At 34.0% G+C, this 128754-nt stretch overlaps 17 protein-coding genes across 20 annotated transcripts in view; 9 read left to right on the forward strand and 8 right to left on the reverse strand.

Moving 5' to 3' along the window:
* LOC21410292 (GDSL esterase/lipase At3g26430) overlaps window positions 1–738 on the forward strand; it is a 2685-nt gene extending 1947 nt beyond the window's left edge. The window contains exons 4-5 of the mRNA XM_024168167.1: window positions 113–383; window positions 482–738. Of these exons, the coding sequence (XP_024023935.1) occupies window positions 113–383; window positions 482–732 (522 nt within the window). The 3' untranslated portion in view covers window positions 733–738. The remainder of the gene's footprint in view (window positions 1–112; window positions 384–481) is intronic.
* A 1058-nt stretch (window positions 739–1796) lies between these two features.
* Window positions 1797–5941, reverse strand: LOC21410293. 2 transcript variants are annotated; one of them, XM_024168231.1, is made up of 3 exons: window positions 5681–5941; window positions 3192–3510; window positions 1797–2062 (listed from the first exon to the last, which is right to left on the reverse strand). In XM_024168231.1, the coding sequence occupies exons 2-3, from the start codon at window positions 3506–3508 to the stop codon at window positions 2053–2055; spliced, it is 327 nt and encodes a 108-aa protein (XP_024023999.1). In that variant the 5' UTR covers window positions 3509–3510; window positions 5681–5941; the 3' UTR covers window positions 1797–2052. The 2 variants fall into 2 exon arrangements, with proteins under 2 accessions (XP_024023999.1, XP_024023998.1); XM_024168230.1 differs by having other exon boundaries at window positions 5616–5941.
* Window positions 5942–8128: 2187 nt separating this feature from the next.
* LOC21410294 lies at window positions 8129–9699 on the reverse strand. Its single transcript, XM_010102072.2, has 2 exons — window positions 9400–9699; window positions 8129–8686 (listed from the first exon to the last, which is right to left on the reverse strand). The coding sequence occupies exons 1-2, from the start codon at window positions 9624–9626 to the stop codon at window positions 8233–8235; spliced, it is 681 nt and encodes a 226-aa protein (XP_010100374.1). The 5' UTR covers window positions 9627–9699; the 3' UTR covers window positions 8129–8232.
* A 14937-nt stretch (window positions 9700–24636) lies between these two features.
* Window positions 24637–29428, forward strand: LOC21410296. The gene is made up of 7 exons (XM_024168179.1): window positions 24637–25404; window positions 25506–25592; window positions 25730–25942; window positions 26683–26847; window positions 27693–27746; window positions 27863–28009; window positions 29014–29428. The coding sequence occupies exons 1-7, from the start codon at window positions 25012–25014 to the stop codon at window positions 29389–29391; spliced, it is 1437 nt and encodes a 478-aa protein (XP_024023947.1). The 5' UTR covers window positions 24637–25011; the 3' UTR covers window positions 29392–29428.
* Window positions 29429–34568: 5140 nt separating this feature from the next.
* On the reverse strand, window positions 34569–36825 carry LOC21410297 (pentatricopeptide repeat-containing protein At1g60770). Its single transcript, XM_024168177.1, has 2 exons — window positions 36560–36825; window positions 34569–35933 (listed from the first exon to the last, which is right to left on the reverse strand). Exons 1-2 carry the CDS (start codon window positions 36782–36784, stop codon window positions 34689–34691), a joined length of 1470 nt encoding a protein of 489 aa, XP_024023945.1. The 5' UTR covers window positions 36785–36825; the 3' UTR covers window positions 34569–34688.
* Window positions 36826–43395: 6570 nt separating this feature from the next.
* On the forward strand, window positions 43396–46337 carry LOC21410298 (lipase). The gene is made up of 8 exons (XM_010102076.2): window positions 43396–43947; window positions 44056–44150; window positions 44267–44370; window positions 44465–44565; window positions 44679–44782; window positions 44998–45435; window positions 45791–45922; window positions 46118–46337. The coding sequence occupies exons 1-8, from the start codon at window positions 43687–43689 to the stop codon at window positions 46275–46277; spliced, it is 1395 nt and encodes a 464-aa protein (XP_010100378.1). The 5' UTR covers window positions 43396–43686; the 3' UTR covers window positions 46278–46337.
* Window positions 46338–55260: 8923 nt separating this feature from the next.
* On the forward strand, window positions 55261–58390 carry LOC21410299 (L-tryptophan--pyruvate aminotransferase 1). Its single transcript, XM_010102077.1, has 5 exons — window positions 55261–55361; window positions 55455–55761; window positions 57321–57610; window positions 57733–58037; window positions 58179–58390. The coding sequence occupies exons 1-5, from the start codon at window positions 55261–55263 to the stop codon at window positions 58388–58390; spliced, it is 1215 nt and encodes a 404-aa protein (XP_010100379.1).
* A 681-nt stretch (window positions 58391–59071) lies between these two features.
* Window positions 59072–63901, reverse strand: LOC21410300 (AP-1 complex subunit mu-2). The gene is made up of 11 exons (XM_010102078.2): window positions 63475–63901; window positions 63017–63163; window positions 62860–62922; window positions 62561–62737; window positions 62374–62477; window positions 60666–60773; window positions 60469–60565; window positions 60290–60387; window positions 59983–60124; window positions 59745–59867; window positions 59072–59326 (listed from the first exon to the last, which is right to left on the reverse strand). The coding sequence occupies exons 1-11, from the start codon at window positions 63601–63603 to the stop codon at window positions 59228–59230; spliced, it is 1287 nt and encodes a 428-aa protein (XP_010100380.1). The 5' UTR covers window positions 63604–63901; the 3' UTR covers window positions 59072–59227.
* Window positions 63902–65558: 1657 nt separating this feature from the next.
* On the reverse strand, window positions 65559–70236 carry LOC21410301 (lysM domain receptor-like kinase 3). The gene is made up of 10 exons (XM_010102079.2): window positions 69582–70236; window positions 69226–69429; window positions 68972–69111; window positions 68790–68879; window positions 68607–68712; window positions 67807–67958; window positions 67562–67659; window positions 67317–67455; window positions 66228–66326; window positions 65559–65723 (listed from the first exon to the last, which is right to left on the reverse strand). The coding sequence occupies exons 1-10, from the start codon at window positions 70234–70236 to the stop codon at window positions 65559–65561; spliced, it is 1848 nt and encodes a 615-aa protein (XP_010100381.2).
* A 3775-nt stretch (window positions 70237–74011) lies between these two features.
* Window positions 74012–74506, forward strand: LOC21410302 (peroxidase 5). Its single transcript, XM_024168233.1, has one exon. The coding sequence runs from the start codon at window positions 74012–74014 to the stop codon at window positions 74504–74506; it is 495 nt and encodes a 164-aa protein (XP_024024001.1).
* Window positions 74507–74856: 350 nt separating this feature from the next.
* On the reverse strand, window positions 74857–77344 carry LOC21410303 (protein POOR HOMOLOGOUS SYNAPSIS 1). Its single transcript, XM_024168270.1, has 8 exons — window positions 77021–77344; window positions 76315–76431; window positions 76153–76218; window positions 75917–76020; window positions 75592–75794; window positions 75455–75507; window positions 75242–75269; window positions 74857–74915 (listed from the first exon to the last, which is right to left on the reverse strand). The coding sequence occupies exons 1-8, from the start codon at window positions 77297–77299 to the stop codon at window positions 74857–74859; spliced, it is 909 nt and encodes a 302-aa protein (XP_024024038.1). The 5' UTR covers window positions 77300–77344.
* A 971-nt stretch (window positions 77345–78315) lies between these two features.
* LOC21410304 (anthranilate phosphoribosyltransferase) lies at window positions 78316–82495 on the forward strand. 2 transcript variants are annotated; one of them, XM_024168099.1, is made up of 10 exons: window positions 78316–78795; window positions 78885–79367; window positions 79452–79609; window positions 79735–79818; window positions 79920–79972; window positions 80389–80470; window positions 80644–80751; window positions 81510–81633; window positions 81797–81882; window positions 81992–82495. In XM_024168099.1, exons 1-10 carry the CDS (start codon window positions 78420–78422, stop codon window positions 82211–82213), a joined length of 1776 nt encoding a protein of 591 aa, XP_024023867.1. In that variant the 5' UTR covers window positions 78316–78419; the 3' UTR covers window positions 82214–82495. The 2 variants fall into 2 exon arrangements, with proteins under 2 accessions (XP_024023867.1, XP_024023868.1); XM_024168100.1 differs by lacking the exons at window positions 81510–81633; window positions 81797–81882; window positions 81992–82495 and adding an exon at window positions 81380–81486.
* Window positions 82496–82727: 232 nt separating this feature from the next.
* On the reverse strand, window positions 82728–86647 carry LOC21410305 (ribose-phosphate pyrophosphokinase 4). Its single transcript, XM_024168101.1, has 7 exons — window positions 86084–86647; window positions 85398–85713; window positions 85171–85266; window positions 84716–84784; window positions 84367–84495; window positions 83866–83965; window positions 82728–83009 (listed from the first exon to the last, which is right to left on the reverse strand). The coding sequence occupies exons 1-7, from the start codon at window positions 86485–86487 to the stop codon at window positions 82882–82884; spliced, it is 1242 nt and encodes a 413-aa protein (XP_024023869.1). The 5' UTR covers window positions 86488–86647; the 3' UTR covers window positions 82728–82881.
* Window positions 86648–92643: 5996 nt separating this feature from the next.
* Window positions 92644–97367, forward strand: LOC21410308 (glutamate--glyoxylate aminotransferase 2). Its single transcript, XM_010102086.2, has 14 exons — window positions 92644–93025; window positions 93669–93865; window positions 93993–94058; window positions 94163–94280; window positions 94461–94542; window positions 94649–94736; window positions 94872–95030; window positions 95188–95361; window positions 95458–95589; window positions 96000–96065; window positions 96155–96219; window positions 96567–96658; window positions 96777–96933; window positions 97054–97367. Exons 2-14 carry the CDS (start codon window positions 93749–93751, stop codon window positions 97181–97183), a joined length of 1446 nt encoding a protein of 481 aa, XP_010100388.1. The 5' UTR covers window positions 92644–93025; window positions 93669–93748; the 3' UTR covers window positions 97184–97367.
* Window positions 97368–100268: 2901 nt separating this feature from the next.
* Window positions 100269–101360, forward strand: LOC21410309 (cyclin-dependent protein kinase inhibitor SMR6). Its single transcript, XM_024168223.1, has one exon. It carries the CDS (start codon window positions 100793–100795, stop codon window positions 101153–101155), a length of 363 nt encoding a protein of 120 aa, XP_024023991.1. The 5' UTR covers window positions 100269–100792; the 3' UTR covers window positions 101156–101360.
* A 6346-nt stretch (window positions 101361–107706) lies between these two features.
* Window positions 107707–110472, forward strand: LOC21410310 (F-box protein At1g70590). The gene is made up of 4 exons (XM_010102088.2): window positions 107707–108429; window positions 108648–108781; window positions 109028–109210; window positions 109815–110472. Exons 1-4 carry the CDS (start codon window positions 107901–107903, stop codon window positions 109992–109994), a joined length of 1026 nt encoding a protein of 341 aa, XP_010100390.1. The 5' UTR covers window positions 107707–107900; the 3' UTR covers window positions 109995–110472.
* Window positions 110473–113166: 2694 nt separating this feature from the next.
* LOC21410311 (copper methylamine oxidase) lies at window positions 113167–119520 on the reverse strand. Of its 2 annotated transcripts, XM_024168155.1 has the most exons (13): window positions 119173–119520; window positions 118877–119070; window positions 118489–118598; window positions 118033–118338; window positions 117772–117884; window positions 117363–117693; window positions 117058–117273; window positions 116714–116950; window positions 116441–116626; window positions 116167–116307; window positions 115749–116017; window positions 115584–115665; window positions 113167–113436 (listed from the first exon to the last, which is right to left on the reverse strand). In XM_024168155.1, exons 2-13 carry the CDS (start codon window positions 118953–118955, stop codon window positions 113302–113304), a joined length of 2205 nt encoding a protein of 734 aa, XP_024023923.1. In that variant the 5' UTR covers window positions 118956–119070; window positions 119173–119520; the 3' UTR covers window positions 113167–113301. The 2 variants fall into 2 exon arrangements, with proteins under 2 accessions (XP_024023923.1, XP_024023922.1); XM_024168154.1 differs by having other exon boundaries at window positions 118877–119520.
* Between the last annotated feature and the right edge of the window lie 9234 nt (window positions 119521–128754).

Consider the following 128754-nt stretch of genomic DNA (forward strand, 5'->3'; position numbering starts at 1 on the left):
TTATTAAAAATCCTATGGAAGAATTCTCCAAACATTTTATTTATGTATGTTTTTCTTTTGAAAAGAAAACAAAATTCACACTTTTTATAAGTGCTGCAATTTGTGCTCATAGGGTGTTTACGGTCAAGGAGGAAGATCATTTTGGGTACACAATACAGGCCCAGTAGGTTGCCTTCCTTATATTTTGGACCGCTACCTCATAACGGCAGCCCAAGTTGATAAACATGGATGTGCTAACCCATTCAATGATGTGGCCCAATACTTCAACAGAAGGTTAAAGGAAGCCGTGGCCCAACTCAGGAAGGAACTTCCATTGGCTGCAATCACCTACGTGGACGTCTACTCAGTGAAGTACACCCTCATCAGCCAAGCCAAGAAATATGGTAAATTTCTTGCTGATCCACCAAATTCTGACTCATCACGTAAATTTCAATAATTTCTTGGCCTAGTTTTGAAATTTGGTATTTTATGGGATTTGAAGGATTTGAGGACCCACTTGTAGCATGTTGTGGACACGGTGGAAAGTATAACTACAATCGCTATATCAAGTGTGGAAGCAAGAAAAAAGTCAACGGTAGAGAGATCATAATCGCAAAATCGTGTGGCAATCCGACGGTGAAGATTAATTGGGATGGCGTCCATTTCACCGAGGCTGCTAACAAATGGATATTCGATTCTATTGCTAATGGGTCATTTTCGGACCCACCAAACCCATTGAAAATGTCTTGTTAGGCAACAGATTTTAGAAAATTACGATTCATTACAGTGGAAATGATTAGCATACTAATAAAATATGGATATACTATCTACGAGTGGGACTTACTACTCGTATTTGAGTATTATCACCACTGCAGGATAATAATGCTTATAATTTATTATTATTATTATTATTATTATTATTATTATTATTATTATTATCATCATCGTCGTCGTTGTTTTCTTCTCTCCCTTTGTTTTCTTCTCTCTTTTTTTTTCCGACGGTTCAAAAATCGAGTAGAATTTCCTTTATAAATTTATTATGGTTATTTGGTTTCTTCGTTCTATGCGCAGGGGCGGAGGAAGGTGGGACTAACTATTTAACTTAAAATAAAAAATATATGAAAAAGTTAACTTACATTATAATATTAGTCTCATAAAGTTTCAAAATTATCTTATAAATTATAAACAAACATAAAATTAAAATATATGCAAAAATAAATTAAAATACACGAGTTATAAACCACAAACAAACAATAATAAAAACTCATACAACATAAAATATAATATGCTACCAAGTAATTAATGTAAAATATATGATAAATGTAATATCTTATGAGGTAGAAAAATATTTATTTATATATATATATATATATAAATAGATTAAGTAAGTTCAAGTTAAATTAGGTTAAAAAAAAAACCCAACCCAAACTTGTCCAATTAATATTTGAATTGGGTGGGATAGATTAATCTCTTGATTGGGTTGGTCAAGTTCGAATTATATTAGATTGGATTGAGTGGGTTAATTAAGTTTGCCAGTTTGTCGGATTTTTTATTCACCCGTATAGTGTTCTCTTTCACAAGAATTTAAATTCACCAGTTTGTCAAATTTTTTATTCATCCGTAGTGTGCTCTCTCACAAAAATTTAAATTCAACTTTTTTAACTGTAGTGTTTTCTCCCATATAAATTCACTTTAAGAACCCCTGATGAGAAATTGAATAACAAGTTTAATGATGTACAACGCTTTGGGAAATGTAAGTGCACCTCCTACCATACACAATTTCGTATTCAAGCACATATAACAAAGCAAAAGGCAAATATTGGAAGCTAACAGTTTATTCAAAGCTAAAAGCAGATTCTCAGTCAGCTACAAGTTCAGTACCTTCTGTTGTGTCCCAAAGAAGAAGGGGAAAAACACTACAACCACTTCAAATTTAGCGGGGGCTTGATTTTGTTTTTAACAGAATATGTAAATTTTAAACATCTCTGAAGTGTCTTCAAGAGAAACCCCTAAAAAACACATGCCTATAGACCGAAACTTGTAGTCCTTGTTTCCCAACTCCGGCGGCTAGTCTCATAGACCCCTGCAATTTTCCACAGGGGAATGTTAGTGCAAACAAACAGATATAAGGAATGATGTATATGCAATACAAAATGAGAAATCCGATTAGAAGAGAGAACAATTTTAACTTTCTAATAGAAAGGCTTAAAAGGGGAAACGAAGGGAAGAAGACCGAGAGTATAACTTGTCCTTGTTTCCCCATTTTTCACATAATGACGCAAATTTACAGGGTTATCATAGAAGCTAAACTCTTAGTTGCTATGTATCATAAAATTCATATTCAAGCATTTAGTAAACACACGGCATGTAGAAACCAGATGACTTTCTTCAACACAGAAGCCTTCCCTTATCTATCTATATCTATGTCTTAATCTAAATGAGTGAAACTCATTTACAAACAACAAATTCACCCATGCACTTGGAAGCACTAGGTGGAACCTCCTCATGACAACGTTAGACTCAATTTTTATATAATAGAATATCAAGATGCATCCAACTTCAGAAAAAAAAAAAAAAAGCATTTAGAATAGAGGAAAAATATACAGGAGTGCAAAATTCAAAAGAAAACACAAGGCGGATTGAGAAGGAAAGAAGAAAAAAAAGGGCAGCAGCGTGAAGATTCCAATTGAAAAGGATGTGTTTCTTTTAAAGTACCCGACTTTCTAGACGAGTATCATCACAAAGTTTACTCCTAGACAAGCAACCGGGCAAGCCCCAGCCTCACTAATCCAAAGTCTAATGTAATGGACCTCCCCATTCTTCACAAAAATGAAATATCTACAAGTTATTGGAGCTGCAATAGAAGTTAAAACTCCTTAGTTTCTATATTTCGTAAAGCCCATCAACAAGAATTTAATAAACACCCAGAATTTAAAACCCGGATAACTTTCACCATCACAGAGGCCGTTATCTATATATATAATTTAAAAGAGTGAACTACTTTACAGGCAAAAAAGAGTGAAAGGGGTGTTTAGTAGCTATATATCATAAAACACAAGACCATCATCAAGCACCTGTTAAATCCCCAGTATTCAAAAACCATATAAAATTTCTTATACAAGCTGAAAGAGTTGAACACAAAACAAACAACAAAAATTTGCCCATATCCCTGGTTCTGACTGAAAAAGGTGTGTTTGCTTGTTTCAAAGTACCTGACTTTCTGGATGAGGATTGCCTTCATCTTACGAGCGAGTTCTTGGGATCGAATTTTGACCTCGAGAGCCTTGCGGGCTAAGACGCGCTTCTCGGAGTTCTTGAGGTGGTAGGTCTGCTCGTTCTTAATCATCCGCTCAATTCCACTCCCCCGCATCCTTCGCTCCATTATCCTCAGTGCCTGGTCCAGGTTTCCGTTAAACACCTTCACCCTTATCCCTCTCCATTGCTGGTACTGCCCAGAGCTTAGAATTTCGACAGCCTCACCAGGAGGCCGTTTCAGCAGATTCAAGCTCTGCCTTATCACTGAGTTCATTCCTAGGAAGAAGTAATGGCCAATCAGAATAACAAGTTGTTTGAAAGAAGAAATTCACACAAAAAAAATAATAAATAAATAAAAAACTAATGGCTAAGAAGGATTTTACAGCAAAAAGAAAAGAACCCAAAAAAGCTGAGAATTAACAAATCAAGATCTACATATATTCCTCAAAAACAATCCAATATACAATAATCATTCTTTCCAACTTGATGAGAATAATTCACCTAACTGTAAGACCACATAAAAAGAAACCTTTTTTTTTTTTTTTTAGCAGAAAAAAGTATCTATTAACCAATAGATACAATAAATGGGAGAAGATATCCAACCATTAAAATGTCTCTTTCTATCCAAAAAGCAAACAAGGATAAATCATGTATCGTAAAAACAATACATAAAAGATATATCAAACTGCCTAGAAGAAGAAATAAGAATGAGGACAATTATCTGAGAATTAAAAGCCAAATGCAACACAGACCTGAAAAAAAAAATTAGGATATAAATAATAAATTAGTGGCATGATTAAGGAAAATAAATAGAAAATATTCGTATCTTGAAACCACAGTCAAATTTCCAGTGTATGCATTTGAAGGATTGCAATATTCAAACAACGTTGATTTTTGTAAGGAAGGAAGGCCTTCATGACCAGCCTCTTTTTAATACATAGCAAAGTAAAACACTTTTAGGGAATAAAAAAAACTAAAAAAAAGTAACGAAAATGAGACTAGTTGTAATAAGAAGTAAGAACAGTTATTGACTTTTGAAATAAAAGTAATTGATGAAATGCAGTTATCCTAATAAGGGGGAAATTTTTGAAAATGTTTCAGAATGAAACGGAGGGAAAAAATTTTAATACCTGTATCCAAAAGTAACTGTCCATATTAGCAGAAATTTCTGTTAATTAATGATAAGAACTAAATAGAATCATAAGAGGTTGTCATCATAATAACTAGATAATATGAGTAAAACTTAAGAAAAGAGCTATTGAAACACCCATATGGGAGACTATTTAAACTCTTACGTGAAGAGACTAGTGAAACTCAAGAGGAAAGAATATTACACTGGTCACTGACTAAAGAAAATTGTGAAGTACGAGAAAAATATCAGTAGTAACAAAACAGAGAGAGAAAATCTAAGAGTACCGTATAACTATCATATGAGACAATGACGTAGATTATTATGTACAGATAAACATCGACACGTATAGCAGAATTTGAGTTGATAGGAAAAAAGCAATTAGGAAAAGGAACAAGCATAAGACATTCGCATAATGCAACGTGCAGAAACTAACTGAAGAAACACCCGGATAAACAAGGATAAACTCAAAGATATTCCAGGAAAAAAATGCCATATAGTGGGAATACATATGAATTACAGAAGAAGCTCCAACCCAATCTAGTTACCAAACAAAGAAAGAGGAAAATAATCCTAATCTATACAAATCATTAAAAAACCATTCACACAGTGCTTAATCCAAACACTAAATCTATAACATATTTTGGTCAGTATCGATATATAATAGTAGTATAGACATAAATTAGACATGACAACATAAAAGAAATTGTAGAAGTTTACTACTTTCTAAAGTAACGGGATGATAATTAATAGGAACATTGTACTAAAACAATCAAATTATGCAAAGTAGTACCATTCTCTAACTAAATTACCCAAAGAAAAAACAAATTTACATGAACAAACTTCCGAATGTCAAAACAAATTCTTAAAATAAAGCAAAATATGAACAAGCGATGATAAATATATATATATATATATATATATATATTTATACACACACTTGTAAATCCATGAGATGAGACTCAAACCGAGAGGATCCAATTAGTGATTAAAGGCAATGCTGCGTTAAAACCGTACAGAATCAGTTCCAATCAAGGGGGATCGGAGATATCACTCAGTACCAAACAAGAGTTGAACACAACGATCATTTGTGAAAACGGTTACAAGGTTTATGAGAAAACGGTTACAAAGGATTCAAATATGAAAATGTCGATGTTTTCAATTAAGGTTACATAATGCACTTAAAAGGGACAGAATTTGTTAGATTACAAACATATCGAAAGTTTCAATAAAATCGGAGATAGAGAGAGACCTTTTCGGAATAGAGGCAAGGAACGCAGGAACCAGAATGAGAGCAATCGAAGGTGGCGTTGTTACCTTCCTCGGGGATTTCTTTGAAACTCAGCAGAACTCTACCCGCAATTCCTCCGATTTCATTTGTGCCAATTAGGGCGTGAAAGGAAAGTATTATTCAGAGATTAAAGACGACAACTCTACCAGATTCTTAGACGAGAGCAGCGAAATCGAAGAAGAAGATTTGCTTTAGGTTGTGCTGCTGTAAATGTAATGGGGAACCCTAGTTGTGCAAAGGATAGAGAGCGAGAGAGAGAAGGGACGATGAGTTTGTCCGTACCGTTCTTAAATAAATAAAAATAAAATAAAAAGGTGTGTGTGTGTGTGTGTGTGTGTGTTTTTTTTTTTTTTTTTTTTTTTTTTTTTTTTTTTTTTTTTTTTTTTTTTTTTTTTTTTTCTGAATAAGGTGCTTGGTTGTGAATGAATCTAACTTCGGTTTTTAACACAATCGTACTTTAACAAATTATCTCTAAATTTTTAATTTTGATTATCAATCTTGAATTTGTTTAATCGTTATAATTAACTCTATTTGGCTAATGTCTTGTGAAATGGACGGACTTATTCTCTTGAAGGAAAAAAAATGTATTTTGATATGCACTTTGAGAGCAGAAGAGGAAGAAGGTTTTTTAAATTTTTTTATTTTGGCTTTTATTTTTTTTTAAATAATTGATTTATTTTTTTATTTTTTAAAGTCAAATGTTTTTATATTTATTTTTTATTATTTCTTACTATTTAATCACTTTTATTTATTTAATTAGAATTTAACATGTCTAATTAATTTTTGTCATGCCACATCAACAAATTATTTTTGCATTTGGATCTGTTTTGATAGATTAGGAGAATTTAAAGAAAGGGTTTATACTTCAGGAGGAGTATTTATAAAAATAATTCATCAAACCATCTATCCTTCTAATAATTATCACGTCATCAAATTCGTTATTTAAATAAACAGTATAGATAAAGTTAATAACGTTTTAAAGTTTAAAAAGTACGCAGACTAATTTTTAAAATTTGAGGACAAAGTGATAAAAAGAGACCAAAGAAAGGGTAATGATAAAAATTTATCCAAAATTTAAAGCTCGACCTTGTTAAACAAGAAGAAAAATCCGATGGTAAACCACATAAATAATACAAAATAACAGATAGAAAAGATAAAAGAAGATGCAACCACAAGAAAGTGTAAACGACAAAAAATTGAAAACGACAACATAAGAAGTGCAGGGCACTGAATTGAAAACGGCAACCATAGCGACACGAAAAATAAAAAGGCGCATACCAACGTAAACGACATAACTAATAAGAGAATTATACTTGAAAACAAGTAAAACAATGAAACTAAAAGGAAGTGAAACGAGATGAAAATGTGAATTAACAGTTATATTGCAAAGCCAGACGTCAAAAAGCGACAATGTATTTTATAAACGACAAGACCATTGAATACCATTATATCATCAATAAACGCCAGGCAGAAGCAGAACCCAATTTTATTAGACTAAAGTAATGCCTAACACGGTTTTGGACTAGTGGTATGGGATTTTAGGAGGGGTTGCATGCTCGATCCTATCTTGGATTAAAAAATAATAATAATAATAATAATAATTAATTTAGTCCTTCAACAATAAGAGTGAGTGCTTACATTTGAACCATAAGTCTATCGGATTATTTAAATATCCACTACTTAGATCTCGTTCATTTTACCAATTTGAGTTTTCAATTTCAGTTTTATTACTAGGGCTGTTCACGGGTTGCGTTGGTGCGGGGTAAGACTTTTTTTTCCCGCCCCAAAGGGTGCGGGTTGCACATATTTGGCCCCAATGATGTTAGAAAAATTTCACAACCCAACGATGTTCGGGTTGGGTTGGGGCGGTGCGAGGTGGGTTGGGTGGTCGATTTCAACATTCAAAAAATTAAAGACTTAAAGTTCAATATAATATTCAAACTTCATCATTAAATAGAAATAGCAACCATCCTTATCAGTCCGGCGAGAGAGCACTGGAGAAAGTAGGCAAGACGGCGGCCGAGAGGACTGAGCGATGAGGAGAGAGTTATGAGGGGGTTCACGGGAGGGGAGACCGAGAATGAGATTGTGAACCCTAATGTTAGCGAGCCTAGGGTAGAACTTAGGCAGTTCGGCTTGGGCCGAAAGCTTGGGGGTATGTTGTGCGGGTTGGGTTGGGGATTACGGGTTGTTATGGGCCCAACCCGCAATTCGCCCCAAACACTTCGGACCAGAGGTATAATGAGCCGCAAATTTAAAAATAATGCTGCGGGTTGTTTTTTTCAGCTTGGGTTGGGGCGGGGTGGGTTGGGTTTGCGGGTTGCTCGGATTTATGAACAGCCCTATTTATTACAGTTAAAAGCTCTCATAAAAAGTCATATCTAACTTTTTCTGTTACAGTGAAAAGCTCTCACATAAAATCACATATTAATTCGAATTGAAAACTCGAATCCGTGAGCTAAACGAGGGTTTGGACTCCAATATCATCAATGAAATCACGAAAAGACCTTATTTTATTTTACCATAGTACAACATCACACAATAGCATAAAATTAAGTAATAATCTCCCGCTTGATAGCTAGGGCAGACACCATTCTGCTGCAAAACCTGATAAAACATTGACCCACACTTCATTCAAGCGCCCAGTAAGGTGATGCGAAGAATTGTACTGAGCAATACCAAAAGAACTCTTATCCACTACAAGTGGTGTCTCCCAACTCTTGTTCACGTGCTTATTTAGGCTGTTCCAGAAACCTTCAACTTCTTTTCCAACGTTGTCATCCTCAGCAAATCCAGAAAAACTTCGGACAGCTACGCAGTGACTTCGCCGTTTGTCAAGCTGGAGATTCAGTTCAGGCAAGGGCTGTGGTGGAGGCGCTCTTTCATATTTTGTGCCCAGATAAAGCTTTATGTGATATTCTGACCCTTGTGTTGATGATGATGATGAATTAGAAATGATTTTTGTTAAGACGGGAGCAGTCAATGTAACTCTAGCGGAGTTAAGATTAGCCCCATGAAAGTATTGGTACAATCTGAATGAATATAAAAAGCGACAAACATTAATTTGTTATGTCAGACAAACGACACAATTTTATTGGTTTGTGAATAAAATTAAGCAAATTATAGTAGCTTCACAACACATCAAGGCCTTTTTAGGGTAATAAGATCACATAATCTTTGGGGATTCTACTTTAAAAATTATATATATAATTAGTTTTATCACATCCCTCATTCCTTTCGTCTAATACTATAACAAAAATTTATAGGCCCACTAATTAAATGGAAAGCACTTGAATCAAAAAGTAATTTGTTGGATTCTTAATCTAACATTGAGGTTATATGTTAATAATTATGTGTTGCAGACTGTCTTTAAATGAAAAACACTTGAATTAAAAAGTAATTTGTTGGATTCTTAATCTAACGTTAGTCTTAAATGTGAATAATTATGTGTTACAGACTGTCATTAAATGAAAAGCACTTGAATCAAAAAGTAATTCACTCAAATGATGGGCTCCATTTCACTCTCAACCACAACGAACCTAGCTAGTATTCTTAGAGGGAGATAATAAAGTATTAAACCTTTGAACCCACACTAAAAAGAGAAAAAGAGAAGATATTGGAACCGCTACACCACCACTTTGGTTGGTAGTTTATTCTTACGTGTTTGCTATCTAATCAGACCACAAGAACACAAGAAAAAAGAGGGAGGGGGGAAAAAAAGTGAGGGACTTGGTGGGGAAATTACCTGTGAAAGCCATCTTTGGTGGAGTTTTCGAATGAAGTTGTCCCTCGGACGAGAGCTGACATCCACGAGCATTCTCTGTAGAGTCTGACCTCGAAATCTGACTCTGAGTACACCACTGTGTAATGTGGTGATTCAATTGCGCAACCACTTTGTATAAAGATGCTAAACAAACGCATTGCCACAACAAATTGCACCATCATAAAGTTTGTGAAAATTGGTCTCTCCATCTTTAACTCTCACGTTTGCGCTTCAATATTTATTTGCTCTCGTCCTTTGGCTTATATATATATATATATATATAAGCGGGACATGTCCCATGAACAATTGCACATTTGTCCTTATAAAAGTGTTATCACTACACTAAATGCTACCACATAGTATTTCCATTTGTTATGTTTCCTTTGTGGCCGTTTGAGCCCACTAAAACCAAATACTAGTTTAGTAGTGCTTTTATGCAGTACTATATATGTTGTTTTCTTTAGTTTTTTCAGAGTTGGCAGCAAACGTGAGACTCAAAACTGTGGGCCGGAGCACTAAAATATTGACACTTGAAATTAAGGATGCATATTTATTCTTGAGTGGTTTGAGTGCCACGTTGAGCAAAAGGTGACGTTGCGAAAGATAAGCAAACAGATAGAATAGAATCCATTTGCCATGTTTTTTATTGTGGCGTTCCAGAAAAGAAAGACAAGTATATATACATGTCATCTAAACTATGATCATCCTCGTCGTTTATACATGTGGCGGCCTTTTCATTGACGGCTTGTTTGGTTCAACAATTCAAACGGTGAAGATTTAAATTTTTTTAATTAAAATTATAGAATTTGAACTGTAATGATTTAACTTGTGAACTAAACTGTTATTTAGATGTGTAAATAAATTATAATTTGAATTATGAATAAAATCTGAACTGTATTTAGATAAAGTGTTGAAAACTGTAATTAGAATTTTATAACAAATCTTACAACACCTCATCATAAATAACATTAAAAATATGTAATATATATGGGTGGAAATGTGTTCCTCTATTCATTATGAACACCTTAAAAAAAGCATCTCAATCGAAATTAAAATGAACAAGTTAGGACATTTTTAAGATTAGAATTGAAGAGAAAAAAAAAAATAGAATCTGAAACTATTGTATTGTTGACAACAATCTGGATTATTAAAATTTAGGAGGGGAGGTGCATTCTAAAATCAACAATTTGAATTGTCCTTAAACTATTGTTAATGGTTTAAATTGTCTTTGAATTTTTTTCTCCCAAATACCAATTTGAATCCTGAACTAAGGTTTGAATCTTAAACAACAATTTGAGTTGTTGAAAAGCCGAGTTTTACTCGAGAGGCAAATTTTAGGGCCTTTGACATAAGGATAGTTTAATTTGCTTAACCTAATGTACAACCCTACTAGCACTATTTGAGCTACAATTTGTTTATTTTTGTTTGCGTCGTTCTTGTTTCATTGCTGGCTTGCCTTGTTAAACATTCGATTTTTCTTTTTTCTTTTTTTTTAAATAATGATATTTGAGTGAAGGGTTTGATAGAGAATGAATTTTTTAGTAGGAGTCAACTTATAATTAAGATGTAATTTGTGAACTTTAATATCAGCTATCCTGTTTCTATTTAAAAAAAAAAAAAAAAACCTTAGTCCTAATGCAACTTAATTAATGTATACACTTGTTTCACTTCCAAATCACAAGTTGACTATGTGCATGAAACAGAAAAATTGAGTGTGTTTATTAATATTTGGTGCGCAATCAAAGTGTTTCATTTTGGCTGCTTTAGTGCCAACTTCCCTATAAAATTTGAGGTAAAACAATCTCATCATATATTATTAAGAAAGAGAAAATGCTGAAACACGACACTTGTAAAGTTCTACCTAATCCCGAATATCCTTTTGAAATCATAAGTGCGCAAAAGATAGGACAAGGAACTGATCTCCCACGATATCAAGTCAAAGATTTGGTTAACATTGGAATTTATAAATTTATTTTTGATATAGTGGATGAAAGTGGATGGCCAGATGCAGAAGTTTCAAACTACCTTTTTTTTTCATTCTCCTTTTTTTTTTTTTTTTTTTGGGTTCCTGCAAATTGTTTCTTAATTATATGGATTCTAACTTAGGGTCTGTTTAGTTAACTAATTTAAATTTTTAATTTAAATTAAGATATAATTGTATGTGAGAGCTTTTTAATGTAATAAAAAAGTTAGATGTGACTGTTTCTGAGAACTTTTTACTGTAATAAAACTCAAATTTTAAACTCAAATCAGTAAAATGAATGAGACCCTAGTGTATCTCAAATCAAACAAAGCATAGCACAAAGAGTAGCTCACGTGCCCATAGGGTCCTGTTTTCTTTTCTTTTTTTTCCACATATCTCACAAAGAGTAGCTCACGTGCCCACAGGGTGTCGTTTCCCAAAATATGGGCCTGGACACAAAAATCAGTACGAGATAGATAAGACCCTAATCCAATTGAACTTTGTCCCTATTATCAAGAGTTGGATGAGGTCACACGGAACCATGTTGGCCCAACAAAACAGTTTTAGCATTAGACCGTTTAGGTTTGGTTTGGATTATTATGGTTTGAGAGAAGTATTTCCACTTTGTTGTAAAGAGAATGAGTAATCTTGATAAATATTTTTTAAAAGTGTATATGAGTAAGAATTTTTATCCTTTATTCTTAGTTCATAATTTTTTTAGTCAAATAATTACACTAATAAATGAGTATTTATCAAGAGTTTAGGATAAAGGTCTAGACTCATACACTCTTAAGGATAAATTCTCTATTTTTTCAAAGAGAATCAATGTCTTTAGTTCGTCCTTCATAATGAAATTTTAGGGCCTATTTAAAGGATTACCAAAAAATGGTGTCAAGAAAAAAAATTATTTACACTGAATACCACAACTATGTCATCACAATATATTCATAATACCAAACATACCCTTACATTACCAGTTGTCAACTGGTTACTAACTAGTAACTGCTATGATACCAGCTGGTGACCAGTCAGTAACCGGCGTAATACCAGTTGGTAGCCGCCGAAATACTGGAGGGCCAATGGTTTTTGTATGGTAACTGTCGTGATACCAGCCAGTATCCAGTCGTGATACCAACGGAACTAATTGAAGCTTTCCATCAAAATACTTAAAAAAATCACAATAATTCACCAAATCAAACAAATATAACTTAAAAATGCATAAAACACAAAAAAAAAAAAAAAAAAAAATCAATGACAAGAAAACTCAGAAATAATTCCCATGCTGATGACGTCTTTGCCCCAATTGATCTTCATCTTCCTCAGCGACGGGATTCTGTTGAATGACCATTAAGCAGATCGACGAAGATCTAGCCTCCAATCGTGTAGCATACAAGATCTTGTCATTGTTATCATCACAAAGCTACAATCTTTCCATATTTCATCGTGAAGCGCGTAGGTCGGAAGAAGACCAGATCGATAGTACTGAGGAATACCAAATCTCTCAGAGATGTGTTGTGTGGATGAGAAAATATGATAGTTTAACTTTGAAGGTTGTTTAGACTTTTTAGTTTATCTTTCGTTCTACCATGTGGCAGAAAAACTATGAGAGTGTTTCCCCTTGTGGTAGAAGTCGATCATATGCAACATAATTGTTACGAAAAATACGAACGCAAGTGCACGTATCGTCCTATGAGGATTGATCGATATTAGCTACCGAAATTGTGTTAACACTAGCTTTATTTGAACATGTCAAAATAGGAGAATTGTTTGACGAAAATTAAACTAACAAAAATAAAAGAAAACAAGACTCGAATGATGATAAGAGAATGAGAATTCAATCAAAAAACAACTTTAGGGTTTCCGATTTTACCAAGATAAATCAAGTTCCAATCCCCAATTCCCAATCAATCAATGTTTGTTCCATGCTGACAGTGGATTTCTCTAAATTAATTAATAATCTTTCTCAAGCACTAGTAATCCTACCCAAACATGTAAACCCCATATCTCTGTCAAGATTTTAACATGTTGAAAGCATTAAGATTAGGAAATCATAATCACCACACTAGTCACATAACTATCTCTAGCTTATGATGCTCTAATGGTATTATAACCTATGGATATATTTAACCATCACTTTTCAGTCTCAAAATAAAACCCCAAATCATGCAAAAGTTCGCCAGACAATCACACGCATTAAGAACATATTATAACACCAGCACCATGGAATAAACATCGATTAAATTGAAAAACTAAGATTAATGAACAATCATGATCCGGCTATATTGTAGCCCTAGAAAATGAAATTAGAACATAATGGAAATAGAAAACATCATATCAAGTGAAGTCAACATATGAGAAAGAGGTCTAGAAGAAACTATTTTAAGGATTGAAGGCAAACGCCATTTTCAGTTGATTCGTCTTCTTCTTTGTCATACGGAAGCTTCTCTCCTCTTTTCAGCCGTCAAAAAGTCCCCTAAAAACCCTAAAAATCTTTGTTTATATATCTGGGATTCAAAAGGGTAAAATTGAAAACAAAATACACTTTTTCCTCAATTTCTCGCAGTTGGGTGTCGCAGCCCTCACTTCTGGCGCCGTGGCGTGGCACTCCTCAAGTCGTCCCACTAGCGTTGCGGCCTTGATTGTTGGGCGACGCAGCGCTCTTCAACTCGGCTTTCTAGCGCCGCGGCCTTAATCACCAGTGCCACAACGCTCGTATTTTCTGAATGCGATCATTTTATACTCTTTTTGTCTCCAATTCATTCCAAATCAATCCAGATGCTATCTCCTACCAGCCTATAAAAGTAACACAAAAACAAACGTAAATCCAATACTAAAGACTCGAAAACCAACAAAAAGTTAGAATTTAAACATCAAATTCGCGAGTATAAACTCACTCATCAATAATTACTCAAATTTTAGACTATGCAGGATTGAGCTTCTAGTGGTGAGAGTTATATTGAGCTTATTCTTATAAGTAGAATTAAGTTAGATTCTTCTCATTGTTTTTTATTTGTTTAAAATTTCTACTATAAACGAAAAGAACAGATGATAGAATGACACCAATAATCTTCTTTTGCGCGAGAAAACGGAAGTAAAAATATAAATCAAAGTTAAAATTTTAACTTCCTTAAATAAGTATAAAACTGCATTTTTCTCTGCAAAAGACATATTTTAAATCTTTTTATTAAAACTATTTGCTTGTGTCATGCGCACCTTGTTGAGCTTGCAAAAGCAATACCAAAATGACCACATGGCCCTTAGTTGTGTCCCAGGTCCCAATTGCAACTGAATTCTCCATTATTGCTAGTAAAATTATAAGCAAAAGACAGGTACTAGTTTAAGCCTTCTAATAAGCTCTATTGTTTCATTATCGACAAATAAGCCTTCCAAAATTAGGTACTAGTTTAAGCTTGTTCGAAATAATTATTTCTTATAGCTTACTACAATTTGTGCGATGTGTCTTAGTCTATGAAAATAATTACAAGTTAATCATAATTAAAGAAAAATTAGTATATATTTGAAATCGCCGACTTAACAGAGGACCATCAATGTCATTCACTATCTCAAGCATCAAAGATTAGGGGCTAAATATTCATATCAATGAAACGACCATCATGTTGTAGTACTCATCAAATGGATTTCCTAGTTGAATTAATTTTTATCATCATTAATTTAAAAAATAAAAAGTGACGAAATTGGAAAATACATTTAACGGAGGTTTACAGTTCACATAATAGTTGAATAGGGGAATGTACAAGAAATAAACTTAGATAAAATTGGAACATATATTATATAAAAAGCTATCTTATATCATTTTTTTTATATAAAAATGATCCTATATCAGGTAAAAATAAGAGATATTGTGAGTTACATTTATTAAAAGTAACAATATATAACATTTGAAAATAAAATTTTTAATCTATATCAAAGATATTTCACTTCCTTAACGCCATTATTATATAAAATAAATATCATGCTACACTATTAATTCTTACAAGTTTATATTGCTAATTTTTATATATCTAGTTGCTGACAAGGGATGATCTAAGACACGCTCCTCTAGTACATATTCTAGATAGAGCCTAGAGATCCCATGTTGTAGCAGGCCATGATCAACTACATGTGGAGGTGATCAAGCATATGATTAATCATTATCATGATGTAGTCTACATAACAAGCAATTCGAAAGAGTCTCGTATTTTATGTTGCATGGTCCAAGATAGATCATGATGATCATGTATGGGAAACATGGGCCCATATATTAACATGCATGATGCCCTTGGGCCCAAGCATGCCAATTAACTGCAGAAAGCAAGAGTACTGGTTTGGTAGATATTGAAACATTCTTTTCCAACAATTCCCACTTTGTTGAATAATGGTTTATGCATCCACACCCACATATATATATATATATATATATATATATATCTATGTGTGTGTGTGTGTGTGTGTGTGTAAATATATGCATATGCTCTCATGACTTTGGACAAAAGAGGGAACATTCTTTAATGGCCATTTTTCCTTTAGAACCCTTTAAGGATTTACTTCTTCCCTTGATTTATCTTTTTTTTTTTCTTTCTTTCTTTTCAATTTTAATTGATAGTTACGATTTTAATTACACCCCTTTATTTATCTTGGAAAGCTGGCCATGCCCTTAGACAAAATCATTGCTCAGTGTCACTGTTCCACGCTTGGAGGCCCTTTAATATCTTCTTTTTATTGCCCTTTAAAGAGCCTTTTTTCATTTAAATATGATGCAAATATAGAGAAAAATGAGTATCTAATGAACATGGCTCTACATATATATATATATATATATATATATTGAGTACATGACTTTTTAGAAATTGGTCATATCTATATTCCATAACCGATACTTTCATGGAAAATACTGTGTGTGGTATCATGTAAACTCTATAAACTATTACCGTTCTTTCTCATGATTCTTTTCTTTTCAAGTGGGTCTGAGCTATATAGATCGAATTCATCTCTTTCTTTTAGAATTATTCCCCTATTAAACTACAGTTTCAATGCAGGCCCTAGATATAATTCATTTGTTCTTAAGAATATATATATATATTCTTAAGAACAAATGCAACGTATATATAACAAGAACCTTCAGTTTGTTATCCTTTTCTGTTGGTCGGTGATCTCTAGTAAGATAGAGGAAAAGAATGGAATGGAAGGTCTATATTCAATAGTTTCCATTTCAAGTGAATTGGAATTTATCCTTAATTAGTTTTTTAATTCTTGACCACAATGTAAAGCATTAGATCATAAAGTACTACTTCACCAAGGTAATTTTCCTTATCCTAAATTCCACATTCTCTTTTCAAGTGGGATCGGGATAATTATGTAAATTAAAAAGTTCTTCATAGGAAAATGCCTTTAAGACTTTGAATTGAAGCCCACTAAGAATATGGCTTGACCAAAATTAGCGGCTCAAGAGAAAAACAAGTCAAGGATTCACAACCACTTGTCATCATGAGAAACTTCTTATATTGATCTTCTGATCAAGGCTATATGAAAAACAATCGAGAGCCCACAAAAATGTTGGTAAAGTACCTAATTTTCCTATTTCACGTTATAATTTCTATGCCACTTCGTGAATATTCTTTTCAAAGGTTTCAAGGGATCGAGACACGAAAAAGCTTATCTTTGGTTCTTGTGGGATTTAAAACCATCAGAAGAGAAATGGTCGTGGTCATCTTGTCTAGTCTTTGCCCCCTCAATTAAGCGTTTCCAGTCAGATTATGGCTTTTAAGCAATGGGTATAATTGGTCAATCTGATATCTAGTAGTACTCCAATGTTTCTTTTCTTTGTCTTTTGGTGGGCATGCTAGGATATGCAGTTTTACCAGACAATGCCATTTGTTTGTTTTTGTTTTTGTTTTTTTGCCCATTTGGAGACGTCATTACCAAACAGTAGTACTGCTGATTCTTTGAGGGATCCAAATCTGTCGTCTAATTTTTGGTGTCCTAATTAGTGTCTAACTAATTAAATTATATATATCACATCATCAAAATTGGACAACATATTTGAGTTCTCTTTGAGGTTAAGCTTGTGATATCTTCACGTACAACGTGTAGATGGTGTAATATGGAATTTGTTTTATGCAACAATAGTTGTAATGAAAAGGCGTAACAGGGAATTTACTTACCGCATACTAATGGTACGCCTATTTAAAATTATAGTTAAATAAGTTAATAAATGTCATATTACCTTTCTTACTTCTACATGCATATTATATTATAAGATCAATTAATGTATTTTCATAACAATCCTAATGTCATATTCACAAACTTTTTTTTACAAAAATTAAAAATGCATAGTAATAAATTGAAACTTTCATATTAAGATGTCAAAGGAAGGTAATATTGCATTTTAGAAGAAAAGAAAGAACAAGGAATATTGGAGATCCTTTTCTTGGTGTTGGTCACTTTACATGGCATTCAATTCATATCCCTAAAGTCAAAGAAACCCAAAACAGCACTGAAATGTCAAAAAAGGAGAAGTTTGACCCCAATATATACATATATATATATATATATATGCATGTGCGCATCAATGGATATGCGTCATACTGTGAGTGTACTTAATTTCAGTGAGGGTGCTTTACAGTTTACATTCTCTTCTTTTTTTTATGCATATGCACCCAACCCCATCTCTCATATTGACTCAAGGTTGAGACACTATGATTATATCTACGGTTTTATGCATTAAAACCGTTTGAAAACGAGTCATAGGCCACGGCCAAGATATTATTATATGGTCCAAGCTTTGTTTTTCATATAAAATGGAAGGTCGAAAGCTGGTCCAACTCGCCAAAAGATTAGACGTCTGGGCTGCTGATCGGAGACCTTTAGAGACATATAAATGAGACTACATTTCTGCAGAACTTATACACCATGAAAAATTTGACTTGACCTAACTCCGTTTCATAATTAGAGCCCACATCAGATTTTGGACCACTTTGTATCAAACGAATTATATAATTAAAACTTAATTATCTCGATCAGTTATTTCCAATATAACTAAGATTATTTTTGCTTATGGACTCTTTTTTTAAGTCACAACAAGGTAGTTTTTATGACCAAATGCAAAGGATTTAGTTAGGAGGATCACACTTCACTAAATATAAATATATAATTAGTTGATTTTTTTTAAATGATTGCAGACATTTATGCTATGGAGAAATCCATACCTGACTCTATTACATATTATATTTCATCGATCGTAGTGTTTTTGTTGAAAAGTCGTATGTATGCTTAATTGTTCATGCGTCTTTCAGACTTTCACTTTTGAGATCCGACGCATATTTGATCTCTTTGTGCGTTTCATTAGAACTTATTAATTGTGGAATTAAGCTTCTAGGTATTGTAAGGTCATTTGAGTCTACATTATTAAGTCTTAAAAAAGTAATAATTTGTATATTTTTCTTTCCTTTCTAGTTGTATCCTTGCATACCATTTCCCACAACCAAGAATTTTGAAGGACCCCCGTAATTAGTGAGCATGAAGATTCACAAGGGTTGTCTCATATTTTGATTTCGCATGTCGATGCTTATTATATATATGACAAATTATTTTGTCTATTATCGTTTTTAGTTAGGGGAATAAAGTTAATAAGCCACACTATGAAACTTTGAGAGATAGTTATTAAAAGGATATTAAGGGCCACAACTATCATCTCAGGTAACCAATTTGGCTTCATGCCAGACAGATCAACCACAAAAGCCATTTTTCTTCTTAGGATGCTGATCGAAAGGTACAGAGAAGTCAAGACTGACCTAGATATGGTCTTTATAGATTTAGAAAAGACATGATAGGGTACCGAGGAAAGTTGTATGGTGGGTGCTAGAAAAGAGAGGAGTGCATATGAGATATATTAAGGTAATTAAGGACATGTATGATGGGGTGGTCACGAGTGTGAGAACTGCTGGAGGCTACACGCCAGAGTTCCCCATTCAGATCGACCTTCATCAAGAATCTGCTCTTAGTCCTTATATTTTCACCATCGTGATGGATGAGCTGACAAGAGAAATCAAAGATAGTGTTCCTTGATGTATGCTTTTTACGGACGATATAGTTTTAGTTTATGAACATAGGGAAGGAGTTAACCGTAAGTTAGAACTGTGGAAACAGACTCTCAAGACAAAGGGATTTAAGTTAAGTAGGATGAAAACTGAATACATGCATTGTAGGTTTAGTAACTCAAGTAATTAGAGTGATGAAATTTCTTTAGATGGTGTGGAGATTGGGGCTTCTAGAAAGTTTAGGTACCTTGGGTCTATAGTGCAGTATGAAGGAGATATAGAAGAGGATATTCAACATAGGATTAAGACAGGGTGGGTTAAGTGGAAGAATGCTACGAGAGTTTTATGTGATGGTAAGATGCCTATTAAGTTAAAAGGAAAATTCTATAAAACTGTAATCCACCCAGCTATGTTATATAGTAGTGAATGTTTGGCCATTAAGAGACAACATATATCTAAGATGAGTGTGACAGAAATGCGTATGTTAAGATGGATGAGTGGCCATACGAGAATGGATCGCATAAGAAATGAAGTTATTCGTAGTAAAGTAGCTGTAGCACCAATAGAAGATAAGGTGCGCGAAGGCCGCTTGAGGTGGTACGGACATGTCCAACATAGGCCGTTAGAAGCACCAGTTCGTGCTTGTGAGGACATTCTTACACCTACTACTAGGAGAAGGAGGAGTAGACCAAGAATTACGTGGACCAAAGTCGTTAGGAAAGACCTTCTAGATCTATGCCTTCAGGAAAGTTTAATTTCAAACATAGCTGTGTGGAAAAGTGAAATCCATATAGCCGACCCCAATTAAATTGGGATTAAGGCTTGTTGTTGTTGTTATATCGTTTTTAATTAAGGGTTTACACAGTAATAATTTCAGCCTTCCTTCTGTCAAGATGATGAACAGGGAAACACTGAATTTTATAATTATCGACAAAATCACATGCATGGTTCCTTCACATATATTCTCACTCACCTTAATAACCCCCAAAAGGAAATCATATGAAGATCTGTTTCACGCTTAAAAATAAATATGCTTTTCGGTTTCTTAACCAACCAAAGAATATTTCGCCATATAAAATAAAACGATGCTTTTTGTGAGATGTTGGACAAATTTCAACATCAACTCATTATTTTGTCTACACACCAACTGTACTTCTATAAATTATATTAAATTCCAAAGCTGTTAAAAGCCATATATTTTCCGATTAAAGCAGGCTATTGCTTTCAGTAAAAAAAAAAAGGTTAACTTGGATTACATGCAAACCATGATATATATATATATATTGCATTTAATTAATCACTACCATTAATTGAAAATCACGCTTCCATGCAAAATATATCAATCCTTCATGCACACATATAGATAATATGTGTGTGTAATTCATGTGCGTTTCGTCCCAATTCCTTTTTTTTTTTTTACTATATCATTAGTAAATTCTACTTATATATTACATAGTACATACACATATAGTAGTTACTAGACAACAAAACACATGCATGCATGCTTAAGAACACACGCATGACCTGATAATTTGATTACTTATATATATATATATATATATAGCTATATGAGTTTTATGTGTGTGTTCTTTTTCTTTTTTCCTTCTTGTATTCCTATCAAACTAATAATGTATCAACCTAATGATGAAACCCAATACCTTTTTCTTTTCAATTGTTTTTTCCTTTGTCCCCCTTTAAAAGCAACTACATATATTGCTTTAGCAGCCTTTCAACCATCAGCTTTAAGTTCGAAAAGAATTTTACCATGTATAAAGTTTGAAAATTCGTATTGACTTGATGCATTATTCTCAATTCAATGGATTGACGACATGTTCTAACACTGCATTATCAATATTCTACAAAAAAAAAAAAAAAAAAATCTAAACCCTATATTAACAAGCATCTACCTAAATTGGTCTTGATCACTAGAGTCCAACATAAATTCCAACACTTCTAAATTTTGTGTAGAGTATTGATCACTTATCATAAAGTAATCTTATCGAATTTAAATTTATATGTCAAAATTTTTTCCCACAATTTTACGTGATAATTGTGGCTGATTTAGAAACCAACAAATTTGATGGCACTTTATCAAAAAAAAAAAAAAGATGATGATGATCTTCTATTATTGGGAAATATTTCTCTTTCGATCGAGACTATATTTTCTCCCAAGCAATTAGGGGAGTAGTACTACGTACTATCTAGCCATTAATGTTTCTAACTAACAATTACTAGCACAGTGGTGGGGAGTCCCTTTCCTAACAGTTTATTGATAAATCGACTTATCTTTTCAGCCATAGAGAGGATCATATATTAGATTATATGAATATTATTTTTGGGAAATTTTACGGTAAGGAGTATAACCTCATTTAAGGAATTATTGACCGTAGTTGCGCGATTCATATCAGGCGGATTTTATAAATCGTATGGTTACAGTCAATGACTCAATATAAAAACGCATGATATGAATAAAGAGTTCGTCTGGGGTTCACTTTGAAATTCTCAAATTTCTCTAAGTTGGAAAGTGCTCCGGCATTTTCTTAGCGTACATTGCTCTACAATATTTAAGCAGATTCAAGTCTACATATGAACACGATCTTGTGGTAAAATATTAAATTTGTACCGTGAGCTAACTTAGCTAGGAGGGTTTAATTTAACCTTAATTATTTTGTGCATCCTACAATATATCCACTCGGTTTAAAATGAGATTAATTACACCATGTGGGGCCAATGTTTTTCCTAGATGCTTACTATTTTTTTAGGTGGCGCCAGTGGTGGGTAGGTACAGTACTTTCCATAACGAGTAGAGAGAGATTTAGGGCTTGTTCTTTTGGAGTGTAACTTGAGTGTAGTTTTTGAGTTATAACTTGAGTTGAAGTTGTAACTTGAATAAAGTTGAGTAAAGTTGAATAAAGTTGGAACTTAAAAGAACGTGAACTTAAATAAAATTGTAACTTGAGTTTAAATATTTTCCGAGTTTTGTTGTAAAAGAACAACCCCTTAGATTTTAAATTGACGTAATAGGATATAAAAGGAGCTGCAGATCACACGGTGCAAGCATCATTACCAGAGACCTAAAAAGAAAACTAGCTTAGGGAATTATGGGAAAAGCACTTATGTTGATGCAATCAAAATACCATTTAAAATAAAGTTCATATTATTAAACAGACGTCGTTTAGGGTATGTTTGGTACGAAGGAGAGATGGATGGAGGGAGAGTGGTGGAGGGAGAGCGTGAATTCCTTGTTTAGTAGAAAGGAGAGAGAGGAGATAAGGAGGGAGAGAGTCTCCCTTCAGGCTCACCATTTTATTTTTTTTCAATCAATGGAAGGATCTAACCAATCCACCTAAATTTAAATGAAAAATACTTTGTCACACTTCAAAATAAATTATTAAAAAATAGTAAAATGGATAATATAGTAACTAAACAAATAATTAGTATCCATTCTTTCAACTCTCTCTCCATCCAACCAAACAACACAAAGAATTACAATAATCTTCTCCATTCTTCCTACTCCTCATCCTTCCAACTCTCTCCATCTCTCCAACCAAACAGAGTCTTAGGGGCATTAATTATGTGATTAATGTACTCTAATTTTTATTTAATTAATCACATACCCCCTTCAATATTTTTATTTTTGAAAAAAAAAGGTAATATAAATGGACAATTCATTTTCCCATGTATTTGTTATCACGCAGTTATGCCTCTCAGAGTGTATCTCATTCTGATGAATATCAGCAGTGGAAGTTGTCAAGTCATTGTTGTTATTGTTTCTCTCACATGTCTTTCAGTTTCATGGCAGTAATAATAACTCGTTTTTGGATGATAAAATTAATGCATATCCTTTTGAAATTCATCAACAAGTATTCCATAATCAGAAAAGAAATAATAGGAAAAAAATTCAATAAATCAACATATGCAATATGCATGGCATAGGTTTTTGTTTTGCAAAATAAAAAGAGAAATTACATGGTTTGCAATAGATTTGTTGAGGTCTACTATTTATGTCATTCTAAATAGTGGGGTGCTAGTGTGATGTTTTATTTTCTTTTTATTAGTTGAATGACAATTATTTATTTTTTAGTGTAGTGACATAAATATTATTTTTTACTATTTTGAGTGGTATTTTTGTTTTTTTTAATAAAAAAGAGTGTAACCGGCATCACACACTAATTCAGACCTCACTCAATTTATTAAAACAAAAAAAAAAGTATATGAAAAAAAGGAAACAAAATAGACATGATAAAAATACTTGCAAACTCAACAAATTAAATACAAAAATGCATGCATATATACTATTCTATTACTATTATATGCATAAATATTATGTATAAATAAATATAATGTTTATGGTAGCTATTTTTTTTCTTTGAAAGCATGTTGATCACGTAGATTATGAAGAACAAAATCAAGATTGAGCCCCATAATGCGCATGAGAAAATATGCATGGGTGTGTGCATAAGCATGCAGCTTGTGAACATAACCAGGTGCGCGTGCCAAACAGCGCCAAGCCACCACTGCGGTGTATCCCAATTGCATTGAGAAATTTTGGCTTACTAACCAGAAAACGACAGTTTAAAAAGGTGTTAGTAACTTTTTTTTTTTTTTGCTAATAAAAAAAAGTTAGTAACTTAGATGATGAAAGTCCCGGTAATCATTTATTTTACCGATTTGAGTTTAGAATTCGAGTTTTGTTACAGTAAAAAATTCTCAGAAGCAGTCACATTTAATTTTTTTATTATAATAAAAAGTTATTACATAAAATCATATCTCAACTCAAATTAACGAATTAAACAGATCTTAAGTATATGTTCGACAAAATATGGCCCACCGGAAGAAGAAGTCCCCCATTTTCCTTACCCATGTATATTGTTAATTACTGTATTACTGGCAACAGTCAATCTTTTTCCATGTTATATTATCCAAAACCCCATGAAATTTTGATAACGATTTGTGGGAAATTGAAAGTGGGTTGGTTTTAGTTTTTTATTAGGAAGTAAAATTTAGAAGGAAAAGGTAAAAAAATAAAAAATAAAAATAAAAACAGAGTAGCTGACACAAAGAACATCTAGGGAAGTGAGAAAGAGAACCCCTAAAGAAAAGAACTTTGGAAACCCAGAATCAAGTGTAATTCCTCTGTGTCCTCATAACCAAAGTAAAGAATAACAGATATGAGTACCATTTTGCCCTATAAAATTAAACAAAAAAGCTAAAGTTTTCAGTCCTTGTATTGGAGACTGGAAACACAACTCCCCTCTCTCTCTCTCTCTCTCTAAATAGTTTGTTTCCACATTAAAAAAATTCAAGCATGATTTCCATCACTACCCAGCAAGAGCATTTATAGCTCCACACCCACATGTACAAAAACTTCTAAGAAAAAAGGAAAAAAAAAAAAAAACCAACCCATTGGTGATTATTTTAATCACCTCATGCTCAGAAGTTCAAGCTGTCAAACATAAAACCAAGGTATTAGAAATCTCGGAGAGAGAGAGATAGAGAGAGAAAAATAGGTCGAAGGAATCAAGGAAGTTTATACTCACTCTGGTGTTCCAAATTAAGCTTCGGAAATGGTGAGAGTCTAAGCTTGGAACGGTCATGATGTGTTGGAATATGGATTTGGTTCTGTTTCCATGGACAAAACATTGGAATAAATGCAGCTTCTCATGTTCTGAATCTGACCACACAAGAAGTAGAAGAAGAAGAAAACGACAACGCCAATGTTGTACACAACACCACCACCAACAACAACAGCAAACAAACATGGCTTCTAGCTGGTGTTACAGTTACAAGATCTCGCAAATCTTTCTCCAAACTCTTGTATTCTTTCTTCTTGTCGCTTCTTCCGTTTCATCACAAGTAAACGACGACCACAATCTTGGTGGACAAGCGAAGAATCAGACTTTCCGACCAGACCAGGAACTGCAAAAGTTGAAGATAATAAAAGCGTGTCTTAAGAAGATCAACAAGCCCGCTGTCAAGACAATTCAGGCATTAATTTGGCCAACACTCACTTCCTCTGTCTTTTTGCTCTGTTTTTTTTTTTCTTAAAAAAAATTAGTTTAATTATTTCTATGTTTTTTCTTTTGCAGAGTCCTGATGGTGATATTATCGATTGTGTGTTATCTCATAAGCAACCAGCTTTTGATCACCCTCTATTGAAGGGACAAAAGCCATTGGTAAGTTTTGTCGGAATTGTCAAGCAATCTCAGTCAATAGAGGGCAAATAACGTTTTAAAAAAAGCATATTTCGTACTTGTTTCAAGTTTTCATATCCAGATATTTAGTTAAATTTAAGGTTTTTGAAATTTTGTAGGATCCACCAGAGAGACCAAAAGGGCACAACAAACATAGCCCTTCAGGGGTGGATTTTCAGATGTGGAGATTGTCTGGTGAATCATGTCCTGAAGGAACTGTGCCAATAAGAAGAACAACTGAGAAGGATATGCTAAGAGCTAGTTCCGTTAGAAGATTTGGAAGAAAAGTTAGAAGACATGTTAGGAGGGATTCAAGCAGTAACGGCCATGAGGTTAGAACTTAAAATTTTTTTTCTAATAATTATTTATTCAAATAAATTCATGCTTAAGGAATAGAAGAATACATACATAGGTACAGAAAACAGTTTGTTTCTGTTTGTACTAGTTCTTTCTCAAACGTGAGGCAGAGTTAATTATTATTGCTTATTTTGTCTTCTTCTTCTTATTCTTCATTTTTATTTTTTCCTTGAGACAATAAGAAAGTGAAGCATAAGATGTTCTTCTGAATAAGCTAAGAACCACAAAGTTCAATTTCAATGAAATTATACCTTTTTTTAGACAACATTTTGTTTAGATAATTTTGAATATATGCATGTCAAAGCAAAATGTCCCACACTCTCCTATTTAAGCGAAATAACAGAATCAAACACAGTGAGATTCCTTTTATTAGTAACATTTACGAACTTTCATGGCAGGTGTAGTTACACTTATCTGAATGAAATATATGTGTGTATATATATATATATAATTTTAATGTCCTTTCAGATTATCAGACCAGGCCCCCCCACAAGTCTCATTTCATGAAATAACTTTCTTGTCATGCTGAGAATTTTCACAAACACATGGAATCCAAATTGAAATATCAGAAACTATAGGAATCCCATATCTGGCTACACATCATTCATTAATAGTGTATCGACTGTTCCAAGACGAGTTTTAAGAAATTCCTGAAAAATCCTCATGAAAGAAACATATCATATATTAAATGAGTTTCAAACATTGTGAGACACAGCATGCAGTTGGGTATGTGAGTGGAGAGCAATATTACGGAGCAAAAGCCAGCATAAACGTGTGGGCGCCAAAGGTCTCTAATCAATACGAGTTCAGCTTGTCACAAATGTGGGTCATCTCTGGTTCATTTGGCGATGACCTTAATACTATTGAAGCTGGTTGGCAGGTGTGTATTTATATATTCCTCTCCTTCTCATTCATCTTTAATTTCCCTCAAATTCAGTGCATGTTATCTCAATTCTAGTAATATGTTGTACATGGTATACATAATTTTTTTTTTTTTCCAATATATTTGGATACCATTTAGGGAATTTTTGCACTAGGACCTTCTCGTTTAACTATCAGTATGAACTTGCGTTTTAATCGTTAAATTAAATTCTCAATAGTCAGGTCTGTGGATTAGAGAAATCTTTTTTCACGTGCTACAAATTTTTAACGTAGACACAAACTTAGTCCAATAATTTAAAAAAAAAAAAAAAAAAAAAAAACAGTTGTTACTCGTAGTTAAAAATGATAGTTCCTACCAGAAAGGTTCCATACTTTAAAAATATTTTAATTTCTTTTTCCAAGGAAGCAATATTTCAAATAAGATGAAAATTATTTTTCATTCAAAACTGTGCATTATTGATACTATGTTTTTTCTTACCGAGAATTCTATAATATGTATGAGTGGTGCGTTTGAATGAAGAGAGTTATCGGTGGATCAATTTATCTACCATGAATCTGCATTCTGATTTCAGAAATCAAAACTTATACTCAATCTGGCAATACTAGACAATTGCACAGTATTTTTATCATTACACTGGAAACCAAATACCTGTTTTCACATTTAAAGTTGTTCTAGACTTCTAGTCGACTTCTACAGTAGAGTTTTACTTATTTCGACGGGAAAAGAAATGAACATTTAAAGCAGTTGTGAAGGCTCAACTACCTTTCATTTTCATTTTTTTTATACGTTTCCTGTGTAATATAGTCATGGTTGCTAATAATTCATCATTTAATTTTCTGCAGGTTAGCCCAGAGCTATATGGGGACAACTATCCTAGATTCTTTACTTATTGGACTGTAAGTATACAATATACGTAAACCTTTAATAATTCAACTATTTTCGTGTTATTTTCTTTAAGCAAATAATTAATTAAATACTTTTTTTTAATAAATAAAAAAATGGTGATTAACAGACGGACGCATATCAAGCAACCGGGTGCTATAACTTGCTATGTTCAGGATTTGTTCAGACAAATAGTAGAATTGCCATTGGAGCTGCAATCTCTCCAACTTCATCCTACAGTGGCGGACAATTTGATATTAGCTTATTGGTTTGGAAGGTAAATACAATAGACTTTCAACTTTTTGTTTTTCTTTTTTTGGCTAATTAATAAATTCACTTTTCAATTAAATAAACTTTACTCTGTACCCCCCAAGTTTAGTTTTTTTTTTTTTTTTTTTGACACATAATTAGCTATTATGCAATGTGCCCATAATCATATAGCTTAATTTACAAGGGAGGGTATATGAAAACATATTATAAATACTAAACATCATATCTCTTATTAATTATACATTATCATGTGATTATATACACACACACTATATAAGTGCTCTTGATTATTTCATTACAACGTCGTTGAGGGAGAAAAGATGTATTACATGAATATATACACGTACGAGGAAGATACCACAATATATATATATATACATATATAAGTTATATTTGTCCGTATGGTGGAATATTACATGCGCGCATGCACTGGTGAATTGATTCCGACAATTATTGAACTGTAATTCTCGTGCCTTTTTTTTTTTTTCCCCCCTCCTCACTTCTGCAAGATTCGCTTCTCATCCTAGCAAAAGAACTTCCCGTCTACTCTTCCACCCTATATGTTTGCTTTTCAATTTTCCTTCTTTCACAATAACAAAAGTACCTATCAACTTGTATGAGAATTCTAGAGTGGGATATTTAAAAAAAAAAACAACAAAAAAAAAACAATTTTGTTTGAATCGCCATATTCGTATTAGATTCTGTCAGTTTATATACTTATTTTTATTTTAATATGATTTGAGCAGATCTAACATTCATAAATATGCTAACCTACCATAAAAAGCTCAACGTAATATTTCAACTTTACAGCAAATGTCATGCTATTACAACTTTCCTTTTTTCTCTTCCTCCTCCTTTACCCATTATACCTCCCTGGCTTTTTGACATGATTATTATAAACCCTTAGCTAAGCTAAAGCTTAATTATCGCGTGTATCATGTGGAGTTAAGGCAAAAGAAATTGATCTAAAGTTTTTAGCATTAAAACAAAAATTGCACTATTGTTTTGCAGGATCCAAAGCATGGAAATTGGTGGCTAGAATTTGGCTCCGGAATTTTAGTTGGATACTGGCCGTCATTTTTGTTCACACACCTAAGAGACCACGCAAGCATGGTCCAATTTGGAGGAGAAGTTGTGAATTCAAGGCCTTCTGGTTTCCACACTTCAACACAAATGGGAAGTGGACATTTCGCCGGAGAAGGGTTTGGAAAAGCATCATATTTTAGAAACTTGCAAACTGTGGACTGGGATAATAGCTTGGTTCCCTTATCAAACCTTAAAGTTTTGGCTGATCACCCAAATTGCTACGACATACAAGGAGGGATTAATAATGTTTGGGGTAATTACTTTTACTATGGTGGGCCCGGAAGAAATGTGAGGTGTCCCTAAGGAGGGGAAAAGAAAAAAGAAGGTATAGATGTGGGGTTTTATTTTATTTTTTTTAATTTTTACATATATGGGTTTTTTTTTTTTTTTTTTTTTTTTTTTTTGGGTCATTTGGGTTTGTTTTTTTTTTTTTTTTATTGTTGGGTCAATTGGGTTTGATCTTCTCTTGATCAATGGGAAAGTTTGGGGTATTCCTATATTTGTTTTCTTTGTTAATCCAATATTTTTCTTTTCCTTTTTTTTTTCCCTCAACTAACATGGTGATCCATTAATTTTATCACCCTTAGGGATTGTGTATATTTGGAAAAAAAGAAATAGTGAATATAGTACGGTTTGTGATTTTGGTTTCTCCTTTTTTAATCGTTTGGCAATATGCTAAAAGATTGTGTTTAAATTTGCAATAACATCAATTAAGTTCTTAACTATATACCAAACCGAAAATATATATGTACTTGGAATTATATGGCCAATATCTAGGCAATATATATAGCTCATAAATGAATTACCTACCCTTATTAATTAAATGAAAAGTGTACGTACAAACATTATTAGTACCTCACAAATTAATTCACAATTTTCCCAATTCTTTCTTTGTCATAACTTCTGTGATATGCGTTTTTCCAAAACATTTATAAGTGATTTAGACACTCAACTCCCTCTATATATGGAGGAAACAAATTTAAAAAAAAAAAAAAAAAAAAAAAAAAAAAAAAAAAAAAAAAAACTCTTGATGGATAACCATATAAATGATTTTGATGACGCGGGTCCCAATTACTGGAAAAAAAATTACTGAATATACAAATAAAAAATATATATTTGGCATGAAACAATCAAGGAGCTGGGAGAGAGGGAGAGAGAGCTTCCTTGGCTTGGAAGAAAATATTGAAATCAATCTAGTGGTGCCATCATTTCCCAGAAAATAAAATATGAAGAAAATTATAACTAATAAGTGTACCACTTAAAACGTACCGTAGAAGAAAAAATAACTTAATTACCTGAAAAAAAAAAAAAGAAATAATGCTACTGAGTACTTGGGTAATAATAACATTTAATTAGCTCGCGCATTGGTTTGTGTTCCCACATGAAGTTGTCTAGACGTGCAAGCTAATTATTATATGCATCCATATGGTTTGCCAACAATCTTTTGCATAAAGTATACTTTGTTCCTCAAAGGCTATCATTCATTTTGCAAGTTAACTTCACGTAGTAGGAAAAGCTGTCGACATTATCATGCACAAATTAGATTCGTTTTCTTAAACAAACAACTTAATTAGTCAAATGACCACTTCAACCGCGATAAGATTTCCTTTATATTGCACGTCTTAAAAATTAATGATACTAATAAACGTGTATGACCTTTAAATCTTGCTAATAATTCTAAGGATAATATTCTTCTTCTTCTTCCTTTTTTTTCTTTTTTTATTTTTTCAAATGATGGGAGGTGATTCATTTAGTATGAGGAGTCAACACTCAAACTAGTGCAATAATAATTCCATATTATTTCTTTTCTTTCTCTTTCACTAGAATCTATTCCACATGTCAATTTTTTGAGATGCACCACAAATACAAAAAAAAAAAGATTTTATTTTGGTCCTTGAATAAGAAGAAAAAGAAAATGTGGTAAGCCAGTATAATTTAGTTTTTAACTGAATTTTAACAACATTAGTTAGTGACTAAATTTTGAGTTACATGATGCCAGTGGTGGATGTAAGTACAGCTCAGTGGGGCTATTGCCCCTACTCAAATTTTTTTTTTTAAAAATATTACCTTTAAAAATTTTAAAATTTTACACTTAAATCCCTACTGAAATAATATATGCCCTCACTAAAATAAATATATTTTCTTATATGTCTTTACTAAAATAATTTGTTAAAAAAAATTTAATGTACACTCCCACTAAAGTGAAAGGCTGGCTCCGCCCACTGGATGATGCCATCACAAACTATTAAAAATGCCCCATAATTTTCACTATTCTTTTTTATATCACGTCTCTCATTGGTCAGATTCAAGTTGTGAACATGATTTTTCAAGACCCAAAAGAAAAAAAAAAAAAGATCAAGATGGATCCGGGTACGGGTTGGTTGGTGGTTGCCGTTGCCCTTTTAATTGACCCTCCTAAACGTCACCGGTGGGTGACTGACAATGACTGACAGCATTACGTGGCGAGCCCTTTTGAGCTGTACACGTGGCATAATATGGACAAACAAAACTAGCTGACAGCTCTCTGTGCTCCATCAGTATTCAGTACCAGTATCTACGCTAGATTTTGTTGGGTTTGGTCTACGAAACGCCAAATATTTGCTTGTGATTAGTCTTTATGTGTTGGCATGATTTCCTTCCGAGGGAATAAGGAATTTCGAGACAAGACGACAACCTTAGGAACTGAGACTACACTTTTTTTTTTTTTTTTTTTAATGGCTCCAAACACAAGAAGGAGTCAAAAGAGCAAAAAATTTTGAACGTAAGATTTTTGCATGCTTTTTGAGCCAAAATTTTGATTTTGACTTCTTGGTTTCTTCATCACCCAATCGTCATCTTATTATTTTTATCTTTATGAGCTTCTCGCTTTCGCTGTGACGAGGGTAAAGTTTGCATGCTTGTGTTTTGAACCAATGCCAACTGTTATTTTTGTTTTAATTTGCGGACAATTCTACAACTTCTAGGCATCGTTCGACAACTTTAGTCTCAAAAACTAGTCTAAAATTTGCTGTCACTTTTAACTAGAGGTCAAAATGTTGCCTGTTCATATCATTTAATTAAGAATAGTGACCCCAGCAACATGTGTGATGTCACTTCCGCTTTACTTGTCGACCGATTTTGACAATTTGTCCGTCCTTGGACTTGCTAATTGCTATATCTTTGAGTGAACGAGGAACTTTCGCTGTGGAAGATTTGGAGACAGAACGGTACTTGGTGAACGGTCTAATACGATTTTTTCCGGTGAATTATAGAAAATATCCCTTTTAGATAATCGGTATTCGAATATGCCACTTTTATATTTAAATCTAATCGACCTTCGAATAAAAACCCAACAGGGCATGTTTATTTTGCATCAAAGAATAAAGAGAAGAAGTGATTTTCTTTCTCATTTAATAATATGTTTATTTACAAAATTAATAATAGAGATTTAGTAGTCCCCACACAATATAGGAAATGAAGAAGGGAATACTAATCCTTACACCCTCTTAATATTGATTCATTGTCTAAGGGAATAAATACTAAATTTACTTATCTACTCTTAATTAATTAATTACTATACATTCAATAATTATTTAATTGCTAAAAAAAATTTTAATGATTACATTCATAACTAGGGTTGCAAGAAATCACCCCGAACCCGACGAACCTGGCTGAGCCGAGCCGAGCCGACCCTACTCAAAAATCACAGGTTTCTAATTTTTTATTTAATTTTCAGTTTTAATTATGCCTAACCTGCACTGTGCGGGTAGGGGCGCGGGATGGGGTTACATGAACCCGAGATAACCCTACCCGGCCGAACATGTTCAAAGTAGGTAAAACAATGTCCAACACTTCAAATTCTTACTTTCATAAGTTTATGAACTTTATGCATTTAAACTGTTAACTTATTTATATTTTGGATTCACGGTTTGTGTAAAAAATGCTTGTATGCCATAGTTGTTGAATTAGGACATTCTTTATTTATATTGGAAGTGTTTGATTTCAAAGTGAGTGTTTTAATTGTTCACCTTGCATTTAGACCCCCTCTTGAAGGAAAGACATGTTTTGTTTGATAATGATTTCTTCTATAACAAGCACAGATTAATTGACTAAAAAGTGATCATGTGATCCTTGAGATCACCAACCCGAGTAACCCGACCCTACCCGAGGTCACCCGAAAGGTTGCGGCTTTGTATACTTAAGAGAGTGTCGCGGCTCAAAATTTTCTCAACCCGCACTGGTCGGGTAGGCTCAATTTTTCGGCTCAACCCTACCCTACCCGGCCGATTTACACCCCTATTCATAACATTATTATTCCTAATTTTAGTAAACATAAGAAAGAGAATGAGGTTATTTTCTATTACACCATCTAGTATTCAAGTAAGGACATAAAATAAAATAAATGACGCTTAATTCTCTTACTTTACTTTCTAATCTCATTACCTTTCCCATTACATTCCTTTATGGTTTTGTAAACACACTTTAGAGTGACGGTAATTTCACACCTATATTGGGCCATTTTAAATCCCTCATTCCTACATTAAAGAAAAAGAAAAAAATTTCATATGGTATCCTGTGTTATAGCGTAATTATTTTTCAGTATCTTGTGTTTTTAGTAATTTTAAATTGACACCATGACGTTTTAAAAAATTATTTTTTAATACCTTAAAATCATTTTTTAGGATGTAAAATTACAAATTTTCCCTTCTCATTACTTTACCAAAAATTATTAAATTTAGAAAAAAATTCTGAAAAAATTATTTTTAATTTAAAGCATTATTTTTATTTTTAATTTTTAAATGTTTAAAAAATTTTCATAATTTTTCTAAATTTATTATTAGTTTTTTGGTTAATTAATGAGAATGGTAATTTTGACATTTTACATTTCAAAAAATAACATTGAAGTACTAAAAAATAATATTTTAAAACGTCAAGATATCAATTTAAAATTATTAAAAACACAAGGTACCAAAAGACAATTATGCTATAACACATGGTACCAATATAAAATTTTCACTAAAAAAAACCCTATAAAATACAGCAAAATTCTACTAATTATGAGACATGTTCTATGACTAGGCATTCCATTCTTCCAATCCAAACGATACCAGAGCAATCTATCTCCAATTAGCACCAAGTCGCCAAACAAGCTGCTGAGCACGGAAATGAAAAACAAGAAGTAAATAAACAATGAATTGGAAAATCCAAAACTTGGGTAACATCTAAGAACTATAAAAGAGTTGAACAATAATGGTATCTAATCGTCCACGGTCCACGTATTACTGCATTCTTTTGATTAGTTGTGCTCCACTTCCGACATTCTAGACCAACATGAGCAGACCAACTTGAACCGCGATATAGCTTGCCATAAACGACACAAATCTAGGTCCTGTAGAAATGATATTTGGCAAACGAGGATCAAGCATCTTCACCTCAATGGTACAAAATTATTAGCCAATGGGGCATTCTTCATAGGGCTAAAATTAATCTTTCCACCTTAGAAAACTGGCACATTCTATTGTCAAAACGGAAGACCATGTAGAGACTATTCAAAATCACTTCTACAGGAGTTCTAATTCTGAGAACAGAGACAAAAATAGAGAGGTGGAAAAAAAAAAAACTCAGTCTACGCATATCTCCTCAAGCAACTTCTTGCTGGCGTCACTCACTTCCACCTCCTCCATTTTTAATCGGCGACGCATCGAAGAGCTAGTCCTTCCAGCAGCAGCATATGTTCTTATCAATGATTCAAACACATCGACTTCCAAGAAATTTACGACCTTCTTCAAAATCTCCAGAAAACCTTCTGCACCATCCACATCTTTTTCTAGCTCAAAATTCTGCATCAACGTTTTGACTATATCTGGTGATGGAATCCATTTCTCGCCATCCCCTCTGCCGGTAGATATTGCATTGGCAACAAAATCAACTGCTGATTTGAAATCTTCATTCCTCAAATAATAATCAAGAAAGATCTCCCAAGTTTTTACATTGGCTTTGGCCCCTCTTCGGCGAGCATGTTCCTTGAGCTCCTGAGCCTTCTCAAGTGAATTCTCTTTAGCATAAGCTCCAATCAGAACATTTGCAACCCGAATATCATAAGCTGAGCAGTTAGATTGCCATTCCCTGAAACATTTCTCTGCACCTGGTAGATCTTTCAGATTAACCAACACCTGGATCATGTTTAAATAGCTTATATTTGAAGTTTTAGGAAATGCCAATCTCAAAGATCGCCATATTCGATAAACTTCAACCAGATTTCCCATCCGACCATAGAGTGTAATCAGGAACTGGAAAGCAGAATGGTCTCTCTCCACATTTTTCTTCTCCAATTCCTTGAGTGCACTTTCTGCCATCCCAAACAAACCAGCGTCAACATAAATGGATGCTAAGTTGCTATATATTGTCCAGTCACTAACAACTCGGCCATCCTTCTTAATCTCGTCAATAACCCTTTCAACTCCAGAGATATCATCGACAGCAGCAAGAGCACGCATCCAGACATTATACGAGTAAGAATCCAGCATAATACCAGACGCCTTCATTTCTTGTATGATAGCAGGTATTTTTTCTGGCTTCCCCTTTTTTGCATATAGGGTCATAAGGCTATTATAAGGCATGGAGCTCAAAGGATGATTTAATTCCTTCATCTTCTCCATAAGCGCTTCAGCTTCTTCGGTTATCAATTCCTTGCAATAACAATTGAGCAGCGCCCCATAGCTTAGATGGTTCTTAAAAGATTCGGGAAGATCAACGAAATAAGTTTCTGCAGCAGGAATACCCCTAGCTTTTGCAATTAAATCTAAATGTATGGCCTGATCACTGACCGTCTTGTTCATTCCCCTTTTAGCCATTGCTTCGGATAGCTGTATAACATAATTCAGTTCACCAGTAAAGAGCTAATAAAAATGGCCAAAAACAATTGGGATTTCACTACCAAATAAACTCATTTCTATGCCACAACATATGTAACCTTTGAACTAGTATGGCTAATATGCGCAAACTTTAAAAACAATATGTGTCACTGTATTGTTTAAAGATGGCAATAAATCTAAGACCGTGTTTAGTTCCTAGATTTGAATCAAGTCCGCCATCCAAACCGTGTATGGCACAAAAAATCAGACTGTGTTCGGATTGAAAAATTCGGTTTAACCCCCAATTTGAGATTCGGCCTCTTCTCAATTCAGCGATTTGAAGTTTTGAACCCTTCCGCTATGAAAAAAAATTCAGATTTTTCATTTCAAACCAAAAATCCACAATGCAAACCAAACGGAGGCTTAATGTTAACGCTTTTGCTATTTGATACAAATCCACACTACTCAATTTTGAAACAATGAACCAGAGTTCGCAAAAAAGGCGGTAACTTTGAAGACCTTCCATGATTCGCGAATCCATTAATACCTTGTAAAACTATTTGAATCTCTAAGTTCTAGGAACTAATAACTGAAAACCAAGATCATAAATAGAAATGAGGAAATGGAGATGAACAGACCTTGAGGGCAGGGCAATAGAGCTTGCGATCGCGAAGCTTCCTGAGAGTGTCGTCGACCTCCCATTTGAAGACTCGCTTGCGGCTCTTGAGGAAGTCGTTGAGTTGCCGTCGAACGCTGACCTCGGAGCCGCCATCCTTGAACAGCCTCTTGTACAGAGCTTCCTCCAGGTACTTACTCGACCGTCTCGTCACGCTTCTGCTGCGACTCAACAGCTGAAACGCCATTTTCGACCTCTCTGAAACTAGGGCTTTTCACTGCGTGTGATGCGATCAAAAACCCTGAGAAGAAGAGAAAACTGATATGTTGCCCCAACTCGCTGGAAATGAACTGGACTGGGCGCGTCGATTTGGGTTTAGTCTGGGCTTCAGTGACCCACGTTAACATGTATCTGGGCTTTTTAGATGGGCCACACATATATAATTGGAAAGATCGGAGTAGAAGTGTAGCCCAAGAACAACATGAATGGTAGAGAAAACAATGGAAATACCCTCAAATAGGTACCCCAATCTATTTCTAAATTCTAACCCCCAAAAATTAGCTCATTAGTTTCTATCTTTTTATAATTAAAATAATAAAAATAGTTAAATTAAACATTTTTAAAATTTCAAAGTTACCCTCAATGGTCCATTGGTAAATTATAAAATATGCTGACGGTCTCCCGTCGCCAGGCGGTGAGTCTCTATCCAGCTGGCCATAACCTGACAGATTATGATCCATAAGCTGATAGATTACACCGGTCATTAAAGGGTCCATGATCATAACCTGAAAGGTTATGATCCATAACCTGATAGATTACACCAGCCACATAAGGGTTCCTGATCATAACCTGAAGGGTTATGATCCATAACCTGACACATTACACTAGCCACCGCAGGTCTCCGGTTGGCCGCTGGCCATAACCTCTCAGGTTATGATCCATGACCTAATAGATTACACATGCCATCAGCGGGTCTTTGGCTATAACATGACAAGTTACGGTCCATAACATGACAGATTATACCGGCTGCCAATCATGACTTGACAGGTTATGATCCATAACATAACAGATTATACCGGCTACTGGTGGGTCTCCGACCATAACCTGACAAGTTATGATCCATTACTTGACATATTACATTGGCCACAGACCTTCGGTCACCGGCGTTAGTCATAGTATGATCCATAATCTGTGGTTATTTTAGTCTTTTCAATTTATGATGAAAATATCTCATATAAATGAAAGGGGTAAAGTTTTTTGAAAAGGGTAGAATTAGGAGGTTTGGTAATAATGGAGTAAAACATGTAATTCTCTCTTAATGATACTACATTTTTTAGTAATGTTAGGATACCAACTTAAATCTCAACACTCGTGTACTAATTTATTTAGTATGTGAATTGTCATTTTTTATTAATAGATACAATCTCTTATCATTAATTGATGTGTCAACGATGTTAATACATATAAATGTAAAAATGAGAAGTCATACGCCATATTAATTGGTATACAATAATCGAGACTTTAACTAGTATCCCTACAATTATTTTTTTCAAAAATTTCAATTACCACCAAGGTAGTGGTGTTACTCGTGCATTGGCATTGCAATTATGCTCAAGCAATTTGCACACTTAGGCCTCGTTTTTTTTGGGCTCGAGTTATAAAGTGAATTTATATGAAAAAATATTGTAATAAAAAAATTAAATTTAAATTTTTGTGAAATAAAATACTTTAATAAAAAATTTAAATTGTAATTCTAAGTTATAAAAATAACAATTCCTAGACAAGAGATCGGATATGAGTCTCATATGCATCGTTTTAGATTACTTACGAACCGCCAACTGTATTTTTATTAGCCCTTGATGAAGTTTAGTTGACGTGTTTTGTCTCTTAATATTAGTATTTAAGATTCTATATAGTCATTTCTCAATATGTGTGGGTGTTATGATGACTCTTGAAAAGATAACTATGATGGATTACTAGTTACTCTCCAAAATTTTTAAATCAAACAAAAAAAAATCCTGATTTGAAACACACTTATAAATAAAAAAAATAGACGTTTATAAATTAAGATGGAAATGTTAAATTTTAAACTTTAATAACTTTTTCACTAATACTAGAATTTGACATTGGTTGTTTTATACTTCCTAATCCGATTACTTATTCCATGCACTCTGGATTAACATATGTCGACTTGAATTATTCAGTAGACGTTTGATTCGTAGATTAAAAATCATAATTTAAAATTATTCTCGTTTTACGTGTATTTTTATAAAAAAAAATACTGGAAAAAATCATAAATTATAATTCAAAATCAAGACGAATACATGAAACAAATATCTTCTTAGTCAGTTATAAATAAGATAAAAGAAAAGATATTTTAGATTAGGATAATTTAATAAGATCTCGCTTTTAATTTTAAAAACCAAACACAACCAAGATTGATTGGACTTGATTCAAAATATCTACGATCAGCTTAAAAAACGAAAAGAAAAAAAAAAGGGTAAAATTTAGGCCTCAGCCATCTGTTTTCGACCAGGTACAGTACCAAAGTGAACATGAGATTAGAATACCTTTTTTTTTTCTCTCGTTTTTTATTTTTCCCTTTTTAGGTAATGAAAAAATTATGGTAGGGACTGGAATGAACCATTAGAAAAGTGACAAAATTCATTTAGAAAAAAACAAAAAATTTTAATAAAAAAAATTGATTTGCACAAGTCCTAATCAGAGAGAGAAACAAAGACTGTGGTCCGTGGATCCGCCGAGTGCTAAAGAATAGTATTATTGCTAGTACAGCTAGCGAACCATCTAGAACTTTATGGTGTCCCCTTTGTTTTTCTTTGACGCGCACGTATTTCCAACACGTTCTAAAGATGGATTGGATTCAGGTGATTGATTAATGTATTAATCAACTTATTCTATAGTCTTGACAAACATGATTAATGTATTAATCAACTTATTCTATTGTCTTGATAAACATAAAACTGATTTTTTTTTTTTTTTTATAATCTACGTCAAATAAAACAATCCAACCTCTGGAAGTTTCTCAATTATAAAGGTTGATTATTCCTCCACTAAAATCGTGATCTTCACCCTTCAGATCAAGTGTGGACATTTTCACGTGGCCCACGTATCATAAAATCGTATATTTTATTCTCCTTCAATATAATAATGTCGCTTCTTTTTTACGATTTAATTAAATAAGCTGTCGACGAAGAAAAAGAGAAAACTATTTCTTTTTAGGAGATTTCACTATTGAAAAGTTTTGTTTCAATTGTTTTAGGAAATTGTTATTGTATGTATTTTTTAATTAATATGATTTTGACTGAATTTAATAATAAAAAACTAGCCTCATTAATAGAGATGTTATACTAGAAAAGATTTTTTTTTTTTACTAAATAATTCAACAACTAGCCTCATTAGTTGTTATACTAGAAAAGATCCGCCAAGGGATACAATTAGATTAAGGACGGGATTTATGTTTAGGAAAAAGCTTCATTTAAGAAAAGCCGCGCGCATTGATTATTGACATGTGGATATTGCAAACTAAATAATTCAACAACTAATGGTATTAGAACCATTATTAATAGAGGGAGAATTTAAGGAGTGAAACGTTGGCCCGTTAATTTTACCGATTCGAGTTTAGAATTTGAGTTTTGCTATAATAAAAAGCTCTCAGAAACAATCACATCTAACTTTTTTGCCACAGTAAAAAGCTCTCACATAAAGTCACATCTCAACTCGAGTTAAAAACTTGAATCAGCGAACTAAACGGGCATTTGCGCCGTGTATGAAAGACGGTCAGAGGTGTTTTTTTATTTATTTTTTATTTATATAAGAGAATGAGGAATGCCACTATTTTTAAGTGAGGTTTAGAGTGACTCAAATTTTTAATTTATGGTTAGAGTTAAGGACTTACAACTAATTAGACTGTCCTCACTTATCGATGGTCAAAGGTGTTGATTTATAGTACGTCCCCAACTATAAATAAAGGCTCACCGTTAACCATACTTTATTATTGTAAGAGGAATGTGTTTTTAACAGTTAGATTAATTTTTTTAACGGTTAAATTTGTGTTTGTTCATATTAAAAATTTACAGTGCGTCATATAAAACTGCTCTTACTACAAATCTAATTATTAAAAAATTAATCAGCCGTACAAATACTTGCCTCACTGGTAGAGCAAAATAGCTTGTTCTATGTAAAAATTCCCTGTCTTTAGTCGTTTTATTCTCTATCAATAGTGCTAATTCTTAATCGTTAAATTTAATTAAAATTGTAGATTTAAAAAGTATACATAACAGATAATATAAATCTTATGGCTTAAAATAAAAAAATTACCGATAGTTTATTTTTTAGTCCCACCAAAAAAACTATTATTATTATTATTATTATTATTATTATTATTGTTGTTGTTGTTGTTGTTGTTGTTGTTGTTGTTGTTGTTGTTATTTGTAGTTTAGTGAGGGGGAGCTGAACAGCCCCAACTCTATGGTTGTGGTGTTTTCTTGTTGTTGGTAGCCAACACGAAATCTGCATGTGCCACGCACTGGCCCTTCAACGTTGAAGATTGACCAACCGCCCACGCTCATTTCTTGAGCGTGTACCATGCCATTTGCATTATAGTATTATGCTGGGATTTTTATGAATGTTTTTTGAGGAAAACATATTAAAAATGTTTTTTGGGATTTTTATGAATGTTAAGATTATATTAAAACTGTATCCTTTTCCAAAAAAAAAAAAAAAAAAGTGTTCCATGATAAATTTTTTGTACGAAAATATAACAGTCTCGAATAATATCGCATGGAAAAAAGTATGTTTTTAAATACTATTGAATTACTCTCTTTCTCTCTCTACTTTTTTTCTTTTTCTTTTTTTTTTTTTCTATTGAGACGAAGAAAATAAAGAAAGGAGGAGGAATAACTTTTTTTTTTCTTCCTTTTCACATTATTTGAGCTGTTCCTCAAAAAAGTTGAGACTCAAATAAAGTGCTAAAAAGAGTGTTAAATCACAAAACGGATAATTACTTCTATTCACAATAGAGACCAAACAAGAGATTTTGAAAAGGCCAATGGAAATCAAATTGCATAACCAACAAACGAGACCAACTGCCATGTCAACCTCCAAAAAGGAAAAGCGCATGTTTTTGCTTGGAAGAAACAACTTCTCACACAATTTTTCTTTCACTATTATTGTGCATTCTTTGTGCCTTGTTCACTTCACAGATTTAAATTTTCAATTCAAATTGAGATGTGACATTTTATGAGAGCTTTTCACTGTAGCAGAAAAAATTAGATGTGACATTTTTTAAGAATTTTTTACTGTAAAAATTAAAAATTAAAAATTCGAATCAATAAAATGAACGAGGCATAACACTTTTTCTCCTCTTTTTTGGAGATTTCTCTGATTGGTCTCAAAAAATAAATATTTAAAGGCTCGTTTGTTTTATATACTTAAATTTAAATTATTTATTTTACTACAGTATTTTTTCTCATAAAAAATTTAAATTTTAAACGTTAAAATTAAGAATTATAATTTGAATAAACTTTCAAGCGAACCTTAAAAGATATTTTTAACTGTCAAAATTGTATTAAAAACCTACATATTCTGTATATTTTTATTATAATGTAATTTTATTCATATCTAATAATTAAAAACTCTTCCTGCAAGCTCTATTGGAGGAAGACTTCGAACCCCCAAGCCTAAAAAAGAAAAATAAATAAATCTAATCGCATGCAATTGCAATGCACGAGAATTTGTTGCGCGTGAGTGAGATTTTAGAACGTTAAATTGGGAAGAAATTGATGAAACGGATAGGGGGGTCACACGGATACAGTTGGGGGTTGGTTTGATAAAGAACCTTCCAGCTCAACACCAGCGCACAAAAGCGTGAAAACAAACGCCTTCAATTAGAATAGAATAGAATATAGAATATAGAATATAGAATATATAACCAAAACCAAAAAATTCCAAAAATTTCCCATAGCCAAAAAAACTTATTAGCAAAAACACCCGTATTTATCAATTAAGTAGACGCTTCGTATATTAATTCTGAATTATAATTTAAAATTATTTTTAATTTATATATATTTTTTGTAAAAAAAATATTATAACGAATCAAACTAAAATTTAAATCATGACACAAATTCTCAAATAAAATACTCCTTAAACCTGTAAATCATATGTCAAGGGTTTATTCTTTTAGAGTTTAATTTGAATATAATTTTTGAGTTAAATTTGAGTTATAATTTGAGTTGAACTTGTAACTTGAGTTTGTGTTTGCTTGTATACATTTGAGTTATGGTTTGAGATAAGAATCTTTTTGAGTTTGTATTTGAGTGAGTCAAAACTTGAATTTGTATTTAGATAGTATTTCAATAAAAACTTAATGTTGATGAAAAATTTTAATAGGGTATATGGATCGGGTTTTATTCATCTTTTCGTTGTCAACGGATAGAAAAAAAATCATCTCAATCAGAATTAAAATGAAAAAGTTATAGCATTTTTAAAAATAAAAAATACTGTTCATTAATTTGAATTTGAGTTTCTGAACTCAAATTGAAAGAAAAACTTAAACTCAAATTTTAGTCATAAACTCAAATTTAAACTTGAATTTAAACTTAAAAAAATATAAATTTTAATAAAATTATATCTCAAGTTATTTTTTTTAAAATTTTTCACGGCAAGAACAAGCCCCAAGATTTTGGATTCTAATCCCATTTTCTTTTGTCTGTCACGTATACGTTTTCTTCGGGAGAGGATTTCTAGAGGACACGTGGCACCAACCCAAATTAACGTCATCTTTCCATAATTTATGAACAGTAAAAGGTTTCTCATTTACATGATTGGTCGTAACTCCTGTTAACGGGAGAGAAAGAAGTCGGAACCGTCAAAATTTGTGGGAAACAAATTTTCAAAAGTCTGCCTAATAAAATTACTTTTTTAAATTTTTTTTTTTTTTTCAAAGGTGTTTCAGAGAGACCTCTTTCTTCTCCCATTTTTATGGGTTGGATTTAGAGGTCTCTGGAAACTTTGAGCCTTCTTGTTCATCTTATCATAAAACAAAACAAAACAAAACAAGAAAAAAAAAAAAAAGAGATTTCTTCTTTTTTTCCTTTTTTTTTATTTTTTATTTTTTCGTTCTTGGACAAGATGATTAGATTTTGGATAGCTTCGCTGCAATTAGCGGAGCTGTTCGTGAGCTCGTTGGTTCATATGCTTTACGGGTTCTACATATTCAGCTCTGCCGTGGCCGGAGATCTCTCTCAGGCTCTGAACGAGACCTTCTTCAAACCCAACACGAATTTTGAGGTCAAACATGAATCCCCCACAGAGACGACTACAACAACAGTCAACGCTGACAATCTCCCTCCGATCGTATTGGTCCACGGAATCTTCGGCTTCGGCAAAGGGGTAAACTTTTTTTTTTCTTCTCTGTGAAAAATTGGTTCGAATTTGGTTTTCTGAAGAAGAAAGGAAACGTTTTTTTGTTTTGTTTTGTTTTTGGGTTTGGTTTTGTAGAGGTTGGGAGGCTTGTCGTATTTCGCCGGAGCGGAGAAGAAGGACGAAAGGGTTCTCGTGCCGGATTTGGGGTCCTTGACGAGCATTTACGATAGGTTTGTTATTGTGTTTGTGTTTGAAAAGGTTTCAAAAAAAAAAAAAATCATTAAAAAGAAAAAAAAGTTATCTTTTTGTATATGAGCAAAATTATTAACGGTATTGGGATTTTCAGGGCTCGAGAATTGTTCTATTATTTGAAAGGTGGGCAAGTGGATTATGGAGAAGAACACAGCAAGGCTTGTGGGCACTCCCAGTTTGGTCGTGTTTATGAACAAGGTTCTTCTTCTTTCACTAATCTTATTGTTTTGATGAAATTTTGTGTATAAATTTTATTTATTTATCTATTTATTTTTGGAATATAATTATACAGGGCACTACCCTGAATGGGATGAGGATCACCCAATTCAGTTTGTGGGCCATTCGGCCGGAGCACAGGTTGTTCGTGTGCTTCAACAAATGCTTGCTGATAAGGTTGGTTTAATTTGTGTGTATCAAATTATATTACTGCAAATTGACAAATTCTATTTTTTCTTGTTTATTTTTTTTCTTTAATTTTTTTTTACTGATTATATGTTTCACTTTAGGAGTTTAAGGGATTTGAGAACACTAATGAAAACTGGGTTCTGAGTATAACATCCTTGTCTGGAGCTTTCAATGGAACTACAAGAACCTACTTAGATGGAATGCAGTGAGTATCATATCGTTTGCACTTTTTTTTTGTTTTTGTTTTTTTTTGTTTACTCCAGTTATTACCAACATAAAAGAAAAACACAGAAAGAAAACAACTGAGATTAGGATTATAAATTTATTGTTGTCAACATGAAAATTTTCGAGAGCTTTTGAGTTAGCTTGTTTCTTGTTCCTAAATCCTAGATTAGTTACTGAGATTCCTAATTGCTGCAGGCCAGAAGATGGAAGGAGAATGAAACCTATATGTCTGCTGCAGCTATGTCGTTTAGGCGTGATAATCTACGATTGGTTTGATATTCCGTGGTTGAAGGCCTATTACAACTTCGGTTTCGATCACTTTAACATGTCATGGAAGAAGGCGGGTATTTGGGGTCTTCTTGATTGCCTCTTGGGGAATGCAGGTCCATTTGCTTCAGGAGATTGGATCCTCCCAGACCTTACAATCCAAGGGTCCCTAAGACTTAACAGTCATCTGCATACATTTCCCAACACTTACTACTTCAGCTATGCTACCAAGCGCACTAAGAAGATCTTCGGTGTCACAGTTCCTTCTGGCATACTTGGAATTCATCCATTGCTTTTCATTAGAGTTTTGCAGGTGAGCCAATGGCGTCACCCTCCTGATGTTTCACCCCCTTACAAAGGCTATAGGTAGGTCTTCAAATTACTCTTTAGTTTGAGTACATCCTTTTTCAGGATGCACCATGCAGCCTAATTTCATCCACTGGATGATGAGAACAAATGAGCTAGGCGTTTACTTGACAAATTTTATTTTTAACGGTTGAGATCGTTTTCTTCCTAGTATCTGGTGGCTGACAATTGAGTTGCGTGCACATCCCGAATCTAGTTTTCACCTTTAGTTTTTGTGTATGCATTTATGCTATGACCAAGTTTGACTTGGCTTATTGAATATCTAGTCTAGAACTTCAAAGCATACTTTGTGCTCCGCAAAAAATATGTATATATTTTTTTTTCAGTTTCATTTATTGCGCGAATGCATATGCAGGGATGAGGATTGGCAGGACAATGATGGAGCCCTTAACACCATATCCATGACTCACCCTCGTCTTCCCATTGAACATCCTAATCGCTTTGTGGCTAATGATTCAGATTGCCAGCCCTTGGAGCCGGGTATCTGGTTAGTAATGCTTATTTTCCACTTAATTTATCTTTATCCTCTGAGAAATGTCCTTTCATTTTATACTCTCCTAGAAGTCCATGATAAAGTTGGCTTGAATAATGCAAGATCATTTGGTCATTTGGTTTATGTCATCAATAAACAGATATTCTATGATTAAGCAAAATCAAGATATGGAACTTGGATTGTGTGCAGGTACTACAAGATCGTGGAAGGCGATCACATACTCTTCATTGTGAACCGGGAAAGAGCAGGAGTCCAGTTTGATCTTGTATACGACAGCATTTTTGAACGCTGTAGAAAGCATGTATTTAGGAAAACCCGACCAACCTTACCAAACCAAACCCACCAATAGTTTTAGCATCTGCTATGGAGAACTGAAAAGAAAGCAATTAAAGAGCATCACGTTATTCAATCATGGTGTAAATGTGGAGCATCATTCTTCTTATTCTTCCTCTCACTTTTTTTTTTTTTTTTTTTTTTTTTTGGTTTTTTTTTTTGGCATTTTCTTCTTTTAAACTTATAGAGTCCCTTCAATTATTAATGGTTAAATAATCAAATATTTCAATATTCAATAGGGAAAAAAAAAGCTCAACTTGGAAGTAAGTAGTGTAAAAAATAAATATTATTTAAAATGTACAATTTTTTTTTTTGATATTTTATTATCTCAATTTCTCTTTTTTTTTTTTTAAAAAAAAAAAATTGCTGCACTGCCTAAAATTCTCTTTGTTTGCACTTTTTTTTTTTGATGTCTAGAATTCTCGATTTATATTTTTGTATATTGGATTCTTACTTTTTTTTTTCTTCTTGGTAATACAGGGTTCTTACTTTCTTCCTTCCTTTCCTTCCTTCCCTTAATCATTTACTAGTGAAACCATGTGCTTTCCATATGGTTTTTTTTTTTTTTTTTTCCTTTTTCTTTTGATACATGTATATATATTTAGTTTTTAAATGGTTTAATTTCATGTTTTAGTTTTATAATTCTCTAAAGAGTTAAATAAAATACGTAACAGAATTAATAAGAAAAAAAGTCTAAAAATATGAATTTTTTTAAACTATTTTCTCATGAAATTAATATCACAGAGATTTTCTAAATTCGTACTTGAATCTAGAATAAGAGTTCTCATAAAAAGATATTCATGAAAACATTACTTGAAAAGATAATATTTAGAAAACCGTGAGAAAAGATATAAGATTTTAGGGGAAAGAAATTTTAAAAGAGAAAATAATAGAAGAAACAATAAGAAAATGGATTTGCATTTGAGAAAAAAAAATTTTGAAAAATAAAAAAATTATTTAAGTAGCATCATTAAAAAATGTATATTTTTAAAGATCACATTTTGACAAAAATAATATTTTATAGAATTATATCGAAACAAAATTATTTATATAGGAAGAAATTAACTGAAAGTATACTCTAATGAAGCACATTTAAAATATAAGAAATAAACTTTTTAAAAAAATTAAAACAGTTTACTAAATACTTGATCGTCTTTGAGAAGATTTTAAGGGGAAAAAAACTAAACCACCCAATACATAATAGTCTCCACTCTCCCACAACATTTTAAGAAAAAGGTAAAAGAAAGTTAAAAACAAGAAGAAAAAAAGCCATAAAGCACCAAAAGACAAAATAATTGAATTAAATTTTTGAATAGCACTAAAAAGAACTCTCACTTATAATATAGTAATGGAATAGATAATAGATGGATTGCATTTTTTTTTTCTTTTTCTCGGCCTTTCCAGATGAATTTATTACAGAATATAGATCACCTACAGTTTCTTAAAATATATTAAGGATTTTATTTTTAGGGTAGAGCTACCAAGTCAGTCAATTACTAACCCTTCCTAAAAGCTATATCAATCACATCGTGCAATAATTGTATAACAAATTTAATATTTAAAACTCTTTTCATTTTAGGAGTTATAAATGTAAGATCAATATAATTACAAAACAATTATTTTATAACTATGATAAAACGAACAGATTACTGCATGTACAAAAAAAAAAAAAAAAAAAAAAACGTTACACCATCTTCTACAAAGTTAAGTTTTAACATTATATATATATTTTTTGGTACTTTAAAGCATGTATACTAATATTACAAAATTACGCCATATAACTAACCTGAATTTCCAAAAAGGATGACGAAGAGAAAGAGATGAAGATGAAGGTGTCGTGAAAAATCGTAACGCAAGTATACGCTATTACAATCAAGTAATATAATAGTGAATAAAAATATCGTCCCACGAGGATTGTTGTTTACTAATTACCGAAATTATATTAACCCTAATTTTATTTGAATAATTGAAAAGTGAGTTTATAAAATTAAGTAAAGTAAACTAAAACAATTAAATAAATCAAACAACGCTAAACAATAGAATAAAATTCAATAGATTAAGACTCTAGGGTTTCCGATTTCACCAAAATTAATCCTGTTCAAATTCCCATAATTCAAGAAAATTAATATTCAATCCTATACTGACAGTAATTTCTCTAAAGCAATTATTATTCTTTCTCAAGCAACGATAATATTAATCCAACAAGCAAAATCTACATCTCTGTCAGACTTCTAAACCTGTTGAAAATCATTAAGTGCAAGAAATTCAAAAGGACTGCACAAGCATCATAGATACAAAATCATGTAATAGTTGGCCAAACAATCACAAGCATTAAGAATAAATTGAAATACTCAGCATATATGGATTAAACATCAATTACTTAAAAATAAGATTGAGAATATGAACATTCATAATCTGGCTACATCGTAGCCCTAGAAAAAGGAATTAGTTCATTTCTAAACAAAATAAATTCCTAACCAAAGTCTTAATCATTGGAAAGGAAAGAAAATAACTAGTTTGGAGTTGAATTGAAGCGTCTCCGTCTCCGGATTTGAGCCGTTCTTCTTCTCCGTAGCCAATTCTCCTTTTCTTCTCTTGAATCTTCTCTCAAAAGCCAGCCGTCTCTCCACAGTCCAAAAGTTCTTTCTAATTGCCCTAGAATCATCTATTTATATGTTTCGGAGCATTAGGGTCAAAACGGGTAAGTTTTCTCGCGATTGGCCTTCAAAACGCGTCTTTTCTTGCGTTGTAGCGCCGCGGCGCTGAGTTCCTAGCGCTGCGGCGCTACTGCGTAAAAATCCTGGGCGTTGCGACGCTGTCATGGGCGCCAAAGCGCTGCCCATTCTGCCCCACTGCACTGATCCGTAAAACTCAGCGCCAAGGCGCTACAGATTGGCGCCTAAGCGCTATGTTTGTTGTTTTTTTCCACCAAAATTTGTCTAAAACCTTCCAAATCATAGACTTTCACCTATCCTTCAAACAAATAACGAAAACACACATAAAAACTAACAAAAACCTCAAAAATTAACTAGATATTAAGTGTAAAACGATACTAAATGAGCGAGTACAACTCACTCATCAAAAAGTCTGCAAATAACTCGATTTGCTTGGTTTGGCCATTTCAATTTTAACCCAGCCCCGCTACCATATGAACAACAGTTGTTGGATTTATAGCATAGTTTAGTCAAAGTTTTCTAATAATGAATGATCATTTAATGATTATTAGAGCTAATTTTGTTTTATTTATTTCTTTTATTGACTAGTAGTACATGATATATTTTATGCAATATTGTTGTTCCGGTTTTGATTAATGGATGATCTTTGTTTCCTCTATCAACAACCAGGGAGCCTAAATTACACCAGAACCAAATCATATTCGGCAGGCTTAAGAGGTAGGTATAATTGCAGTCTTATGGTTGATGAGAGAGATACCTCTAATAGTTCGTCCTCTTGCCGTCGTGTCATCAACCACCAGTTGATGGAATTTTAGGCTTATCAAACAATAAAAGAATAAAATCATTTTGACACCGTCTGTTATAACAAAAAAAACATTTCACTGTACCCTTTATTTTGAATATTATTAAAACGGTACCTTTACATTTAAAGAAACGATTTTCAGTAGAGTAATATGAGCTGATGATTCAGATTGCTAACCCGTGGAGCTGAGTACGTATCTGGTTAGTAATGCTTCTTTCTTCATATTTTTCTTTTCTCTTATCAAACACAGCGTTAAACAAGATTGAATCCAAATAGCTCGAATGCGTACAACGTGGAGCCGGATCATCTTTTCTGTTCTTTTTCTTTTGCGTTTTCTTCTTTTACTAGTTTATATCTTAGTGATTTTTAATCTATAGGGGTTTGGCTTTTTGTACTTGTCATCACTTGCCATTATTTTCGGCAATTGTCAATAGATGAAAAAAGGATGGATATCAATTATGGTGATGATTATAACATTTACCAACGAGCTTTCATTTAATAAGAGATTTACACCCTAGAATATATAGTCCTATGTAGTATTAATATAGATTAAAGAATTACATTTTGTACATATTTTGGATTGGATGTAACATCTCGAAATCTAATATAGCATTGGATTAAATAATAATACTTGATAAGAAACTGTGTAATTATAAGAGAAATTAATCGATAGTTATACAACCAATTTAACATATGAAACATGGAATATTTCTATCCAATCTATATCATATATTCAGATGTCGTATATGTATTATCACACCTCTACTACGTTGGTGAGCTTGCTGTCGATCCTATGGCTTGACGGTTGAGACCGACTACCTAAGAGTACGTGGAACATTATAATGTTAAAAAACTAACATACAAGGAAAATTTGAAAAAAAAAAAAAAAAAATGCCAGCATCTCTCAAAAAAACAAATATTGGCTAAATGAAGGGCTTTTAGGTAACTTTCACAATTGGTCTCTAGAAAGAAACTTTGACAATTAATGTCACTGCATAGAACCCGTAATATCCAAAATACTCTTAGGTAGTATTGCGATTGGGTTTTTCTTGTCCCTTTCTATGTCCTCTCAATAATGATATGCCACGTCATAACTTTATAATTGAAGTGTCATAATATTACTGTATTTACATGAAAAGAGACGGGAATAAAGTGACACAGGAGTTGATATTGACTGTATCATACCAAGTTACCAGCATTAATCTAACGTCTAGTTCTGCACTAGTGGTACTCTTAACAATGAAAGATATGTTGAATGTAGATGTGCCCTTTGTTTTTGGTAGAATAATCACCAAGGGAAACACGGTACTAACTACCAAGTGTGTAGACTTTTCAAAGATGATAAAACTTTGTCTAACTTTGTTTTTGATGGAATTATCTTTAGGGGAATTGAATAAGGGAGAAAGAGGATAATAAACCAAGATTTGAGATGAATTAAAATTAATAGGCCAATAGTTTACATAAGTTAATAAATAGACCAAATTACTGTTTTCGTTCATAATTTGTCTGGTTATGAACTATAATTTGACAAGTTATTGTCTATAATTGTCCATAACTTATCTGGTTATAAACCATAACTTGATAAATTTATCCATAACTTATCTGGTTATAAACCATAACTTGATAAATTTATCCATAACTTATCTGGTTATAAACCATAACTTGACAAGTTGTGGCCTATTAATTTTTATAACTAAAAATTGGCCTATATACTTTCTTAAGCTTTTCATATTGACTTATTTTTTACTATTTCTTATTAGATAAATGCTCTTTCAATGAAGAGCCTAAAGATTTATGTTTTTTTTAAAAAAAAAAACAACAATTTTAGATTCACGCCCCTCATTTTTCCTTTTAAAATCAAATTCAAAGAGAGAGGAGTTAAGAAGCACAAAGGAAAGGGATTAAAGGACATGTTGCCTAAACTTCTTCTTCTTCTTCTTCTCTCTCTCTCTCTCTCTTTTTATTTTTTATTTTTTATTTTCCTTTCAAATCTCTAGACTGAGGACAAAAGTTTGGACTCTTTACAGAGATGGCAAAAAAAAAAAAAAAAAAAGGTTTTTGCAGAGGATGTTATCCACCATACTTCGTATATCCAATATACCCCTAATGCTATCATACTAAAATATCAGTAGCAGCCACTGATGATTCTGGGTATTCTATCATAATACTTATGGGTATCCCGCCATGATACTAAAAATTCCGACAACCAGCGACGATTTATATCCTACCATGCTAAAGGTATCAACGCGGACGAAAGGACTAATGGGGGGATTCGCGAGAGAGAAATCATGTCAAAATGGAGATAAAAAAGAAAAGAGGATTGGTTTTTAGGGTTAATTTTTCTATTCAGCTCTAAGAAAAATACTTATTTTTCTAATGGACCTATTGAATGTTTACTTTATTAATGTGGACATGATTTGGCAAATGCTAACTTTTCAGATTCCAAAGTACTAGATATGAGAATTTGTAAGTTAACCATTTGGAAGAAGGGAAACTCGATATTATCACATGGCAATGCTGATATAATAATAGTGTTTTTTCTTAAAATATATATCCTTTTGTTCTGTTTTGTTTTTTGTTTTTTGTTTTTTTTTTTTTTGGGTTGCGATTAAAGAATAGATATCAATATATGATAGTTGTGTTTCTTTTTAAACTTATATCTCTTAATTTATTCCAGTCCCAATGTGAATATATTGAAATGAAAGTGGTAAAAGAAGATTATCGGGTTAATCTGAGCTTTGATTCATTTCTATGGGCAAGGATATATATATATATATATATACATATATATGGGGATTCTTAAGTTTGTGGTCACATGTGAAATAATCAATTAGCACATGCATGATATCATTTGGTGGCACATGAAAATTGCGAGATCATGTGATTCATGTAGACAGAGAGTAAAACACCATAACTAGACATATTTTCTTTTGTTATATTCTCTGCAACATAAAGCATGTGTCGGCGCAAAACTATTATTTCTTTAATTAAGTCAAAGCTTCATGATGTAATTTAGAGCAAACAACACAACTAGTTTCATTCACGTGTCTACGTATTAAAAAAAAAAACAAATAATAAACGATCGAACTGCAAAATTGTAAAAGATTGTAAGGTATTGAGATATTTGAATATGAGAAAAAGTCAGCCGACCAAAAACATGAAGATGAATGAGGTGTTGGATATGCAAAAATAATTATGGTTGAATGAAGATATTGGCATCTTTTGATCTCTCTCTCTCTATCTCTAGAGGCAAAAGAATGTCATCATTTTCTGTTTTAACCTTCTCACATTTCTTTGATTACGGTATATTATTTCGTTAATTTGAAGACCAAAGTAATAAGCAACATTGATTCAATACGAAGCAAAGAGTTGGGAGAACACCTAACCAAGCTCACCTTAAAATCTTACGTGCCTGGTTTTTCACGTTGGATATATATATATATATATATATAAGAGCCTTTTCATTTTAGAAAAAAACAAGAAATCTTATAAAAGAGAGAAATCTAGAGAGAGAGAGAGAGAGATCAAATACTTAACAGCAATATTTGTTGGCCAAGGTATTATAGTTGCACAGATACTCATTTAAGGATAGGCTATCGATTTTTTTTTTCTCCTATCTCTTTCTCTCTCTCGTGAGGCGGGTAAGATTTTGAGTTTGGAATCTCTTCTTAGGGCCGGAGTCTGGTAGCGTCACTGGTTGGCCGCCAGACTCTTGGTCCTCAAGACGATGGCTGAGGTCATGTAGGTGTGGTCAGTGGTTGATGGGTGCGGTCCATTGACGATGAAGGCGTAGATTTGGTGAGGAACATAAGGTTGTTGGTAGATATGTGGCACAAGGGCATCGTTCGAGTTGTTTTTGCATTCAGTTTCGTCAGTGGTGGTTGCATTTCTATCGCAATGGCTATGCTAAGATCCCGTTTCTTTGGCTTCCGTACAATGGCTGTTGACTTGTTGTCGGCACCTATTCCTGTATGGTTGAGACTATTCATAAGTTTCATAGTTTTTTTGTTAATTTTAATAAAGGCATTTTTTTGTCAAGTTTATATTTTGTAATAACGGATGTGATTTTCCTACATTCCGATTTTGTTTATGTCCACGTATCTGAGTTAGTTATCGACAGTGTGGGTGTTTGTTTACACATAAATTTATTTTTAGGTCGTGTCGCTTGTGTCTTCTGTATTAGGGTTTGGTCTCAGTCGATTGGTTTTATCCATCAACTGTAGAGGTTCTTGTTAATGAGCTTTGGTCGAGCTTGATTTTGCTTGTGCTGAGCGGATCTTCCCTTATTGGGTCTCAATTCGTATTCACTCTTGTGCCTCATATGTCTTCATTGGTGGATCTAGTCAATGTTCGGGGCTGAATTCCTTTATAGGTTATGGTCATTTGCGACTATTTGTGTAATTTGTTAATTTATTAATGAAATTTTTTATTAAAAAAAAAGATAGGCTATCGTATGTAAGGCAAAAAACAAAAATTCCCCTTAAATTTAAATTGACCTTATCATCATAGTAAATTTATTACCGAATTGACTGAACACTTCAACGGAAATAATTAGTGCTCATTAGTTCCTTTTCAGACTCCAAATATTTTGAAAACAACGTCGAGGGATATGAAATGGTTATATTCTTGATAGAAAAATATGTGTAATTGTTTCCGTTATTTAATTTTTGTCAAATGAGAAACCTTAAAATCGAAATTTATTTTCTGAAAGAACATTGAAAACTCTTAAAAGGTATTTTCTAGTTATTTTATCAAATTTTGAGCCTTTGACCGGCCTTCAGAAAAACAAAAAAGCACCACTTGTACAATCACGTCGGTTATCCTTAAAAAGGAAAAGAAAAGGAAACAATGAATCTGGATGCATGATGATAAATGCAATATTATCACAATGTTGGATCTTCTATTTATTCTTTTGTAACCCCTAATAAATTAGTACACAAAAACAGAAAAATGAAAATGAAAAATTCAGAATGAAATCTAATCTACCGACTTTTCTTCTATTCCGGTCCTACCAATTTAATAATACCATTTCTCCATTTGTAAAACCTGGTTTGACATTTCAAAGTGCTCTTTTCAATCCCATATTAATTGTGGCAAAACCGGAAATCAAGACGTTACTATTTTTCCCTTACCTTTTCCTACATATTTGGGCCGTAATATTAGATATGTCAAAGCAATTATGAATAATGCAAATCTGCAACAAAAATATGGTAAATCCAGATGCATATTTGTCATGCCTAGATTTTCTACCCTCACATTTAGACAAGATTTCGGATATTCAAGAGTCACAAAAAGAATCTACATTTCCCTCAAAAATAGGACAAAAGGATCAACACAATAGATATCTCATTAGGGGAAAAAAAAAAAAGATAACACATAATAAAGAATTAAGGTTCGATACATGAACCTTTCCTCCACTATATTAACGACCAAATTCTTACATCAGAACCAACACTGGTTAAGACCCAACAAAAGTTATTTAGACATAAAAAAGAAAGAAGAAACAAAAGAGAGAGAGAGAGATGTGTGGCACTGAGAAACTCTCTGCCAAGCCAACCCTTAACAAATGTTCCTTGTCTTCAGACAATGTCACCAAGGAAGATAACCTCATTAATCTCGACCAGTAAGCTTTTTTTTTTTTGAACTTCTAATATGAAAATGATCATGATGATTTTGACTTTGATTAACGTTGTCGGTTTTGTATGTGTATGAGCAGTGGTGATCCGACGGTGTACGAGTCGTTTTGGGGGAAGATGGGGGAGAAATGCACGTTGGTGATCAAGGGAAACGACCTCATGAGCTACATGAGCGACACGAGGAGGCTGTGCTGGTTTTTGGAGCCGGAGCTTGAGGGAGCAATCACGAGGTTCCACCGCGTGGCCGGCAATGCCGCGGTGGAAGATCGCTATGTCGTCATCGGGACGGGCTCCACGCAACTTTACCAGGCGGTGCTCTACGCTCTCACTGCCCCCGGTAGCGGGGCCGGGCCCGTCCCCGTCGTCTCTGCCGCCCCTTACTACTCGGTAAGTCTTTCTTTTTTAATAAATAATATGGTGGAGGAAATATAACGTCAACTAAGTCAATGTATAGTTATTATTGAGAGTCAATATTTGCAGTTTCTTTTTAGTCTAGTTGTTTTGCTAATGTAATTAGTTATACAGTCTTTTTTTGGTCTTTATTGTGTTTTTAGTTTTTCAAATTTGAAAGATTTTTAAGGGAAAGTTGTAAAACTAATGAGTCAAGACATAAAGGGATTGTTCTTTTAGAGTGTGATTTAATTGTAATTTTAAGTTGAATTTGAGTTATAACTTGAGTTGAAGTTGTAACTTGAATAAAGTTGAGTAAAGTTAAATAAAGTTTGAACTTAAAAGAACGTGAATTTGAATAAAGTTGTAACTCGAGTTTAAACTTTTTTTGAGTTTTGTTACAAAAGAACAACCCTAAAATATTCCAAGTCTGAATTTTTTATTTTTATTTTTATTTTTTGTTAAGATGTAAATTCAAATATACCATTTTTTTACTTTATAAAAATATAACAATTTTGTTTAAGGCATATGGCAAAATTAAGGTGTATTAATTGTTGGATCTGATATTCATATCATATTTGGAAAGTAAAAGTCAACAAAAACAAGAACTTGTAATCTTGCTTCTCCATTTTGAAACAAAGCGTACTTAGAGCTGACCCATGGTTATACGTATACCTGTTCATGGCCCGGCTTTAGCGGACCTTATTTTTTGTTTTTTGTTTTATTTATCATATTTATAATTTTTCTTCTGGCTGGAAAAGAAGTTGATTTTTCAGTTGGTCTTCCAATCATTTCAACCCACATGCTAAGCCAGAACTGTTGGCCAAAACAAGCACACGAAAGCACAGCCCTTTTTGCTCTAGAGTCGGTAAAATAACGAATTAGTCTCTATGTCTGCGCCAAAAACTGAAACAATCCGAAGCTGTTGAAAAGAAAGAGTATCGTAGACACGTGCATGTGTCTGCATGGGGTGCTGGGACAGAGAGACAGACATGATGCATTAGACACGAGCACTTACACTTTGCTAGTAACATGTTTCGGACATTGCTTGAGATAAAAACATGATAACATGGGCACGTGTGTTATAGTTCCATTTGATAATATACCACATAATTAAGATCAGTTTGGTCGACCAAATTAAGAGAAGTAAGTTAGGCTAGATTTGAATATAAATTTAAATTTTGTTATGAAAAATAATATAATAAAAAAGTTTGAACATTAGTTTAAATTTTATAAAATAAATGTATGAACATTGAATATCCGATTTCATCTTTTTCAAATAACTGTATTCCAATTTTGTGTCTACGTTACACCGTTTATGAACTCAAATATTAACAAATGAAAAAGTTAGTTAAAAAGCCTCTTAATTTTCTTCGAAATTGCTTGACATAATATGTTGAACAGGAAATCTAAGTCTTATCTTTTTCTATTACACTCAAAATCTCTACATCAGTCAACTATAACAATGCATATATCTAGGCTTATTATTAATTTTCATGATATTAGAGCTTAATTACATGATTAATTCGTGTTAAATTTTTGGGATTAATATGCAGCAATATCAGGCCGAGACAGATCTTCTGTGTTCGGGGCTATACAAATGGGGTGGTGATGCATATGCGTATGATAAGGATGGACCTTATATAGAAGTGGTCACTTCGCCAAATAACCCAGATGGTAATATTCGTGAAGCCGTCGTGAATAGAAGTGGTACTGGCGAAGGCAAGGTTCTGTATGACCTTGCCTACTATTGGCCACAATACACCCCCATAACTCGCCCTGCTGATTATGACATCATGTACTTCACATTTTCCAAGAGCACAGGACATGCTGGTTCCCGCATTGGGTTAGCTTCTGATCTTAAAAAACAATCTAATTTGGTTACATTACGTACTAAATCTTATCAATCAGTCAAATTGGTGGTTTTATTGAGATGTTCATTTTTTATTTTTTGGTTTGTTTTGGCAGTTGGGCGCTTGTCAAGGATGAGGAGGTTGCTAGAAAGATGACAAAGTTCATAGAACTAAGCTCGATCGGTGTATCGAAAGACTCCCAAATCCGAGCTGCAAAGATCATGGGGGCGATTTGCGACAGCTACCAAGATTTGAAGTCAGGAAACTCTGAAAACTTCTTCGAATTTGCTCATCAGCTCATGGCCAAGAGATGGAAGAGGTTAAGAGAAGTTGTTGCGGAGGTCAGTGAGGTTTTCAGTCTGCCCAAGTACCCAAAAGAATACTGCCTTTTCCATGGAGAATTCACCGAGTCATACCCTGGTACTAGACTCTTTAACATATCCCACATTTGTATTATAACTTTACCAATGGTTATTCTACCAACTCTTAATATTGGCTTCTATTGATGAAAGCATGAGTAGCACCTATACTGAATATCTTGCAACTCCGTTTTTCGAGCAGCATATGCGTGGTTGAAGAGCAATGAGAGTATAGAAGACTGCGAGAAGTTCTTAAGAGAACATTGTAAGATAGCGGGCAGAGGTGGGAGACGCTTTGGAGTCGATCCAAGTTATGTCAGAGTTACTATGCTGAGCCGGGAAGAGGCGTTTGAGCAATTCCTGCAGAGGTTGCTGAGTGTCAAAGACATAAAAAAACGGGCATTAATTGTATGAGCCATATGAATATCACAGTGAAAAAGCTGTGTTCTAGTATGAATTTGCTGTGAACTTTTATGTTGTTTAGTAAATTGAATGAAAACACCGGGATTGTAAGGTTATCAACCGTCATTCCGCTGGCGGTTTTGCTAGTCATTTGGTGTCAAAATTCCTTCTCTCCTTTGTGCAAAACCTATTCTTTAATAGTTTCATCATCGCATGAGAGTAATCTGAAAGTTGCGAAGTTACTCAAAGTACAGATTTCTAATCCAGCTAACGTTACCATAAAATGCAAAACTGAATAACAGTTTATCAGGGGTAAGTTTGCGCAAATCGTTTGGCATGATGCTACTTTCATTATGCTATTTCCATGTTGATGCATGCACAGGAGAAACATATTTTTTAAGTACTTTTGGCGAATTTTTGGCAGAAAAAAATAAGGAGCTTCGGTAAATAAAAGAGGAAGAAAAGAAGAGATAAAACCGTTATGATTGTAAGAATGTACAGTGAAAATATACATAAATAGGCCAAGAAAAGTCAACTTCTCTGGCCTAAACGTAAAGACTTGTAAAATTTTTCAGAAAACTCAATAAAGAACGGTTAATTGGTGACTCAATACAAAGATTGATTTTAGTTTTCAGCAAATAAGAAGCTTACAACACCTAAGGATAGAAGTAAAAAATAATAACAGACAAAATAAGGCCAGAACACAAATATTTTTCTCATTAAGGGACCGGTCTAAAACAAATTGACTTTCTCGACGATCTTTAACTTATCCACCATGTTTCGGTCTTTAGTGGATCAAAAGGTAGGCATAAAATGGGGTGGGTTGGATACACCAAGTTGGAGTTGCATTCATATTAGTCGAAGTTCATACTCGCCAGCCATTGTTATGTATCTCACCCATGGAAGAGCTTGGTATCCACTTTTCTCAATGATCTTCAAGTAGCGAACCTGCAAAACCCGGTGCTTTACATAACTGTTGACTCAATAATTCCACCATTTTTTTTTTTTTGTTTAATTATTTGGAATGTAGTTGCCATCACGTTAATTCTGCCCCTTCAAAATACATCTATATCATATAAATGTCATTGAGCAAAGAGAAAGTCGGAGGCAAGATAAGTCTTTCAGATTCAGTTAATTTACAATCGGTTTTTCAGATTAGGTTAATTTACGAACAAGCGAATTCCAGAAAAGTTTTCAACCATCCGAACCATGAAAAAAGATTCCTCCTTGCTCATTCACATACACACCAGAGCCCATTAAGCTAATGAAGTTAAAATATCTGTCAATATGCATCATTGGTATATTGACAAAAGTGTACCAATAAGATTTTTATATCACAGAAAAACGGATGTTTAGTAATGCATACCTGTATTCCAGAAACTGTAAAATATGGTATCTCAAACTTCACTCGTATAGGAGCCTTCCTCTCAGGAGCACCTTCTTCTGCTGTGATACTGGGGAGGCAAAACTCCGCTCTCAACATATACTCCTAAACATTATTTTAAACATTATTCTTCAGAGGAAGCGTACATATTACTCAGCATGTGTAGGCACAACATAATTTCGGACATTACTAAAGACGTAAAGATATTATCAACTTGTACCTTGCCACCAGGAAAAGATCTTATTTTCCAAACCAATGCATCATTCTCAGGAGCATACGCTGCAGATCCCATTGATGTTCTAACGTCAGGATTTGTAGCATCATATGGCACAGGCACCTCAATCTCAACGTTTGTAGCAGTGCTGTAAAATCGGACTTGAATAATTACTAAGATAATTTAAAGTTTATTAAGTGATACAAAACTCAGAAAAAGAGACTAACTAGAGAAATGATTAAACAGTAACCAGATCCTAAGTCCTTGCCATACCACATAATGTAATTAGAATTTTATATATAGATCTCAGTACCTACGCTCCTTGAACTGGCTCCTTGCTTTTACCAAAATCTCAACACGACTCTTTGAATGCCTTTCAACTTGAGCTTCCACCCAAACCAAGGGCTTTACCTGAAATTTGAAATATTTAGCATAACTAAGCAACTCACAAGGATGAAGTAGGAAAAAAGAATTGTGAGGCACAAGTTGAACCTGAGTGCTGAGTCTATAAGTCATGAGATCAAAAGCACCATCAGGAGGTATAAAGGATATTGTGCGGTCATTTTCAAACCGAGCCAAACGCACACACCTAAACCAGAATTTGAGTATGAGAACTGACACAGAAATCAGAAATTTTCAATCTAAAATGCTTGTATGAGTGACAACACAATTCTAGGTAAGTTGCATACTGATGAAACTTGATGTCCTCCAAATCAATGGCCTTCCCTTTTGTTGCTCGGCCTTGTGCCTCTAACAACACTCGATCGTTTAGGCCAAGTTTACATTCAGGCATCCCACTGCAATGAATTTCAACAAGGTCCAGTTCAGTAATACACCCATAATATAAGACAGATTGTGGCAAGAAGAAATGCATTATGGAGTCATTATTGTGTTGACTCAAGTAGATAATAGAGTCCTAGCTGAAAAAATAAAAGGGATATTTACAATTCTATACCCTGTGTTTTGGGTTTACTTAAAAAGTATATCATTGGTTTTAAATCTCATCAAATTACATTAAACACACAAATATATACCATTTCTTAATCAACGCTCAATTTTGACCTCAAAATACCCAAAATGCCCTTAAGAGAAAAATAATGAAAATAAAAGACAACAAAAACCCCTAATAAGTTAAAAGAATAAAAAAGAAAAAAGAACCCAAAAGAAAATTCCCTCACTCCATAGTCCTTCCCCGTTCCCATTTCTTTTCACTCCCAACCACTTAAATCCTCAGTCTTTTTAAGTCAATTTTTTAACGCAGCAAAAAAAAAAAAAAAAATCCTCAACCGTCCTCAAGCCAGTCATTGCCGGAGATCGGAGATCTGTTGGACCTAGTACTCTTTATTATTCACCATTTTCATCATATCTCACATTTGCCTTTTGTTTTCTTTTCTATCTCTCCCTGATACAAAACTTTTGGGTTTCAAATAGTACTCTACGGACACATATCAATATTTGTCTTTTGATTCTGGACATGGGTTTTGAAGCTTCTATGGTAAATGTTGTTGGGTTCTTATATTTCGCATTTTGCTGATTGTGTTCATAGTTTTTTTTTTTTTTTTTTTTTTTTTTTTTTGGTTTGGCCACTTTTTATTAAAATGGTGATTTGTAAAAGTGGGTTGGAGAAAGAGTGAAAATGGGTTTCAATCATAAGAAGAAGGTGAGTTGCACTTTTTGTAGATGAAATCAACAAATGATTACAAGTTTATGTGTTTTAGATTGCAAAGCTCAATATATATATATATATATATATATTTTACCTAATTTTGGGTCAGCACACAGTTTGGTTGATATCGGTTTGTAACCCTGCAATTGAATTTTGGGGATTACACAGGTTATGGGTATAGAGAATTGAAACTATTACAGGTTTGATTTTGAAATTTTGTTGGTGACGAAATCTGGTGCGCATTTTGGCTAGGGGATTTTCTTTTGAGTTTTTCTTTTTTTTTTTTACAGAAAAAAAACTATTACAGGTTTTTGTTGTTTGTTCAATTTTTAATTATTTTCTCCTTTTTAAGGGTCTTTTGGGTAATTCTGAAATTAAAATTGGGCGTTGACCAAGAAAATGTATGGATTTATGTATTAAATGTGATTTGAAGGTATACATCCGATGAGATTAAATATTGAAAGTATACTTTTTAAATAAACATGAAACATAGGGTACAAAAAGGTAAATAACCCAAAATAAAATGGTGCGGGTGTATGGTTTCTAAGGCTGGATTTATTGGACTCCTTAAGAGGACATATGGCTCTTGCATGCATTAACTCATGAAACTGCAGCAGAGCCCGCACAGATGAAATAACTAATAAGTCAAAGGCTAGACAAGGAAAAGCATAATAATAACACACATCCCTTACTAGAGGAAGACAAACAAATCCCAAAAAATGCCAACTCACCTCAAATAAGTTCTCATCTTCAATGCCCCAACAACATCAGACCTCACAATTTGTCCATTGCTGTTAACAAGGATATTAACGCTCTCAACCACATCCAAGAAAACCTGTTAAACAAGGACTCTTATCAGTGACTCCATAGGGTAACACACAAATCACTATTTTCCTAAAAGAAAGAAGAAAGTCTCACTTCATTTTTCTTGTAACGTATTCCTTCACTTCGCCAAGACACAGCATTCGTGACAGCCATTGGAGGCCTCTGTGTAACCTCCATTCTATACGCATCTGTCTTGATAAATTCACTGAGGATCTTTGCTTCAGTGAATTGAGGGTAACCAAAGTCCATAATTTCATCAAGCAACTCATACTGCATAGACAACATGGCATCAGCTCAATAGCGAACCTAACAGAAACTTCACGATCTATCAATTAAGAATTGATTCAACGACAATAAATAAACCAAAATCAATGCCCCATATATCCCCTTACCACAACCACAAAGTTATCCCTAAGTGATTCCTCTTCTAATTCTTCAAAATAATGCTTAAACACCTGCACAAAATTGCAATATCAGGTTCCAATTCAGTATGACACACATGATAATTTGATGTTATACTCTGAAATTCTAATTACCAATAGCCCTTACATCAACTACGCGGTGAAGAAAGAACAGAATGCTGGCGGCATTGCAATTTTGCCTGGCTGCCGCCATGAAGAAAACGTTGTTGTGCTGTATGAACAAGTAGGAGACGCCATTGTCATAAAGAACTGGATCATGAGACTCTGGATCTCCCTGAATCACAATTCAGAAACCACAAGCATTGAACAGATCAAATCTATACTCGCAAATAAAGCTTAACCGATAACTAATTGGAATTGAGCAAGCACAAATCTCTACTAAACCTAACTCAATTGTTAGTTCCTAAGTTTGTTTTCCTTTAAGCACAAACATTAGTAAATTTCTTGTCTTTTCCTTTTTCTCTCTTCACTCGTTTTCTCGGCAACCAATCACTCAACCGGATCTACTCAACTAATTCCGAGATAATTATAGCGAAAAAAAATAGCAACTTTTGAAAATTAAGAGAACGAATTAGGTAAAGGAACCTCTTTCTCAATGAGCTTGGTGAAGAATTTCTCGGCTTGAACGGCCGAGACGTCGCCGCGATAGTCGCGCCAGATCAAAACGCGGCCTTTGATGTCGAGAAGGAACAGCGCCGAGACAGCTCCGGCCATCGGACTTCTTCCTGCGGTTTCCGCCAAATCAGATCAACCTTGCAGAGATCAATGGGATCTGAGAGAAACAAGAACCCACAATCAGGAGAAGTAGACGAAAATGGAGGAAACTGAGGGCTTCGTCAACCATCTAGAAGTTCCTCCACGACACACATCGCCGGAAAAGATGTTCCGTGATCTTAGCTCTCTCAGTCTCTCTCTCTCTCCGACCTCTGAGTCGCAGATCGGAAACGATAATGGAGCAACGAAACTCAGACGGTGAAATGTGGAAGTGGAAAAATGTGTAAAGAATGTTTGCTCCCAAACTGCTACGACGCCGTCTAAGTAGTTTTCCGTTGGCGTTGGTTTATTTCTCTATTTTAGTTTCTCATTTTAAGAATTGTAAGTGAAAATTACGTCCTGAAACGACAACAGTTCAAAAGAACAAAAAGATAAAAACGACAATGTTCTGTATAAATTATATAACGACCATGATACTACGACAACGACTGAAAAACGTCATTGAATTTTAAAACGACAATGGCCAGAATCAGAAAAGATTACTATGTTATCGCAAAACGACATCATGCTAAAACCACAGTTTGAAAATGACATAATCCAGAAACGACAACTAAATAGAACGCCCTTGAAAAACTATCCTTTCAGAAACGACAACATAGACATGATTCATGAAACGACAAAAATGTAGCCTTACATGAGATATCTCTTCGATCTCGATAATAAAGCAATGAACCTTGACGGTGAATATTTTTCGTCTGGTCTTTTTTCATAAAACCACCACAGCGTACAAACGACAACCAGATTTGCAACATTTATCGCCGCAAAAGCCTTTCAATGATCCGAGCTCTCTCTCTCCGATTGAGTCATTGTGTCAGCAACGATGATAGAGTAACGGATGCCGTTAAAGAAAATTTTAAGTTTTCCTTTTTTGGACCTTTCCATTTTAAAGAATTAATAAATTGAATAATAAATTACAATTTGATTAACCGTTGTTGCGATCCAAGGCCATATTTGCTTTTTCATTTACTTGGTTTTTAAAAACCTCTAACAAAAGACAAAAAATTAATGACAACAAGTAAAAACGACAACTTCTTATAAAAACAACAATAATCTAGAAAAACCACATCAACTAAAAAAAACGACTGCATCATGAAAACGACAATATCCCATTGACATGACAACTACCGTTACAAACGATATTGGCTAAAAACGACAATGAATTCGAGAAACGACAACAATCCATAAAGGGCAATAACATAAAAGCCACGAGAACTTAAAACACGAGTGCATCATGGAAACGACAACAGCAGACCGACAAAGCTGATAAAAACGACATCATTTACAAAGGAATAAAAAAGGGAATCTTATACAAAACGACATTAAAAACAACAAGGTGAAAGGCTTCAATGTCCTTGAAAAACGACAACAAGCTAAACAAAGAACAAGATGTAGAAAACGACAACTTAATAAAACTAGAAGACCCTTAAAACAATAGTTTTAGAAAATGGGAAAGCACCAATAGGTAATTTTGATCTGTTAATCTGTACAGTCTATGAAGGAGAACTACTTGAGAACAAAAAGTCACAAAAGTAAACCAGTTTGGAAGTTGCAAGAACTTGAACACCATTTTATTTTTATTTATTTTTTTGCTATATTTTTCTGTTATTTGCTAAACATTTCAATTCCTTTATTAGACAAATCTGGTTAAATTACATTGCTTCAACCTTGATTTTTTTAATTTTTTTTTAATTTTTTAAGATGAGTACAAGGTGTTAAATTCACAAATTAATGATACCAACCACTATACACACATGTTCTCCTTCCATCCTTTCCAGGCTTGTCAATATAATCCCAGAAGCATCAGCAAGTTACAACAGTACCAGCTAAGCTATTTCAGTCACTTACATAAATAATAACATGACAGATATTTGATTTGATTTTTTTTTTTTTTCTTTTCATCTTCCATTGAATACCCCACTGAAGACCTGGCTGCTTCCTCCAAGAGATGCTTCCCACTCAATAGAGGACATTGCAACTTGAGACAACATCACAACAACCTCACTCATCTCTGGTCTGTCCACTGCATCTTCACTCAGGCAAGACTCTGCAATTTCTGCCATCTGAGAGGAAAAGGAAAAAAAAGTTATTTGTAATCATAAGTTAATGTAAAATGTTTAAACAAAAAAATCCCACTTGAAGAGTTTGAGTTGGGGCAGTGCTGGATTGTTAGTGGCGGAAATGGGGTCCATAAAACCTTGTATTTAGAATATTTGGAAGTACAACTGTGGTAGAGCCACATGCAGACTCAGATTTTAAAATTTTTAGTTATATATGTGAAAATGTTTTTAAATTTAAGTTATGTCCCCCTTTACAAGAAAATCCAAACTGTGATCCATTTAATAAAAGTTTCCTTCAAGCCACTGACTACAATGATGAGTGAAATTACCATTAGATTGTAGATAGATTTGTCATATTACGTTTAGTTGGAGGATTCAAACCATGTGATTCGAATCATTTTCGATTTACGTGAATTTTTTGTGAGAGAAAATACTGTAGCGAATCACGAATCATGATTCGAATCAAGGAATGAATCCCTCTACCAAACATCCTATAAGTTGGCGTACCTTGAAGACGTCTCCAATGGGGTAGCTGCCTCGTAGATTTCCATCTATTTCAGCTTCTAAAGCTGACTCTGGGTCTTCAACTTGGAATATACTCTTAATCTGATGATGCGATGAAAATAGATCTCCCCATTATGTTCATTGTTGGGGGCAGATTAAGAAAAAAAGAGCTTGTATGCCCTTTTTTTTTTTTTTTTTTTAAATCTGTTTAGGTACGTATACAAGTACAACCGTGTAACAGCCAATTTTATGCGGGAGAAAAAAGTCTATTTTATTTCAATTATTTGTTTGATAGGCAACATCAAAAGCATGTCTAAACACCATTAGGGGTTATTCGTTTAGAGTTTAACTTAAAAAAAAGTTTGAACTCAAGTTACAATTTTATTTTACGTTCTTTTGTAAAATTTAAGGCTATTCATTTCACCGATTTGAGTTTAAAAATTCGAGTTTTGCTATACTGAAAAACTTTTAAAAACAATCACATTTAATTTTTTTGCTACAGTAAAAAGCTCTCACATAAAATCACATCTTAATTCGAATTAAAAACTCAAATCAGAGAATTAAACATGTCATAAGTTTGAACTTGAATTTGAGGCTAAAATCTGAGTTCAAGTTTCCCCCTTCAACTTAAGTTCTCCATTCAACTCAAACTCAAGTTAATGAACAATATTTTTTTTATTTTTAAAAACGTCATAACTTTTTCGTTTTAATTCCGATTAAAATGATTTTTTTTTCTATGCGTTCACAACGAAGAGACGAATAAAACCCTACCCATATACCCTATCAACAAATTTAAGTTTTGATCCACCCAAACACAAACTCAAATAGATTCTCAATTCAAACCATAACTCAAAATGTGTCCATCCAAACACATACTCAAATTAAAGTCTCAACTCAAACCATACTTAAATACACATTAATTCAAATCAAGTTTTGAACTCAAATCATTTTAACTCAAAAAATGCCAACGAACAAGCTTATATATATGATTCACTAAGATCTTCGGTTGTGCGAAGGTTTGCGTCATTGTGTGTTGTCAAGCTGGGAGAAAAGATTTCAGTAGATATGTATCGAGTTCCAAGTTTAACTTACAATTGTGATCAAAGATTTCATCTTGTTAGGCTCTCGGTTGTCACGGATAAGTGCACGTTTCCCTGTAATCAGCTCTGATAGTACTACTCCGAATGCAAATACATCGGTTTTCGGGGTCACCTGGAGCTCCTTCACCGATCTATTGAAAGATGTATGGTGTCAGAAAAACAATCTACTAAAACGTATGATCGAAGTACTTTTGCTTGCATGGCAGAAACCTCGACCGCTAAGCGCATAAAACTCACTCTGGAGGAAGATAGCCCGGTGTTCCAACCAATCGTGTTGCAATGAAATCACCTTCGTTGGCTCGTCCAACAAGCTTTGCTAAACCGAAATCCGCTACCTGTAGAGAGGGATAGGCCAAGGCAATGCTTAAAAGTATGAGCTAAACATGTATTCAGAAATAAAATTAGAACTACAAAACCTACTATCCAGAAAATTAGAGTTTAAGCATTTCACCGCAGTAAAGATCTGATCATGTTTTAGGTACCTTAGCCTTGAGCCCCTCATCAAGAAGGATGTTACTCGTCTTTATGTCGCGGTGTACATACCGTGCTTTTGTGTGGTCATGAATGTATTCAATGCCCTTTGCCGTGCCCAGTGCAATTTGTGTTCTTGCAGTCCAGGACAGTGGCTGGTGACCTGATTTCAGTACCAACTTTCTGTCAAGTTAATGATCATTATCTCAAGGGAAGTTAAAATCCTGATAAAACCTTGAAACTAATAGGAATTGAATTATTATGGCAAGAAAAAGTTTGATTCAGAGGGAGAAGAAGAGGCAAAAATTGGAATAAAAATATCATTTGATTCGTCGATCCTCAAATGCGAAATCCTCGCATGAATTGCTAAGGATCCAATAAGTCCAACATTGATTCCTTCGGACGTATCTATAGGACAAATGCGTCCATAGTGACTAGGATGGATATCTCGTATCCGAAAACTAGCAGTTTGCCTTGTCAATCCTCCAGGGCCCTTTTCCCGTTTGATAAAGGTGCATTTGGCATATTTTGTTTCATTAATCTGCAATTTGATCTTCTCTCCCTGAGGTGAATTTAAAGTATAAAGTTGCGGCATACTTGGACCAAATAAGCAATGTAGTTTCACTCACTATGATCAAAGTTAAAGACCATGGTCATCCACAAATGCAATGATCAAGTGAGTTACGATAGAATCTGGCTTCATTTGAACGGGGAAAAGGAACCATAACTATATTTTATAAGTTTTTATGTATTTGAGCCCCGAAAATTCCTCACCCGAACTTAGAATCCTGTCACTAGTTGCTTGAAATACCTTGTAGTAATGGATCATGAAGATGATCGCTAAGTGTACCATTCTGAATATACTCGTAAACCAAGTAGAGGTGGTCATCTCCACAAGCATACCCCAAAAGCTCCACCTAAAAGACCGATTTCACATGTAAATCCACTCAATGCTTTTCTTTTGCCCACATTAGAGGTCAGTTAATTTACTCACCACATTTATGTGATGGATCTTGCACAAGACCTTCAACTCCGCAAAAAACTCTTTCGATTTATTCGATCTCATCTTCTTTATGGCAACCTCCTAAAAAGTTTGATTATAATGAGTTATCTTATGAAAAAATCAGTTAGTTTCAGCTAGAAATGGGAAAGAAAATTGAGGAGACTTTTCCATACCTGCTCTCCAAGTACTCCATAGTACACACTCCCATATCCGCCCTCTCCGATTTTCTTAGTCTCATCAAAGTCACTTGTTGCCTCTGCAATCTGCTCAAGACCATAAACCACAGGCCTTTCTGAATCAAAACCTGTAACATCTGTAAAATCACAAGATTTAGATTAACTACATGAGCAGTTTCTGTTATAAGTGATACAAGGCATAGCCAATATGGTAAGAATCATAAACAATAGGCTTCTTTTTCTCATCTAACCTTCCATGGTTTCTGTGCAAACGAAATTCTTGCGCAAGGAATAGGATTTTTTGGCACTCAGAATCTTGGACATTGCTTTTGGATCTTCCTCTTTCTTTTTATGGGATCTTTTTCTTCTGAGAAGGATGACGACCAGGGTGCCGTTTGAAAGCACCGTTACGCTTATCAATATCCCAAGAACAATTTCCCACTTGTGTTTCTTACCTTACGGTAAAAACAGAAACACAAAAACACAAAAAGGAAAAATAGACAACATAGTTAACTCCACTCCTATAGAGAATTCTTCATTACAAATAACAAATATTCTTTTGTTTTTTATTATAAGCCCATGATTGCAATTGTCAAAAAAAGCTCACCATTTTTTGATGATTTAATTCCATTCTTCTCCGTAGGCACATACAACACCCAACCTGGCTCTATGTATGCTGGATTGTCAGCCAAATTTCCATTCAATCTAACCAAGTTACTCAATCTGGCTGACAAGAGAGTTGCAATATCTGATAGCGTGTCATGGTCCTGAACTGTGTAGGTCACAATAATTTGGGAGTCACTTTCGGAACACCCACAAAGAAGATGCATGGTAAAGTTTGTACCCGCCTGAAAGTATTGCAGTTCCTCTTCAAAATTCCAAGCTTGCCCATTATAAAACTTGGCTGAAACATCCAGAAAAGTGTCGTTTAGCTGCACCGCGTAGAGCACGTCGAAGAAATATCCGATGATTCCATGTATGGATGAGCAAGAACAAGGTACATTAATGAGGAAATCTTCCTTGTTTGCATGCATTATAGACTTGATTTGGGATGTATTGACTTTGTAAAAAGAAGCAAGTTGTTCTTTTGTGAAACCATCATTGGTGTGGTATAATGAAGCATTACATGTCCTGAATTGTAGAGAGCAGTTAAAAGGGTACATAAGAGACCTTTTGATGAAAACATGGTATCCAAAAACTCCAGAAAATAGAGTTGTTAAGAGAAGAAGGAGAAGATAGGGAAGGAAATGATGAAATGCCATAGTTGTGGGCATAGGAGTTTTCTCCGCAAAGTACAGAGAGAAGTAATGAAATGTTGTGAGTTACAAACCATTCTTTGTTATCTCTGTCATCACTAGTTTTGTTTGTTTTTCAAGACAAACAAAAAGCAGCTAATTGGTTTGAATTCACATTTTAAATGGGGAAATGCTTAGACAAGCCTATAGCGTTGGACAAATAGAATAACAAGGTCTTAATTTTGAGTATATAAAAATCTATCTATTTCCAGATAGGATTTCATTAATAAATATCTCATCGATGATTACAATTTCACTCATCCTTGACAAAACTTTTTCTTCTTTCGGCTTATCAAATGGCCTTTGCATGGTATCAGGAATTACCAGATCGCCTTATCAGACAACAATGTAAAGCCAAGTGCAGAATCCAGTTAAGGTTCATAAACAATATATTATTGGCCATAAATAGGTCAAATTTGCACCTTATTTGTGCAGTCTGATTCATTAAATTTCTATCAAATTTTACAATCTAAATCAAATTTGACAACTTTTTAACTTTGTGCATGTGATTTTTCGCTTTTATTATTTTGACGACTTTTTATGGACTGTCATATCACATAAGTCAAACAAATGCTAGTTTTATTCACTTTATCAAAATATGTAACGCTAGTAAATCTTATTAAGCCATCCTTATTCCTTAATTATTCTCACCAATTAGGGACTAAACATTATAATATTAACGACCTTGCTTTTGCCGTTAGCAAAGCATGGTTGGTTATTCCTACTTTCTTTCAGAAATGTGTCTCTTTGTATTATAACAGGATATATATCCTTTATGGCCAGTGTATATATATTAGCTGTTAAGTCAAAAATTAAGCATTAAAACCCGAAAAAAAAAGGTCTTTACAAGCCTATGAAGGGCTAAATTGATCTATCCTTTGATTCATTCCATGAACAAGATGGAAGTTGCTCTCTCCTTGGTAGGAAAGATATGGTAAATTTTAAAAAATGCCATTAATAAAGTAATATTATTTTATTTCTGCCGCTGCTGTTATTAAATTTATCTTATACCATTATTAACTTACATGTTATCTTTTCGTAACCGGTAGGTTATCACTTTGTATCATAAAAGTTATTTTTCATAGTGGCATTAAAATTTTATGTAGTGACATAAATAATAGAGTTGGAAAAAATAATAGATTATTGCATACATACATAACATGTTGCAATTTGACTTCTTGTTTAATTCTTTTTTTTGCTTTTCAAAGTTGAGTTGATTATATGCTGAAATTGACTATTAGCTACCTATAATATAGTCTGCAGAAGGTAAAGAAATTGTCCTTAGAGAGAGACAAAGAGCTAACGAAACATGATTAAATTTAACTTGAATGAATGATGGAAGTCAAATACAAGTGCTAGCTTCCTTGTTGTACTTATCGATATTCTTTGCAGGCTAGAGAAACCATATTTTAGGAGTTAGGAGTTTGGAGCAGGACAACAAGAAAGATGTTCCTTTTGGATGAAGCCGGCTAAGCTTTCAGAGCTCTTCCACTTTGTGAGAAGTTTTGGACCACTTGCTCAGGGTGAAATAGAATTATACCACTTTTAGAGAGTTGGAATTGAAATATAATTACCTTTATAAAGAAAGTTAAGCCTAGTCTTCGCATCAAAATGGTATACATGAATAATTGAACTTTAAGTAGCATATAATTTAATTTACGGGTGCAATGACGTAGCAGGCTTATTTAACAACATTTTTTTTTCTTTTGGTAATAATTATATATGGGTAACTCTATATGGTGGGGTACTCCATCGATGGAGTGTTCTTCATGCTATATTATTGACCAAAAAAAAAAAAAAAGTGGGTGTAATGATGTTGTCACGATTTTGAACCTTATTTTTCTTAATAAAATATCTATCCTTGTATATATAGCATGGAATTGAGCCTACGGCACTTTCGTGCTTTACATTTTTCAATTCCAAATGTACAACGAAAAAAAAAAAAGTGATTAAGAAAAGAGGTTTAGGTTTGAATTGTACGGTAAAAAGTAAGCTCTTCATAGTAACACAACGGTTATTGAAGAATGTGATCACATGCCCCAGTGTCTAAATCCAAATCAAATATAATTATAAAAATACCATATATAATTTCTTAGATGTTTAATAATTAATTTTTCCTAAAGAGTTAGGCAACATAATTTTTGTTTTGAAGCTAGGAAATAGAATACATGGTACTAATTTCTTTATATCTATATCATATTGTAGTGTTTTCAATTAGACTTTGTCATAATTTCAAAAATTCGAATAATAGTCAATTAAAAAACATATGATAATTAGAATTGTAGTGGAAGTTATTCAACATCAAATTTTTAAACTTTAGAAAAAAAAATAAGAAATCAGAAACTTCAAATTCTTACAATTGTTTTGTTATTACTCATGAGTATGAAGAACATATGATTGAAGTAATTTGAGTGAAAAAAGAGGTTTCAATTAGCATTAGATATCTTATGATTAGTGTGTGTACAAAGGTATGAGGTGAAAAAAAAAAAAGTATGAGGTGTATGAGAAGGCATAAGCCATGTGGTTTAATCTACACCATTGCAGAAAACTAGTCTCAATAAAGCATACTCACAGTTAGTATATGTAGCTAAAGTACTAACAAAAATAGGTTATGCATCACAGGGAAAAATTCATTATCTACAAATAGGTTGTGCATATGTTTGGTTGTTATAACAAAGTTAAGTTTTTTTTTTTTTTTTTTTTTTTTTTTTTTTTTTTCTTTCTCGTGTTCTTGTTTCTCAACTAAAAGATTCTCGTTTTATAAATTTTACAAAAATAAATTAAGGCCTGAGTAATAGGATTTTTTTAGGGGGGAAAAAAAAAACTAATTCGTATTCAATATTTTGAGGTGTAAAGGTGATCAGTTAAGAGTTTCTAAACAAAGGAACCTTGAGGTGTAAAGGTGATTAATTAATGATTCTAATAACGGCCCTTGACTCAAGGGGGGTCCTTTGCCAAAGGAGGACCTTGCAGTTGCCACAATGTCCTTACCCTTGAGTCGTCATTGCTAAAAAATAGGAGGAAAGAAAATTAATCCAACACGGTTTATGGAGAAAGTTTGTTTCGGAGGCAAATCTTATGTCAAGTCTAGTCTTTGCCATTGCCATTCACTTTGACAAATCTTTGAACGTGAAGATGAGAAAGTGTCATGTAGTCCTAACGACGATCTTCGCCTTCTCAATGATCGTCCTTCCTTTGGGGGCTTTCGCAGGCGGTGGCCACCACACAAATGGCAGCCACCATTTGCATGTAAAATACTACAGAGATAAGTGCCCTCAAATCGAATTTGTCGTAGCTAAGGCTGTAGCCAGGGCCTTTGCTAGTGATCCAAACGTTGCAGCTGGCTTAATCAGGCTCTTTTTCCATGATTGTTTCATCACGGTAAGTTGTCAATGCGTTATCTATTTCCAGCTTCAAAATTTTGAGGTCATTTAACTTATGTAAACTATTACAGGGTTGTGATGCGTCTATTCTGTTGGATTCCACACCCACCGGTGAGCCTGTTGAGAAGATTTCACCTGCCAATGGCAAAAATGTTAAAGCTTACTATGTCATCGATGAGATTAAGGCCCAAATAGAGCGGGAATGCCCGCAGACGGTGTCTTGCGCAGACATATTGGCATATGCGAGTAGAGAATCCGTTTTCCTATCGGGACTTCCCTACTACCCCGTCCAAGCTGGTCGCCGCGATGGATTCACTTCCCGTGCTTCTAATATCATTGGAAATATCCCCTTTCCCACGATGTCTGTCGACGCGATGATAGAAGTATACGCTCGCAAAGGCTTGACCCTAAAAGACTTGGTTGTTTTAGCCGGTGCACACTCAATCGGCAATATACACTGCAAGATGTTTGATTACAGAATATATCTCAATTTAACTGATACAAAAGTCCCTCCAATGGTCACATCCTTTGCTGCTTATCTGAAAACAAAGTGCCCGTCGCCAAACTTAGGGACTTGGGAAGAGAGAGATAAGGTAATTGTGCAGTTTGATCCGTTCTCACCATTCAGACTCGACAATACATTCTATAAGAATTTGTTGAGAGGGAGAGGGTTGCTCCAATCGGATCAGGTATTGGTTTCTGATCGGCGGACACGGCGGATTGTGCGTGACATGGCTTTTAATCCGGAAGTATGGAGCCGGAAGTTTGTCCGTGCCATGATTAAGATGGGAAATGTGGATGTCCTCACTGGAAATGAAGGCGAGATAAGAAGAAACTGTCGGATATTCAACTAAGGATATCTTGTTTTCAAACTCCCTGGGTTTTATCCCATGCCGAGTTTCTCATTGCCATCAATCTATTAGTATGTCTAGTACATGATTTGTTGATTGGTTTTAATTTTAATTTCTGTACATTTACAATATCTCTGATCAAAGAAACATTGGTCCGAGCACAAGTTCCATGGAGAAAGCTACAGAGCTAAGACGTTATTTAGCTAATGTGAATTCCAAAAATCAGAAACATGAGTACTGTACAGTTAGACTGGAAAAAAATGACAAAACGAATATGAAATGCCAGCTTTAATCCACGGAAGCTAAAAACAAATGCTTAACTGCTTGCAGTTACTACGCAAAGCAACCAACAATTACAACGTTAGACCACCATCCATGTCATTGATAACTTTCTCCACTTTGATCAGCATATCTGGCAACAACAGAAAAGACCGAGTTTCAAATAATAGTAAATGAACGAAGTTTTAAGAACAGAAGCGATTAATAATTAGCATTAAAATTTCAGAAACAAGTAAATCTCTATGAGACCAAAACAGACATCCATTTTGAGTAACACTGTCTTTGGACACCAATAAATTATACAAAAATGGTTCCACAGTTTGCTAAGCGCCTTTTTTCATAAGAAAAGGTAGAAAAGAAGGACCGCGCATGACACATCAGGCATAACAAACAATTATGCAAGAAAAAGTTGGTGTACTTTAAACAGCCAAAATCAAACATTGGTTGTGTATGACATACCCTGGAAGGAAGAATCTTCCATGAATTTCTGCAATACATCGAAAATCAGTATTAATAAATCTATAGTTTCGCATGGTATTAATCAGGCTGAGTAGTGAATGTATGTACATCTTCAAAAGTGCAATATAATAACAGGCACGGAAGATAATACTTTCGGATGGCCTAGATCATTCTTTAATACCACAAGACCAAATAAATGGAAGAAAGAGATACCGCAATTTGTGATTTGAGATGGACTTCCTCGAATTCAGTTGGCTCTGCTGCATCTAACATCATTAAATAAAAGATAATAAATCATCATATGGGATCATAAAACATTTTCAGGTCTGTAACTGAGGAAATTTGTTTACCTTGTTCAACGATGGGGCAATAATCGGTCAGCAATGAGGTGAAGCTGGGTGGAAAAGCCGCAAAGTTGCTTTCGAACTTGTGAGTTGGTACTGTTTCCTGGATAAAAGTCTGTTGCCCTGTTTTGTTGTTTGAGATTACTGGCAGGTCGGGAGTAAAATCCAGAACAGGAGCAGGAGTCAAGAAACTCGAGTCCTGAGAAGCTCTGCAAACACAAAAAGACTTTATCAGGATATCGCTTAAAAATTTAAAATTTTTCCTTAAAGTTTATATCTCCTCCTAAGAGAAGGAATGAGTTAGACTGAACTATAGCAGGTTGTTTTTTACCGGTAGAGGGATCTATTAGAAGACATGAACTCCGACTGTGATGAAATTGCAGATCCAAACCCACTGCTGAGAGGTTCAGTTTCACTTTCAATCTTCAATATGTCCTGAAAAAACAAATCCAAACAAAACACAACCATTGCAAGACATAAAGCTTTTGAAAAAGATGATTGACTATTTACTGACAGAACTTGAAACTACAGCTTCCCAGGTTACAACTCTAGGGGTAATGGAGTCACCTTCAAAGTGCTTATAAATGCCTCTGTTTCAGAAAGTGTTGAAAACCGCAAACCAAACTTCTCTATCTGCTCAAAAAGACCCCAAGAAAAGAGAAGAGTTACTAACTTTTTTAAGCCCTGGGATGCAAAGACTAAAAACCAAAAGAACACAGAGTAGCTTACTTCGGCTGCAGAATTTCGGTAGCTAACAAATACTGATCTGGTTCCCCTGGCAGGAAATCCAGAGACGCACGAGACTTGAGGCCACGAGATGTGCAACTTTGAAACGTAATGCTCTTCCTGCAACACGATGAAATCATACGTAGGGTTTCAAAACCAGTGGTGATCTTCCTCTAAAACCGAGGCTTAAGTTTCTACTAAACAGCAAATGTTGAATTGCGTAAAAGGAGAGTTCCTTCGATCTGAACCTAAGGATCCGCACGAAACCTAATCTCGAAGAATAATAATTCAAGGAAATTAACATATATAATAACTGATTGTCCAAAATCCCAAAGTTTATTATCCAGAAAAATCATTTAAGAACTCTCTAACTCCAAAATCTTCAATGATACAAAATTGGACGCAACAAAATGTTCTATAATGCAACAATGAAAATGCTGTGTAATGTTCTACAAACTAATGTGCCGTACCATCTATATTCAGGTGAATTCCGCTCATCTGTTTGTCCAGCGTAAAAATGATGCAGATCAAAGCAACAGAGGTTTAAATTACTTCAAAACTAAATCTAGATTTCCCTCGAATTTCTCATAATCCAAACGGAATCCACAATCGAAGACCTCAGCTCATCCAAGCAAGCAGAAGAAGTAAAATCCAGAACAGAAATCGAAAGAAGAAAACCAGAAACGACAAGAGCAAACGGAGTCGTGACCTGCATTTTGCCGCCGCAGAAGACAGTGAGGACGACGTCGGAGCTGGAGCGGAGGACGACCAGTCGCAGCACGGCGGGAGACGAGGAGGTGAGCCAGGTGCCGAGCGGGGGACGGTTCCGCAAGTACGGAGGGAGAGGGACGAGATCGGGAGACGGCGATGCCAGCGGAGGATAGCCAAAGAAGCGGGAGTACTGGACCTCCCATTGCTCTCTAATGGCGGTCACCAGCTCCTCGTCGTGATGGCTTGGTATCACTGCAACAGCCAGAGATCCCGCCATTTCTGTCTTTTCTTTCGCTCTGTGGACTGATCAGGGCATTCGAAAATGGTGGGGACAAATTCGGGAATGAGCTTCTTTTAGGAGGCTTGTCCATATTTATATAGGCTTTTTAGCCGGGAAAAAAAATATATTTGATCCTTTAAATTTTCTTTTAGTCTCTAAATGACAAAATATTAACAATTGGCTCCAATAATCCAATTAGCATTTTAGCAATCCTTCATAAGAGTTATTTTTATGGTTAATCCTTAATAAAAGTTAAGATTTAGACAGAATAGTTACAATTCTTTATATGCGTAGGTCCCCTTAGAGCTAAAATGAGATAACAATAACAATTGACTTTTAAATTAATTGTTACTATTTTGACAATTAAATAAATTACTAAAAAAAAGTTGAAAACATTTGATTGTCAAACCTTGCATTTTTCAAATGAGCTAAGAATTAGGCCCCGTTCATTTCACCGATTTAAGTTTAGAATTTAAATTTTACTACAGTAAAAAGCTCTTAAAAACAGTCACAGTCACATCTAAATTTTTGCTACAATATAAAGCTCTTACATAAAATCACATCTCAACTCAAATTAAAAACTCAAATCAGCGAACTAAATGAACTCTTAAAATCCTGATGTATACATACTTGATGATTGGTTCTACTTCTGATCAAGTTTTTCATTCATATTATCATGATTGATTTTTGTAAATGAGTTCGTTATGAGTTAAATTTTTTGAACTTTAGATAAATTTTCATTTTACCTTCTCAAGTTAAAATACTAGTTAAAATTTTCCTAAACAATAAAACAATTGTAAAATTCAAATTAGTTGCGTCCAATTCCAAAACCAAAACCACAATTCCTTCCTTATTCATTTGATGGATATGTCTGGGAGAAATCAACTTGGCATTTTGAAGTTTGGGCCTTTGGGGAGTAAAATGAGAAATTGACCAAAGTTTGAGGAGTTTATAAAATTATCCTGAAACTTATTTAATTACTACAAAAAACAGGTGACTGATTTGAAAGAAATCTTGTTGGGGTCTTTGAATTGGATTTAGCGTGCAAAGAAAGCGGGTATTGCGGTTCGCGCCGCAGGAGATTTGCGATTCCCGAAGCGACGCCGCGAAGACCGCCATGAATGCACTTCTCAGTCCAGAGCTTTCTCTCGCTTCCATCTCTTCGATTTGCGCCGACAAATCCCGGAATTCGAATCGCTCGCGCGTCCAAACGGTGTTCAAGCTTCCGCCGACGCGTCGCCACCGTCGGATTGGAAGAACGAAATGTCTGACGGTGAGGGCTGTGCTTGACTCGGCGATGATCGACCAGTTAGGGCTTTCGGAATCGGATATTCGGAACCCGGCGATGTCGTCTTCTTATCGGAGCTCGAGCTTGCCGAAGCCGAACCAGACGGTGCTCGATGCTCAGGCTAGGGTTTGCACCGGACCGACTCAGACCAGACCGCTCAGCGAAGAACAGGCTTTCAAGGTTCTTGACACGATTTTGAGATCCGGTAAATATGTTTCTTCGTAAATTTGTTTGGATGGAGAGAATTTCACATTTTTCTTTCTGATTCATCTTCTTTCTTCATTTTGTTTTCAGCTCGGGGAGATTTGAAGGATGAAGAGGAAGTTTCCAAGGCACAGCTCGGTGCGTTCTTCGCCGCCATGACGATTCGAGCGAATGCATTCCCTGAAGCAACGCAATGGAGCGAAGGGGAAACGCGAGCAATGAACACGTTTTGGCCATTACTGGCTCGGGCGCTTCCACCGGATGTGATCTTCATAGCTGACCCCGAAGGGTCAATAATGGGGGTGGGAAGTTCGGTTGGGCCCCAATTTGTCGGCAATTGTAGCAGCGAGATGAGATTGGTTGGTGCTCTGAGGGAAGTATTGGCTGGGGGTCACCTTGGCTTTGAGGAAGTCCAAGGTGTTTTGAGGGACGTTCTTCCTTTGAAAATAGGAGATGGGGTTGTCACTGGAGTAAGTGAATCGTTGCTTTCTGCATTTTTAATAGGTCAGCGTATGAACAGGGAAACAGACCGCGAGTTAAAAGCATACTGCCTTGCATTTGATGATGAACTTGGTATATTTTGTGTTGGTCTTTATGAGTTTCTGTGTTTTATGGAATTGGGTATATTACTGTGATTAATTTTGTTTACTTATATAGGTCCTCCTCCTGTTGCTGATGTTATATCATTGACTCATTATGGAGAACCTTATGATGGAAATACGCGTTTCTTTAGGAGTACATTGTTTGTTGCTGCTGTTAGATCCTGTTATGGAGAATCTTCATTGCTTCATGGTGTGGAATGGATGCCACCTAAGGTCAGCTTTCTGGTTTGCAATGGGCTTTTTCTAGTGCTTTGCAATATTCACAATTTTTTTTAATAGTTTGCGGATACACCTATGCGTTTCATTATACAATCAAAAAATTCTTGTTTATTTCACAGGGAGGAATTACTGAAGAACAAATGCTTAAGTTTATGGGAGCTAATACGAGCTTATCTCCTTTGCAGGCCAAAGAACTCATTGAGGTCAATGTGGTTTCACATGTTTCTTTGCTATGCCTTTATTTTGATTTATTGTTTATTTAGGATTTTGCTGTTTCCTTAAATACTCAAACTTATTGTTTCAGGATGAAGAGGTTGGTTTTGCCCACGTAAGTCAAAGAGAAGCTCGCCCGTCTCTGTATGAATATCTAGCCAAATATCTTTATTTCGAGCTTCCTTTTTGCACTATTTGTGTGCGGGGATAACTTTGTTTTCCCCTCTTCTTTTTATATGAAAATTTTCATTGATTCTTAATTTTAAATGATAAATATGAAGACACTATAGAATTAAAATCTGCTGACAAGTTTGTAAGATAGTCCCATTTGATATGCGTTAGGTTGTTTGAATAGCTGTTATAATTGCTTCAAGATTTTGGTTTGGATTATTTGAGGTTAATCCTTAGGTTAATCCTGCTTGTCTGACATTCTTTTTTTGTGTGTATTAGAGTGCAAAAGATCTTACAAAAGTTATGATTGTCTGTTGAAATCTGTTTCAGTAACGTGGACGTGATGTGTGTTATCTTACTTTTATCTGAATAAACTATAAACCCCGCAGATATTCATTGATCAAGTTGAGGGAACATATTAAAAAACGCCCCCCATTGGCTACAACAGAAAAGGTTCAGCAACTTGTGAGGGTGAGTTACATGCTATATCAATTGAAGATTTGTATACATTTAACCCTTGATATTTTTTACTCGAAAGTGAAACATTTAAATGGCATACTAGTACGTAAATTCATAAGACAGTGAAGAAGGTCAACAAGTATTAGAACTAACAGAGAGTCCATCTGTGATTTCTTTCTCCACAGGCCCGAGGAAAGGAAGCGATTGTTGCTGGATTTTATCATGAAGGCTATGAGGAGCCACTGTTAATGCTTATGAAAAGAAGAGGCGTACATGCAGGATTGGTGGTAAAGGTCAGTTTGTTTTCTAATGTAAACAGGAGACCTTTCAAATTCCAGTGTTTTGTATTTTTGCATATAAAGAATGTTTTCCGTTAAAACCTATCGTAAAACTTTAACATGCCAACCAAGGTTTTAAAAAGCGCTTGAGGCGCACGCCTTTGAGGCGTGCCTCATGGCGAGGTGCTCAAAAAGTGCCTCAACTCCTACGCCTTACAGGGTAGGAGTTGAGGCGTGCGCCTCAGCCACTTGAGGCGGATGCCTTTGAGCGGCACCGCAGGTGGTTATTGAGGCGTCCGCCTCATTGGAATGGGGATTCTGGGGGTCCAACAGTTTTAAAAGGCCCAAAGTAGTCAGGTCCAAAATGAGTAAGAAAAAACCTTAAGAAAAGAAGCAGACCAGCCAGCACAGCCGATCTCTCCTTCTTGGTCTTCTTCTTCTTCTTCTTCGCATCTCACCTCTCCTTCACGTGCATTATGAGCCTCATGGTATTAGGATTTGATAATTATTTAGTCTTTTTTACGCTTCTAGTAGTGGAATAGACTTTTCTTTATGTGGATGTTTGGTTAACTTTCTTGTTTTTAATATTTATTAAGTATGGATTTAGTTTTTGTTACTATTTTTTTTTTCAATTTTTATATAGGCATCTTTTGAGGCTTACGCCTCGCCTCGTAAAGGCAAAACTCCTCGAGGCCCGATTCCGCCTTTTAAAACCTTGATGCCAACCAAGCAATTTAAACGACTTTAAAAATCTGACTGTGCTGTTACCATAGGGTGAGGAAGGGGCCTTGTCGATGACAACAAGATTGCGATCAGTATCTCTGTCAAAAGGACTTCCTGTAAACTACTGTTCTGGATTCCGTGCTTTGAGCACAGCATCTTCTTCTGAAACTGATGGTTTGTGCGTTTAGACTGTTCAGTTTCTTTATTTTCGCTGATTCCTTTCATAAGTTTTTGTATCCCGAGAGTGTTGTTAGCATCCATAAGTCAGACAATTGATTGAGATTATTGCAGCATTATTTTTGCCTCACAGATTGAAACCTGGGCTTTTGTATTGCAGGGGTCTCACGACAAAGTTTTAGTCTTGAGATTAATGCCGTGGATTATGGTTTTGAGCCCAGTGATACACCAAGAACTGATAGATCGGTAGAGTTTTTAAGACCTTTTCGAGATTCTCTTTGCTTGGCATCAAAATTTGTGTTTGAATGGCAGCATTGGATTTTTGACAAATTATAATGTGTTTTTGCAAGTACAGGTTACGAAGAACATAGAGTTGGGTTTAGCAGCTCTTCATGGTCAAAAAGGACCAGCTTATGACCGAATCGTCTTAAATGCGGGAATGGTGGATCACTTGCTGGGATGTGATGGTGCAGAAGACGTATTAGTTGCCCTGGATAGAGCCAGAGAGGCCATCGACAGTGGCAAGGCTCTAAAAAGGCTCTTAAATTACATAAAGAACTCAAACAAAGTTAGATAAAAGTAGGTGCAGGTAATGCCTGTGTTTGAATACTATGTTGTTAAGTTTGGCTCATACAAATGAAGAACGTTATGATATAGGAGCAGGGAAGGAGAAACAATTGAAGGTTGGTACCTTTCTCTCTATTGTTTTTGTTATTTTTGGTCGTTTTCTTCCTCTTTGTAATATAAGAGTTGGTCAAGTGGTCGAGTTGATAAATTCTTTTATTCCTTTGAGTCGTCACATCACATGGTTTTGGTTAATGTGATAATAAGCATCCATCCCTCGTGATATACCCTACTGTGGAATTTTGATATTTTAATAATCTCAGATTGATAACTGATGGGATAAAATATTCTTTACATCTCTGTTTCTGTCTTGTTGTTTTTATCATGTTATCAGCTGTTGTTTCTGTCTCAGATTACAAAGGCTATTCCTGCTCTCAGGATACGGTCTTCTAATTAAGAATCGGGAAAAATAAATATGCGACTTTATTTCACTGATGCATAACTTACAAAAAATTACCACCCAAAAAAAAAAAAAATCTAAAATCGCCGCACAATTGTCATGAGTTCTCTACAGCTGGTGGCCTTGTTGCCAATTGAACATAAGTTAATGATGGTTATGGGAGGTGGAGAAAGAAAACGAAAGTCTCATATCCAGTTTTCCCTCTCTACAAAATGTTCTTTTTATATTTGAAGAGTAGCTGCAATAGAACCAGCGAGGCTAAGAACCTCAAATGGTGCTCTGTACTTCACCTGCTGAAATGGGCACGAGTCTGTAATCCAGAAGTAGGTCAGCCCGTTCTCAGGATGCCCTGCGTTAAATAAGGCAAAACACTGACTGTCAGTGAGTTAGGGAATGGGAATTACACGGTAATAACAAATTCATTTCTATGTAACCATTAGTGAATACTTTGAACTTCTTTGTTGAGAACATGTTACTCGTGTTTGTTTCGTTGTTTCTTTCTTAATTAGTTCTTTTGAAAGACTTCTCAATTTTCAATTGACCTACTTTTCCATAAACAGGCTTCAACCGCATGTTTGTTTCCATAAACGACCACAATGTTTTTATAAACGTGGGTTAATTTCTGTCTAAACGACAGCAATATTCTATCGGGCACAAGACTGTACAACTAAACGACATATCGTTTTCGTGGTCCAACCAATTCCCCGTAGCAGGGACGACACCACAGTAACAAACTTTTTACTCTGAAACGACAAGTCATTGTTTGACTTGAACAACAGCAGCATTTAACCTTTTTGCTCAAAGTCGAGCAAAAGAGGGGGGGAGGGGGAAAAGATGATGAAGAAAAAAAAAACTTTTTGCTCGAAAGACATTAACCTGATAGAGGATGTAACAATAAACAACGAGAAACTTTCAAAAAACTTTCAATAAAAAAACTACTACATATGAACGACAGCAAACTTACAAAAGAATGACAAACTTTTAAAGGTCAAACGACGACATGTCGTTTCTCTGAAGAAGCATCATGTTTTTCCTGCTAAAAATATTAATGTTGCTTCATAATTAACTGAATTCATTCTAACACAGTTTATACCAAAATCCTGTGAAATTTGAAAAGCTTATTGTGGAGAATATTTTGAACAAGAACCAAACCGGAATGTGTGAAGTATGAACAAAAATGGATCAAACTATTGACTATAAAATACCTTCATTGTCATGCTCAAAGCGTTCCCACGAACTATTAGGAAATATTCCGTGGGTTACATAGGCACTGATTTTTGTTGCTCCATGACTGGCTAATACTTTCTAGAAGAGAATGCGCAAGAAGAATAGTAAATCGCATTTATTAGTAAAATAAACTAAAAGCAGAGGTATTGAAGATGTGAGATGATTTATACGCGTGTAACTTACCAAACAAAACAAAGAAGTCAAGAGAACCTCCACATGCTGAATTCATCCGTTGTTTTAAAAAAAATAAGAAAGATGCAACATAGTAAATCCATGCTGTGTACTTTACAAAGCACGCCTTGAAAGGTATGAGAAAGATTAACCGAGTTTGAAACAATGTCATATTTAACATAAACCTCATAAGGATTTGCACTTTCTGCCCCAGAAATCATGCATGTTTCCTGAAGAGATTAAGGTCCATAATGGCATATGCAAAAGGATGTAAATCTTATTGTCATAAAGCGTTCACACTTGCTTACCTGACATTCAATCAGGGTGCCACCAGATTGGACCAGATCATCAACTATCACAACATGTCGTCCACTGGGGTCTCCTTCCTTGATACGAACAATCCGTTGGTCACCTTCCCGAACTTTAGCGCAAACAATCTGTTCATCAAGAAAAATTTGGATAATGCATCTAAGAAGGCACATAATTAGACAAAAATGTTTATTCATTGACAACGTAAAGTCATTAATCATGAATCGCGATTGTTTGTATGGATGCAGGAGGAGGAACAAAAGAAGATGAGAAGAAAGCATACTTGTTTTAATCCTAGAAAATCTTTGGACGATCCTAAAAATGTTTTGTACAGATGAGAGAAGATACCGTTGGGAAATGTTGCAGCTGCTTATGAAATCTTTTCCATGCTCCATCATCAGGAAAAGCAACGGATATCTGATAAGCGAAAGATATTAACATTAAACCTCTAAGATAGAGATGCTTCAAATTAACTACTTAAAGCGCATATCTCCATGTTTCCACATGATCTTAATAATTTCTACTGCAATAATCAGGTACAAAGTTATAAGTTACCAAAAACATGGATTTGGAGCTTTGTATAGCATGCAAATATAAAAAGAAAATGCAATTACAAACTTCTGCATGTAAAACTGCCGGCAATGAATACTTTCCAGAAAAGGCACGTGGTTGCAAAAAGTAAACCTATTTAGCATGGCCACTGGTCAAAATATTGCAACAACCAAAAAGCAACAGACGGACATCTTAGGATTTCAGCTTATGTCGAATAGCTTATATTGCCTATCTGCCCAAAAAGTACTTACATTGTGAGAATCAGGGAGTTCCTGGAGCCTATTCTTAAGCAGCGGTATCCCACTGTCGAAGCATGGTAAAATATTGTCGCCGAAGTAGAATCTCTCCTATGATGAGGAAATACAAGGGGAGCCAAAGCCAACTAGTAAGATAATTGTCAAACAAAGAAGAAACCCAGAAACTATGATGTTCATTGATTAACAAAGAAAAAACAAATTGCACCTTATTAGGTACAAACCTGCAAGGCATGGATATCGAAAGTGACTAAACTAGTAGGCCCGCCTCTCGAAATGGGTATGTTGGACAAGGCCCTAGCAAGAGTGAAGGCCGTTGCAACATCTCCTTCGTCCTCCATTCGCTCAGAAGTTCCCGTTGGGAAAAATGGAAGGACCAATGTGAATGAGGAGATGAACAATTTGGGCAAAGCATATATTACAGAGAGCTGCTCAAAAATGACTCCTGGGGAGCTAAACGAGGCCAGAAAGGCCACATGTTGCCCACGAATGCCATGAGCATTGGGAATGAATATGTTGGGGAATCCATCATCAAATTTCCTAAAAATGACAAATTTCATAAATTATGTCACGTTAATATTTAGAACAAAAAATAGAAAAGGTTGAACTTTACATCATGGTTCAAACAGAGAGAAATCAGAGAGAAAATATTTGGACTCACAGACACTAAAATAAAATTAAAAAAAAATCAGCATCATTTTCCTTGCCAAATCCCATTTTAAACCATTATAAACATTGAAATGACTTCAAATTACACAGAAAAAATTAGCACTGAAGACAATTCCCACCATTTCAACGGCAAATCAAAGAGAACACAACTCAAAACCCAGAAATTCCGTGGCACAGCCACACCAATGCGAATATTAACAGAAAATTTCGAATTTGAATCTTTTTCTAAAGAAATTGTTACCTCCAGGTGATGGTACGGAGCTCAATGGCATCAGACTGCGCTGCGACTCTCTCGGCGAGGGCCTTGGTCTCCGCGTAGTAAAAGAGGCAAACTTTCTTCGTAGCTCTCATGGCCGAATCCATGGCGGAACTCGAAGCGGCAATGGACACCGAGGACGGAGAATGAGGCGAAGAGTTCTGAACGAAGCGAAATCGATCGGCCTCAACCGTCCAATTCTGCGAATTCTCGAAGCTCTTGATTTCGCTCCTGACCTGAATTCTCCTCCCGTCGTCTTCCTTCAAGCCATTGGTGGATTTAGGAAGAAGAGGAAGAGAGGCAAATGAAGGTTTAGGTTTGGGAGAATTGAAGGCATGAGAGAAGCCATGGTTGCTGTAAGACGACGGAAGGGATCGAGTGGCCGCCATGGACGGCGGTCACCGTGACTCTGCGGATCGTTGGAAGTTCGACTACGGCGACGGTGGCGCTTCGTGTACGGCTCAGACGATTAGTTCGACAGCCTATATCACTACTGAATATTTGACTAGCTCTTTGACGTTCCAAAAATGCCCGCCACGTTTTTCTTTTCTTCCATTCGTAAGCAAACGGAAACGGCGCCGTTTTTACTCTTTACTGTTTTTTCTCTTTTTTTCTCTTTTTTTCTCTTTTTTATTCTTTGGTTTGAAATGTAAATTTTTGTTTATTTGGGTGGAAGAATTTTTGCTGTGAAGTGTAACAATAGAACTATTTTTTGGTTGCTAAAGTGATCATAATTGAATCAATTCATGTGAATCTCTATAGTCTATTCTCTTGACGTGACAAGTGACAATAATTGAAGCACGCCCAACTCTAAAACCCATTGAATGTGTAACTTTAGAAAAATAAATGTGGCATGAAAAATGCTAGGTATCCAAATTTTCCCTTCAAAAATAATGATAGGTGTCAACATCAATTAACATGGTATTTGATTTATCAACAAAAAAACTTGTTACTAGGGGTGCAAGAAATGAGCCCAAACCCGAATAATCCGTGACCCGACCAAAAAACGTAGGTTTTTTTTTTTTTTTTTTTTTAATTTGGATTCAAATAGTCCCAACTCGCACTGTGCGGTTGGGGGGCGGAGCGGGCATTTTGAACCCGCTTTCCCCCGACCTGACTCAATTTAGATGTGTAATCCTAAATTTCTAAATCTAATCACTTGCTCGCTCGCCTCGCTCCTCAATCTCTCGCCTCACTTCACTCACGCCTCACCTCCTCCTTCGCATTCTCCGTTCCACTTCACCCTAAATCCCTAATCCTCACGCTTCGTATCTAGCTTCACATTGCAGAGTGAGATAGAATGTGAATCTGATTCTTCCTCAAGCTGCAAAAGAAAGGTAATAAAACAAATGAACAGAGCTTTGTTGTTCAGTAAGCCTGTTTTTGCCAAAGTGATAGAACCGAAGATAGAACGGATTCTAGATGGATTGCAATTTATTTTGGAACAAAAACATGTCTTGGGTCTTAAAGAGGGTGTTCAAAATAGGCCACTTTCGCGAAGATTGCTCGCTACTTATGTGGTGGAAGAATCGGGTGTTTATGGTAGGAATGTTGAGAAAGAGTGGGAATGCTGCTAGATGATAATGTTAGCAGTCATATGATATATGTGATTCCTATCGTGGGTATGGGTGGGATTGGTAAGACAACTCTTGCTGGACTTGTTTACGGTGATGATCTAGTGAAGGAGTATTTTGACATCAAGGCATGGGTCACTGTGTCGGATGATTTCGATATTTTTAGAATGACAAAAATGATTCTTGATGTTATGTTAATGTTTATAGACTGTTTATGAATTTTATGTTTTTAGACCGTTAAAAGAGGTATAAAGTCATAAATTAAAATTAGTTTTCACCAATCCGAGATCACCCGACAAGTTGCGGGTTTGTGGACTTAAGAGAGTGTTGCGGTCTAAAATTTTCTCAACCCGCATTAAACGAGTCAGCTTAATTTTTTAGCTCAACCCGACCCTACCCTGCCGAATTACACCCCTACTTGTTACATGCAGGTATTATTCATTAAGTACGGAAAAAATACGATTAGGATAGTCGTCTAACTAAAAGCAATTTTCTTTAGCTGAAAAAAGCTAATTTAAGTGGTATATGGGCGGCTTTGTTATCACTTTTAAGAATAAAATAACAACAACCATCACCAATAAAAGGTAAAACCCGATAATATCAAACACGATATGACCCTCAACAACAAAATTCATTAGACAATTTACAATATTGACGGCTTTTAGAGAGGACTAAACTACAATGTAGAGCAAAATGAAACTCTTCTTTTCTACCATATCTTTTTACTTCTTGATATATGGATACCATTCGTTTGGATACAAGGCAAATAAGGCAAGCCGCAAGCCTCATTTTTTTTTTTTTTTCACTCACGGCCTCCCCTTCGGGGGTAAGACCGCGTACATATAGAATTGAGCTTTCTTCCGAGCCTGTCATAGTACGGGAACTTCTTTAGCACTGGAGTCCGCCTTACTCTCTTTTATCACTTTTTGTATTCATTATTTGACATGTAGAATTCACTAATATGATATATTATTATTTAAATATAAAATGAGATTGTGAAAATCATAAAATCTACGTATCAAACAGTAAATACAGAAAATAATAAAAAAAGTAACACTAGCATTTATAACATGATAAACAAGGTAATATGGTTTCAAAAAGAGGACTTTAATTCCATGCACTACAGTTTACAGGCCAGCTTGCATATATAATTTCTGAAGAAAGTATTTACCAATATTAAATAAAAAAAAAAATACAGAGATTTGAACCATTCCCCTATTTCTTATTCTTAATCATAAGCTGATTAACTCTACATTTTATATCCGCAAAATAAATAAATAAATAAATAAATAACAAACAAAACAGAAAGAAAACAGGCATGTCAATGCAATTGATGCATGTATTGATGCTCTAAAAGGCCAAATATATACTAATTTGCAAAGAATTTCAAAGGCCTGGGGTAATATACAATAGAGATTTTAGATATCCTACAAGTATTCCCAACTACTTGTTTGCTCCTGTTGGTTACGTCAAGGAGAGGGAGGTGCAGATCCATAAACATAAGCCTTGATCCGATTCATCAGAGATGATAGTCGCGGTTCAGATACGTTAACAACGCCGTGAATCTTGTTTGAGTTCCGGGTTGGCGCCGGTGGCAACGGAGGTTGCTTCTTTCTCAGGCTTAAAAACCTTAGGCCGCTCTCTATGCAAGCATTTCCACCTTTGCAACTCTGAAGCAGCATTGATTTGTATCTTCCCTCACCGCTCGAATCGCCTATTTCGTTTTTCTTTAACCCTTCTGAATGCATAGATTATGGCATTTAGTAGAGGATAAATATGATTAGACAATGCCAAATGAAACTCTTAAGTGAATATCAAGGTAAATGATAATGTGAAGTTGTGAAGATTTTTGTTACCTGCTGAAAGAATTAAGCAAGAGCTTGACAAGAAACAATTGAAAGATAGGAAGATGACCAGCATTGTTGCAGTGGCAAATTTTGCCATAGAAGTTCCCCTTTTTTTTTTTCTTTTTTTTTTTTTTGCTGAATAATGTGTATGCTTAGTTGATTTATATTGGTCTAGTGGTTGAAAATGTCATGGCAAAAACCAGAAAAATGGAGCTAAGAGAGAATGTAAGCAAGATGGTCTTTATATTAAAAATGTAAACAAACCTTTGACTTTAAGTTTGTTACTCAATATTATTTGTTCTAGTGGTGCCACTAGGAATTAATTTAGCCGGGACTGGAGTATTAATTGTTTTAGTAGAAGACTTTGGTGAATGAAATTTAAGCATTTAACAAGCAAAACAACAGAAAAATCTAAGCTGGCTCAAGAGGTTTTTTTCAAGATTAAGATTCGTCCTTTGACCTTCTTTCACTAATATTTTTCTGGTTTAGTTGGGATTGGCGTCATTGAAGCAGGGCTGACGTTATTAGTAGGTAATTAAGACAAGTATATATGATATTATAAGTAATATCATTATTAATTTGAATAAGCAAAGTTTAAAAGACTATGTAATTTCCATGAACAAGGCATTTGTTAGTATTATTTTACTCATCACCAGATCAGTTTCCAGTAAAGCAGAAATTTTATTAGACTCAAATCGCATTTTTGTGCGGCGGGTCTTGAGATTTCATGAGCAAATGATTCAAATTCTAAGGCCTTTCGTCAACTTTTGCTTCCAATTTTACCAATCTTGAGAAAAAACCCTTGAGCCAGCCTAGATTTTTCTATTGTCTTGTTTGTTAAATGCTTAATTCATTCACCAAAGTTTTATTCTATAACAAGGGGGCCCTTAAATGCTTAACAAGCAAAACCATAGAATTGCCAGCATTGTTCTCCCAACATTCTCTTTGTTTTCAACTAGGGAGGAACTAATCTGACACAGATGTATAAGAAAGCAATATAAGCAACATTTTACCCCTTCTTTCCGTGGACAAATAACTCTTGGATTGAATGTTCCTGCACATGTATGCTTGAAAGATACATTAGTTGATTGTCTTGCAAATCCAAATTGGAAAATAGAGCTTATCAGACAAATTAATTTAAGCTTAAACCACAAGGCACAGTTTAATATTTCAAGTGGTTGCTGTGGGGCAAAAAGTCTTTAACTTTGAGTCATCTTATAATGCACCGGCGTTACTTGTCTACAAGGGGGCTTTAAAAACACTGTTGTAAAACTTTTTAAATTCAAATTTTTTGAAAGAGAAAATACTGTTTGAACTTGCAATCAGAATGATTTGAGCCCATCCTCCAAACAAGACTATAGTATTTGTTTGTGCATTTCCAATCACTCGCAAGTTTTGAGAGCATCAGTTGTGATTGTCCTGCATCGTTTTATTGTAATAATTGTAAACGTTTGGTTCATGGATTTAAAATTATAATTCATAATTATTCTCGATTTACGTGTATTTTTTTATGACAGAAAATATTGTAGCGAACCATGAACTATGATTCGAATCATGGTACAAATCCAACTAAACAATTAATAAGTGTATGGTTTAAATTAGTTAAATATATATATATATAGATAAAGTCTATCCCAAGATTTTCCGAGAAGACCACCCTTTTTTTCATAACACATTTTACTTTCAATTAAAAAGAAATGACTAGTATGAGTCATACACCGCTGGTAGCAGCAATTGCTAATATTTATACAGCCTCAGGGAGGTCAAGTTCACGAGATGCCACTACAGAGACTCAATGGTTTAAAGAAGTTTACTTAATGTAACCTTGCAAATTCACTTTCTTTTTTTAACTTAGATTTCTCACCTTTATTTCTTTCTTAAAAATGTGAAATGCATTTCAAATCAGAAAAATACAATCACTAATTCAGACACAAAAGACCTGAGCATATTTAGCGACTCAATCCCAACCACAGAAATTCGACTGAAAAGATCAAAAGAGTAACACGTGTCCTGAATTCTGTAAATGTCTCACTTTTTGTATTCTTCTAAACCCTTTTGATTTTATATTGTGTTAACTAGAAGAAATTTTCTTTTTTCTTTTTTTATCAAAAATTTTTATTATTAGGTCCCAATTGATAAAAACATTTTAAATTCCAACGAACTAACTCATTTACTCATTATCTAAATCCTAAACTTAATATTGCGCGATATGTTATTCAAAGTGATACCACAGTTCTACTGCATTCCGTAAGAGTTTGCTATTCCTTTTCTCCCCTTTACTTTTCCCATAAAGGCTGCTCTTTTTGTTGAATTATTAACATCATCATTAATCTTCATCATCACATAAGCCAAAATCAAGTGCTCCGTTAATCAATTAATTATTATTAGTCACTAATGACTAACTTAACCAAAAGTTGGACCCCACTAAAAACCAATAGACAAATAACCATGCAAAGAAAAAAAAAGAAAAAAAAAGAAAAAAAAGAAAAAAAAGGAAAAAAAAAAAAAAAACATAACATGCCTAAATTGGCCACCTATGGTCAAGAATGAGTATAAGAGTATGTTTGGTAGGAAAGAAAAGTAGAAGGAATGAAGAAGGTAGATGGATTTTGAGAGAAAAAATGAAAATGTAAGTTGTTTGGTAGGAGAGAAAAGAGAAAGGAAAAGAAAATAGAGTGGAAATAATATATGTGGGCCCCACTATTTTTTTTCTTTTCACAAGTGGGCAGAAAATGAGATGAAAAATAAGGACAACTCATTAAAGTGAGCAAAGTTACTAAACTATCATTTTCTCTATCAACATCCAAGTAAAAAATTTGAGGGTATAAAAGTAATTTACGAGTAAGATTTTTTCTTTCTTTCTAATTTAACTTACAATACCAAACAAGTGAAGGTAAACTTATTTTCTTTCCATCTTCTCATACCAAATAACATAAAAAAAAAAAATCAATTTCATTTCTATCATTACTATTTTTCATCACTTTTATATTTTTTTTTATCATATTTTCTTTATTTCCTACCAAACATAACATAGGGAAAAGTCAGCAATCAAATATCAACACTAAGGCTCCGTGAGAGCGTCCAATGTGTCAAAGCAAGAGGAGATCTCGCTAGCCTCGTTATCTACCAAGAACTCACCCTTTTGAAGCTGCACCACACCTGGGTTTATCTAATCCCCTTTGGCTCTAATTGTTTTGAGCAAAAAAAAGATTTTTTTCTTTTTTCAAAAAAAAAAAAAAGAACCCAATAATCCTTTTGCGATATTTCAGTGGCTCTGGTGCTGCCAATGCATTCACGTAATGCCACATGAAAAAATAACATAATTATTCCCTCCCAATATTAATGTGACAACAGTACAACAGGAAAACACTGAAACTTGACATTCCCACACAGCCTCGTGCCTAAGTCAGTCTCTCTCTCTCTTCTCTCTCTCTCTCTCTCTCTCTCTCTGCTATTTCCTACCTGGCTGGGAAACTCAAAACTAGACGCCAAGAGAAGTTCCTAAGGTAATTAACTTGTTTAAGATTTCAGCGATTTTCTCTTGTAGTTGGGTTCTACTTCAGTTTGTTTTGTGGGCTTTTTATGCTTTTGTAATTGGGATTTGTGTGGCTTCTCTTGTTGTGGTTCTTTTATTAAATTTGGGGTGTTTTTTAGCATCTGGGTTTGTCTATTCTTGTGTTCAACCGAAAAGACCTTTTTTTTTTTTTTTTTTTCCTGTTGACAGATAAAATTATAGTCTTATGATGCTTGTTTATGGTTGCTGATTGGATATTTGTAGTTGTGCATCCACTAATTGCTATGCAACAGTAATTCTTATTGGAAAAAGTTTTTTTAACTTTGGGTCTCATTTTGATCGTTTGAATTCATAGCTCATATAGGAGATTAAAATTCACCCGCTTTATATTTTCTAATAATTTTGGTTTAATTAGCCTCTGTCGTATTCACCTCATTGCCTGATAGCTGCACTGAAAATTTTGTCACGTCCAAGAATAAAAATATAAATAAACCGTTATACTGTGTATGCCAAACATCGGTTATAACTATTTGATTCGTTCATAGTTTTATTTTATTTTATTTTATTCTATTGTATCAAGGGAAGACTTCATTATATTTTTAAAAACATTTCTGTTGTTTTTTGTAATGTATCAGGTTAGGAACTAGCAGCTTTTGCTGTCTTTACCTCCTGAATCGTATCAGAATATACTTTGTAAGGAGGTAAGCTTATCACCATGCCTCTGAAGGCGTTAGACTATGAGTCAATCAATGAAAACGTAAAGAAAACTCAATATGCTGTCAGAGGTGAACTGTACCTTCGAGCATCTGAGCTCCAGAAGGAAGGAAAGAAGGTACCCATGTAGATCCAATCCTATATATATATATATATATATATATATATATTATTGCTAGACTAATTTCCAGGGTTCCAAGGTTTAATGTCTCATTGTCACATAAAATTTTGATGTTCATTCATAGATCATCTTCACAAATGTTGGGAACCCTCACGCACTAGGACAGAAGCCGCTGACATTCCCTCGCCAGGTATTGCAAAATAGTTGATTGGTCTTTTTTCGTTTCGAGTTCTAATGGCTGCAAGTCTAGTGTGTAGAATTGGTGTTGTGTTGACTAATAAATGGTTGTTGCAGGTGGTTGCTCTGTGCCAAGCTCCATTTCTTTTAGATGATCCTAATGTGGGACTTCTCTTCCCTGCTGATGCAATTGCAAGAGCTAAACATTATCTCTCATTGACTTCGGGTGGTCTAGGTATCTCTTTATCTAAACTCATGTTTTCTTTACTATCATGTATTTGTATTTGAGTGAATCATCTTAGTGTGCATGGTATTGAATGACAAACTTTCTACTATCACAATAGAATAGCATTTTTGAAACTGTTTTATTGGGTTGTCCAAAGTGAATGGTGATTCGCTATCTACATGTAACTAGGTGCCTATAGTGATTCCCGAGGCGTTCCGGGGATCAGGAAGGAAGTCGCGGAGTTCATTGGAAGGCGTGATGGATATCCAAGGTTATAACTTTTTTCTTTTTTGCCAACTTCTTTGAGACAATAGAGTTGTTAAATCTGGTTCAAGTTGTAAACTAAAAGTGTTCTCGCTGTATTTTCTGAATGACAGCGACCCTGAACTCATATTTCTGACGGATGGTGCTAGCAAAGGTGTGATGCAGATGTTAAACACTATCATTCGCGGTGAAGGAGATGGGGTAACTGCCAACCTGTTATCTCTTTTGATAAAGCTTTATTTTTATTCATATAAATTGTCTCTTCTTGGCTACTTTAGGATTTCTCATGTAGGAATTCTATCTCCCTTTAAATTAATTTCACTTTTTTTCTGGCAGATTTTGGTTCCTGTCCCACAATACCCACTCTACTCGGCTGCAATAACTCTATTTGGTGGTTCTCTTGTTCCATATTACCTAGAGGAGACTGCAAACTGGGGTCTTGATGTTGATGACCTTCGGCAGTCGGTTGCACAGGCTCGCTCTAAGGGAATAACGGTGAGTATTCTTGGAACAGCCTAAGAGAATGAATTTAGCTGTTAAATTATAGTGTCCCCGTCTTGATTATTACTTCATCTTAAAATAGTTGTTTGCCTATTTACTCCTTTTTGGTGTGTTCAATGGCTGTTCTAAATCTATAATGAATTATGACTAGGTGAGAGCAATGGTGATTATAAACCCTGGCAACCCTACTGGTCAATGTCTCAGTGAAGCCAATTTGAGAGAAATATTAAAATTCTGTTACCAAGAAAACCTAGTATTGCTCGGAGATGAGGTTTATCAGCAGAATATATACCAGGACGAGCGTCCCTTTATCAGTTCAAGAAAGGTATAATCTTGTGACATTAGAGCCAAGCGTAAGAGTTGTTGCTTATTTCCTGGCTTAAAAAAAAATTTTCGTTTTGGATTCTGATAAAAATTGAAGGTATTGCTGGATATGGGGCCACCAATAAGCAAGGAGGTCCAGCTCATTTCTTTCCACACTGTGTCCAAAGGATATTGGGGTGAATGCGGTCAGCGTGGTGGATACTTTGAGATGACCAACATTCCTCCGGAGGTTTGTATCTCCATCCCTTGTGAAATGGTGTTCATACACTTCTTGATAGTTGGGGATTTTAGATATTTGAGATACTTCTTTTCTAATTTCTAGGAAAGTGGAAACAAAATAGGACCTAGACTTGAGAATAAATACAATAAGCTAAGAAGTCTGTGGATTTACATAAAGGAAGGTTAAAAGAGAACGTTAAAAGAGAAGTCTGTGGATTACAAGGTTATAATAATTGCTAGCTAATATGGAAATTCACTACTTGTTTAGCACATCTTTTAGCCTTCTATCTGTTTCATTTTCCTCTTACAAGACGCTTTTACGTACTTGTGAAGTGAAATTCAACTGGTTAGTATTCTTAAATTTGTCTTATGTTTAGACCACCAATTCATTTCCATTTCGTTTCATATGTTGCTGTGCAGACAGTTGATGAGATCTATAAGGTGTCCTCAATATCACTGAGTCCAAATGTTCCTGCACAGATATTTGTGAGTGAGATCTAAATCTTGATTTTGCCAATTTACATTCAAAACCATTATGTTAGTGTGAAATTTTCCGCTTCTCTGCCCGTTTACAGTTGGGTTTGATGGTCAACCCTCCCAGGCCTGGAGATATTTCATACGAGCAATATGTCAGAGAAAGGTATACCAGCTGAATTTCAATTCCATATATGTTAATGTTTTTGCTTCTGTTAGTTGGATAGAAATGAACAATAAACAGTTTTCATTTCGAAGGTTGATCGTAGCCAAGATCTAAGACTACTTGCTTATCCAAAATTTACTGTTTAACTTTATTGGCCATAAAAATTTACTTCTAATGCATAACAATTTTTCATAAAGCACCTATCAAATCTCCCTACCTCTTTCATTTTCGAAGTCAGTAAGACATGATATGATCTGAATTTTGTTACATTTATCTTCCATTATATCAAAAAGTGATTTTCTTTGAGCCGCAAATAATAGTGATATTGACTTGTGTAAAACGCGCAGCAAAGGGATCCTTGAATCACTAAGGAGAAGAGCAAGTATAATGACTGATGGATTTAACAGCTGCAGAAATGTAGTCTGTAATTTCACTGAAGGTAACAAATTTATACAATGACTTGGAAAAAAAGAATACACACACACACACACATATAGTTTCTCAAGGTTTTCCTGAATATAAGGTGTGGTAATCACAAAATGAAAATTTGGTTTTAGGTGCTATGTATTCATTCCCGCAAATTCGTTTGCCACCAAAAGCCATCGAGGCTGCTAAAAGGGCCGGAAAAGTTCCAGATGTGTTCTACTGTCTCAAGCTACTGGAAGCCACTGGCATTTCCACTGTTCCTGGTTCAGGCTTTGGGCAGAAAGAAGGGTAATAACTTTATTACTTAATCTTCTCTAATCTATTCTTAACTAGAAATTTAGATGCTTGGTTTGTACTTAACCAATCAAATATGTAATTGTCTGACTGGTTTAACTTTCCACGATGCAGGATGTTCCACTTGAGGACAACCATCTTGCCAGCGGAGGAAGACATGCCGGCGATCATGGAGAGTTTCAAGAAGTTCAATGATGAGTTCATGGAGCAATATGAAGACCATAGAGGTTATTCAAGGATGTGAAAAATCCTTCAAAATCAAGTTGTATTTATAGTTATCCCCACCATTTTCTTGCTATTTTATACTTCTCAATCGGTCCATAAACCTCATTCTGTTGAAGACTGTCCTCACACATTATTTGTCTTTATTATGTATCTATCTCAAAACCTTTACTATAAATTGTTGAGGGACTAAATTCTAACTTTGATCTAGAATGCATGCAAGACCCAAAACGAACAGCGCATTAACTTGAGAATATCCATTACTTCAGAAGAGGCTTTAGTAAAGAGGGACAAGTTTCTTGCTCGAGGAGATTTGGTTTTTTTTTTAATAGAAACAATTTGGTAAAGCCAAATAACCTTGATCATAGAAGGATGGTGTAAGAGCTTCTTCTTCTTTTTTTTTTTTTTTTTTTTTTTTTTTTTTTTTCAAAAATACAATAAGATTTTGTAATGATAAAAGCATATTTTTAACTGTTGAATTTAGTTAAAATTATATCAAAATAAAAATATACAAAATAAATAATTTTTTTATACAAAAATGTAGTTTATTTTTTCAAATCTTTAACGTAAAAATCTATTTTTTTTCCTTTTTTTTTTCTCCCACCAAGTTTTGATTAATTCCGACCTGTGAGTGTATTACGGGCAACATTGTACCTACACTTCACAAAAATTATGGAACGTTTAATTCGTTTATTTAAATTTTTATTTTTTAAAAAATTTTACTGTAATAAAATTTAAATACTAAATTTAAATTAGTAAAATAAATCAAATCTGCCTATAAATGTACTGTTTGGTTGAAAGAAACAGGTAAAGCTGAAAGAAACATCACTCCCACATCTGCCAAAACCATGAGATGGCAAGACTGACATATAGTTCCTGTTCTGCCCCATGATGATTCATGGGACTGCAATAAAATCTAAAAAGCATCAAACTTATTATGCGATATATCTAACAATTAAAAAAGAAAAAAAAAAGAAAAAGTACCTTTTTAAATTCTTTCCTTCTTACACCCTCTTTCTTGCCAAGCAGTTTATTCAAAATGCAAAATCATAGTTGTGATTGAATAAAATGTTTCAGCAAAAATGAATTGGCGTGTCACATGCCGCGAACAAAAGGATGATTTTTTTTTTTTTGGGGGCATAATTATGTCTTAATCATTAGCCTAAAAAACAAAATAAATATAAAGCTAAGGGACCAATGCCACATCACAGCTTATTAGATTGAAGGAAAAGTGACGATTCTCTATTTTCACATGCCATAACTTGTTACGCATTTTCCACTCATACAAAGCAAAGTGTAGTACTTTTCTGTTTCCTGTTCTGAGATTGCAAAAGACATGAAGTGGTGATTCACGACACGCATAAAGTTCACATCTTTAACGTAAAATTCAACTCAGAGTATGTTCTTATTCGGATTTAAAAAAAAAAAAAATATATATATATATATAACATTACCTTAACTTTTGAAATTTGATCTAATTTTATCTTGAATAGTAATTTTTCTAAGTCCACTTTAAAATCAAATCAAATAGTCTAGTAATGATTGGATGATAATTAATGAGAAGAAAAATACTCTTACTTTACAAATGGATAATTCTTTTCGAATAATTTATATAAATTATCTAGTTTGTATCTAAGAATTCAATTAGAAAATAGTATTCAGAAAAAAAATAGGACTTTCTCTGATATTTTTTCTTTTTTAAAAATACTACTTATTAGCCATCGATTTTGTATTAAATTTGATAAAAAAATCAAATCATATTAAAAAATAATACAAATTTAACGGCTGATAAATAAAAAACACCGGTATTCTCAAGAAATTATTAAAAAAATTATCGATTAAGAAATAGAACGAGGAATCTAATGACCATATCTTCATGCGTCTTAACTAATTAGTACTCGAATAAAGATTATTAAAGTTCATATCCCAAAAGATTTTCAATTTTTAAGTAGCAATCAAGAAGACGATATCATTTTGTGTGTGTATATTTTTCTAGGAGAAGCACCTGTAGAATCTGGAATTTCAGATGATGCAGCAAACACGTGATCATCATCAAGAAGAAAGGAAAGTAAAAAAGAGAGAAAATTCAAAATAAATAAACAGCTTTCTCTTGTAAATATTTCTACTAATAATTCAACTTTTTAATACGATTAAATTACACTAAAATGAGTGATTGCATGCACTAACTTTTCAATAATTATACATCTAACAATATGTCTGAATTCAATTTTTATACTTTTAAATTATAAAATAAGAAGCGGAAATAAGAAAAACATAAAATTTAACGGTTTAAAATTGATACATTGAATAAAGAAAAGGAAATGAGAGAGAATGGAGATAAAAAATGAAAAATGTGAAAAGTCTTTATTTAATGTCTCGTTTATTTTATCGATTTAAATTTTAATACAGTAAAAAATTCTAAAAAATAATTATATTTAATTTTTTTATTATAATAAAAAATTTTCATATAAAATTACATATTAATTTAAATTAAAAATTTAAATTAACAAATTAAACGGACATAAATTCCAATTCAAGCAATGGGGACAAGAATGAAAATAGAAGTAGAAGGACTTTGGATGGCTATAAAAAGAAGGAATAATTAAGGACTGTTGGTGATCCCTAGACCCTCAAAACTAGGCGCCAAAATCCAGGTCAATCACACCCTGCCCGCGGTCTACTATTTTTCACGGGCAACCCCACTCTTTCTCTCTCCTCTTTCTCTCTCTCTCCTATTTAGTCTTCTTCTTTAATCTCCCCCTGCTTACGTCACGCGTTTCCTCGGGTTCTTTCCTTTTCCTCTGACTTAAAAAATTTTCATATAAAATTACATATTAATTTAAATTAAAAATTTAAATTAACAAATTAAACGGACATAAATTCCAATTCAAGCAATGGGGACAAGAATGAAAATAGAAGTAGAAGGACTTTGGATGGCTATAAAAAGAAGGAATAATTAAGGACTGTTGGTGATCCCTAGACCCTCAAAACTAGGCGCCAAAATCCAGGTCAATCACACCCTGCCCGCGGTCTACTATTTTTCACGGGCAACCCCACTCTTTCTCTCTCCTCTTTCTCTCTCTCTCCTATTTAGTCTTCTTCTTTAATCTCCCCCTGCTTACGTCACGCGTTTCCTCGGGTTCTTTCCTTTTCCTCTGACTCTTTCTGATTGGAACACTAATAATAAAAATACACAGGGAGAAAACCCATTCAAACATTACTCTTCTTTCCTTTCCTTTCCTTTTATTTCCTTCTCTTCTTACATTTAAAACCGTATCTTACTCTCCTTTTCCCTCTGTTTCCTTTTCTCCCTCACAAACTACTCAAAAAGCTTTTTCTTTTTCCGTCTCTCTCTCTTGTTTCCCATCTTTTTTTTCATCTTTGCTTGCTAGCAAGCTCATTACCGGCTTTTACTATCTTTCCTTCTGGTTTCAGTTTCATTGCTTTCTGATCATATAGAGAAAAGGAAACAAAAGGAAAAAAAAAAAAAAAAAAAGAAGGTAAAAGCTGTTAGCTTTATTCCTTTATTCCCTTATTCTATCCCCAGCTTCCTCGTTATAATTACCTGAAACGCGTCAGTTTTTTCGACTTTCAAGCTCAGAGATTTTCTTTTCTTTTTTAAAAAAAATATATGGGCTTTTCAGAGAAACTGGACTTAGCAGCGGCCTTGGATGCCGAGCCGACGACAAAAAAATGGGTCATCGCCGGAATTCCGTTACGGGCTCCGTTAAAGCCCGTTTACACGACGAAGACAAAATCTCCGCGGCTGGAGCGCGATCAACACGACGGCGGCGGAGATGACGACGGAGAAGAAGACTGTTCCCCGACGACTCCCACCGGAGAAGAGTCGAGAATCCCTACGAGGTTGACGTGTCCGCCGGCGCCGAGGAAGAGGAAGGCTTCGCGTAAGTGCAATTACGGTGCGGTTAGGGAGTTCTTCACGCCTCCTGACTTGGAGACCGTCTTTAAACGCCATGTCGAAAGGGCTAATTAACTTTAGGAATATTGCTCATCTTGTACTCTTTTTTTTTTTTTTTTTGGTTAACTTAATTTGCTTAATTCGTAGTCTTTTTTTTTTTTTTTTTTTTTTAGGCTTATAAATCTTGGTTTTTGATCCTTGGTAGAAAGTTTAAGATGATGAGTTGTGACTTGTTATTATGTATATATACGTTATATGAATAAATGAACACTGCGCCCAACTTGGTTAGCCTAATTTGGTTGCATGATGATAAGATCTCTCATCTCTCTCTCTGCATATATATAATTATATATGCATATTTTTTCCCCCTATTTTGTTCGTTTTGTGAGATCAAAGATGGGGCAAAACCAACCTGAGGAAATACCATCTTTTGAGGGGAGATTTTCAAGTTGGAGGGATTTTTTTTTGTTTTTTGTTTTTTTTTGTTTTTTTGTGGTTCAACTGTTTTGTTTATTGCGACCTTCTCTTCTCATAGGGTTAACATACCATAGTTTTAATTTTTTATTCGTTAAATATGTGTATAAAATCACATAAAAATTAAAAAAATATAAATAATTAATGATAAAAAACTTAACCTACTAATACATTAGACATACCATTATAATAAATCATTTTTTAAATAAGTTTTGTTCGTGTTGAATGAAATTAGTTCATTTAAAAAAAAAATTTAAATTTTATTACAGTAAAAAATTCTCAAAAAAAATTATATTTAATTTTTTTATTATAATAAAAAAATTTATATAAAATTATATCTCAACTCAAATTAAAAATTCAAATTACGAGCTAACTAAACAGCCAAAGTGTTGAGAGATATGGTGATGATCATGTTCATCATGTTCTTTATTTTCTACTTTTGGAGTTCATTTCCACGGTGTTGTTCTCTCTCTCATCGTTATGCTGTGATCTTGTTTTGTGAACAAGTAGTAGTACTAGTACTAGTACTGTTCATTGTCATGCGTAAGAGTGACACATGCAGATCAAATCTAGCTAAGCAGCCAAAAAGTTATCAAACAAAAAGTTAAGGGTTCTATCCTTTTCGACGTGTAAGTAGATAAGAAGATGGGTGATGAAACTGCCTCTTCATAGCATAGATATTGACTCACTAAAAAATAAATAAATAAAAAAGAAAGAAAACCCCCACATATTATGGAGTTTCTAGGATTAAAAAAATAAAACCATAAGAGAAATAGCGTTTAGTATAATTAAAAAAAAAAAGAAATAAAAATAAATTTTTAGTTTAATGTTAAATGAGAGAGAAATGAAAAATAATTTTTAGTCATTTTTTATTTTTTATTTTCATTTTCTCATCTCTTGAGTAGAGAGAGAGATATTAATGGATTTTTTTTATACTGAAAATAATCTTTTGAAAAAATTACTAAATGTATTTTTAAAAATGATTTTTATCTGAGATTGAAAATATTTTTATTTCTATTTTCATACAAAAATAAATAAATTATTTTAGAACGAGTTCCAAACGCGCTCGATATGTTTCTCATATATTAACGGTCTTAGCCATAGCACCAAATTCCTCTTTTTTCTCTACCATCGTCTCGTCTTTAGACTCGTTAGAGGAGTTTGGCCTTTCAAATTATGTTCCACAACCATGACCCCCCCCCCCATCCACCTCGGACGCTTATGATGATAGTGGGAAGGTTCTCTCTGTAACGCTTTTTTGATGGCTCATGAATAAAAGGACAAAACACATGTGGTAAGAGGAGGGAGATAATTAGAATCCTATGCCACTTGAATGGTCCTCTTCTCTCTCTCCTCTTTGTGTAAATCACTATTACATGACTTTCAAGTTTCAAGCCTTTGCCTGGACCAATAATTGACAAAATCACTTTGACATAATAGTTTTTTTATACGTAATATAATATTGGGGGTCTTGTAATAATATTATAGTGGAATGTTTATCTCAAAAGGTAAACGAAAAGAGAACCCCATTTGTTTACAAGCGGAGAATGTGCATTATCATGCCAAACAATTGGCTCAGCAAGTGTGTGTGTGTGTGTGTGTGTGATGTGTGACAAGGGGAGGTTTACCGAATCTCTCAGCCTTTATTTTCTTCATTAAACAAAAGTATGTCTCGGGATCTGAGCTGTCTTCAAGGCAATGGTTTCTCAACACGTCTAACAGTGCCCTGCCCTTATCCTACTTGGCACGTAGTGGGTCATTTTTGGATTAGGTTACTAACTAATAAAACTCTGCTGAGTGAGTTCGGAGTTGTTTTTATTTTTGTTTTTCATATTTTTTTTTAGAAAGAAAAAATAAAAATAGGAGAGAAATGATATTTGACACGATAAAAATAAAAATAAAAATAATTTTTTAATTTAGTGTAAAATGAGAGATAAATGAAAAATAATTTTTAGTCGTTTTTCATTTTTTTTTTTCGTTTTCTCCTCTCTCGAGACATTAATAGATTTTTTTATACTGAAAATAATCTCTTAATAAAACTACTAAACGCATTTTTAAAAATAATTTCTCTCTGAGGTTGAAAGCGTTTTCATTTCAATTTTCATACAAAAAAATAAAATCATTTCAGAACGAGTTCCAAACACACCCTCTCTTTTTTTTCTTGTAAAAAAGTGAAACCCCATTATCGGCAAAACCACATGGAGCTAGGAGGGAGGATCACAAACAAATGGCAGCAATCACATACAATTAGTACTAAAGTTTTGTGCGCTTTTGGTGTTATTTTAACATTTTTGAGGAGCGAATAATTGTTAAAGAGCTTGTGTTGTTACTTGTTAGTGTGGAAGAATATGCTTGCTAGTGGATCATATTTGGATTGAGCGGTAGTGTGAGAACCACGCTACAAAATAATTTTAAAAACATAAGTGCAATAATTTATTAAGAAGATGGAATCTGATCTCTCTAGAATCTTTAATTGAAGATCACCATAAGGATTCTGATCAGAGAGTAAACTTCACCACATGAACCATGCAAAAGATCATACATACATGTGTGTGTGTGTGTGTGTGTGTGTGTGTGTGTATATATATATATATTACATATATGATTTAAGCCAGTGGCAAACTCAAGGATTGGCTCTCATGTGGGGGGCCAATTCATTCAAATCGTAAGGGTAGATATTGTTCTTGTGAGGGCAACGAGACAACAATTGTTTGTTCTTGATTATTTTATTTTATTTTATTTTATTTTTGGGTGCTTCAAAAACTACCACAATACTTTGTTGGGTGGGCATTGGGGAACAACCGAACAACTTAAACAAGGGTCTGCCAAGGCCAATGGGTTTCAATGTGCAGCGTGTCAAATTCAAATACTCCACCCGTCCACCGGCGACTTTGACTGGACCCATCTTGTTTCTTATTGCCCAGTCTTTGGTCAACATTTCAACTTCATTAATCGCCCACCGTCCTTTTAGCCCCCACCCCTAAAAGAAGAGAGAGAGAGAGAGAGAGAGAGAGAGAGAGAGAGAGAAGTTATCTGCAAAGCTAGCTAGTTGCATTTGAAGGCTAGCTAGCTAAGATAATCCCAACTAACACAAAATTATGAAAGTACTCCGCCTATACATATATTCCCATATTGTTGATCAAACTAGGAATTAAAAATAATAATAATAATAAAAATATGTCGTTTGGTGCGATCAAGGCTAGCTAGCTAAGATAATTCCAACTACCACAAAATTATGAAAGTACTCCGCCTATACATATATTCACATATTGTTGATCAAAGTAGGAAGTAAAAATAATAATAATAAAAAAATGTCCTTACTGAGGATATCCTGTAAAAATTAAAAATTCTCAGAGTGCGTTTAGTTACAGTGAAAGAATGGTAATAGTAATAGAAATGAGAATAAAAATGGTAATAAGAATGGAATGAATGAAAAAAAAAAAAAACTGATTCATTTGTTTAGTTGTATTTTTAAAATTTTTTTGGAATGGAACATGAATATTTTCATGTTGACAAACTTACCCTTATGCTATATATAACACTAATATTTTATCTATCAATATAAAATATAAAATGTAATATAATATAATAAAATTATTATTATATAATTATGATATATAATATAACAATATTATTAAAATTGTTAATATAATTATAATATTATAATATATAAAATGTAATATAATATAATAAAATTATTATTATATAATTATGATATATAATATAACAATATTATTAAAATTGTTAATATAATTATAATATTATAATATATAAAATGTAATATAATATAATAAAATTATTATTATATAATTATGATATATAATATAACAATATTATTAAAATTGTTAATATAATTATAATATTATAATATATAAAATGTAATATAATATAATAAAATTATTATTATATAATTATGATATATAATATAACAATATTATTAAAATTGTTAATATAATTATAATATTATAATATATAAAATGTAATATAATATAATAAAATTATTATTATATAATTATGATATATAATATAACAATATTATTAAAATTGTTAATATAATTATAATATTATAATATATAAAATGTAATATAATATAATAAAATTATTATTATATAATTATGATATTATAATATTAAGGGTGTGTTTGGTTGAATGGAAAGGAATGGAATATAATGGAATGAAATTATAGTTTAATGTTTAGTTGGATTTATAAGAAATGAATGATCATTCAAAAAGAATGGTCATTCACCCATTTTGGATAAATCATCATTCCTTCCTTGTATGGGAGGAATGACAATTCTAAGTTTTTTTTTAATAATTTTTTTTTCCATAATTACCCTGTTATATAGCTAGTGCTAGTTGGAAGCACTGGCGTATTCTGTTTGTAACTTTTTGATGGGTGAATGTATTTCTTTGGAGTTACAGGATACTTGAGTTGAGAATTTAAATTATAAAATAAATATTATATGAGAGAAAATATTATAGTAAAAAAATTTAAGTTGTAATTTTAATTTCTTTTCTTATTTTACTATTTTCTTAAAAATTTAGTTTTGGTAAAAAAATATTAAAGTGGACACATTAATTTTATTAGGAAAAAGAACTTTAATGGGACCAATTAGATAATAAATTATTTAATGGTAATATATTATTTGAAAGAACAGTAGAAAAATATTATTATATGATCCAAATTGATTATTTTTCTCTATTCCAATATTAAAAGAAACGAATAGGAACTTAAATCTTAGGGGAAAAAAGTAAATAAAGAAACTTACAAACAAAAAACATTTGCATCACCACTGGAATAAAAGACTCTCTCTCCAATGTAAATGTCAATACTTACTCGCAACCTTTTTCCAAACGCCATCTGACCCAAACTCCATATTAACCGTAGGGAAATTGTGGTAAATAACATATTTTGAAATTAAATTGTAAGGGTGCGTTTGTTTAAGGGTTCTGCGTAGTTCAAATTATAATTCTTAGTTTTATTACTGTGTTTTTCTCTTATAAAAAATTTAAATTTCAAATGTCATAATCATGAATCATAATTTAAACACATAAACTAAACGGACCCTAAATAACATATTTTAAAACTATTTAAAGTAAATAACAGTTTGCATAGTACATGAATCATTCCATTTTTTGACTGGTAAAAAATAACTTACATGGTAAAAAATCTAAAAACATATTTATTTACATGTAATTTTTTTACTAGTTATAAAAAGAAATTTACATGAAAAGTATGTTTTTACTAGCCATAAATTCGTTTACTAAGTAAACTACTATTTGTTTTAAAATATATTATTTACTTAATTTAATAAAAATGGGCAATTTTTAAAAATATCCCTTAAAATGTAACCCCCTTTTATCTCTACTCCTTGATATTAACCCATATATTTTTACCTTTTAAACTAGAACTAGTCAAAAAGTAAAATTTTTTAAAAGGGTGTTTTTAGTAAGTATGGTACTTAAAAAGTAGAATTTGTAAATTTCTCATAACCTTTGTTATTATTATTATTATTGTTTTTTAGAATAACTCCCTACTATTTAAGAAGAATATAGTAAATAGCAAATTTATTCATCTAAATTAAGTAAATAATGTATTTTAACAACTATTTAAAATAAATAGCAATGCACGTAATAAATGAATCATTTACGGATAGTAAAAATATTTATTTTCAAATAATTTTTTTTTTACGAGCAATAAAAAAATTATTTTTCACTTAAACTTCTATTTACTTCAAGGACTTGTTAATTTCACCGATTCGAATTTTCAGTTTTAATTTTCTACAGTAAAAAAAGCTCTTAGAAAATGTCACATCTAACTTTTTTTGCTACAGTGAAAAGCTCTCAGAAAATATCACATAACAACTCGAATTGAAAACTCGAATCCGCGAAGCAAACGAGGCCCAAATAGTTTTAATTTAGTTTTAAAAATAGGGTATTTACTACCATTTCCCTGCAATTTAGCATATTCTTAAGATGCTTAAGCCCGTTCAGTTTAGCCCAACGGACAAGTGAATCAGTGTACAAAGTAGTCCATTGGGCTCAAAACTCGTTTCAAGCTCTGCGTCCACCACCACAACCTTAACGAACGGACAACAAAAATCGCGTGAATTAGACTGGAACAGGGTATTGCTATTTGAGAACAAGTAAAATGCAGGAGACTGTGGTTAAAATAGATAGGGAAGACTATAGAGAATCAATGTGGGACATTCCCCAGTACAGCAATCTCACTTTCAATAAAATCTGATTTTGACAAAACCAGATCGGTCACCGCCATTCGCCGTTTCGCCGAGCTGCAAAAACGTTTTCCAGAATCCGTTCAATTGGACTCTGAGCGGAAACAAAGATGAAACAAAGGACCTGGCCGTGCCGATCGGACGGCTCACGGTTCTCCGTCCTCCCTCCGCCGAGCATCAACGGCGGAAAGGAGGCCGAGCGCTCGAGGAAACACCGGAGCAGCAAACTCCCATCATCGAGATCGCCGCTGCCTTCAAGAGACGGCCACGATTTCTCGGATCTCCCTTACGACGTTCTGACGAAGATCGCAGCGTCGTTCGGCGCGGCGAACCTGCGGGCGGCGTCGCTGGTGTGCCGGTCGTGGTGCGAGGCGCTGCGGCCGCTGAGGGAGGCGATGGTGCTGCTGCGGTGGGGGAAGCGGTTCAAGCACGGCCGAGCCGGCGTTAGGGTTAACTTGGAGAAGGCCCTCGACTCATTCCTGAAGGGAGCGAGTCGTGGCTCGACTCTTGCGATGGTCGACGCCGGTCTTCTCTATTGGGAGACTGGAAAGAAGGAGAAAGCTGTCGCTTTGTATCGGAAAGCCGCGTCTCTTGGCGATCCTTCTGGACAGTTCAATTTGGGGGTTTCTTATTTGCAAGGTTTCTATTTTTGTTCCGCAAAGAATCTAACTTATTTTTGTTTGAAGGCAATTTAGCTGATAGGATGCAAAACAATTTTAAGTTGAAATTTAGTTGATAATATCAGTTGGTCAATTTGGTAATATTTTAGTGTTTATTATTTTTTTTGGAATTTAAGATTAGTAATCTTGTTATTTGGTTTTACAGTCCTGTTCTAATTAGAGTCATCATCTTTGTAGCTGAACCTTCGAATCCGAAAGAAGCTGTTAGATGGCTGTACCAATCCGCCATGGCAGGCCATGCTCGTGCTCAGTACCAGCTTGCTCTGTGTCTGCACCACGGCCGCGGGGTGGATAACGATATTCAAGCAGCTGTATGGAGTTCATTTTTTCTTCGAAAGAAAAATTTCTTTTAATCATTCAGTATTGTTTCAGAAATGGACTTTTTCTTTCGAATTCAGGCGCATTGTAAAGTTGTAATGCAATCACTCATTATTGAATTGCCCATGAAGATATTCCTTGATCTTAAGTTGTTAGGGTGGCAGTACTATTTACTTGAGAATTGATTATTCTGTATAATTTATTTGGCAGTGGTTCTCATAAGATTTCTACTGAAACAGGCTAGATGGTACATGAAAGCGGCGGAAGGTGGGTATGTTCGTGCCATGTATAATGTGGCTCTGTGCTACTCCTTTGGGGAAGGTTTGGTTCGGAGTCATCGACAAGGAAGAAAATGGATGAAGCGGGCAGCGGATTGCGGTCATACTAAAGCTCAAGTTGAGCATGGGCTTGCTCTCTTTTCTGTACGTGTTACATAACAATAAGCACGTAAAATTTCATTTTCTAGTTTAACTAAAGCCTAGAGTAAACTAGGACTTAAGCTTTGTAGGATAGTGAAAGTTTAAAATCTGCTGGCTTTTCACGATATGTTTAAAAGCATTTTAGATATGTTTGTTTAATTATTAATTTGGTTATTCCAAGAATTTGTCTTATTGGTTGTGAGTAAGTCGAAGATCTGCCCTTAAAAAAACAAGGGAGTTTCTCTAGTAGGATAAAAAAAAAGAATGAACAGTAGTTTTTTACGTCAGATCTATATCATAAATTGTCTGTTTTACCTACTTTTTTAGGACCCGTTTGGTTCATGCGTTCAATCCAGTGATTCTTGATTCTGACATTTGAAATTTAAATTTTTCGTGAGAGGAAAACACTGCAGCATAATCAAAACTATAAGTTTAAACACCTAAAACAAACGGGCTCTTAATCTAATGTGATTTTGACAAGATCCAACAATTAGAAACTGGCACTACCGGTAGAGAGGCTTATTAGGGAAAGTCCCAAAAAAATGAAGAATAGCAAGGGTGATTTGAGTTTCGTACTGTTTTTTGTATTGTAATACTTGTTGGGCAGGAAGGAGAAATGCTTAAAGCTGTAGTATACCTGGAACTTGCGAGCCGTGGTGGGGAAACGGGAGGAGCCCATGTCAAGAATGTGATTCTCCAACAATTATCAGCAACATCACGTGATCGTGTCGTGCATCTTGCAGACAACTGGCATGCTTTTCCTTCATCTTTCCGAGCTGTATCATAGTATCAGAGCATAATCGGTATTACCACAATCTGTGTTCTCAGGCTGCTTTCAAACCTCCCCTGTTGTCGTCTTGTTGTTCCTCTGGATGCTTTTTTAAACGAAAAGGGACAAAGATAGCTGTTGGTTGGACAGTCTTCATGTTTTAAAGACTTCTAGCCGCGAGTGAAACGGGTTTTATCTTCGTTTGTTTTACAGCTCAAGGCTATCTTGCTCTCTGTAAAAGTGTTCAGCTGTAAATATTCGGCTTCTGCCGTTCAGCAAGGTTATCATAAATGCTGATGATTAGGTTATAATTTTGGTTTTTAGCTGACGGGGGTCCTACTCCATTGGAGCTTTGCCAATATTTTTAACACTTGTAGCAGATGTGGCTGCAGAAGCTGTCATGTTGTATCATCTTTTACTGAGGTGTATTGTATCTCAAGAAGTGCTGGGAAATACTTTATACTCTATGAAAGAAAAAAATATATTGTTTTGGTTGCTTTTTTTCCAAGAAAAATGCTATTTATTCTGAGATGTGATGAAATACATGATAGTATAGGACCATATATAATATATATATATATATAGAGTTCGTGAGTTAAAGTCAACGTCACCAAAAGGTAAATAAATGGTAAGAAGACAGCAGGAGGGTGACGGTTAACGAGTTAGAACATCTAGAAAAACACGAGTCCAATTTAAGTTAGTTAGCCAAGAAAAATCGCAAGGTGGCTACAAGTAACCAATATGTGAGTTGGCCTTTAGAGATATGTAACAAAAAGTATTTTAAGCCTGTTTATTTTATTGCGTTTTATCAATGCAAGCAAGTTTACGTTATTTCTGGATATATATATATATATATGGATATATATATATATATAAATCAGCACCAGAAAAAAAAAAGAAAAAGAAAAAAATAATGCGAAGTTATTCCAGATGTATTTAGACAACCAGGTTTTTTTTTTTTTTTTTTCCTTTGAATAGACAACCAGTTATTCATGGTCTGTTTAGTGAGATATGATTTTACGTAAGAATTTTTTAATATAATAAAAAAATTAAATGTGACTGTTTTTGAAAGTTTTTTACTGTAGTAAAACTTAAATTTTAAATTAAAATCGATAAAATAAACGGGATCTCAATTTACAGTATCTCTCTCGGTTTCATATCATATCCCACAGGTAGAATGCCAACCCACTAAAGCATTCAAAGTGAATCCTTGCACCATTAGAAGACGAGATCGACGTGGTGGAGTGTCAGGAGTCCACACCGAGTCAATCATCCGAGTTAAAAAGGAGGTTTCAAGAGGGGGGTTTGTTTGTTTTTTGTTTGGTTGGTTGGTATGTTCAGTCCTTTCATTCCTCTTGGCATGTTTTTGTGTCGAGTGAGTTTTTCTTCCTTCTTTCTGAGTTCTGATTCTCTCTCTCCTCTCTCTACCATTTTATTTTTATTTACTGAGGGCTTCGTGTCGGAGACGTGCTTCTCGAGACGCGTGGGGTTACTAAACTGAATATATAAAGAGGTGTGACGAGTCAATTGCCTGATTTCGAAACCGTTCATATACTTTACTTGAAAGAAGTGCACGTTTGAGGAAGGGAACCGGATAGCCTTTCATGACTCGCTAGGAAGGTGCGTGGAATTCAGCCATACCCTTTTCTACGTCTAATTTCGGAAATTGTCCACGCATGCCCTTGAGTAATTGATAAATTGGTTAATGCATTGCATTTGAAAGTTATTACAAAGTCACCCTTGTTTTGCGTCCGCATTTCACCAAAGGCAAATATAACTGAAAGTTTAGACTGAGCTAAACCGCTGGTTTAAAACCCACTATTATTGGCCCTAACTCAGACCCGGTCTCGCTCTAATTTTTAGGCTAGGCTGGACCAAAGTTTCAAATCTAAAAATTTATTTGGGTCGGATTGCTCCAACTCAAACGCTCTTCTTTCAAAAATTTATTTTAAAAATACTTTATAAAATTCCGGACTGATCCTAAACTTTTTGAGCTTTAGGGTCGGTCTAAGTTGTCCCTATTCCATTTAGGGTCAGCCCCGACCCGACCTGAAATTTCCATTCTGGTTGTCTAGCTAGACTAGATGGTCCAAACTTTCACCTCTAAATGTAAAAATATAAAAATTTAAAGACGTAGCTTGATAAGAATCTAATTTCATTAATTGTCATTAATTTTTTTAATCAACTGTTTAATTTATTACAACCGTGAAATTAATATCTTGCGGTTAATATAAAAATACTTATTGATGAATAAATATTGGAGTAAATACTAAAACCACACTCATATATTATATATATTAATCAGTGAAAAATATTCTTGTTTTCAAAAGGAAAAAAAAGGTTGAAAAAGAAATTTGATTTAAAATTTTGATCTTAAATTCTTCCTAACCTTTTATGAATTGACATTCCATGTATTGTCCAAGAAAAGGATGCACTTTAATTTGGCATCTAAACTTGGTCAATAACTAATTTAACAATTTATTACTATTTTAAGAAGATTTAATGAAATTTAACAATTTAAATTTATATAAATAAAAATAAAAATATTTTTACCCTGTCATGTAATTCTTCTTTTTTCTAATTTACTGCAACCTTAAAATATTTCCGGGTGAATAAAGGATTCTTACGTATTAGATAAACTTTTTAAAATATTGTACAAATATTGAAACTGCATAAGTCTGATTTAGAATCTTCTGGAAATCGACCATTTGCTGGTTCATGCTGTTTAGCTTTAGGGTCGACAAGGACATTCCAGCACCATACGTATATACACAGTTATATAAATAAAACCATAAACAAACATATACGATACCACACCACAATCTTATATCATCATACATTATTTTACATATATATATATATTGTATATAAAGCATAGTTGTTATATATTTATTTATTCGAGAACATGCGTCCAACAACATGTGATAACATCACATACTACGTAGAATAGAGATAGCAACCTATATATATATATATATATATATACATATATTAAATAATGCTCACTTGGCAATAAGTAATAACTCATAAGCCAATGAAATGAGACTAAAGCTTAGCAAGCAGGCCACTTTGAGAATGAATAGGCTTTGCTGTCACCCCATTCCCATTGTCCTTCAATTCCAAATCGCTTGAACTGGGAGGCACATCCACCGCCGGTGAGCAGTTAAAGAACCCTTCGAGAACATGCGTCCAACAACATGTGATAACATCACATACTACGTAGAATAGAGATAGCAACCTATATATATATATATATATATATATACATATATTAAATAATGCTCACTTGGCAATAAGTAATAACTCATAAGCCAATGAAATGAGACTAAAGCTTAGCAAGCAGGCCACTTTGAGAATGAATAGGCTTTGCTGTCACCCCATTCCCATTGTCCTTCAATTCCAAATCGCTTGAACTGGGAGGCACATCCACCGCCGGTGAGCAGTTAAAGAACCCGTGTGGCTGATGTTGTAAAGAGCAAGTAAACAATTATTATTTTGGGATATGTGCAATAGGAGGAATTATTCAGTAAATCAGACCGGATATACTACGTCATCATGCATATGTGATACACTCATCAAATAAAAACTTGACATTTGGAAGGTTTATCTACATTAATTCCACGTAACCTTATTTCTTTTTTCTAATATATTTAACATTAATGCTCTGCTCAACATTATGATAAATATTTTACCTAAATCTTTTAAATTAATTAACTTTAATGATATTATTTTATTCCTTTAAAAAACTATTTTCTACATTTTAATTAACGTGAAAAATTAATCAGTTTATTACTGTATTCTTGAATATATATGTGTAATATGCATATATCATAGCTAACCTGTTCCAAAGTATAAAGGAAAATAAGTACTAAAGTCGGTTTCATAATCTATTTTTTACAAGCATAGAGTATATTCATATTTCACATTATTTATTTGTTTTTATACTCAAGTGGAAGTGTATTTCACAAGAAGTTGAAGGTTCAATGGGTTAATATTATTGTAATTTTGAAGTAACTAAAAAGAAGTTTCCTTTGATGGGGTAAAAAAAATTCTACAACACATTGCTGTTTTCTCTCTATAACTTTTCGTCCCTTTCCACATTTTGGGTTATTAATTTACGGAAACCAATTTGTTAGTATTGATCAGTAAAATGGAGTTTTTATCCTTAAAAAAAAAAACCCTCATGATTTGATGTTTTAGTGGTTTACGTGTCGGTTTACAACCTTTAATTAATTTGAATGTAAAAATAAATTTTAAGAACTTAAAAATAATATCCCTATGAAGTTAGTAAAATTAAGAGAACTTAGTAAGGTATTTATGGTGTTGACTAAACAATTAATGTGAAACACATTAAGCAAGAGAAACAAGATTACATAAAATTAACATAAATAAATTATCTAACAGTTAATTTTTTATTAGGCGGGTGTATTATATATGTATGATGACATGGTATACCCGGTCTATTGAATAATTCTTTATGCAAGAATTACATTTTTTAAAGGTACTTTAAAAAAAAAAAAAAATTCTCTAGCTTTGTTAATTGAAAAGTATCCCTTTTTTTATAAAGAAATTGACTCTGGGAAATCATCGATTTTTTTTTTGCCAAAACCAAATAACTAATTAATAATTTGACCCAAAAAAAAAAAATCGATCAATTACTTACCAACATCAATCCATGATCAAACAAAAATCAATAGATGATTTACCAAAAGCTAATTTTTTTTTTTAAAAAAAGTGTTTTTTTTTTTAATTTATTAAAGTTCAATATTTACTTAAAATAGATTTTAAAAATGGGTTATCTATAGCAATTTCTGTTTCTTGGGAGAATGACGTAAATAACAAATTTATAATAAATACTTGAAGTAAATAACATATTTAAAACTATTTGAAATAAACCACAGTTTATTGTATAAATGTTCTTTTTATGATTAGTAAAAAGATTTTTTTCCCATGTAAATTTTCTTTTTGTGACTTGTAAAAAGATTTTTTTCCACATAACTAAAGATTTTTTACTACGTAAATTATTTTTTTCTAGTCGTAAATGAAAAATTTACACAATAAACTACTATTTACTTTAATAATTTTAAAATATGTTGTTTACTTAATTTAATTTCATAAATATGTTATTTACTACTGTATCTGTTTTTTTTTTTTTTTTATAGATATTATCTTCATAAGAAAACCCATGTTTGCCTTTTTTTTTATTTTTTATCGTGAGATATTTTGTCAAAAATATTCGCATAAGCGACATTCTTTTTTGAGTAATGCTAGATGTATCAATTTTTTCACCTACTTTTTAATACCAACTCATGGCATAACCGCATAAGTGAGTTTTCATGTTTTAATTGGTAAATTCAATATTTTAGTACTAATTAACATGATACTTTTTAAGATACCTATCAATAAACGAATGTTGAGAGAGTGGGTGTTAAAAAGTTGGTTAATCAATCCGTACAAAAGCATTAATCTTTCAGTTTGTTCTCTACTGTTCAACTGAAATGCTTGACATAAGACCGAATTCGCTTTATAAAAGATGTAAAAAGTTGTGAACTTTGAACAAAAGTGATGATGTTTTATGGTTGTAACTTGTAAGGTTGAGTGGAATACCATGAGCATGAAACCAATGCGATCCGCAGGCATAACAGGCCAATCTTCCAAGCGAGGGATGTGTGTCACTCCAAAAACATACCTGAAAAATAATGGCATACATTGACTCACACACTTACTCTATATCATGTCTTTCAAAGTAGCAGAAGGGGAAGGGAACTTTACCAAAGAACAATATCGGCTTCTTCGAGTGATCGGTTCTGATTAACCCAAGTAGCCAATCCCTCGCCAACGCGTGGATTCTGGTTGGGAAACTCTCCTCCTGGATACATTTCATCTTTTGCATATGGTGTGACCCAAAGATTGTGCTTCAAGAAAGCGGCTCTTCTCAGAAACTTTGCCTCAGAACCTGCCAATGGCAAGCAATTTGAGCCGGGTACTAGCCTGTAACCCGTTAGCTGACCAGTCCTGTTGACATTTCTTGTGTTTCTGACCTGTTTAACAATTATCAGTGTCATGTAACATGTTGCTTAATCAAAATCATTTCCTAAATGGTAACAATTTCGAAGAACTTAAAAGGAACAATGAGAATAGAAGGAAATTTATGATGAGAAAAAGCTTTAACATTGATAGAGAATCTTACAATCCAATGGCGAGCAGATAAAGGATTACAATCTCGCATAGCTTGCAGCTCTGATCTCAGCAGTGTCTCTTCTGCATAAAATGCATTGTTATGAACATTGTTATTTCCTGGTTCTTCAACTTTAACATCCACCTCAACCACCTAGAGGGAAAAAAAAAAAAAGAAAAAAAGTGAATCCCTTGTGAGAATGCTCAGCTTTACAGGCAGAATTACAAGGGCTTGACGAACATTAATTTATGACAGATAAAAGACTCAAAAACAGACATGAACTCACTTGATTGAATGCTTCACCGGGTTTGCAATCGACTGCCATGTCCATACGGGCCACGAAAAAGTGTTGATGAACGGGCGCATATAGTCCAGGTGCGATAGTTGTGCCGTATTTACGGGTTTCCCCAGGTTGAAGTGCTCCTAAACTTAGAATTCCTGTGAGCTTAACCTCAGCTTCAATTTTCCCGTCCTGTAAAGCAAATCTTGATAAGCATCATTGAAGCAAACCGTTCCAAGAGCATAAAACTCTAATGTAATAAAGTCAGTGTTAGCTTGCCTGGTAGAAATGCCAGAAAAATCCATACTCATAGTTAGCCACAGTGCAAATGAAGGAGACTGACAGCCTTCTAGACCTTCGAACTTCCGCTAAACCAGTTCTCCAATCCTGATGTTTCCATAAGATCCCGTGATCTTCCTCGTGCAAGCAAACACAGTTTTCAATTGTCTCAACACCACCACTGAAGTTTGTAAAATGGGCGTCAAAGTACTTTACATAGCCTAAGCAATCACAACCCTGCAACACTAGAATCGTGTCAACATCGAAAATGCAAAGAATCCAACAAAGATAATGGCATGAAAAAGTGAGGGAAACATAGAAAGAACGTAATATGAGTCCCTGACCTTCTTTAAAGAATGTGCATTTTTGCCCAGCCCATCTTCCCCTGCATCAAAAGCATTCTTCCTGTAATGTGGATCATTTGGATCTCCATAAGGGACTACCATTTCAACAAAACTTAATCTGTGAGCCACAGGTCTTCGGCCCCGACTACCATCAAGATACGCAACAGAATAAATAACCAAACCCTCCCTAGGAGTGAAGCCAATACGAAAATTCCACTGCCAAGCAGTAACAAAACAATGGTTTTAAATCAATGTGACATAACAATCTAACGATAACCAGTGATCTATTCCAAATGAGCAAGCACCTTTTGCCAGGAAATAAAGTGTCCATTTACACGAAAACTAGGACCCTCGGGCTGAACGATCTGTAAAGGTTTCACATCGCTTCGATCAACCCCTCCTCGAGTCTCACCCGGGGTGTAGTTTCTCAAGGGATCAGCAGGTGGCAGGGGAACAAGTTTACGGTCCTCAAATTCGAGGACCTCCATGTTTTGCATGTCAACAAGCACATGGATTCCTTCAACCGGACGGGCATAACCATTTTCCATAGGGCAGTCACTCTCAGTTCTACAGAAGATAAGCGGCTTAGCAAGTCTTCGGATAGGAGCATCAGCATCACTATGATATCCAGCACACCTGTAAAAAGAAGTTAAGCCCCAATTGAATAAAAACAATTTCACACCCAACATTGAGAATCTCAATTCTGTAACTAACCATGGATCAACCATCACAAGGTCCATATCCTCAATACCCCTCTTCTTCATCGCTTCGCGAAACGGGGGATAGTCTTTCACAACAGCTTCACATTCAGCATATTCCACAGCATCCTGTTCTTGCATAACCAAGCATAATGATGTTGGAAACATAAGAGTAAACAATAAATAAAGGAATTAGTATGGCTCATAGGAACAGAAGTATCTCACATCACATAGACCAAAAAAAATTCCGAACATTTGAGAGATCAAACTTATGTACCATAGGAGGCTGCACATCAGGAACAACTTTGGATGAAATGACTTTGCCTCTATGATGTCCACCTCTAGTTGCGGCATGGACTTGGGATAATTCAACAACCCAAATGCTTGTCTCATTAGACCTTTTGTTGTAAACAACAAGCCGGGCTTGCCTCGGAGGAAGTTTGCTCGGAATTACAGGCCCTCCTTTTGTTCTGGGAAGCAAAGATGGCTGAAAAGGAGGGAAGAAATACGCATCTGCCAATGCAACAACATGCTTATCTGGTTCCACTAGAACTACTTCAACAAAGCGCATGCTATCTCTCACCTTAGCAAAATACCAATTTCACTCTTTCAATCAGCAAATCCAAGGCAGAAAAGAACAAGTACACATCTAGATACACACACACACACACACACACACACAAGCATGTATAAAATAATGAAACAAATCACCTTAAAATGTTATTCAACTGACCTCAGGGGTTGCTCCGGCTGCCCTTACAGTGGCCACTGCCACAGAGATTTCAGCAGCAGATAAAGGGTCCAAAGGGTGACTGGTTTGAGCCCTCATCATGGCAGGGATGCCTAATCAAAACCAAACACACAAAATAAAATTAGCACTTTAGATTCTCAAAATCTAGTCATTTTGCATCAGAAAAGGAAAGAAACAGAAAGAAAAAACACCTTTTCCAATTAAGTAATGATCCACATTCTAAACAAAACCAAGTACTTGAGAACAAGTGTGAGAAAACCAATCAACGAAGATAATAATGATAAAAAAGAAAAGCAAGGATTGGTGGTAGGCCGGTGAAAGTCAACATGATCTTTTTTTTTTTTTTTTTTTGGATTTTAAAAGTTTAAACCTTTGGAGGAAGCAGAAGTAGTGTTGGTGGGGGGGTCATCAGCCTGGAGGGAGTCTACGGGTCTGATGAGAGCAGCCATGGACGTTGACGCCGATTTGCGGATCGGGTCGGCGGCGGCGGCGGCGGCGACGACGATATTGTTCCAATCGCCAAGTGCCTGGTGACTTCTCTCAGAAGAAGAAGAAGCAATAGCACTGGAAGATTTGGAGGAGGAGGAGTCGTTAAAGCAACATGATGATGAATTAGGCGTCGCCTTTTCCTGAGCTGTGGCCATTGTAAAGGGTTAGCAAGCTCACCGTATCCACCGCTGTAGTTGTCACGTCTGTAGTAGCACTCCGCTGACATACAGCAAATCTCTCTCTGAAACACTTCTTTCTCTCCTTCCTTAATTCTTATACCTCCAAGCTCTCTCTCTCTCCTCTTTTTCTATCAATGTTTCTCTAGCTTTCCCAGGGACAAAAAGTTTATAACCAAAACGGAAGAAAAATGCATATGAAGTGTGTGTATATATATATATATATGTATATAAAGGTGTGTATGAGCAGTGAGCTTCTCTTTATCTTTTCAGGCCGATGGATCTCAACGAACTCTAATTATTATGATGGAGCTGATAATTGACCAGAGAGTAAGTACATGGATATGGGTGTAGATTGCATATGATACTTATCTGAAAAAAGTATATACATTTATAAGAATTGTTTCCGTCGCCGATTAGAGCCGCATACGTATATTTTTTTTTAAATATATATATTTTTAAAATATATTTAATGTAAAGAGATATTTATAATTTATTTAAATACTCATGTATATATTTTTAGAGAAAATATATATTTTTAGAAAACATATATATTTTTAAAAAAATTATATATATTTTTAAAAAAATATACATATGTATCGTTCTAATTTAGACTTGACCAAATGTATGTATTTTTACTTTATATGTATATATATTTTTTTAAAAAGAAATCTTTGTTTGATAAGTCAATTGGAAAGTGAAATGGGTATATCGTGATGAGAGAAAAAGAAAAGAAAGGAAAAGGTAGGATTTTTCATGGGCTTTGCAATATGAAATTGAAAGGGCCACGACAAAGTAGGTATAGAGGAGTGGGGCTGGAGTATCTTGGACGTAGATGCCACACTCATACCTCTCTCTCTTTGCTAATAATAATGCAAATTCTTATCCGAAAATAGTAAAAAATATGTCAATATGAAAAGCTTAAGAAAGTATATAAGTTAACTTTTAGTTATAAAAATTAATAGGTCATAATTTGTCAAGTTATGGTTCATAATCAGATAGATTATAAACAAACTTGTTAAATTATGGTTTATAGCTAGATAAGTTATGGACAAAAACCGTGATTTATAGACAATAACTTGTCAAGTTATGGTTTATAACCAGACAAGTTATGGGCAAAAACAGTAATTTGGCCTATTTATTAACTTATGTAAACTATTGACCTATTAATTTTAATTCATCTCAAATCTTGACATATTTATCTCTTTCTCCCATTCTTATCTTGCCTCGTGATGAAATGATGATCACGAGTAACAACTTTTTTTTTTTTTTTTTTTTTAACTCTGAGCAACATTGCTATTAATTTTTATATATTTGTGATGATGAAAACAAAGTACCAAGTTTTCAGCATTTAATGATACATGATAAAATATGTCAAAGTAATTATAAGTAACGACACAATATGTTATATGTGATCATTTGCATGTTAATTATCGTTAACATCTTTCATCGACAAAATACTTGCCGCAAGTATATATCTAATTCTACTATCGCCTTTGATATTAGTTTTCAAGAACAACTTAATAAGTACTTTGTAAATTAAGGCTAATTAATTCATGGAGTGAGCAGGCCCCAAGTAGATAGTTGACAATGATATTTTCACCCTTAAGAAGTCTCCAAACCATACTCTTTTGTGCCTTTTACAAGAATACCACAAGTTTTAGAGTGGGATTAACTTATGCCAAGGGACAAATTATTGCATAAAATATCACAGTCATGTCAGCACACTATATTTGAAATATTAAGGCCTCGTTCACTTCGCTGATTCGAGTTTAGAATTCGAGTTGAGATGTGATTTTATGTGAGAGCTTTTTACTGTAGCAAAAAAGTTAGATGTGATTGTTTGTGAGATCTTTTAACTGTAGAAAAACTCAAATTCTAAACTCGAATTAGCGAAGTGAACGGGACCTAAATATATGCATAGGATATTGGTAGGTCTCCGGCCAGATATTGGGATACCGACCAGCATCCGACAAAGATATTGATTGGCATCCGCCATGATATCAGTATCCGGCTGAGATAGCGGCCGGCATCCGGCAACGATACTAGTATATGGCCAAGATACTCATCGGATCAGGCCAATAGTTGCCGGTATCCGGCCAACAACCACGGATATTAGCAGAAATCTTGCTGTCGTAGTTGCCAGAATACCTAAAATTTCAGAAAACTATAAAAAATCCACAAAAATACATAGAAAACAACACAAAAATTCACAAAATACACAGATCTATCCACATAATAATACATAGAAACAAAAAAAATCCACAAAATACACAGATATATAAAATTTTTTTAATACTACAAATAGATTCGTATAAAAAAGAAAAACAACAACAACACGAAATGTGAGAATAGACGACAGCGAGCCGCTGTCCACTAGCGCACGACAACGGCGAGCAGTGAATCTATCAGATATGTGGCGAAGTCCCGCGGAGAAAAACTAACGGTCATCGTCCGTGGTCAGGCAGTCGCTATTGATCTCAGTGCTCGGCAAGGAGAAGAGATCAAGACGAGCCGACATCCTTTGCGCTCAGATCTGTCTTGGCTACATCATTCCATCGAAGAAGATGTACTCCCTTCATCATCCAAGTATGGAGTTAGTCAAAACCGGAGAGAGCTTGACCACTGTGGCGACCTGCAGAGATGCAGGAGAGAAGGAGAAGATGAACGGAGAGGACAAGTGACGGTTGGAAAAGGAAAGAGAAAGAAAGAGGGGAGAAAAATTTTAGGATATTTTAGGGCTCGTTCACTTCGCTGATTCGAGTTTAGAATTTGAGTTTTTCTATAGTAAAAAGCTCTCACAAACAATCACATCTAACTTTTTTGCTACAGTAAAAAGCTCTCACATAAAGTCACATCTCAACTCGAATTCTAAACTCGAATCAGCGAAGTGAACGGGCCCTTAGTTTTTTTAATCTTAAATTTGTTTTGTCACATGCCAGAAAAATTGAATCTTTAAGGACCCCAAACAAAACTCAATCCACACTAAAATCATGAAACATTTCCTAAATATCTCATTTCCTAAAGATTGAATGTATACAAATACACTAGATGAGTGCACAAGCTTCTTTCCTTATTAATTATAAGCCCTTCTCACCCACCACCACCTACCCACTCAATTCTCATAAAAGCACAAAGATTTCATTTTCAAGCCTTGAAATCCCTAAAAAACTCTCAAAAAGCTGCTTTAGTAATTGTCTTCCATATATGTGGCGTGAACTAATTTTTTGTTTGTATTAGGTAGGAAAAACGTTTAAATATTCCATATAACAAGCCAAATCATATGCTACAAAGTATATGGGAAAAAAAGACATTCATGAAAAGCCAAAGAAAATAAAGATAGTGCTGCTGTTCAGCTGGTGGAGTAGCTAGGCAGGGTATAGTAATCCTCTCCAACCACAACAATAATATATGGCAAAGATTCTTACATTCTTTTGCTTTCTTTATAAGCACGAGTAGAGCACAGAAACAACTAAATTGGTTGATGGATTCAGAATCATGATTTAGAATTATTATCGATTTACGTGTATTTTTTGTGAGAAAAAACACTGTAACGAGTCACGAACCATGATACGAATTTTTGAACCAAACACAAATAGCGGAAGAATACACACACAATACATTTTGAAAATACTTGATCAGCTATAATATATGCTAGTGACCAACATAAACGAGACGACGACTACATATGTATATATCTTCAGCTGGTCATGAAGTTCCAATGTTTGTTGTATCATCTTTGATAATCTTTTCGCTAATTTATAACACACACGAATCATTTCAATCATTCAAATGTTAATTGTTCTTGTTCAATCCATTTTTACGCCAAAGTGGAGACACATGCAACTTGAAGAAGTAGATTATTGTGATACTTTCTCATTTTTTTTTTTTTTTTAATGTTAAAGTGGATGTTGTATACTAAGCATGATCTACTCCAGTCTCCAACCATGTTTTTGACAAGAAAAACAATTAGCTAGCCAAAAAATACCAAATTATTTGAGCTCCTTTTCGTAATAAAATACAAATAATGATTGCTCATATGTTACACCAACATTCGTCCATATGCATACATATTGAAAAGATAAGGTAATCTAATCTTGCATTATGTACCCTACACAATGCGAGGCTACATGGTCGTGAGTGCTGTGAAGGCACTTTCGAATTTTAATTTTTAACCATAATCTTCTTTTTTTTTTTTTTTTTAAAGTTATTATGTTCTTATTCTATAAACAGATCAATAATTAAACGCTTATAAAACCTATAATGTTTTTGTAATTACTCCCATTGAAATAAATTTTGGTAGTAACTTTCTAACTTTCTAAACCTCTAAGCAAAAAAAAAAAAAAAAAAACTTTGTTAACTTTTTTAGTTGTTATATAAAATGAGAATAATATCCAAAATGTTGTGGCATACATTTTTTTTTTCAATGCTTTAAATGGCATCTATCGTTTTGGATTATGTTACCAAACTACAATATGCTTTAAATTGCACATAATGTTTTCAAATTATATTGCATGCTAGAATTATAGTTTATTTTACTCTTTCAGTGGCTTTTTACGGTTAATCTTATTGGGTAGAATTTATATCGTCTTCATGTTGCTGGGATCTTATATTTGCCTTAAACGGTTGATATATTGTGATGACTTTTTATGTTTTATTGTGGTGCTGGAATTATTTTTATATATGGCGCTGGGGAATCGTACTTTTTGTTTAAGTGTTTTTCTATTTCGTTATAGTATGTGTTAGCTGCCATTATTTTTTATGGTAAACATTTGCTTTAAATATTTGATATGTGACGATTATTAATATTTCGTTATCCTGGTACTTTGCCGTTTTTTTTTCCTCTGCATTACTCTTATGTTTTCTTTTGGAGTTTTTCTCTGGTGCACCGGCCAAATTCGGAGTACCCACAGCCGTAGGATCACATTTTATGTTGTGTTGGATTGAAATCTTACTGTGGACAGGCTGGATCAGATTCTGTATAGCCCTGTTAAAGTATAAAATTATTGTTGACACATCTCCTAACAGTTTAAACTTTTGAGATGGATTGATAAACTAATATGTCTCATAACAGCTTAAGCTTTTGAGATGAATTGGTAAACTAATATGGTATCAGAGCGGGAGATCCTGAGTTCAAATTCCTGTAATTACACTTTTTATCTCCATTTAAAATTATCATAATATGTTGAGTCTTTAATATATCTTGAGACTTAAATTTTTAGAATGGATTGGTAAATTAACATTTTTTTGTGTTCCTCACGCCATCGTGATCGACCTGAAACCCCGAAAGTTGTTGGTTATGGTGATAATAACTGTAGATAATGATTCCTGTACGCAATGTGGACCATTGGTTCCTAATGCGGGTGATGGTGAATGATGGGAGTGTTGAGGCTTGGGATTCGTTAATACATGAACGGAAAGGGCGTGGTATTGACACAATGAAGGAAATTGTAAGTTGGTTTTCTATTTATTACGCTGTAAAAGTTGTTTTCACATTTATATAATTTGAGAGATATAGGGCTTGTTTTGTTGTATTTTTTAGTTATGGTAATTTAAGTGTAGATATTGAGTTTGTGTTTAGATGTGCACATTTGAGTTATGATTTGAATTGAGAATCTATTTAAGTTTGTATTTCAGTGGGTCAAAACTTGAATTTGTATTTAGATAACATTTTAATAAAAACTCAATGGTGATGAAAAATTTTAATAGGGTATATGAGTGGAGTTTTATTCGTTTATTCGTTGTGAACGCATAGAAAAAAATCATCTCAATCGGAATTAAAACGAAAAAGTTATGACGTTTTTAAGAATATAAAAAATAATGTTCATTAACTTGAGTTTGAGTTTAAGAACTTGAGTTGAAGGGAAAACTTGAACTCAGATTTTAGCCCCAAACTCAAGTTAAAACTCAAGTTCAAACTCAAATTTTACAAATAAACATGAACTTAAATAAAATTGTAACTTGAGTTTAAACTTTTTTTGAGTTTTACTCTAAAAGAACAAGCCCATAAGATGGCAAATTATGGGCCAGTTTGACATTGCTGTAATATTAAAAATTTATATTATTGTTGTGCTTTTAGTCAAAAGTTGTTGTGATTAGAAGAATGTAGGTGTTTGGTAAATTTTTTTTTTTCAAAGTTGTTATGAATACCTGAAGTGGAAATTTAAATATTTTGTAAACTATGTACGAAATTGCTGTGAAGAAGTATAATGACTTAAATATGCATATTTTAGCAACAAACTTATAATTAGTTTTATTTCTATTTTTCTGCTTAATATTCATAATATTTTTACACCAAAATATTAAAAGAATATGATTTCAATTTTATTAATTAAAATATCTCTAAAAAATACATTGGTATTATTGAAGGAGATAAATTATACATTTATAAAGAAATTAAATAAGATAAATAGCTGAAGATAAATTATTTTTCAATGGCATTAATGTGTTATCTGCTTGTTTAAGAGAAGAAAGAATATAAACAAATTAATAACAATATCATACGCTTTGATTCACCATTTGCATTGTGATAATTATTAGAAATCTACAGATACGCTTTCATTCATCATTTTTAAGCATTTTGATAATTATAATATATTATTATTTATTAAAAATATATTATTAAAATTTAACATAAAATATTGATTAAAGATTTTTAATTTTCAAATATATATTTAAAATAAAATATATTCTTCAATTTGATTGGGAAGATCAAGAAATAAATAGGTAGAATGTGAATTGAGTTTTATTATTAGAGTTATTTTAGTAAATTTGAATAATGACAGTAAAAATTATTGTGCAAAAACAACCGCCGACTTGTTTCTTAAATTCTGTTGCGGGGCAAAAGCAGATTTTACTAAATACCCTTATTTGCTGTTACTTTTTAAAAAAAAACTAAAAACAACTTCCAAAAACAATGTCAAACGGGCCCTATATCTTTATTTTTTGTGAACTGAATATGTCATGTTTTATTAAGAACTTGTATTCATTGCAGCTTTGACGTATTCATTGCTTTCAATAATGATTGCTCAGAGAGAAAGTACGCATGGACTTAAGAATAATGATCGCTTGTAATTTAACATTTTTTCTAACATTGGAACAACTAATTTATATTATTACTTTCAATAATTAATTGATATTTTTTCAATCATTTATTAGTGTGTTATGTGGTTGGAAGGCACAAACAAGATTTGAGTTTAAACATTATGGGGATGAGTTAATGAAATTTCTCATACCAAAGATAAGTGATCATAATTTTATTCATTAAATTACTCGAACTTAAGGAATGTCTAAATGAAATACTGAAATATTTTATTAATTTTTAGAAAATTCCGACACAAGAGGAGCACAAAGAATGTGGGTTCTTCGTCTTATGGTATATGCGCAGTATAATAAAAGTCGGTGTTAATGGTATAAAAAACACATAGGAGTATACTAATGAGTATTTGGTAGAAGTAATAAATAAATGAGGGTATTTTTTTTAAGAAACCGTCGTCTAATGCCTCCAAAATGCATATTATAAGCATTTCAAGACCAATTTAGACGACAATTTACTTAGAAATCATTGTCTAAAGTTTAATTTTAACCACAGATAAAACCGTCGTTAAATGCAAAACATTAAACGACTCACGTAACCGCCGTCTAATCTTTTAATGATAGTTAAAAACCGGCGTTAAATCCAAAATTTCTACTAATAGCAGTCTACCTACTTTCATTCCATCGGCAAGCTAAGGAGGGATGAGGAGGTTATGCACTTGCGTGCAAAGATTGGTATGATGGGGACCAAATTAGATGAATTATACATGCAATCCCGCGGCTAAGGCCATACCCAAGCTCCCTTCCAATATTAGCACAATTGTACGCTTTTATGCTCCTTTACAACGTGGTGGATGGCAGAAGGTTCCCGAGATGAGCTGGAAGACTGCATTAAACGTTTGCAGGTCTGCTGTTCTTTCATTTGGCATTTATCATAAAGTGACAGGAAAAAGAGGATGAAAAAGTTAAAAAGAAAAAACACGTTCTTAATCCAAACAGCGGACAATGAGTGTATTGTCTTGAAAAGTCATTACTGCTAAGTAAAACAAAGTAAAAAAACAAAAAAGGGAATTCAAAACAGTTTTTAGCTAGGAATTGTTTTGAAAAATCATTTCTACTAAATAAGAAAAAGTATCATTACTTTGTTATTTGTCTTTATTACATCCGGTACAATACCATAGTCAATAACTTGCCAACTCTACTTTTACAGGAACTTTTTTATTTGGATTTAGAAAAACATGAGCATATGCGAGATGTTCTCAATAATGCCTTCTATGAATGGTTCAAAGATTATTGATGGCAATGTCACAAAGCATATACAGAGCGTTTAGTATGCAGTAATTAATAAGAATCAAATTGTAGTGACCAAGAAAAATCCCATAATTTTAATAATATAATTCATGTATTCAAGTCAAGGATTTTCCTGGAAAATCATTATACTATGTACATTTTGTGATTGAAGGATTTAAGGAATTAACATCTGCATTCCTAAATTCTGTAGCAGATTTCACGTTAAGTTCACAATTTTTCGATCAAGTAAATTCGATCGATAAATTCTTACCGTACTTTAAAACGGAAGAATTTCTAGTACAGATACAGCTTGAGAACATTAATTTTAAGAATTTCCAAGCACAATACAAACTAGCATCCAGTACCCGCATACAGGAGAAAATAGCTGTCAGTATAATTTTGGACAGTTTAATGAGTAAATTTAGAAAGTAGACAAAGGTACAAGGGTTAGGTTTCATTTTTCTCTTTCCTTCCTTCACTTGGCCGGCCAAACTTAAGGGATTATGGCCAAAAATTTGGCTAGTGAAGTGTGCTACATGGACTTCATGATGGGATTGAGTCAAATCAACTATTGGACATGAAATGCTACATCACCCCTCTTGAAACACTCCACCCGGCCAGCCACAATAAAGGGGGGGATTAATCCAAAAATCTAGCTAATTAAGCTAGTTTGGTAGACTTAAATGAGAACTAAGATGAGATCAAGTAATGTCTATAAAGGTGAGACCATTAGTGCAAGCATTAGGTTAGCCATTTTGCACATCTCCTCTCATTTTCCCCCACACCCAAACCGGCCACACTCCTCCATTTTCCCCTCAAATATTTTCTCCTACTCTCTCAATCTTGAGCCACTACAAACCATAGAAGAAGAAGAAGGAGATCAAAGGGTCTAGGAGGAGTCTAGACAAGCATTTTTTTCAAAGGGTATAACTCTAAATCCTTTTTTTATGTTTTAGTAAAGTTTGAAATGTAGAAATATTCCTCTTAAATTTCCTTATACTTTCTAGTTCAAAGCCAATAACAAATCTTAGAGGAGTTCAAGGTTTTTCAAGGGAGAGAGAGAGTTCTTCAAGGGTAAGTTCCTCAAACTCTTCTCCATTTATTTCTAGCCAACTTTGAGCTTGGATTTGTGGATGTAAATTTGAGGTTCTTGAGGAGATGAGTTGTAATAAGGGTGTGTGAGTTTTATGTTGGTTTTGTGAGTTTTGAGGTTAGCTTGATGTGGTATGTTTATGCTTGATTTAAGTTGCTTATTTTC

The sequence above is a fragment of the Morus notabilis genome, unplaced genomic scaffold (genome assembly GCF_000414095.1).
Source record: "Morus notabilis unplaced genomic scaffold, ASM41409v2 Scaffold99, whole genome shotgun sequence".
NCBI lineage: Eukaryota > Viridiplantae > Streptophyta > Magnoliopsida > Rosales > Moraceae > Morus > Morus notabilis.

What these genes read in the sequence shown, in the direction of transcription:
- LOC21410305 (XM_024168101.1), bottom strand. Translation starts at nt 86,487, where the DNA reads ATGGCGGCCACTCGATCCCTTCCGTCGTCTTACAGCAACCATGGCTTC. An exon ending in TCGATATCCATGCCTTGCAG is followed by an intron (nt 85,267 to 85,397) that starts GTTTGTACCTAA and finishes TCCTCATCATAG; the next exon opens with GAGAGATTCTACTTCGGCGA. An exon ending in AACTCCCTGATTCTCACAAT is followed by an intron (nt 84,785 to 85,170) that starts GTAAGTACTTTT and finishes TTCGCTTATCAG; the next exon opens with ATATCCGTTGCTTTTCCTGA.
- LOC21410304 (XM_024168099.1), top strand. Translation starts at nt 78,420, where the DNA reads ATGAATGCACTTCTCAGTCCAGAGCTTTCTCTCGCTTCCATCTCTTCG. An exon ending in TGCATTTGATGATGAACTTG is followed by an intron (nt 79,368 to 79,451) that starts GTATATTTTGTG and finishes TTACTTATATAG; the next exon opens with GTCCTCCTCCTGTTGCTGAT. An exon ending in TGGAATGGATGCCACCTAAG is followed by an intron (nt 79,610 to 79,734) that starts GTCAGCTTTCTG and finishes TTTATTTCACAG; the next exon opens with GGAGGAATTACTGAAGAACA.
- LOC21410308 (XM_010102086.2), top strand. Translation starts at nt 93,749, where the DNA reads ATGCCTCTGAAGGCGTTAGACTATGAGTCAATCAATGAAAACGTAAAG. An exon ending in CCTTTATCAGTTCAAGAAAG is followed by an intron (nt 95,362 to 95,457) that starts GTATAATCTTGT and finishes TAAAAATTGAAG; the next exon opens with GTATTGCTGGATATGGGGCC. An exon ending in GGCTTTGGGCAGAAAGAAGG is followed by an intron (nt 96,934 to 97,053) that starts GTAATAACTTTA and finishes TCCACGATGCAG; the next exon opens with GATGTTCCACTTGAGGACAA.
- LOC21410300 (XM_010102078.2), bottom strand. Translation starts at nt 63,603, where the DNA reads ATGGCCGGAGCTGTCTCGGCGCTGTTCCTTCTCGACATCAAAGGCCGC. An exon ending in TTCTTCACCGCGTAGTTGAT is followed by an intron (nt 62,923 to 63,016) that starts GTAAGGGCTATT and finishes AATTTTGTGCAG; the next exon opens with GTGTTTAAGCATTATTTTGA. An exon ending in GGGATAACTTTGTGGTTGTG is followed by an intron (nt 62,738 to 62,859) that starts GTAAGGGGATAT and finishes TTGTCTATGCAG; the next exon opens with TATGAGTTGCTTGATGAAAT.
- LOC21410309 (XM_024168223.1), top strand. Translation starts at nt 100,793, where the DNA reads ATGGGCTTTTCAGAGAAACTGGACTTAGCAGCGGCCTTGGATGCCGAG.
- LOC21410311 (XM_024168154.1), bottom strand. Translation starts at nt 119,150, where the DNA reads ATGGCCACAGCTCAGGAAAAGGCGACGCCTAATTCATCATCATGTTGC. An exon ending in ACTTTATTTCCTGGCAAAAG is followed by an intron (nt 117,274 to 117,362) that starts GTGCTTGCTCAT and finishes ACTGCTTGGCAG; the next exon opens with TGGAATTTTCGTATTGGCTT. An exon ending in GCATTGGTTTCATGCTCATG is followed by an intron (nt 113,437 to 115,583) that starts GTATTCCACTCA and finishes TTACAACATCAG; the next exon opens with CCACACGGGTTCTTTAACTG.
- LOC21410310 (XM_010102088.2), top strand. Translation starts at nt 107,901, where the DNA reads ATGAAACAAAGGACCTGGCCGTGCCGATCGGACGGCTCACGGTTCTCC. An exon ending in GGGGGTTTCTTATTTGCAAG is followed by an intron (nt 108,430 to 108,647) that starts GTTTCTATTTTT and finishes TCATCTTTGTAG; the next exon opens with CTGAACCTTCGAATCCGAAA. An exon ending in ATAACGATATTCAAGCAGCT is followed by an intron (nt 108,782 to 109,027) that starts GTATGGAGTTCA and finishes CTACTGAAACAG; the next exon opens with GCTAGATGGTACATGAAAGC.
- LOC21410302 (XM_024168233.1), top strand. Translation starts at nt 74,012, where the DNA reads ATGTCTGTCGACGCGATGATAGAAGTATACGCTCGCAAAGGCTTGACC.
- LOC21410293 (XM_024168231.1), bottom strand. Translation starts at nt 3,508, where the DNA reads ATGAACTCAGTGATAAGGCAGAGCTTGAATCTGCTGAAACGGCCTCCT.
- LOC21410298 (XM_010102076.2), top strand. Translation starts at nt 43,687, where the DNA reads ATGATTAGATTTTGGATAGCTTCGCTGCAATTAGCGGAGCTGTTCGTG. An exon ending in TTGACGAGCATTTACGATAG is followed by an intron (nt 44,151 to 44,266) that starts GTTTGTTATTGT and finishes TGGGATTTTCAG; the next exon opens with GGCTCGAGAATTGTTCTATT. An exon ending in AACAAATGCTTGCTGATAAG is followed by an intron (nt 44,566 to 44,678) that starts GTTGGTTTAATT and finishes GTTTCACTTTAG; the next exon opens with GAGTTTAAGGGATTTGAGAA.
- LOC21410303 (XM_024168270.1), bottom strand. Translation starts at nt 77,299, where the DNA reads ATGGCGGGATCTCTGGCTGTTGCAGTGATACCAAGCCATCACGACGAG. An exon ending in TCTGCGGCGGCAAAATGCAG is followed by an intron (nt 76,432 to 77,020) that starts GTCACGACTCCG and finishes ATCGTGTTGCAG; the next exon opens with GAAGAGCATTACGTTTCAAA. An exon ending in TCTAATAGATCCCTCTACCG is followed by an intron (nt 75,795 to 75,916) that starts GTAAAAAACAAC and finishes TTGTGTTTGCAG; the next exon opens with AGCTTCTCAGGACTCGAGTT.
- LOC21410296 (XM_024168179.1), top strand. Translation starts at nt 25,012, where the DNA reads ATGATGTGTTGGAATATGGATTTGGTTCTGTTTCCATGGACAAAACAT. An exon ending in TGAAGGGACAAAAGCCATTG is followed by an intron (nt 25,593 to 25,729) that starts GTAAGTTTTGTC and finishes GAAATTTTGTAG; the next exon opens with GATCCACCAGAGAGACCAAA. An exon ending in GATTCTTTACTTATTGGACT is followed by an intron (nt 27,747 to 27,862) that starts GTAAGTATACAA and finishes GGTGATTAACAG; the next exon opens with ACGGACGCATATCAAGCAAC.
- LOC21410301 (XM_010102079.2), bottom strand. Translation starts at nt 70,236, where the DNA reads ATGGCATTTCATCATTTCCTTCCCTATCTTCTCCTTCTTCTCTTAACA. An exon ending in TTGCACAGAAACCATGGAAG is followed by an intron (nt 69,112 to 69,225) that starts GTTAGATGAGAA and finishes GTGATTTTACAG; the next exon opens with ATGTTACAGGTTTTGATTCA. An exon ending in ATGAGGGGCTCAAGGCTAAG is followed by an intron (nt 67,660 to 67,806) that starts GTACCTAAAACA and finishes CCCTCTCTACAG; the next exon opens with GTAGCGGATTTCGGTTTAGC.
- LOC21410299 (XM_010102077.1), top strand. Translation starts at nt 55,261, where the DNA reads ATGTGTGGCACTGAGAAACTCTCTGCCAAGCCAACCCTTAACAAATGT. An exon ending in CTGCCGCCCCTTACTACTCG is followed by an intron (nt 55,762 to 57,320) that starts GTAAGTCTTTCT and finishes ATTAATATGCAG; the next exon opens with CAATATCAGGCCGAGACAGA. An exon ending in ATTCACCGAGTCATACCCTG is followed by an intron (nt 58,038 to 58,178) that starts GTACTAGACTCT and finishes TTTTTCGAGCAG; the next exon opens with CATATGCGTGGTTGAAGAGC.
- LOC21410294 (XM_010102072.2), bottom strand. Translation starts at nt 9,626, where the DNA reads ATGGAGAGACCAATTTTCACAAACTTTATGATGGTGCAATTTGTTGTG. An exon ending in ACCAAAGATGGCTTTCACAG is followed by an intron (nt 8,687 to 9,399) that starts GTAATTTCCCCA and finishes ATATTCATTCAG; the next exon opens with ATTGTACCAATACTTTCATG.
- LOC21410297 (XM_024168177.1), bottom strand. Translation starts at nt 36,784, where the DNA reads ATGGCGTTTCAGCTGTTGAGTCGCAGCAGAAGCGTGACGAGACGGTCG. An exon ending in TCTATTGCCCTGCCCTCAAG is followed by an intron (nt 35,934 to 36,559) that starts GTCTGTTCATCT and finishes TATGTTATACAG; the next exon opens with CTATCCGAAGCAATGGCTAA.